We start from the raw sequence: 121,896 nt of genomic DNA on the forward strand, positions 1-121,896 counted from the left end.
TGAATCAGTGGCTGAACTTCAACTGCTTTGGTAGAAGTTCATGTGTAAGATCTGATCAAAACCCTGCTGGAACCAAGGATCATTCAGGTACAAAATAGCTTCAGGAGCCCAGGGATTTTGGTGTAGAATCCGTAATATCCAGCTGCCCATGATGTCCACCAAGTGGTTGTGGATCCTTTCTCTGGAGGCATTTGCAACTTAACATCTCATGTTCTTCAAGCCATAACAACTCTTGGGTGCTACCACACAGAAGTCAGACTGCTGAGGGCCACAGCGGTTTCACTCTCTGGCACTGAGGCTGTGAGCCACTGAAATGTACCTGCAAAATCTTGCAGGTCTTACATCCACATTCATGTTGGGGAAAGAAAAGAAAAAAGGAAAAATAAAATAATAAAAAAAAAAATATAATAAAAAAAGAAGAGTGGAGAAATATGGTAAATTTTAGGAAAAAGAGACTGAGTGTTTTTCCATCTTGGCCTGGCCCTGTTCAGAATGTGTGATTTTATTGGCCTATGCCAAGGGCTCATTTTTTGGGGGTTATATTTGTTTACATAAAGGAATATATTTCACTGTTAATATTATAGCAGAGGAGAAAATCCTTTGGAAGAGGCAAACCTGTTTGGTTGCTGGGCTTTATATCCCCTTCTTTTTTGTGCTTTCTATTTCTCAGCAACCTCTGTGCTCTCTCACTACAGGAAGTCACAACAGCTCTCATGCCAACAGCCACCTTTCTTTTTCTCCTTCCGAAAGCGCTTTCAACTTTTCTCAATGTCTTCAGCAGCTCTGTGCCATCAGAGGTGAAAAAGGCCTTTAACAGCTTCCTATGCTGCCGTGGCATGATTGAAGGTGCTCCATTTGAAGAGGCATCACCAATCACGCCTCTTGGGTAGCTGATTGACAGCAGTATTGTCAGCTCCCAGCTGGCTCCAGACGGACAAGCACCTGAATTCACCTGCGATCGAGGAACATGCATCACTGCTTGACAGCCTGAGCCCCATTAGCAAAGGAAGGGTCATTAAAGAAGCAAACTGCTGGCTTGTTCTTGCGATGACCGTGTTTCGTATGGTCCAACTAAAACAAATGTCCGAATTGACATTCCAAACATAATAAAGAGGTTTCCATATCCGTTGCACTTTCATTGCACAACACCCTTCAATAGAAGTGTTCAGCTAATGGAAAACCAAAATCGCTCAGCACAAAAAAAAAAAAAAAAGAAAAAGAAAAAAAAGAAAAAAATTGTCCACTTTTTCAACATCCTCTTTGCTTTCAGATGAGAAAGGAAAGGGGGATGTTGAGAAGAATGCAAAGAGCAAACATCTTAAAATGCCAGCAAGAGCCTTTTGGAAGCTGATTAGAACCATTTGTGTGTGGTCAACAAAAAAATTGGAGTTTGCAGAAAATGGAAGGGAGACAACCTCTGCTCTGTTCTGAGTCAAAGAACAGATGCCAGCGTTTCTTCTGACTTTACAACTTTTTCTTGGCCTATCCATGTGAAAGACTGATTAAAAATGGGGGCTGAGAATGCTTGTTGAAAAACCTCCCAGATTGTAATCCTAGCACAAGGGCAAAGGCAGACTCGCAGTAAATCATTTCTGGCTGTCTGGATCACTTATCGAATATAGCAAGCAAGGACACCCAGTCATGGCTGTAGGAAATCGCACGTCCAATGGTCTTCTCCTTGCAAGGGGCCTTTGCCCTATGTTCTAAGTGAAGCAGAGGGCAGAAAACAGACTATCCAAATTACAGCTGTAGGCCAGAAAGAAAAAAAAAATAATCATGAGAGAGAAAGAAAGAACAAGATTTTCTGTAAAAAAGCCATAGACATGGATGGAAAGAGATTTATCTCCTCCAAAACCATTTTTCCTTCAGTGGTGTCCTAGGTAAAACAAAATAAACCAAGAGGATTGAATTTCACTGGGAGAATGACTGTGAGGTCTGCTGCGCAAGCCAGATTTTCCAACCATACATTTAAAAGCGGTTACTCAAGTTTGGGTAAAAAAACACTTACCCAATTTCCGAGCAGTCTGTGAATTGTGAGGTTCAGTCAGAGGTGCAGAGAAACAGAGCGCTTATTTACAACTTGCACAGAGATCTTTCCAAAGGACAATCGTGTCAGGACTTTTTTGCTGCCCTCTTGACCTCTCCAGGGGGTTTGTGCCCCACTATGTTTTATTTTTCACCATCAGGGGCTTTAGCGAACATAAAATTCCTTTCCCCATGAACGCTCCCAAGAAAAATGGGCAGCCAACACAAGCTGCCAAAGGTCTGCTAGGTGCAACAGCCATGAGCATTTTGAATTACTGGAGTGCCAGTTAATCAAAGGCGGCTCAAACTGGAAATATCATGCTCATGGTAAATTTAGCATCCATTATATCCACTAGTAAAACCAGCGGCAGCTGAAAACACTGGAGAGGGAAGCTTAAACTCCAGAAACCGAGGAATCCCATTCAAGAAATGTGTTCTCTATAAACTCAATAGGGCTGAAATATGGAAAGGGTAAAACTGAGAGCTCAAGGAGCATTGATTTATCAGCTGAGACCCATCAAGAAGTGGTGAAGGAAGGGTCTTTTTCATATGGTTGTTTTTTACAGGAGACAATTCATTTGTTATCATTATAACTTTTTTTTTTTTTTTTATATATATATAAAAGATCTTTGTCTCCCAGAACTAGTGATAACAATGTGACCAAGAATTAATATCAATCCAAAATTCAGACCTTTCAGATAAAGTATGCCAAATTTTTATATTAGCAGTTAGCAATTCAGTCACACTGCCTCAATATGAAACCAAACTGCATCAGTTTTTGCTTTTTTTTTTTTTCCTTTTCAGTTTTTGCAAAATGCAACAGTATTGCAACAAAATTCATTAGATTGAAACCCTGATTGTGGTTTCAATCTCTAAGACCTTATTAACCTCCAAAACCTAGCTTCTATTTTCATGTGACATACCAGTTTTTCTTGTAGCACCTGTGTCTCTGTATGGACAAGTCAAACGATTGCATGTATTTTTCTTGTTGAAAGTTTTTTCCTAGCAAACCTTGTTTCTATTTTTAACCTGACTTTCAACAGCGTCATCACAGATTTTGTTTTTATACTGAATGTTTGCAACTTTTTGGCATATTATAATCTCTTGGCATGCCCTAATACTTCTAAATGGTGCTAAAATAAATCACTCCTTAGTCTTTTTCATCCAATGTGTTTTATGACTTGATCTGAAATAAAACAGTTGCTCATACTATGCAGAAGTGTTTTAATGGCACAAAGCAAAGAAAGAAACCCAAAACTCAAGAAGGGGACAGTGCTCTTCATCTTTTTTTCCCTAACTTTGCTGCTAATAGATATGAATTCAGTAACAGTGAGAAACATATTCAAAACCAGAACATACTGTAACAGAAAACAAGAGGGGTTATGGTTCAGCTTTTATTCAAAGAGAAAGATAAAGGCATTATGTTCTGAATCTCTGAGCCTGTAGGTAAGTCTGGTATAGAAAAGGTCTACTTGCTACCATTGCAAAACAGGAATGCACTGAGATTCTCTAAAACAGCAACTTTATTTTTAACCAGACGGAGTCTTTTATTTGTGAAAGCCCACTCTGTGTCACATTCACACCTGAAAATGCATTAGGTGGGAGGAGGGGAGGGGGAGGACTGTCCATCACCACTGCATGCCCCAGTGGTAGGTCCACAAAGCTGCTTCCACGGCTCACCACTGATACTAATTAATTTCATCAAACAGTGAGAGGTTGGCATCAAAATGCATTATTGACAGAGCAGGTGGGGTAGGTTTGCAAAACAATTGCTCCTTGCATGTAGCTATGTTAATAAGGAAAGAAGGAAGAAAAAAAAAAAAGCAAATGAGGCCATTAGCCTTTTGAGCTGTCTCCATAATTGCCAGGTGCTTAGATTTAAATGAGGTATTTATAAATTTGTGCAATGCTGCTCTTTGCAGCTTCTGTCTGAAAGATTTATGGGGAGGTTGTGCTGCTGCAGGCTCACCTCAGCTGAAACTGCTCCTATGTTAGTGGCAGTCATGTTCTCCAGGTTTTGCTGAAAACCAGCTCTCAAGACACAGGTAACACATCTCTTTTTTTTTTCTTTTGTTCTGATGCAAAAAATTGTATCTCTTTACTCTTGTTTCCAAGGAAGCAGCTTTATTTTTATAAGCCTAGTAGGTAAAACTTAAACATGTCATATTTTATTTTCTAGTCTTTCTTTTCATGAAGTTTATTTTGTCTGTCTTGTCAATGTTAACTAAGCTGTAGTCATACTGTAACAAACAAATAACATCTTCAAAAGGGTGGGATTTTTTTTGTTGTTTGTTTGCTTTAAGATATCTTTAAGATTATTTTTTTCTGGTAGGAGAGTGGGGGAAGATTTCAGCTTTTCAGCTGTGTTTCTTTATCTTCTCTGAAATATAAGAAATTAGGTGAGTATATTACAATTTTTATCTTATTCCCTGCATCTTACATGTTTATGTTGTTGGAGAGAAATTGGGTTCAGGGAACATGCTAAAAATATAGCAGATAACTGTTCTGGAATTGAGATAATATAGAGAGGCTCTTCTCATGAGAGGCTGGCTGCAGAGAGGTACAAACCCAGGGGTATAGCAGGGATCATTTCAAGTTCCTGTTCTCCTTATGTGAAAAGAAAGAGCTGCCCCTTCCACTCTTTCCTTTTTTCCAGCTAAAAAGAAATTTGCTATCTTGCTTCCTAATTCACCAAGAGTGTAAAGTGCTGCCTCTCAGAAAATAAAAGTAGTGAAAACATCTACTTCCTTGGAAATATTGCTGATGGGTTCACCTTTTGTAATGAACCCTAGAGCAACATCCTGTTCTCTTTTTTTTTTTTTTTTGTATGTCCGTGGCTGCAAAATTTGGCTTCTATTGAATGGATGTGCACAAAACTTACTGATATATGAAGAGATACTTTTTTTTTTCCTCTGTCTTAATTCTGCAACATAACAACACTCTGAACTTATGTCCTAAATAGTGTCACTATTGAAAATGGAAATATTGGCACACATTAGGGTTGTAGCATTTATTCTGCTGCCCAGTTCAGAAACACCCTAATCTATAGCACTATCTGACCAGACAGCAGAATGTATCCTATACATCATCAGTTTGCTCTTCTGAGGATGGATGTCTCTGGTGTCCTCTTCAAAGAGAAAAAGTATTTTGCTAAGAGAGATTAAGTCAAGCCTTTGATGTTTTTTGCTGGGGGGAGGGGATATTCACTGATATTAACCATAGAGCTGTGCAAGTGGCTGAATTACAGGTAGAGGTTTCCAAATACACCTCTGTTCTAATACTCTGCAGAGTACTTCCTATTCTTCACATTGAATACTTTGTAAATATTCTGGTAATGGGTGAATAGGGGGGTAAAGATCGGGAAGGGAGGGGTAGAATCCTGTTTAGAAATAAAATATCATCCTGTCCAAAAAATTATAATGTTTATGTCTATGGGGGTAAAAAGTATTTTATGTGAGCTCCCACTTCCTACTAAGTTCCATGCCATAATGTAGAAATCTGATGGAAAACTTTGAAATCCTGTTGACACAGAGGAATGCTTTTCAGTGAGGAGTTGTATGTTGGTGCTCAGATATAGTGCACTCAAAACAGCCCCTTTGGGCTGACACCAGTAGTCATGCTTTGTCATTAAACTCGACACTGTAAATGCCCTCAATGAGGCAAAATTTGCTACCTCTGCCCTGTGAATGCAGGCTGAGCTCTTAAAACTGTTAACTTCCCTCTCACTGCAATATCTTTTGCAGTAACAATACTTTCCTAGAAGGAGAAATCCTGCAAGCGAGGTCTGATTGCATGTGGAGCACTGTCAGCTTGTAATGGCAGTCAGGAGCGTGTGTCAGCATTTCTGTGTTTGAGCCACCTGATGTAATGGTATTAAGATGCTAACATGAGAGTCCACCTCTGCAACCTGCCAACTGCTGGCTCCTCCAGTCGGTTTTGGTTCAGAGTTTTAACAAGATGTTTCTGGTCTGTAATCAACGTAAACTTCCCAAGCAAAATCTGGTGGAACATCCCGATTTCTGGATGAAACACATAGTGCTTTACTTTGATTGTAATGTTGCCCTGCTTTAGGTAACGCATTGGAACAGAAAGCAGTTTCTAATCTTTGTAATTCCTGCTTTTTAAAGCAGGATAGAGCTGTCAGGTGAGATATCAAATAGAGACCAGCCAGTATGCTGGAACCAAAATGCATTATTAGAATGGTAACATCTCAGAGCATGTCCTACTGATACCTACCTTATGCTTTGGGTTAGGTTTTTCTCATGCCAGAAAGTTGTTGGCATCAGTGGGACTGAGGCACATGAAGTTATTCACATGCATAAATGTTATCCATCAGATTTCTACATTATGACTTGGAATCAGGGTTGTTCCCTGTGCTGATTACAAAACCCATGAAACCTCCAGCAATGAGCAAGCTGATGCCATGCTCCTAATGTCTCATAGCCTATTTGACAAAGTCCCATCCCTTCAGGCAGGCTTCCTGAGACAGACTTGCTTTTGCCCCTTCTCTGAGGGCTCAGAGGAGTAACTGCTCCCCCATTGAGGGGACAGAGGCTTGGACACCTTGGGAGGACCACAGGAGTCCCCAGTCACGATGCTCTCCCAGGATGTGTTATTGTAACACTGAACTGACTTCTTTCTCCTGGGTCTCAAGCAAGGCAACTCGCCTTTGCAGTGTTGTCCTCTCTCTTGACTTGAACCCAGGCCTCCCATCTGCAAATTCAATAGAAAGTGCCTGCTTTCTATTGCAAGCTGCTTAATTGGCTGCTGTTCTTGCTCCTTCAGCCGAATTTGCATTAAAGAAAGACCTGCGATCTTTGGCATTCCCTATGTAAAACTCCATATTTAGTGTATGGAGCTGGCAGTTCTCTTAACGCCCACATCTGTCTCTGCTCGCCACAGCTGATTTATGTTTAATATCTTGAAGGCATGTGGTGCCAGTCCCACGTTGAGCTCTGGATTGTGGTGGTCCGTCTGTATTTGTTGAAATTGGGCCCAAAGAAGCTGGCTTGGAGCAGAGACTGCGAGGAATGCGAGCCAGTGGCCGTCCAGACAGCTCTGTCAGCAAGCTCAGGAAACTGGCTGAAAAATACTGGGAAGAGGCCCAGATTTCAAACAACCTGTGGAGCTCTCATGAGAACACACTGTTTTAAAACAGAAAGTTGACTGATACTCTTAATTACAGATTTTAAAAAATGAAGGTTAATGATGTCCCTGCCATGGCAGAATGCAAGGCATGTTCCCCAAATTGCAGTCATTGAACAAGCAGGCTTCATCCTCTTGCGTGGAAAGCACGTTTTCATGTGCTCCATTCTGCCACTTTCTCAGGCAGAGATAAAGATCAGGATGCTCTTGGGATCCCACAGCTATGGGCTGACCTTTAACTGCAGCAAAACTGGCCATATAGAGAAATCTTTGGTGCAGGGTTTGGCTTTTGTGTGCCTGCTTGCGCAGGCAATGGTGGGGTTTGCGTGTTCAAGCTGTCATTCCACAAAATAAAAAGCTATCATCATGAGAGCAGCTTCATCTCCAGAATTAATGAGCTCTGTGGCCTTTATTAGGGATGGGGATACCTCGAACAACACAATGATTTAACCAAATACAAGCTATAGGGCTCAATAGTGGAGTATAGGGGTGAAATGCAAGAGTCTGAGAGCATGGTTTTTTTTGCAAATGATCAGATATTTCATTTTGGTCTTCAGTTTTATGCATTTAGAACATGATGGACTCCAGTATATCGTATTGATCAAACTCTACCCTGAGAATGAATTGCAACTTTTAATTGCAAAAAGACAGCTTTTTACCCTGCCTGCACTGTTAAAATAGCACTTGGATGTTTTCTCTTGAGAAATTCTCATTTTCTTAATTTATTGGTCTTGTGATTGGGTCAGCATATCTGGAGCTTGGGATATTGCACAGATTTAATATTGGGCTGCAATTCACTATAGTGAGTATTTAAGTCTATATACTTCAGGACAATGCTTCATTTTTCAAGTCAGGAAGTGGCTATTCAGTATCCTGACTTGGACAGAGCTTACAAAGAAAGATCATTTAAACCTGTGTTTCTGAGATTTTATTCATAGTTCACTTCATTCTGAAAAATTTTATCTCAATTGAAAATCACTCCATATGAATTTTAAAACATTGAAACAGACTGCTCATGACATGTAAATTTGGAAAAACCAAAAGTGAACTTCAGAGTAAACTTTTATTTAATTTGAAAACATTTCATATGAATGGAAAGAGATTTCTTTCTATGTTTAAAAACTGATCTTCTCATTATTCCACATGTCAATGCTCTACAAACTTTTAAATGTCAGTGATGACATTAGGAAGGAGAGTAAACAGGGAAAAAAAATAATTAAAAATATGCTCTCGATAGTGCCTTGAGGTTAAACAGGGTAAAGCTTTGCTTCTAATATTTGTTAGAGGGTAAAATTATGTAGCTCTTCAAAACTGTAAATATCACTGTTTCACAAAGATTATCTGTTAAATGTATGTTTCTTTTGCTCAGCAACTTGGCTGCAATGATTTATGCCAACTGGCTTAGAAACAGTGAAAATTAATTTATGGCTCATTCCTAGTTCTCTGTTAATGTCTGTTGAAAAAGTAGGAATGGGAAGGAGAGGACTTCAGAAGTTTCAGATGGAATGGAAACCCAGTGTTTCAGAGCACTAGACTACTTAATAGCTATATTTAGTAACTTCATGATCCCTGATGGCTGTTACATGGACAGGTATAAAATGCTGGCCTTGACAGAGAGCAATGGAAGAAATTCTGCACAATTTAATAAGCTCTGGACAAAGCTTCCAGTTACTGGTCCAGAAATAAGGAACTGCAAAGGACTTCTGGGGTCCCTTTCCTTTTTTTAATTACTTTGCTTCACTACTTCTATAGGAAGCTTGTTCCAGGGCCTCTTGCTGCCAATGGAAATGGTGTGGAGAGACCACTGCATTCAATGAGCTAGATGTTCAGAAGGAACAAACAATCAGAACATGTAAATGCTTTTTTGGCCAGCAAGTGACACTTATGCTGATGCTGTTCTTTACCAGAGTGTTCTCTGTCCTCACCAGCATGTCTCCCTGAATGCAATCTCAGGGAATAGTTGTCAAACTGAACAGGGCAAGATTGTTATTCCACTGAGCGTGATTGTCTCAATCATGATGATCTCATGATTGATCTTTGGGAACAGCCTGTAACCTCCTACTATTTATTTCAGACAATGTGAGTAATTTATATTTAGCTGGTTTCTTACTGGGTTCCAGTCTGGTGCCAGCTCCCATCTTTGCTACTCTGAAGCACTGCATGTTTTTTTTGGTTGGTTTTGTTTTTTTTTTTTTTTTTTTTTTTTAGCTCTGCTCAGAGAATGGAGAAAATCAGGGAAAGATGGCATGCTTAGAATTGCTCAGGTAAACTTGCTTCACGTTTTCTTCCTTTTGTGTTTACCTTGGTATTTGTAATCACTCATAGATTTTTTTTCTAAAGCTTTTCAGATTACTGCGGACAGCTGCAGGCATGTGTAATTGTTCAGGTCACCCCAGCTGAATACATTTATTTCTGTCCTGACTAATGGACTGTGCTAGCTTTCCCACTTTTCTGGGTGACTTTTCTTCCCCTCTGTACACTGATTTCAGCATACTGAGTCCTCTGAGTTTTCTTTCCTTCTCATGTGGTAACAACCATTTTTGGCCACTAATTCCTATGAGTGTCCAGCCTTTACCCTGTATTCCATACACCCTCATTGAAAGCATGTGTAATGTGTTCATTTAATTTGGGAGTTATACTCACTTTTTCTAATCTGAGCGTCATCCTTACTGCACAGACAAGCCATGTCTTTTCCTGTTCTCTTTTATTCTTCTGGTTAAAGAACTTTGTTTATTTTAATATCCTTTGCAAGGTCTAACTCAGCTTGACTTTTGGCAATTCTTACTTTACCCCTATGCCTGCTGACCTATGAAATGCAGCTTTCTTTGCAGATTCTTTTTTTTTTTTTCCTATTCTTGTCCCTAGCAGAAGCAACTAGTTTCCCAGTTAGCTCTGGATCCTCCAAGTTTTTCTTCTCATACTTGTAGTGTAAGTCCCACATCAGTTTTCTACTCCTGGTGCACAAAATTTCCAAAAATCCTACCAACATGTCACCAGAAGCTGTGCTGGAGCCAATTGCGCTACTCAGAGCCTTTGATTATGAAAGATCATGCTTTGGAATGAAAGCATGCAACCAGACCTGATAGCTACACACTTTTGGATCTTATTCCATCTCACAGTGGCTGAAGTTTTATTCGAAGTCTCTTCTGCCAGAAGATCCTCTCTAAGTGCCAAAACAAAGCTGAAAATTTATTTTATTTTGTGATTATTTGGTGAAGGTATATAGTGATAATGACACTTTAGAGCATCCAGGTCTTGCTATCATTAGTAATGTTTGTCCTCAAGTGTATATGGCAGTTAGAGGCTCACATGTTGAAACAATTTGTGTTATGTTTTCTGATATTTCAGATCTCTATTCAAACTCTGAAATGTGACAGATTTTCTGAGAATTAAGTTTGTCACTACTTTGGTCTTAACACTAATTTTATGACAGATAACATGGTAGAACCTAATAAATGGACCAGGGTATTACAAGGGAAGGAACTGGGGTGTTATAAAATGAATAAAATAAAGGTATATTTGGCTCAAGAGCTTACCAACTACTAACAATGCTAGTATTGAACCTGGGAATAATCTTCGCATATGGCTGTTTACATCCTCTGTAACTTCAATCCCTGTGTTTAATAAATAAGAATAAAACAATTAACAATAAATAAGAATAAAAAAAATTCTTTCTAAATATAAAAATGAAAATGCACATAGAGCAAGTCTGACCTGTATAATTATTAGTTTCAGAGCTGCTTTTGCATTCAAGCTATGGCTGTCCCAACACCTGAAAGCAGAACTACTTTCTTGGTTGAAAGAAAATTCTGTGATACTGTCGAAGGGTTTGATTCCTGTAAGGAAGGAAAGTTGTTTCTTACTTGGGTTGCTTGAAAATATTCTCCAAACAATTAGTTAACCAAAATTACAGGCTTTACTACAGTGAATTTCTCTAAAATGTGTCTGTGTTGGCTGCCTTCTTTTTTTAATTAAAAGCTTACAAACTTTTTACATGATTTCCAATGAAAACCAAGAGATGTGTTTTCTTAGTCACTTCTCAATTTTTGTATTTACAGTAGCATTTTGATTTTGTGGCAGAAGTTTGTAAATGCATGAGTAACTTTCAGGAAAACATTTTTTTAACAAACGCATCCTTGAGTTAACAATGTGCCAATGCCCAAGTTCTATACACAACTGAGCTCCATTTTTCCTTCCCAGTGATGCCAGCTCAGCGTTTCTCAAGGAACAAACAGCCCCTGTCCTACAGAAAAGTCAAACTGCAAATGAAGCTGAAGAACTGCAACTCCCATTGAGATACATGGGAGATGGGGTTGCACAATCATGACTTAATCCAATGTTACTGTTTGTTTTATGCTTGCAAAATCTCAGCAGATATCCAGAGATCATATTTATTCAGCATCTCTGCCACGATGTCTTGGGGGCCAAAAGAATGCATTCAGGAAGGGATTAGACAAATTAATGGTGGGTAAATTCACTGGTGGCTACTGAACATGGGAGTCTGGATGCAATCTCTGGTTTGCTTTGTTCCTAAGCTGCTGGGAGTTGGAAGGACAAACCAGGGGAAGGATCATTCTGTTCCTGTCCTTGGCTTTTAAAGTTTTTTTCCTACACAGTAAGTGTTGGCTGCTAACAGAGCCAGGATATAAAGATAAGGCCATGTGGTTTTTATTCTTCAGATTTAAGTAGTCACATAATAAATTGATGGTTTATGTGGCATCTCTTGCCCAGGCTGTATCCTAGTACAATTACATTTAGCACCTGTTGTTCAGCTCTCTGAACATTAATGTAATTGCAAGATCAAATATCTGTGGAATACTTTTCTTTGGTGTAAGTATCTCTATTTGGTTTATGTTAAAATTTGCTTCAATTCTCCCTTTAGCTCCACCTTTGCAAGGTGAGTCACTAATTACATCACTTGTTTCCTTGCAAAGACAGTTTCACTAGAAGCATATAGGTATCACATCTCTGGCATTTTAATCTTTTTCTGAATCTTGAAAATGTCTTATTCTAAACAATCTGTTCATTTTAAATCTAAAAGTAATAGTATCCCACTGCATTGCCAGAATAATTTGTATTTTCTCATGCCTTGTGAAATTCTATAGTCTTCTGATCAAGACCAAGTTCTTCAGTCAAACGTAATTTTATTGGGAAAAAATATATTCACGGCAGCATAGTAGACAGCATATTCAATTTAACTTCAAATATCTTATTTTTTTTCTTCAGAAATCATTTGTTTTCATTGTTACTCAAGCATGAAAATATTTAGATGGAGGTCCTTCCTGATTTTGGCATTGTCCAAACATTCTTGGAAGTCATTGATAAGGCTTGCTCCTACAGCTGTTATTTACCTCATTGTTGTTCTGTCCATGTTTTTGTCCTAATCTACATGAAATTATACCAATCCTTGGGTTACATTCTATTCTACTGCAACTGTAAACTGTAAAGTAGAGACAAGATCGAACCCCACTGGAGCTGAGCAACATCAATACAAAAACAATGGTAGATATTCACTTTTAGTGTTTTGACTGTTCAAACTGGATTAAAAAAGAAAACACAGAAAATGCCACCTTCCACTAGTCCAAAGGATCCTGTGCCTTACTGTATATAGCCCATTTTCATACTCCTAAAATATATATAAATGTTTGCAGTACTTGACTGGGATTAGTAAAACTGTTTTCAGAATGTATAATGAGTAAGTTGGTTTCTGGTTTACCAAATAAAAACAGAACAGAAAGAAACTTCTTTTTTTAACTGACTAACATCTAGCCAGACAAAGCTGGATTGGCAGCCACAAAATACCATTATAATCAAAACTGATATAAACAAAAGGGTTTTTTATTTGCTAAATACCACTGGTAATTTTATGTCCACCACCAGACAAAAATTAACAAAAATTGAAGATTTCTTGAAATGTGCTTTTCTATTGGCTCATGGAATATCTGAACAGTTCTCAATACCCTCCTATCTGTTCTGCTATTTTGATTGATAGAATAAGATATCCAGATAAATTGCTATCAGCCCTCATGTTTGTTCAGAAATATTGAAATTAGAACTTTGCTTGCTTCTGACAGACCATGTATACTTTTTAGTATAAAAAAAAACAAACAAACAAACAAAAAAAAAACAACAACAAAACAAAACTAGGAAGGATATTTGAACATGCAGATGTTTTAAGGTCTGTTTTCTATAATACCTTGCAAATTGCTTTCCACAAATATTTCCACTATATTTCAATTCTTATAGCCCCTTATTAAGCTAAGTGCCTAAAGATTTGTTTAGATACTGAGGTGTTTTTATTAAAAGATGGACTTAAGCACATGCTTAAAGTACATAAGGAAATACTTTGAATAAGCCAAGTAACTGCGAAGTGTGATTTTTATATTATTTTTGCCCACAGATTTGAATAAATACTCAGGGAAGTATTTTTGCATTAATTTCCCATATCTTATTTGGATAAGAAAGCAGGGAGGCAGCACAGTCTGCCACACCACCATTAAATACTGCAAAGAAGGCTTTGTGCTCTGGACCGATAGTTTGCATGGACATGCAGGGAGTGGGGAGCCCAGCATGTTCTGGCACCAGGGGAGCAGCAGCAGTCCTGAGGGACCTGTCTTATTAGTAATTACCTGGCAATCACCAGTGAAGGAATGTTAGCTTGATTCAAAGACTCATTTGAAGACTTACATATTTTAATATAAATGTAAGAAGATCCATAGAAAATACTGGTCGTATGTGTGGGCACTAATGATGTGTTATTTAAATAACTTGCTTAACCAGGAACTAATTTTGTAACTAATTGTCATGTTTCACCGTGGTTTGTTTTGCTGCACAGTTGCACAGGAGATGTAAAATTGTGCCCCTGCTGGAAGGAATCTGTTGGTCAACAAACTTGGTTCAGGATGAAACTTGATGGCTGTGTGCCCACTAATGTCATCCTTACACAGGTGAGCTTTCTGCTGGCTCTGAAGAGCGTTTTGCCTTAGCAAAAGAATAATTAAGAGCCTCAAGATCAGGCTCAGGCCTACTTCCAAATCATGCAGCAAGTCTTTTTGGGTGAGCCAGTAGTTTCTGCTGTACCTCCCCTGCCCCAGCAGTTTGTTTTGCAGCCCCTTGGTGGAAAGAGAGCAGAAGGAAAGATTTGTTTCCAGCAGATGGATTCCTTTAATCCTTTTTGCAGTCTGCCTGAAGCTCAGCGGCTCTAGCTCCTACCGCTGGGCAATGGGCATTTGCTGCTTTCGTTTATTAAATCGGAGGCCTTGGTGGGCTGCTGGAAAAAAAGATTGGGAAGGGGGTACTGGGGAGGGGTGAGTGTGTGAGAGAACCACATGTTAAAGCTGCCTGTGTATGAACAGCAAGCTTTCTGGCTTGACATTTATTGAAAAAATAGATCTTAGGCTGTATCCACCCAACACCTGTTGAGAAACACTGACCCCATTACAGAGGTTGGATTTACACTGGCTCTGTATAACACCCTATAAAGGAGGCCACTGGTGCAAAAGATTAAAGAATGCTGTTAAGTAAGTTGTTTTATTTCTTTTGAGACTGAAAGAAAGCTGCAAAGTGAGAGAAAGCTTTCCTCAGTTATTTACTCTTCATTACTGGGGATCTTGAAGGGCCTTGTATAAACTGCTCTAGTCGGGTCATGACAACACTTTATAAGGTGCAAATGTTGAGGTGGAGCCAGTGCTATACTGTAGGGGAAGCAAATGGAACGGTCCCTCCCGACTAAATGGAAAGTTAGTGCTAATAAAAGCTCATGGCTTTGGCACAGCTTCCCAGGCACAAGGGGCCCATGAACACAGGCCTGCACTGGGCCTGCTGAGCCCCAAGCAAGTGCCCCCAGCCGGCACACGGCTGAAGGCAGTGCACGCTGCAGTTGAAGTTGCTCCACATGAACTTCGTAAAGTCCTTGTTGGAGCTCAAAATCATATGTTTAAGGGCTAGGGAAAAAAATCCCTTCTCTTTTACTAGCTGTGGTATAATGAATAGCCCATTTCAAGGAATGTGTGAGTTCCTATTAGGGCTGAGTGAATGTTGCAAAATATTTGCAGTCAACGTGTGTCCCAGTTTTCAGACAAATGGCTTTCTGTGTACTCGATCCCTTCTGCTCCCTGCCTTCCTGTCATCTGTGGGAACTGGTTCTACCTGGGCAGAAGCTGTTGGGGACAACTTACAAGCAGCTGTAGGCCGAGGCTGGGCCTGCTCCTCATCCCCTTTTCATTCAGTGAAATTAGTGTTCATGAGGGGAACTTCTAGTTTTTCAGAGCTAAGCGGAGTGCCTGGAAGGTGAAATATGTCTTGTAAGGAGTTATGGACAAAACAATGCCCAAGCAGGGCCATGGGGATTGACCTTCACACAGCCATATGTAATTGGGCTTGAGTATATTGCACTGAGGCATCCTGAAGTATCTGAGACACCTACATGGGGCTGCCAGATTTGATACTGAACCTGTGTGAGACCCATATCCTTTATGAGTAACTGTGGGGTCAGGGGGACCCCTGAGGACATCTCAAACCATGTTAAACAGCTACTTCTGGCTTGCTGACTACAGCTGCTGTCTGAAGGCTGGCTGGAATCATGGACACTCAAAATCCCCAGCCAGGGAAGATAAACAGAAAAGAGATGGCCACTACTCAAACCAGGCAAACACAAAGGAGGCACAGAGGCAGGAGACATTGGCCTTCATCCACAAACATTCTTTGGAGAGATGAGGATGCCCGGTAAGGCACTGTTTCACTCAGTGTTTGCAGAAGCTTCAGCTCTTCAGTGCCTCAGGATAAGTCCCTTGCTTTGGAGAATCCCTGATGTAAAACCTAATTCTTCTCCTTCCCCTATGTTCCTGGAAGGAAAAAAAAAAATAAAAAAAATAGCTACAAGAAGCTCTGAGGTGGTCAAGGCCCTCAGGAGCTTCTCTGCTGCCCTCAGGACATTTCATATTTGAGCTGCCACATGTTGCATCAAAAGGGCCATTTTAGGCAACTGGGTCCTGTCCCTTTGCCCCCTGGCCCTGGGTGCTCCCATCACCATGTGCGCTCTCTGTTTATGGCCAGAGATGGATGGACTCTGGGCAGCAGATGTCCGGGTGTGAGAAAGTCTCCCTTTATTCAGCCGGCCTCTGAGGCAAGCTTCTTTCTCACCCCACCCTTTCCACAGCTCTGTTTGGACACAAACAGTTTCTGTGTAGGAATAATTCCTTCAGAGCCAGGAAACATGCACTCAATGAGACCTTCTTTAAAAAAAAAAAAAAAAAAAAGCTTTTTACCCATCTGAGCCCCTCAGGGCTGGGAATAGTCCCTTATTTCCCATGTAAAGATGTAAGACTGGCATGTGCTCCGCATTTGCAATAATCAGAGCAGCTGTGTGAAGCTTCCAGATTTGGGCTCCTTGTGTATTAGGAGAACCAAGCCCTGCAGGTTCAATTAATAGGCTTTGGAAATGAACCAAGGCCTGACAATCCCCAGGCCTCTTTTAAGTGAGGGAAGGTGGCTGTTGGAGAAGAGTTAGACCTGCCAGGGTCTTGATGCAGCTGGGACACACAGTGAGAGGCTGAAAAGCTGCGAGTCTGGAACCTGTACTGTGATGGCTGCTGAGCCAAAAAGTCCCATTGCTGGGACAATAAACAAATGGTCTGTGTGGATGAATGCCTCAGCTTTTGGTTTGCATGGGCTGTAAAATCCATATGCTTCCCAAGTCACAAGTCCCAGCATTTCAATCTGAGGTCTTTAATGAAAAGGATGAACAGAAAAGTTTCACAAAGTGGGAAAAGGGTGGGATTTGTAAATTAAAAAAATCCAAGAGTGCTTTTCAAACATAGGCCCATTAAGTTCAAAAATCTTTCCATTACTAAATTCAGTTAATTACCATCTTAAATAAATAAAGACCTTGGTTACCAAGATCAAAGGCTGGGGCTTCAAACTAAGGTGAATTCTCTTGAAGTCACAGATTCGGAAAAGGGCCTAAGCACACAGTGTGGAGATGGTGATGTAGGAGGCCAGAGAAGGTGAGCATCATGAGAGTTGACAGGGAAGACAGCCCTGGCCCCATAACCCCTCTACTTCCACCTGGAACATGGGCACTATCCCCCTTTGTTTCCACCATCCAGATCCAGAAGAAATCACAGGGCTACTTGCTGGCTGCTGTTCAGTTGAGCGTTTCTGTTCCCATCCTGCCAGTTAAGCCTTTAAATTTTGGCTTCAGCAAAGCCCAAGGTCAGAGTAAAATGTACACGGCTGTTGATGATTGATGACTAATTTGAGGTGAAAAGTCCTGCATCAGGAGTTTTCCACCCAAGAACTGAAATTCTCTGCTTTGGCACTTCTCTTAAAAGAAGGCCATTCAAAAAACAGATTTCAGGATGAATTGACTGAGCAAGAGGAAACTTGGGATGCTGGCTGCATATTTATTTGTTGTATCTGTAACAAGCAGTAAAAGATTAGGAGGAGGGAGAAACAGAAATGCTCTGGGATGACTGGGAAATGCACAAACTTTTATTTATCAACGCTGTTTACTTTAAAATACATCCAACTGGAGGGTTAGGTGCAGACATAAAAATAAAAATAGAAAACATCCTGGGCCAGACTCTTGGAGAATGCAAAGGCATGGGAGTTTCCATGGCTTCCAGCAAAGCCCGCCACATTCACACCACCTGCATTTAGTTGCTCTCAGTTAAATAAAGACAGCACCACCTCTGCAGTGGATTTTGCAAGGAGAGGGAGGGAGAAAGAGGTGAGGTCTCTGAGGTACCTGTGAGCTAAATTGCGGGGGCACAGCAAGTCTGAATGAGACTAGCAATGAACAGGAAGCCACAGCACGGGTCAAGGAGCACAGGTGGGCTCCAGATATGAGCAATGCTATGAAGCACATGGGCAGCTGTGCTCAGTTTGCTGCTGTTCTGGGTGGTCCAAAGGTGTAGTCCCACCGAGAGTTCATTGCAGCAAACCAAGCCCTTGCCTCCTGGACCTGTTATGGACTTGAGGGAAGCAAGTTCAAGTGGGGTCACCAGAAATAATACGATCATTGAGTGGTAACAATGCATACAAATTACCAACAGACCATGAAATTCAGCCTCGATCTGTTAAAAATGCTGAAAATGCAGCAAAAAGAATAATAAATAATTGTACAGTTAAACGTTATGTACCCAGAAGGTGACATTGAGGTCTGTCTTAAAGTCTTATTGATATTACTTGCACATTATTTATGTTATTTTAATAGAGTTAATCCCATGCTGAAGCATCAGAACGGCTGGACCAGGCAGTGATGGAGCTCTAAGGGGCACCAAAAATGCTTCCCAATCTGTGGCAGCCCTGGCAGATTTGAGTGACCACAAATAGCCATATCTGTAGTGGCAAATATGTATTTCCTCTTCTCAAACAGACAGAAGTCTCTGGGGAGACTGGGGTGGAGAAAAACTGTTTTCCACAGGAGTCTGGATTGTAAATCATGGTTTAGTTGTATCTGGGCATTCCTACCAATTTATAAATACTTTGTTCTTCTCCTAGCAGGGATTTTGTAGTTGCTGTGGATTTCTACAGAGCTTTTCATGGGAGACATGTGGACCTTTTTGTATTACACTGCCTTACATAGGTGCTAGTGGTTGTGAAGGACTGGGACTCAGACACACAAACAGCCTTTTCCTAAATGAAACCTCTCTAGTTTATAGGTAGAGGAAGCAAAGCAGAGCCATTTCAAATTGAACAAAAGATGCAAGAAATAGAATGTTTATATTACCAAAAAAGCTCAAACGAAATTACGGTCAGTGCACATTTGATCAATTTTCCCTGCTTAATGCACCTTAATTAGCTGAAGATAAGAGCCAGCCGACTGTGCTTGCAATAATACAGTCACAGAAAAATGCCCTAGTGAACTCTCTCTGAGATAACATCTTCAATAATCTTTCCGGTGTTAAATAAACAGCCAGAAAGGAAAACAGGAATGGATCCAAATATTCATTTCTCCTTGGCAGTTGTGTTTCTGGGAGTGGAATGGTTCTGGATGGAGGATCCTACATATGGCTTAGTTAATGGATCGTGATATGAGTGAAAACCTTCATAAAGAAGAATTTAAAAATGAGGGCTCAAAGAAGAATCTTGCTTGTGTAAGGAATGCAAATAATCCTTAGCAGACATGACTGCTATTGGCATCTATTAGAGTAGGCATTGCAAGAAGGAGAGCCGGGTCTGGCCTGCAAGGAGATGTTAGAGAAAGGTGGTGGCATGTGGTAGTGCCTGTAAGGAAACTATTAGCTGAGGAAGCAAATCACATTTCTATAATTTTATTAGTATTGGCCAAATCTGGGAGTTCTCACCTAGACTTTAATTGGCCAATTTTTCTTGAAGTCAGTTGAAATTTGCTGGAGGTAGGAGATCTGTAACAGCTGAAAAAGGTCTTCAGGACTAAAACCCACTGTCTTTTCTTGTACCAGATGCTCTGAGTAAGTGTCAAGAGGTCCCTGTAAGGCAATTTATAGGCACATAAAGAATATGGGCTTCTGAAGCTGTACAATCACTGTGGCTGACAGTGAACAATATTTTCCCTTGCATCTGAATACTATTAGTGGTAGAAAAGAAGACAGAACCATACTTGAAAATGTGAAGCAAAACTGAGATGGAGACGTTTCTGGGTATGCCAACACCATTAAGAGCATAAATTTTGCTATTTAATCTCCATTTCTACCATTTTCCATAAAACAACATGTTAGCTTATTCTGGTTCCCAGGGGTAAAATAACCTCTAGGTAGAGAAGTAACCTCCATGAAAATTAACCATTTGAGGAGTAATGCTTTTTTTTTTTTTTTTTTTTTTTTTTTTTTAATGGGTTTCAGATTTTTAATCTCTGTGGTGAACAAGTTACTACTCCAAACAACTGTAAAGAAGAAGGGTCAGAGTAGAGAGCAGTAGGGACTGCTCCTTCTCGTGTACATTTGTAGAAGGGGACAAAGCAAGATATCTGTGACATAGTCAACACCCTCAAGGATTCCCTCTAAGCTGGATCTGAGTTAAGTTTGAATTAAACTGTGATAAACCCAAACTACTGAGCCATTTCTCAAGCAAAAACTTTTTTTTTCCACACTCAAGTGTACTTTGGTGTCCCATTAGAAGCCACTTGCATCTGAGGTTTGAAGACTGTGGAAAGTGACTGACAATTAATCCAAATGAACAAAATTTGTAAGAAAAATGCTATGGACACATTTGGGGCTTGCAATGGAATTTTTGAAAGGCCTATAAAATACTGATGGGCGCAGTTTCAACTCCATTGAGCTATGCTACTTGTACCACTTCTACGTTTGACTGAAACAGCTGTTTGATAGCTTATACTTCAGCATGCTTTATACACTCTTGATTTTATTTCATTTCCCTATTGATTTTTGCTATAAAAACATCAGTGCATGTGTTTTGATTTAAACAGCTAAAATGCTGGTTTGCATTGGTTATTTTAAATGGTCGAGGCTTGTTCAAATACTCAAAACTTTTCTTTCCTTGACTATGGAAAATTGTAGGAAATTAAGAAAATATTCTTTCTTTGGGCTCTTTAAGCTCATATAAAGATTTGGATGTTAGCTCTATATGAGTGTATAGGAACATGCATATAAGTGAATGTATGTTTGCATGCATATGTGCGTGAATAGAGAAGAGCCTTGAACATATTGGGAATTTCCTAGTAGTAGAAGTGATAGGCCGTTTTTCTTAAGATTTTTATTGGGATCTTTTTTTGGGCTAAGGTGTGAAAATTGGCAGCTGGTTGCATTTTCTGACAGACTGCTGAAGATTGGCTAATTAGAAATCAAGTCTGATTCCAAGTCAAACAAGCTGAGGCCACTAAGTCTTCATAGGATGTTTGTCTGAAGCATTTCAGTGAGCGCTAATATTTTCAGAAAGAACAATATTGTTAACCCAAGTTCACAAGTCCAATACAGCACTTGTTATAAAGCAAAACTGGTGTAAAATTTGCTCTGAGTGATCAGTCTTCACGATCCTTCCAGCCAGGAAATAGGGCCCAAATCATATGATTTGTTTGTTATTTATGTAAGTGGTAACACTGATTTAAGTGCAGGAGCTGGCTTTTTAGCAAGGTCCTGATGGTTTATTCGGTTTCCCAGCTGGGGTGATTAAGGTCAAAGGATTTCCCAAAGGTCTTTGGGAAAAGCACATTCAGTGATGCATCAGCCCCTGTAGAAGTCCCCCACCCTCCATCCGTTGTCACTCAGGCGGCTCCTCTCTGCTCTAACAAGCACCACACCAGTGAGGCTGAGGACAGAATTTTGGCCCCGTTTCCTCAACCTTATTAATTTCAAAGTGCTCTTCTACTAAATATACACCGCAGGCTTCACGAGTCCACATTCTGGCCTGAGAGACATGGCAGACAGTGAAATAATTTTCCCCAAAGACATGATGGAAGCTTCATAACTCAAATCAGGCAGAATTAGGTCTGACAAAGCATGGACGAATACGCTGGTGTGAACAGAGCTCCTTTGGCAGAAGGACTCAGAGCAGAGGACTTAACATGCAATGAGCTCTCGTGCACCATTACTCACCCTGTGGTCTGCAAACCACTGGTGGTCCACGAGGCATCAAGACAGGAACCATGAGACGACTGCAATTTCTTTGTTGTGTGGCGGTTGTGTTTTTTTAGAAGCACAATGAGAAACAAAATAAATGTGAAGGGAGAAAATGCAAGCCCAAAGCACTTAAAATTGAGACTGATTTTTATTTCATTGTAAAGAAAAGTTCTCAAAGCAGCACCACACAACATGGTCCTTGGATTTTACATCCTGAAAAAGTGAGATTGATTGTGGATTTAAGTGCTGAAAAGCACCAGGGCAGTGGATGAAAATGGAGACTGAACTGGGAGCTTTCTGCTCTTATTCTGCACTGGGAGCAATATCAAAGTATCCAAACTATTGGGCTTTTGTCTTTTCTGCCTTCTCTATCATATTGAGGTGTTGGGTATAATACTATGTCAGCTTTAGGAGTCGAGAGTTCTGTTGTTTTTTTTTCCACCACAGCTGTTTTAATTCACTTGCCGCTTACATAGCTTCTTGTGCCTCTGTTTGCTTGTTGTAAAACCAAGAACGTTTTATTGAGGTTCTCCTCCTTTTACTGTTTTCATGACTGTCTAAACAGTGCTAACTGATTGCAAATACCTATCATTTCCATACTGATTGAAGGTCTCTTCCAGTTGCACTGCCTGAGTACCTGGTACATCACAGCCCTTTCATACTACATTGGATCCTGGTTGTAAAGTTTGTAATGAAAATTTGGGGTTGGTGCATGTGGGATGGGTTCTATGAAATGTGTAAAAGAGCATTGACAATTCTGTACTGCAAGTAAGCTTTTCCACAAAACAACAAAATAATTTCATGAAATGTGAGGTTTTCCTGGATTCATAGTGGCAAAGCAGAGGGGATTATTCTAAAGTATTTGAAGGATGAGACAAGACTTTGGGAGAAAGCAAGAAAGGTAATTCTTTGTCTCTGAAATCAGCTGTTTTTATTCACTCCATGTTAAGGCTGAACCCACAGAGAAAGAAATATCCATTTTTTCCAGTGTGAAGAGTTCACCAAAATAAAGCCGAAGGAATGGAATCCTCCTCCATTTCCTCAGCTCAGAAGTGATGGATTCCTTCAGCTTTGTACACTCTCTGATGATATTAAAGTGTCTGTGACTTCATGGTCACCACAGAGCCCAGCTGAGGTGATTGGCATTCCCAAGAAGTGTGGTCCACACCATCCAGGCTTAAGAATGCTCTTCATGGTACAAACATTAGTCCTCTTTTATTTATTCTGACCATTTAAACCACTATATGTTATTGAATGTGACCATTTTTTATAGATTGTGGAGATCATTATTTGCACAGTTCTCTCTTTTGTTTTCGACTGTTTTTCTTATATACATATGAAGTACTTTGGATCCAGCAGAGTTCATAGAGTACAAAGACTTGTGCTGGAAAAAAATATTTGCATTTCGCTAGTATTCACGAGAAAGGTCAATAAAATAAAGCAAGATGAGAAATCATGGGGTGAAATGCTGGCCCCACCATAGTCAATGGGAGTTTTGCCATTGACTTTAATAAGGGCCAGAATTTCACTTGTGTTGCCTCAGATATGGAGAATGACTCCTTTTTGTCCACATATTTTCAAGCCTTAGGAGGCAAATGGAGTAGAAATAAATCAATACCCCATCAGAAATGCAGATTTCACTTTGTCCTCTATGTTTCTGAATCCATAAAACATAAATTCTGGGTAAACTTTGAACTCTGTGTTTGACTTAGATTTTTGTTATTTGGATTTCAGGAAGACTGACTGTTACAGAGGTTGCCTGGATGGGCTCGATAGGTGGAACAACCTGAACAACAGAAACACAGAACATTCTTATAAGATGAAAGCATCCCTCTTATAGATCCAGGACTGGACAGGCTGTCTGCTCCGCACAGTAACAAAGACTTGAAACCAGATTGGCGCGATGCCTGATACAACACTAAATGCTTCCCTGTGGCTTTCTACTCCCAGGGAGAAAGAGCAAAGAAATCAGCAGGGAGACTAGTGGAAGTCATGGTTTGACAACATCAAAGAGCAGCTTGGACCCTATCCTTATAAAGAGAAAAAGGTTGCCAGGATCCCATGAGTTGGCTGACTAATAAGCGAAGTGCTGCCAATGCTCCGATTCAGGATGGCTTGGGCTGACCCAGTGAGTGATGGCCATTGCCGATGGAAGAAGTTAGCAGAAAAAGCAGGGAGATAAAGAAAAATAACCAAGCAAATACAGGAATTGTGAACTCATGGAGCACAGGGGGAGTCGCCTCTTGAATCAGAAACGTCTGTGTTAGTAGTAAGGTCAACAGTGACTTCTGAGAAGGGATTTGCAGCATTCGTTACCGCTTCCGTCCTCTGACAGAGACACATTGGTGTGTGGTGCTATTTGTCTTGTCCACACTGATCAGAATAATGGACAACGTGGCGGGGGGAAGGAGGAAAATGCATCATTTAAAAAACCAGGATGGCCAGATGTACATGTACACTGGGATTTCACATATTGCATGCGGGTCAGCCCCTTCCAGTTATTATAAATGACCCTGTGCTCCTTTATGAAGACCAGATCCCCAGTGAGGTCTGAGTGACTGGATTCGCTCGTTTGCGCAACAGAAAGCAGTTGCAGCATGAGGCAGTCCAAGTCACACTGCTGCAGACAAGGGACAGGCAGCTGCCTTTGGGCAAGAAGAAGCTGTGTGACCATTTACTGGCTGAAGGACTCTCCAGGGAGCATGGAAAATGTTTCCTACTTCTCCTGAGGTGGAAAAATCCATAAAGTGAACCTAAATGAATTGGATGAAAGGTGCTATAGTCCTGAAGATCTGCTTAAATGAGAGATTCAGGGGAACATGGTGAGCAGGGTGGCTCCCAGTTTGCTGTAAAATCATTTCTCCTTCCTCACTATGCCCACATGCTCTGTCCCTGAAGATCCTGAATTTCATCTCACACTGAACACTGCTGCAAGACCTGGTTTTCCCCAGAGAGGTTTCCAATGAAGCATTGAAGCCAACATCTGAGGAAGAGGAACGATTTTCCTGGAGGCATTATGGTCACAAACTCATATGCCTCTGCCACCTGGATCTTGTCTTAGCTTGACCGTGAGGTGACCAAGTTGATAGGGACAGAGATCTGCTCCCAGCCTCACTATATTTTTGAAAAGTCACTTCCCTGCATTTCCCTATCTCTGATTTTTGCCTTATCTGTTTAAACTGTCAGTTGCGCAGAGGGGTTTTGTAAAGCACCTATTGCAATAGGGCCCCGATCTCTCCTGAGGCCTCTGAACACCATGGTAATATAAATAATAAGAAAGCATTTATCAAAGCATACAAAGGAAACTCTCTGTGCTTTGATTTAAAGCGTGTAAAATGAGTCTTGGAAAACATTCCTCCAAAGGAGCAGAGGATTAATTAACACTTGTCCAGCCCGTTGCGACCACAGGCAGTGCTGGGAGTCCTCTGCACTGCTGACTTACCTCCAGGAAGAGCTTTCATCGGGACGGGACACGGACAGGCACCAGAAATTACAGGACCTCTCCTTGCTTTAACTGGGTTTGCTTTTCCGCACAAAGAAAAGAACACAAAAGACCCCAAGGAAACAGAAGGGGCACAAAATTATGTCGTATTTACAGAATTTGGGAAGGAGTAGTTTAGACCCTTGAGGCTTAGAGTGCTTATTGCTAAGCTTCGATGCCTTGCCGCACATTTGATTAACGACCCCCCTGGAAAAAAGCAATCCATGACCGCCCTCCCAGCCCGAGGTGCTGCCCGCAGAGCATCCGGCTGCTCGGCCGCGGGTCCTGGGGGAGCTGTGCTGTGACGCTGAGCGGCATCTGCGGGGACGTGGGGAGACCTCACAGCTGCGGAGAGCCCAGTTCCCAAATGCCGCCTGGTCAGAGTTCATCAGTCTTCCTTGCTGAAAAGACTCGAGAGTTGGAGTTTATCATCTCAGCTGGTTCAAATTGCAGAGCACGAGAAGGGAGAATGGTTTTCCAGCTTTTAAGCCAGGATAATTTGTTTGCTTTATTATTATTTTTTATTGTAAAAATGGTTTAAATCCATCAAGTTACTCTTCAGAGTTACAGAGTTGCAATAAATCCTAATCTGTTTGGACTCAGTTTCCGATTAATTTTTTTGCCAAACACCCTAATAAAAATGGATTAATTTAAAGCTATGTGGACCAAATATATATAGAATTTTACAGCAGCCATTTCTTTAGCTGGACTAAACTTTTGGGGTATTCATGTTTGAATCATTATAATAACAATAAAAAGAACAGGTAATTGCATTGCCTGTAAAAAGTCATTAGACAGGAATGGAAATTTATAAAACCCTTCAATTATCGTTATATGAGTACATACACGTGCACATATGTACTTGAAAAAATATGAATATTGAGGATAATTATGGGATATTGAGAGGAAAGGAGGCTGCTCTGAGGTTTATATGAGTTATCTTCTAGCTTTCTGGGATTCTAGCAGTCTTATGGAGCCTCATATGTTCCTAACAATGAAATTTTGTTGTGCATGAAACACTTCCCTGCAGCTGACTCCTGGGCAGGGAGCAATGTGGAGTGCATGGGGGTGAAGGAAGGGTACCCCACTGAAGTGCAAGGGGCATCCTACCCTGCTTAGCTTGCTGGACAACGGATGGGACTGCCCATGTCCCCAGCAAACCAGTGGGGTTAACGTGAGGAGGGAGCAGCCATAAGAGCAACCTGCCCTAATTTTTCAACTGATCTTTGTATAAAACTGCGAATGTCAGGGCTCGACATTTATTGTCCACAGTCCTGATCACTGTCTCGAATCAGGGACAGCAAATAAACACTCCTGGCCTGAAAGACTCTATTGTCTGCAGAGAGCTGAGTGTTTCTTCATGAGAGGATTTATGAACCGCGCTGGGACAAGGAGACAGTGATCAGCACAAAGTTAGAAGGCAAAAAACATCCTTTGGATAACCCAGGAGCAAACCCAGTGTGATGCAGGCTTTTTTTAGCATGTGTGCTGATGATGGGGAGCGGCATTGTGGTGTTTCAGTGGGGCTACGGGGCTGAAGCAGCCATCCCAGACACTGGAGGGGAAAGTGGGAACGGAGCCACAGGGTTCAGGAAAGCAGAACTGGTGTCATCTCTGCTCAGCCACCCCGCTTCCACTTCCCCAGGGAAATGTGCTCAGGAAAGGTGGGGATATATATTGCAGGGAGTGAAACCGTGGAAAGAGATGGGCTCCCGTCACCTGAGAGCAAAGCAGGGAGACCTCCGGCTTTCCTTGCACGTAGGTGGTCCCGGCCAGCTTAATGAATACATGGGAAATGCAAAGAAAAAGGCCAGGGGAGAAAATCATCCCTCTTTCACTCAGCCATCACAGCACAAGAGGATTATTCATAAACTTATGTTTTAAAAGCATTGTCAGATCTCGAGGCCAATTATTGTGTTCTAAAAGGAGCAGCAGATGCTCAGAAGTTGAACATGGGGGTTCATTTACATGCTCAATTCGAAGAATTTTTTTTTCTTTTAATGTCAAACTTCAAGAAAAATAATCTCAAACAAGTGAGATTTTCTTGCCAAATTCATTCAAAGGATTTTTTCCCTCCTATCAGCTGCTCTTGTATCCAAGGACAATGTTATTTTCCCATTTTTGGAAAAGCTTTGGACGGACGTTTGTTTATAATGTCTTATTAGAATTTACTAAAATATTTTCAGCATAAGACCCGTGGCGTCAACTCATCTTTCCTCACTAAACCAATAAGCACGTATTAAGGCACAACGCGTTGGGCTTCCTGTTTACATCCGCAGATGGCAAATTAATGCTTGCTCATTCCTCTTCTGCATTAATCTCGCCTTTTCCCACATAATCCATAAATGAAGCCCAGATGGAAAGAATTAGCTTGAAATCTCTCCCTCTTTCTACTCCCCCTCCCTCAAAAAAAAAAAAAATGTTTGGAGAGAGGTTTTGGTAGCACTGGTTACACAGCAAAATTGTTCTGTGATTCCCTAAGTCCTGAAGTATATTGTTATCTCCCAATCGCCATATAGGATTATCCTGCTGGTATAATGTACAGATTATATATTATGGTTTGTAGCTACTTCTCTTCTTGCAAAGTGAGGGATATTAAACAGAAACCATTGAAAATCTGAAAAGCAAATAGCTAGAAATGAATAGCTGCTAATCTGAACTCAGGGAATCCAGCAAAGAGACTCCCAGACTACAGACATGGGATTAAATTTCTCAAAGCCTCACAAAACTAGACTCAGAGTAGCTCGTGGGCTCTTCCATTGTTTATGTGCTTTTGACAGCACTCTCACTGGATGTAAAAACATGTCCTGTGTTTGGTTTTCAGGGGAAAAAATTGTCATGAGATGCCTATGATGCCTTTTATCAATAACTGCTGTTTCTTATCGCATCTTGCCCAGGTGACAGACTGCCAAATCACTGTTAGCAGCTGTGCTTTAACCACCTTCAGGTTGTTTCACTATGTTTTTCTCTCTGGTAGTTCACAGGACTTAATGAGGGATGCTTTTCCCAAGCAATTTGGATACAGAGGGTTTTTTAACACCCATTAAGCAAATGGACTGGGGTTGTCCAGCATCCCTTCAGCATCACTGAGAGCAAATCAAAGCCAACAGCAAATTTTTCTCTCTCTCTCCTCCGTACCAAATCCTTCATGCCTGTTAGGACATACCTGCTTTATTAGCAATATTCACCACTTTCCAGGTGTCAGGGGTCTGCCTGGATTTCTTGGTGCCCTGTCCCCACCTCCACTCAGACCTCTCCAGCTCCCGAGATGTTGGCTTGATCAGCCCTTCATGGGTGGGGATATCCCACAGCATTCATTTTTTGCAACCACATTTGTGTCACGGCCAATTCCTCATTCCTGATTCACACTCACCTCCTTGTAGGAAAAGCAAAACCACAGACACATTATTTTAATCTGCAATTGTTAAATCACTTTAAGGAGCTTACTAGATCACCTCCAACATGATGCCAGCATGCTGGTGGGAGCAGGGATGGGAAATGCTGGGAGGTGATGAGAAATATAAACCTAGAAGTCACCCCTTTTGGCTTTAGGTGACCATACACACCTCCAGGCAGGGCATCTTTCTGCACCATTTATACAGAAGTTGGTGAATCTATGGAGAAATGACTCTTTCTTTAACAGCTGGTGAACAGGAAAAGCTGAAAGATCAGAATTGTCATGAAAATTGCAACTTTTTTTTTTTTTTTTTAATGTATGGGTGATTTGGTTGTTCTTTTGATTTTTTATTTTACGTTATTGGCATTGTAATAGTCAGAAATGTTATTGTGCTGGTTGAATTGTGAGGGTTTTATTTCAAAACTTTTTTCTTTTTAACTTGAGTAACATCCCCCTTGGTGAGGAAACTGAGAAACCCATGCGGGCAATAAGGAAAACAGATCCAAACAAAACCAAATGAAAAATGAATATCAAACTGAGTGAATAAAATTATCAAACATATTGAAGTAAACTTAATTTTACAATAAACTGCAATCTTTGCTGTAATCACCAAAAAAGGGGGAAAAGTCTAGAAAATAAAACATTTGTAAGAAAATTTGCAAGGAAAATACTTATCTTTCATTCACTAAGCATCAAGATAGGATCCAGGGAAGGGATTTCATTATTTTTCATTATTTTTCATTATTTCTCATCCATAAATGTTCTGGGGAAAAAAAAAAAAAAAAAAAAAAAAAAAAAAAAAAAAAAAAAGAAGACTAGAAGAAAAGAGTTACGCAACTTTACGCTGTGTAGTTAGTTAGTTGTTGAAGGAAACAGATTTTCCTCCAAGGCTGATAAATACCATAAGCTATTTCAAACAACTGAGCAGTAAATCAAGGAGAAGTGCTGTTACATTATACAATGAAATCAAAGTGATCTGCAGAACCCTAAATGTTTCTTCATTATCCTTAATCCTATACCATTAAAGTAATGAGGAACTCTGATAAGGTTTTCAGACAGTGACAAGGGAACAGGAAAATTGTGGGCATTTTTATTTAAACCATTTCTCTCAGTACTTTTGGTTTAAAATATAATGAAATATTGTAAATACTCTATGAGGTCGTAATAAAAGAAACTGGAAATGAACCTAAAACTGAAAGCTTTGTAAAAATTTGAGAAAAGGACAGCATCGGGCTACTAACCTGAATTTAAAAATAAAATAAAAAATAAAATCTTAGCATGCTTTACACAAGGCAACAGATGCAGAATATTTTCAAAACCCAAACCATTACTGTGCAGTGGCACTTAAAACATATTCAAAATGGAGATAACTAAAAATTAAGGGTTGTTTAACCAGAATGGAGAGGACAAGTGAATAATATTATGAGAGTTAGTTTCCTTCGATCACGGATGTCGAGTACTTTCCATACAATGCACAATGCACCAGATCTCTGCCCTATAGAGACTTGTCTGTCATCACTTGTAAGATATGATATAGCTGACACGTGCAGTGCATGTGCCAGGATAGAAATCCTACCTGTTTTTATACAATCTGCTTGTGTATGCAGTTCCTGTGAAGAGTGTTTGTTATGCTTCCTTTATGCTACGGGCAGAACAACAATATCTGTACTGACTTTTTCATCTAGAGGACTATATACATACACGTACAGAGACACAGAAAGCAATTGAGAGCATCGGGCATGGCTTGACTTTCCTTTTTTTCATGAAGCTGACTTTATTTCCCTGGCAGGACAGGGCACTGCTTGCTTTATGGGTCAGTTTGGGCTCTGCCAATTGCTTGGAGGTGATCTCGATAGCAGCTGATTTCTCGTAAATCAGAGCGGGGCCGCGAGCTCGGCTGAGCCCATCCATCTCCTTGCATGCCGCTGAGCAGCACGGGAGCACCGACGGCTCTTTTTCTCTGCATTTCAACACAAGCAATCCCTTCTTCTCCTTCAGTATCATCCGTCCAGCTCTGTGCAAGTCCAGTGGGGAAAGAAAAGAGCAGGATCCAGCCCTGGTGGGGACCAGAGGGCATTTATTTCTGACCCGTGATGGGAACGTGCAGCAAGACGGGCCCACGGACAAATCCTGGTAACTATTACCTGGATCGTTTCGACAACCCCCTGCTCCCCGATGTGGAGAACACTGCTTTGATTCTTCTGAGCTGGCTTAGAAGGAACATGTGCCAATGGCGGGCTGGCTGTCAGCGCAGCTGCTGTGCACGGCCCCGCGCAGCAGTGACAGAAGAGCCATAACTCACCGCTACCAGCGAGCTCTCGGCTATTTATTTATTGAGTTCAGCCAACAGACTTCTAAGTGATTTAGATGTTCCCCAAGATAAAAACAGTATAGTAGTCAGGGGTTTTTGCAAATCTAGCGTTGCAGCAGCAGCAACCGAAAGGGAATGAGCGGGAGGGCAGAGAGGGGGAAACGGCTTGTGTATAAATGAGCACGTTTCGGTCTTGCTGCTGACCAGCGTTAGCAAAGACCAGCAAGTTTTACTGCTCTTTAGGCACGTCTCCTGTGTGTTTTCAGTACAGCAAAGGAGACAATGTAGGGATGAAGGAACAGAGCAGCACGCAAGATGTCAAATCAAAAGGAAAGTAATAAACGGCAAGAATTAAAACAAGGGAGGCCTTGGGGAAAGGGAAAAAAAAATCAGTTACTAAAGGGAATAAAAACGTCACCCTCAGAGGATGACAGGAATTCCTAATGTAAGGGATTTAGCAGTGAAGGACAGATTCCTTTTTTTTTTTTTTTTACTTAAAGGCAAAATATATGTTAACTCTGACGAGCATTTTTGAACTTTGAACTTTCTGACCTTTAAAGCCTCCAAAATAAACCCGGGGCAACTCCAAAGAAACGGCACCAAATGGCAGAGTCAGTCCCTTGGTTGGCTTTGTTTCTCCTTTGCAATCAGTACAAGAAAGGCCCTATTTTGCCCAATTTTGTATGTTTCTTCCCTCCTCTACTTTGCACAGTTTATGTCTGTATTAATCACAGAAGACTTTATGCCCAGGTATGGAATACACGGAGCCATTTTACATTAAAGATCTTTTAGCCCAGCACAGCTGAATAAAATAAATAAATAAATAAATTATAATAATACAAAGCTGATTTTAGCCACTCTGTTAATAACTTTGAGTCTCAGAGGAGTAAGCTTCACCCTTTTTATCCCAGTTTTAGCAATTTTGTGGTAGAAGACCCTCCTGCCAGTTTTGATGCTAATATTCGCTGCTGCCTGGGGCCAGCACATGAGACCATATGTAGTGGTTTAAGGATATTTTCTGAGTATAATTAGTTTAGAGATGTTTAATAAACACACAAATTCATCTCGCAGGAATGGGAGCTTATCATCCCATAATGAGATCTGTAAATGCCAGAGACCATCCTTCATCCGGAGCCCGTGCAAAAGGCTCGGTGCAAGAGGAACGAGGGGCAGCTGCATGGAGCAAACCCCTCACCTCTTTGGCGCTGGGTTTGCTGGAGCATTTTTGCATTGAGAAAGAGAAGAGACCGGTGTTTGCAACCTCTCCTGAGCTTTGCCACTCGCTCCCTACCTGTACTGTCCTCATAAAGTATAAAATAGTGCCATCTACTGACATTGCACATCCACGCTCTCCCCAGACAGCTGAAGCCACCGCTGGGTACTCAGCAGGAAACCTCAAGAGCTGATTTTTCTATCCCTCGCTCATTGGGTGAACTCTCAGAGGCACGCTGTTTGGCTGGTACTAAAACAGCCATAAGCTAACATTTGCAAAGAACACGAATTTCTGATAACACCAAAGTCATGGGGCAAGCATGAGATCGGCCCCAAAGGTAAAAACACCCGGCATGCTTTCACGTCGATCTTAAACCCCCAGTCACCCAAATGTCAACCACAAGAGCAAACCAATGTGATGTGTACATGCCTAATAACAGCAAAGAGGGTTTATTTTGAGATACATGCATAACACAAGTTTTTTAAGTACTCAAACTACATAGAAAATGTGCGCTCATCTCACAACAGCCTTGGGTTGGGAATAACTCCTGCTTGCAACACCTACAGCAGCACATCCCAGAGGGTGTTTCCCAGCTCCCTGCAGAAGCTGGCATTTTCCCTATCTCCCCACGTGGGCGAGGAGCACACAGCCCTCCCCAGGCTGGCTCCTGCAAGCTGCTCGGCTCTCCACGTCCCTGCTCCTCCGTCCTCCCACCCAGCTAATTGCAACAGGCTCTGGCTCCTCGGCCAGAAGTCACAGCGTGAAAAATGAAGCCGTGTAACTTTCCATTTACCAGCCTCCTCGAAGAGGATATGCAAGCGCTTGATTACAGCACGTTATCAGATACCAGCACTGGGATTTTTCCCTCTCCTGTTGTTTTTACGGCGACGATAAGTTGTTACGATCTTTATTTTACAAGACAGCGCTCGTTGGCCGGGCCAGCGGAGCGGGGTTGCTGATTGCCTGAACTTCCCTGCAGGTATAAAGGCCGGTGATTTATGACAGGGGAAATTCATATTAACCATAAATATCTTAATAACCAGCCGTCTGGGGGAGAGAGCGGGCTGTGCATCCAGCGCAGACTAATTGCTGTTTAATGGGCAGCATCTACGGCGCTCTCCAAAACAATGCTCCTGGCAGAGGGTGTTGCTGAGGTTATAGAAAGGGCTTTTAATCTGCAAGAGGAAACAAGCCACAGCAGTGCAGGCTGCTGCTCTGGGCTCAGCCCTGCTAGCCTGCAAGAGCTGGTTATCTTATAGCAAACACAGAGATGCTGTCTCCTACCCCCGGCCAACACCTGGACCCAAAACACCCACCTACCTCCAGCTACCACTTGCCAAAAAAGGGCCCTCAGACCTCCTGCATATCAGGATGAAGACTGGAAACACAGGGTCTGCCTAATTTTCTAATATTCTGGGTGCTTTTCAGCCAGGAAGGCTTACCGGGAGCCTGGGGCTAAGTTGGAAGAGGAGGTGGAAGGTGGACGCCAGGACGCTGTGGTTTTCTACACAAGCTTCCTGCACAGTAAGGTGGGAGGTCTGGAGACCTCTCTGCTGTTTGACCACCTGCTGGGCCTCGTGTCCAAAAATAGCTGTTGCTCACCGGCTCACCCCATTGCTTTTTTGTTCTTAATTCAGCAGAGACCGCTCTTTGGAGAGCTGCCTTCCCCCAGGTACCTGCCTCCTCACTCCTCTCTCAGCTCAGACTTCAAAGGAACCCAGTCCTTGTGGCACTTTCACTGAAGGGGGAGATAAATGAGCCTGAGGATAGCTCTCATTTTTTAACCTAAATCCCATGGCTTTTGGTTCACAGGATCTCTTTCAACCCATAGGGAGGTTTCATCTGCATAGTATCCTCTGCAGAGCTCTAAGCCAAAGGACCTCCTCACGGTTTACCCTCAAATTAAGGTATTAATGAAAATAAAAGGATATGACCCACGGTTCTGTCTAGATGTAGGATCATTTACCATTTCTTTGAGATCAGCTGGCAGGAAACACCGCTCATATTTTAAATGTCTCCTGCCTTTCTATCCAGGATCGTTATTGTGAGAGAGCTCTGCACAGAAGTGAGTGATGAGGAGCCACAAAGATTAGTTCAAAGGTCTGGCCATTTCCCTGTTTAGCCATGCTATTTGATGGTGTGTAGCTGAAAACATTGTTAAAGTACCTACTGTTTTAGCAAAACTCTTCCAAGTTCCCTGGTTCAAGAGAAGCACAGCTTTCCACTGATCTTCATGTTCCTCAAACCAATAAATTTAAAAACAAGAGCTATGAAATAAATGTTGTCAATATTATTGGACTTCAATTGATAGTTTGGGAAATGCTCCACAAAAACATTGTTTGGGTTACCTCTGGTACATGAATGTTAGGAGCAGCTGAAATATCTGTGTTCTAGGGTGATTAGAAAAGTCTCTGTTTAGGAAGAAAAAAGAGAGAGAATAAAACCAGTGTACACAGGGAGAGCAGAACATGACCTACAAGGTGCCCATGGCATCACATTTTTTAAGCTAATAGTTAAAACGAGATGTCACCAATGAGCACAGCAGTCAGTGAAATGCTCGTGGAAGGTGACAAAAGCTCCATCGTGCTGTATTTGTTTTCCAGACCTGCATGCAGTCTGCATAAGCTGCACACAGCTCCGGCACAGCCCGTCCTCAAATGCACCAGAGCCCTAAATGTGGGCTGCAGATGCTGCTTTATGGGACACTTGCATATGCCCAACAAATCCTTTCGGGGAAATATGGGAAGTGTGGAGATGTTACTCCTCCTTCCCTATGTCTCCTTTTTTTTGCTACTTGTCGCTCAGTTCTCACTCAACGCTTCCCATTTCAGCACCGACAGACCGGTGTGTTGGCTGCAGATAATTATAATTATTTAGGTGTTCAAATCGTCTTGGTCTCCTCAGTATCACCCATAAGAGTTTAACAAGTCAGAACCTGATAGGAAAATTGCTGCCTTCATCACCACAATGTACAAAACCAGCGTCTTCCACGACCACCTGGAAAAATAAAATCCAGACCAATCTGCCCAGCACAAGTCAACGTTTCCTCCAGAGATATCAGTGCCTCGTGCTGCTCTCTGCAGTCCAGCACAAGGTAATGGCAGATGCTGCTGCCCCTTAGGGCTGGTTTTCACGGGCTAAAAACCAGCTTTTTCAGCTCTGCTGAAATCAGGCTGCAATGTAAAACCTCCTCAAGCCCTAACTTCTCAAATGGAAGTCCCTTTTCTATGTTGAAGGCCAATTACATGCATGAAGAAGCTTCCCTGCAAAATCACTTACTGGAAATGAGCACTCCACTTCCCTGCCCCTATTTAGATGATCAAAATGGAGATGACTCCAGTGCAGCTGCACATTTGCCTTTTGGAAGCAAATCCTCTATGAGAGCCCTGAGAAGAGAATTAAAATCGCCTGGTGCACAGAGGTCAAACGTGCTCCCGCCCCACAGCACACAAAACCACGTGCCAGGAAACAAAAGGGTGGTGAAATCATATCGTTTCGTGTCAGGGCTTTTTGGCACGGCTCTTCTAGCCATCAGAGAGGGCATGTGGTCCCACCCAGGTGTAAAAGCCCAGCCATATCTGTTTCTGGTAGGTGCTGTGATGCATCCTGACGTGGAGCAGCAATAGAGGGCCCCCCACTGCCGCACCTTGGGCCACCATCCGGCTCTTACTTACTGAGGTGCATCAGCACAGGGCCTTCAGCCCCCTCTTGTTGTCTTGTTTTTAAACACTGAGATAACAAATGCATTATCATGCTGTAAAATGGGAAATGGAGGTGGAGAAGGTTTGTGGAGAGAAGTTTCTGCTTGGCTTTTATAAGACTGAGCAGGGAGAGGTGAGCTCCAGGCTTGCTGACAGAGCTGAGCTTGCCCACTTTATTCCACTGAATTTTCTCATCTCCAACAAAGTTTTGCAGGGGGAGAGCCAATGTTTAACCCAAGGGATCAGAAAAATGACCACATTTTCACTAGCCAACATGAAGACCAAGGGGCAGAGGTTTACCAAGCTGCTGCCATCAGATGACCTCCCAGATCCAAGTATCGGAAGATCTGGAGGCTGCCTTTCAGCACACTGCCTGAATTTCCAGCACATCCCAGATTTCTTCACCAGCTTTTCTACTACCCTGTGATAAATGCACAGCAACTACATGAGGCAGAGCCGTGTCCACATGGGGTGCGTTAACCTCTGGAAACCCATCTCACACTGCAAGTGAGCAGCTTTGTAGCCCACGCCTTGTTTTTTCTTTGAAATAAATCTGACTTGAAGAATTGGTATGATAAATGAGCAAGCAGATTCATGGCATGGAGGGTGATCCTTAAGAGGAATGGAAAGAATACAGTTTGGCAGTAAAACGCTGGGTAGTTGGTGCATAAATTTCTCACAAGCATGAAGACAACTGGCAGGCAATGTCAAAGGCATTAACACCTACCATTGAGTGTAATTATTTCAGTCTGTTACCAGTCTCAGGGTTCATATGCATTTCAAAAACTCTGCGAGAAATCAAAGCCTGGGAGGTCTGTGCAAGCCATTTCAGGAGGCTGTAAATTTTATTTTAAAAGGAAGAATTTAGAATTGCATAAACAGTGAACCTTTTTTCTACCAAAGAGCAGAGCATTTTACAGCATCAGCTTTAGCCCATAATCGAGTTGTCTTTTACATTAAAAAAAAAAATCTTCAAATTCAAAATTATATGCACGTTTCAAGGGAAAATACCTATAGTAAGACTAAAACTCTAATGGAGAAAGCCTCAACAAAAAGTCTCCTCCCACACACATGTTTTTCCCATTAAGCACAGTGTGTGGACTGTGATAAGACCCAATTGTAGATGCTTTACTCATGCTAATCTCTCCTATTCCCCTGAAAAATTTTATCCTCAGATACAGCCATCTCAGCTATGCATGACCTCCAGGGACCTGAAGAGCAGCCTGCTCATGAAAATGTCTTCATCCAAATAACAGCAAGGATAATGTTTTAACAACAGATACAACAGGAAAAACTCAGTTGATGGCTGCAGGGAGGATTATCTCCACTGGATATCCACCCTGCAGAAGAGAGCCACTCTGCTGTCATTTTGACACTAGTTTGGGCTAGTTTTACACCTGGAGGTCAGATATAGTTAGCTGTGGCAATATGAAGTCATAGGGCAGGCTTTAAAACTCTTCTGAGATGTGGGGTGTGTACTTTGATGTTTAGCTAACAACCAGTTTGAAGCTGACACAGTTATGGGTACTGTGCTATGGTTACAGCAGAGGGACTTCTGTACATCCACCTCTCAGAGCTTGGACTTGAGCATCCACCTCTACTTAGAAGTGACGTAAGCAGTAGCTTAAAGAGTCTTTAATAAAGTGTACTCATAAGGAAAGAACGGCCAGTTTTCAGAGGAGACTATTTTTTTAGATAAAGGATTTAAAAATAAAAAATTAAAAATCTGACACACAGCTTTCCCTCTCTTCTTCTAACAGCAACCTTTTTGTATGTACGAGGGAAAATCTATCATTTCTCTAGCAGTCTTCCTGTACTTTGTCCTCCTGCAATGAGGAATCACTGAAAGGAAATGGAGGAATCTTTGTCAAGACTTTTATCTCAGCTTCTCCGTTTCACTTCTGGCACGGACAGATGCAGTGCATCTTTGCCTTTCAGCATCCGCAGCCCTAGAGTTGCCATTTCAAGGCTGCAGCATCACCAGTTGCAAAAATCTGTATTTATCACTCTCCACATAGCTTAATTTCTCAAATCTAAGTGTTTTCCCATGGTTCAGAGGCCACTTTTCCCAAATACCAGTTTCAGCACTTTTTCTTTTTTCCCCCAGCCTGTGACAGGGATCTGGCTGCACTTAAAGCACTTCGTTTCCCATCGTCTGTCCCTTCCAAAGGCACTTTGGGGATTCACTGCATACTGTGATCTTATCACCAGCTACTCCAGCACAGTCCTTGGCAGCAAGTGTGAAGGGGGTCCCAGCCCATCACAGGCTTCTGCAAAGCACCTCTGCACCTATATATAAATTTAAATATAAATATATAAATATATATATATCAATCCTTCTTTTCAAGCAGTTGTGCCAGTTTATTTCAGCACCAAATGGTCACTGGAAGATTTTGATGGGATATTTATCAGGGCTTTAAGCTACTTTGTCAGAGTAATGGTGATGTGGCACTGCACGCTGAAAGCCCTTCCAGCTATGGCAGCCAGAGCAAGAAGAAATTCATCTCCTTGTACGTTCTGTGTCATTAATTGTCAGCAGAACCAGTGGGCTGGTTAGCCTTCAAGTATCATTCACCCCTGAAATAGGTTTAATCTCTGAAGAGCAAGGCTGAGAAAGGTAATAAAGCACTCTGAAAATCATCTTCTTTCAGTGGTTTCAGCTCCTACCAGCGTCTGTTGATGTGTGAGAAGATGTAATTTCTTGTTTTCCTGTGTACGAATTCACCAAGATTAAACACCGCAAGCTAAATCCTTGTCTGATGGAAGCCAAATTCAAGGGGATAATGTTGATTTACACCAGCACGGGAGCTAAGCCTCTGAATCTGGCTAGAAAGTGTTTTCAGATCTTTGAGAAAAATAAAACCAACAGCAGCAATTCACTACATTAAAAAAAAAAAAAAAAAAAAAAAAAAAAAAAAAAGTATAAATAGATAGATTAAATGATGCACGGGAGGGGAAACAACTCCCCCATCCAAAATCAAAGCTTGGGGTAATAGCCAAAAAGAAACGGTATCATTTAGGGGCAGATGAAAGAACATGTAAGTTCAGCATGATGTCATGGCTGTTTATGCAGTTAAATCGCTCTTTATCATACACCAGACACATAATGACTTTCTAAGGCTCCCACTGGACGGATGGTCCGTCTCTGTAATAAATGTTGACAAGTTTTATATAAAACTGTATATCATTTTCAATTCCCAGTGTAGCCATTTGAACCTGTGATTAATAGCCTCGCAAATCTTATCTGTTTGAAAATAAGAGGAGCTGGGTTTGTTTCCTTCAGATTAGGGTTCAGGGCTTAACAACAGGAAAATAGCCTGCTGAGATCACTCTGGTTTTCATGGCACATAAAAGTAAAAACCAAGAAAATAGAATTTAAAAATACATTAAACACTCATATCACAAAGCAAATAAGATACTTCATGAGTCGTGATAACATTGATTCATGAAGCCTGTAACCAAACAATTGTTTTATATCAGGCAGAATAACTGTGAACGGAGAGATAGGCACTTGTACATTTAAATTAAAACAGTTATTGGCCGATAAGATGTACCACAAAAAATAATATCCAGACCCAAACTTCTTGGTGGTTTGTCAAAGTGAAATGAAAAAGCTTGATGCATAGACAGAGAGCAAAATGGGGCAAGAATTTGGGATTACAGACCCAGATCTGGCCTGGCTAAGGTCAATACATAGGACTGCAAAAGGGAAAGCCTTTGCGAATCAGAGTCCTTTGGTGCTACCACGTCAAAGGCAACATTTTGGCAGAGGTAAAGCTGGCGGGCACTCCATGGTTCCTTTAGCTTAATCTGAGTGTCAGAACTTCCAATCCTTTCCCGCTGTTCCAGCTCAACCAACAGCAGTCATAAATTTGTTTTGGTTTAGGCTTAAAACTCAGTATTTAAAGAATTCCTAGTGTGCCTTCAGAAAAGGAGAGCTAGCTCTCAACCCCAACATCTTTATCCTGTTCTTCCAAATTCCTCCACTAGCATTTTGCCCCGACAACCACAGCCACCACTTGCCAATAGCCGATGAAAAAGTACTGCTGGGTCCTTTTCCCTGTAGCAAACCAGCAGAAAAGATATTTTAATAAATAAATAAATAAATAAAAATCCAATCTTTGCTTTTCCCCTGGCATGTATAAAAATGTATTCAGCTGAAATACGTCCTGCTAGTTTGGTTTTCAGCTCTCTGCTACATTGCACTTTTTTTCCTGAGAAATCAGGTGCTTTGTGCCAAGATTTTAATTTATTTTGAAATGCTGCTTTCTGCCCAAAATTGTCAGCAGATTTTCTCTTAAAAGTGCTTAGAGTTATTGCAATATTAAAAAGAAAAATTACCTTGCTTTTATTACTTGCTCCACACAGTGAGCTACTCACAGGGGCCAAAGATAAGCACTGAGAACTGAGTGCACTTTTTAATTATATCTGCTTAATATAAACCCTCTTGTCTCCCTTTGGTTTTATGGCACTTCCATGCAAAGCCAGGGTCAGGAAGAAAGCAACCACTTCTCCTTTTGCTTTTTGTTAAGCGAAAACTTTGAGTGTCACCAAGTATTCACATTGGTGAGGACACGATGGAACTGAAAAAAAAGAGGTGGATTGTGGAAAACTTGACTAACTTCTGGAAAAAAACACAAGTTATCCCTGTACTGACAGAAAGGTGTACACATGGATTTGGGGACAACACAATTGTCCCGCAGGAGGCACCTCTCAGGGCCCAGCCTAACACATTTATCTGGGACATTTTTTGAAAAAAAATCATCAGTAAATAAAAATTTAAATGCCAATTTATTTATTTTAAGGCTGCTGGTTTTCAGCCATTTAACACTCTTTCTGCCACCCTGAGAAATGCTCAGTAGCTTCCATGTTTCTCCCTGGTTGATGGTAATTTTCTGCTTTTTGACAGAGAAAAATAAATAAATCATTGAAGAATGGTGAGAAGCAGTCAATATATTCAGCCCGCTTGACTATGAGTGTGCAGGAATAATATTTAGTATTGCTGTTTTAATTTGTCCTCCTGTAGCATCTGTATTTTCTAACAAGGGCATATGTATATATATACAAATATAAATACAAATACACAGAAACTCTCAAACCCATTTTTATCAAGGGCAACATGGCAGATACATAAATCTGAATTATCTTACTGCCTATACCACTTTAGAATAAATAATAATAATAATTTAAAACAAAATGTATTCTAAAAATTGTAAAATAAGATAAAGTAAGAAAGTAGACAAAAATATTCAAGGCATCATTGGCCTGAGCATCACTACAGGACCAGGATCAGCTGTTGTGTCACAATGGGCCACCAGTGATGCCAAACTGGGTTAAAGCTTGGGAAATAAATATGCTCTATCTCTAATGCAAACAAGTAGTATGGAGGAAACAAATGTGTTTGTCCACGAGAGGTCCCCAGAGCCCTGTATAATCACAGGATATTCCACGAATTCCTCTTCTGTGTTGAAACGAGACGGGTGTTTGAGATGGGTTTAGCTTTGCTCACCCATGCACCTTTGGAGGGAGAACAGCAAGAGGCATTAGAGATCCTCACAACCACAGACCCGGTGATGGTTTAATTATCAGTCCTCCTCCATGTATGTACCTGTAGCATAGCATGGAGCCAGGCATGGTCTGAACACACCACGGTCAGCCCACCACAGCCTGAGACTGTCACTGGGATGCAGAGGGAGCAGCAAAATATGGGGCCTCTGTTCATTGCACCAGGATTTTTCCAGGGTGGGTTGGATGCTCACACTCCCTTATCAGCTCATGGTGACCCCCCTGTGGGCCCCCTATGGAGCAAGCTGGTTTTGGCCTTCCTCAGCTGGGAGGAAGAGGACGGACGAGACATATGAAGAAGGGACGGGGAAATAACTCCAAAGGGGAAAAACAAATGATTTGTGACAGCAAGCAGTTGCATCTATGCTATCCAAGGGCAGAAAAATACACATTAGCCCATGGTTCAGGAAAGCAGCTAAGGAAGAGAGCAAACATCACTCAGTATTCCCAGTTTCTGGGATGCATCACTTGATTACACATTTTTACAAGTTTTGGGGCAGTTTCTTTAGAGGCAATATTAGCTTTAAGATTTGTTTTGATGCTCTCTAGGACCAGAACAAAGCAGCACATCATAAAGCCAACCCTGAAGGAGCAGGTCACTGAAAGCTGCCCGAGGCATTCACAGCCAGCCAGGGGAAAAGTTATTTTTCCTTGTGAAATCATCTTAACTAGTATCAAGTAACTAGTCAATCAATGGTGGCACTGCAAGTTGGGGGAGGTGTCAAGTCCTTTTTTTAATCGTTTTTAACTGGAGACTTCTAATATGCTGCAGGACGTTTGCAAAAAAAAAAAAAAAAAAAATGCTGTCTTAGCAAATAAGCTATTACTTTAGCAATTTCTCTGCTGAAATAATGGGAATTCCCTAGAAGCTGTTGACCTTTCAAGACTGTCAACATTTTTAAGAGTTTGCAAAACTTTATTATTGAAACATTAATACTGAATTCCTTACAAACATTTGTTTTTTACACATGTTGCAGAATAGTCACATATGGTACATTTTGATTCGCAACATTCAGAAATCAAATGGCATTAAGTTTTGTTTCTATAATCGCCAAATATTTCTGCTTTAATTAGTTACTGAGCAGGAGGCAGAGTTCCTAAATGTTTACCACACAAAAGTTATTATATGTAAATCCCCATCCAAGAAGAGTTTGTAGAACAAACATGTTCTGAAAGTATTTATACATGATAATGGGCACATTTTGAGGATCTATTCTCAAAACATCACAAGAAATGATTGTGTTTCTTTCTGTCTACCTAAACTTCAAGTTCCATATTGTTTGCCAGTCCCATCATGTACCTTCTGAGGCATATTATTTCTTCAGCCTCAGTAATTGCTCTTCTGAGTAAAAGGAAGGACAAAATCCAGTCTATGTATATGATTCCCACAAAATATATCTCTGTCCTGAAAAGCCCCCATTCTCAGCACCTATAGGTTCCTTCTAGCATCCTGTGAACAAAGAGTAAAACAGAAGAAACAAATTAAATAACTTATTTTTAAAAACAGAGCAAAACTATTTTTGCAGCTCTTCACTTTCTCTGTTAGTCACAGTGACTGCAATTCGCAGAGAGTAAGAATCAAGGGCCTTAAGGGGTACAGGAGCTGTAATATGCTGAATTAGCACTGGTTTTACCAAGTGCAGGTGATCTCTAAAAAAGCCACGTAATCATAGATGGAATATGGATATTGGTGACTGTGTCAAACTGAGTTTAGGCTATGGTTTGAAACTTGAACTGCCTGCAAAAGACCCAGAGAAAAGGTGGGGAGGAGCTCAGCTTTTGCTCACCACAGACCTCAGACCAAGACAAAGGCCTTTTGAAAGGCCCAGCAACCATTTTTGCCTTTGGCCAGCCTTTTTAATCATTAAATTTCATCAGACAATGCCACGAGGACAGCAGAACTCCACCCCACGAATCAAAAAGAGGAATAAAATAAACCTTTACCTCCTGTAACGCTTATTTCACCAAATCCCCGTCGGCTGTCGTAAAGCAGGGCATAAATCTCCATAGCTAATACCTTTGAATATTCTTCCCTGGAAATCTTTTCCCTCGCTTCCTTTACCGAAAATGGAAACAGATTCCTGAAAGATAAACACGGTGTGTGAGAGCGTGGGCTTGGGGCACCCGCAGGCCCCGGGGAGCACTGTCGCGGGGCTCAGTGCTCAGCACCAACTTCCTCAGATCACGGCCCCGTGGAGCCTTCATGAGGGCAGAGGCCCCCCAAAGATCTGGACTTCGAACAATGAATGCCTTAAGTGTGGTTTTCAACCTTTTTTTTTTTTTTTTTTTCCTGATTTGTGGACCATTAAAAGAGTTCCAGCAGGGATACAGGATACCCTTTAAAATATGGAGATTTCTGTGTAGCATATGTGAACTCTTCTTTCTTTCTCCCCTTTCATGGAGCCCCAGGGAGCTGCTGAAAATGCTGGCCCTGGGAGATCAAACAAGCTTGGTCTCTGTGAATCAGACAGGGGAAACAAATTCAAGAGACAAGACCCTACCGGAAACACCCTCTGGAGTTGTTCGAAAAGACAAATTGGAAGTGCAGGTCCCAGCACGCCGAAGGGGGAGAGACAGCAAAACCATCCTGAACTCATAGAAGGAGAAGGTCGCAACCTGAAGAAATGATTTTCTGTGGGACTGCATTGCCAGAGGTGACAACTGCTGACATGGAAGGCAATGAACGCATCTGGGTGCTTTCCTGCTCCTGTACAAGTTTGTTCATCCACTTGTACAAAATTGTCCCAGGTCCTTGCTCCTCAGTCGGTGTGAGCTAATGAAGTGCCACAGACACCATGAGAAACTGCTGAACAATCACAGCAAACAGTGCTTAAACAAATGTAACATATACATGTGAGCAAGAAATTATTTAAATTAAAAAATATAAAATAAAAAATCAGAAAGAGTCTCCAAATAATGCTTTGGTATTCTTTTCATTGAGAAAAACCCACTTCCAGAACTTCCTACTTCCAGTCCCCTTAGCCAGCAGAGACTGGGCAAAGTACAGCTCTGGGTTTTGGTAAGCTCCTATTGGTAACTCCTGAGTATTTTTACAGCAAAATGAGTGTCCTAAGAGTTCAGCCCAGACTGGTCCTGGTGAAGGAAACTCGAACTGGAACAATGGAAGAACCAGATGTTTCAGTCTGATGAAGTCCATGAACCCAATTAGCATCCACTTGCCCTGTCACAGCAGAAACATTTGCTGTTTACTTGGCTTGTCCATGGAAAACCACCAAGTTTTGAAGGAAGAGATGATAAATGTATATGCAGAGCTGAAGTATTCCTGTGAACATCATCTCATGCCTGCTTGTGTGCTGAGCTGGGCTTCTTTTGCATTTTGCATCCTTTGCCACTATGTCCTGCTAGTGATGATCAAGAAACATTTATATCATTACTATTGAGCTGTAATCCTTCCAAAAATGCTTTATAATTGTCGGTGCTGCATTGCACATCACCCTTGCAGAGCAGCACATAGATAGCACTTCAATTATCCTACAGGGCATGTGATGAATATTTTCTCTCTGAGGCAAGTGTAACAACACGGAAATAATGTTTAAGGAACATTTTATCCACAGTTCATTAAGATGAGGGATAATTGAGCTAATCATCACTCAGTGCTTCTCCATTCTTTCCAGAATACCAAATCATCCAGGAGCAAGTTGCTGTACTAAATACCCAGAAAATGCCAACTGCAGCTTGAGCTGATCCAATCATCACTATGAAACCCAAAGACAGTAGAGATTTGAAGAAAAAAAACTTGCTATTACCATCAGGGGGTATTCAAAGTGGACATTTGAAATGGGGGATTATTCATAACCACTGGGATCTCCACAGTCCAAGGCGATAATTTCCCATCCAGGACATGCAATACAACCTCTGCAAAAATAGCTTGATTGTGACACATGTCCCACCCCAGAACATGTAAAGGCTGCTGTAGGTCTGGGCACAGCTCACCAGAGGCCATGAGGGCCCACAGGGAAGCTGCGACAAAAGGAAAGCAAACTCTCGGGTTAACTTCTAAAGAATGCTGCTATAGAATTGGCTAGACAGTTTCTTCTCTAGAGTTTTCCCGTGGGTAAAACACAGACCATAGCTCTTCCTTCCCATGAAAGGCACTTTGATCTCCTTTCATGAAATGCTTTATGTATTTTGGGAGTTAGTGTAATTGGCTCTGATGGCTCAAGGCTCTTCCTCATCCCCAAAACTCCTTTGTGTCGGTATTTGTTCTGAAAGCCTCACACAGCACATGGCTGCTCTAAGTGCACACCAGATCAAGAGCAGTGTATTTATGGCTTTGGGAAAATCTCATTATAGATCATTTAAAATATTATGAAAAGTGTTTTCTGTGGCTGTCTTGTCTTCATGCGAGTCAAACCCCATGTAGTCACAAGGCTGCCTGACATGTACAATTAGCCAACCTCCACATGAACACCAGAGTAACTTGTCATGGAAGTGACAAATGGACTCTGTGTGTAGTTGTCAGGCATTTTTCACCTGAGGATTTTCTTAGGTCTGGGCCTCTGTACCAGGAACTCCTGTACTTCATAAAAGGGACTGGGCTGTCCCCCATATCCAGAGACAGAGGCTCACCAGCGAGTTGTGAGACCCTTCACAGTCCCAGCTTCAGAAAAATGCCTTTTTCAGTTTCTGCCTAAATTTCTTCCCAGCCGAGCTTGCTGCAATTCCACCATGAACACGTGGCAGCAAATCACGCTGTTGGTCCTATTGACCAGATCGCCCACAAACAGCTGCAGAAGGACCCAGTCATGTCTGATGGGACTTATCCTTAGGTATTTGGACTAAGCAATGCGTCACCCCTTCTGTCAGCCCAGCAAAAAGCAGTGAGGCGATACTGGGGCTCCCACGAGGAGAACACCATCAGGAGAGCAGAACATTTCTCATCAGCACTGAGATGCACAGATAAGTCTTACAACTGTATCGATGCCAAGCGACTCCAATTTTCTCACCTCTCTGTGCGTTACGACATTTATTCACAACTGTTGTTTTGGTGTGGAGAGTGTGGTAAACAAGGCTGTATCTGAAAAGTCACTCATTTTGTTAATCTAATAGAGGAAGGAAAACATTCCTGGCATTATGGTTTTATCAGCTTATAAACATGTGGTAGAAGCCTACATGCCTTAGAATAACAGCAGAAACAAGACTGGGAAAGGAAACATTGAGCTCTGGATGCTTTGGTAAAGACAACCAGCAGCACAGCACATCGTGTAACCTCAGAGCGTTTCCCAATCCTCATCTCTGCAAAACACGATTAAATATTCCTAAAATTTAGGGGTCGCAAATTTATTTATTTATTTTTTTTTTTTGAATTGCTTATCAACTGATTATCCAGCCTTTACTTGGAGGAATTTCCCATGCTTCATCCCAAAGGAAGGGTTAGAAAGTTAATCAAAATGTATTAAGTTTGCATAATTTGGCCCATTTTGCAGACGGAAAAAAAGGATCTTTTCCAAGGAAAATGTTTCGCAGAACCAGTAGCAAATATCTAATGCCTAATTTTTTTGAATGCAACAGATGTTGACTGAAGAGAACTGTTCACACACTTAAACGCATCCATGTTTAAAACAAAGAAACAAAAAAACACCTAAATGTTTTAACTTTTATTGACTGCAGAAAATAAAAATACATCATCATATCCTTGCTTGGTACCATGCCTTCAGCTGTGACATTGTTCACAGGTGCTCCCGCCCCAGCTGCTCAGCCCTGTGCTTTTTGGGTAGCTGGATATTTCATCCTCCTTGAGCTGAGCTGTAGAGTCCTATCTAGATGTGTTGTTTCTGGACCTTCAAGGTGCAAGCAGGATAAGACCGAATGCTTTCATCCTTCTCCCATCCCCTTCATCCTTCCATGCCACCTGACACATTAAATTTTGCTGGGTTTGGTGAACCAGGGCTTGCTCAAGTGACAGTCGCGTGAGGGTTGAAACCAAAGCAGAGTCTGGGCTGAGGTTTATTTGCTTATAAAAGTGATGTTCCCTCCTATTTGAGACTGAGAGGTTTTGGAAATTATAGTTCTCTTCTTTATAGCACTCACTTCATCCCAGGTCTGGGAGAAACTCATTTGTATGGTGTTCATTGGTATTCAGGTCACTCATGCAGTAGCAGGGATTTTTTTATTTTTATTTTTTACTGTATAATTTAACATTTATAATTTTGTTAATTTCTTAAAAATCCTTAAATTATGGTTTGGGTTGCTGAGTTTAAATTGGTCTTTTCTTAAAAGACAGGATCAAGACTCCGAGAAACAAAAAAGAATTTGAAAATCTCAATTTTTGGTAGTGAATGGCACCACCTTAAAACTACTGTAATTATCTTCTGCTGTCTTCTCCTTGTGTGGGTGTTTTTTCACCAGTGCTGGAGTTCCTGCTTTGGCAAAGATTGGCCAAGATCCCCTTTCAGCCCTTTTTTGAAGAGTCAAACTTTACAGGGATATGGGCAGTTATTTATACTTGCAATTGAAAACTTCTAATTAACAATTTATAAAGCCAGTTTTATGGAGTGAGCTCTCTGTGTGCCACAGAAGGTTCCTCCATAGTCATGAGACCACAAAGGCTATAAATTTACAATGTATTTTAGAAAAAAATAAAAGACAAACAGATGACAATAAAGGAATAAAAAATAAGAGAGAAACTAAAAAAAGCTTTCAGGACTAAAAGCTGGATGGGAAAACTAAGGTCAGCTCTCAAGCAGAAGGAAAAAAGGAGGGCAAAAAGTCAGTCATTGTGAGGGAGCCCGGATATGCCGGAGATGCCTATGAATGTGGAAACCAAAGTCACTTGGTCACATGCAAAAGAAATCTCCACCTTTTTGAGCCTCTCCAGATGGTGAGTCGTTCTGCAGAAGCAAAATTTCACTCCAGCCCCCAGGGCTGGCACAGCATGGGCTGCAACCAGCCCTTCTCTTCTGTCAACATTCTCTTGTTCAAATCACATCCGATGAACGCCCATCTGCAAACCCAGTTCTAACACTTCTCCCAACTGGGTGGCCTTGCTCCAGAAGTCCCTCACCAGGCTCAGATGTCACAGGGGATGTGACAAGAACCTCAGCCATGAACCAGCCCCAGGTTTATCCTGCACGGGACCATTTCTGAGTTGCTCTGACCAAAGCGTTTGGGGTCAGGACTCAAGACGTGCTGTCCCACATGCAGCTACCGAGCAATATATAAGAGGACACTCCAGAAGAGCATAGCACTCCTACTTTCCACTCAATATCTTTCCTGGAAAACACGATAAATATGTGAGCGAAGCTGCTGGGACATGTCAGATAAGCATCTCCACCCCCTGCTGCGGATTAAGGAAAAAAAAAAAAAAAAGCCATTCACTGCTCAGCATATTTGGAAAGTCTCTTGTACACAGAGCAGACACCTCCAGACGTCTCCATCGGTGACGTTATTTATAAGTGGACCAAACAGCTTGTTAGGCTAATTGCTCCTGGAGGGATTTAACTCTATTGAGAAGGCCTGAACAGGGCTCAACTGTTCCAGAGCATTAGCTGCCACTCCTCCCTTTGATTTACATCACTCGTAAAATTTTATGGCCAGATTAGAATGAACTTCACTTGCACTGTGTTTTTAGGAAGGTTTTTGTGCTGTATAAAAGCAAAAATCAATGCTGTAACTAATTACAACCTCAACCAGGAAAGGAAAATCCCTCCAATGGAGGGGGGGACGACCCAACTCCCCCCCAGAACAGATGCCTTTGGAGGCCCTGCTTCGGACACCTGAGCTCTTAGTCTAAGCATGTTAGGAAAACAGCAATAATAAAAAAAGCCACAATTTAGGGAAGAGCAATTTTGGATGGAGAAAGACTAATGTGGCTTTTTATGGTAAACAAGAGGGAGCACAAGGGTTCCAGTAAATAGGAGAAGGGAGTGGGTGGTTATCAGTCACTTAGTCTGGAATGTCTTTGAGTCATTTGGCTGCTGAGCTCATTTTTATGGAGGGAAAAGTCTACTTTTGAAATAATTGGTTGCTTTGCGGAGATAATTTGGCCATAGTATGCATTTTTTTTGATAAATTATGGAACTCCCTGGGCTTCAGTTAATCAGTCACCTTGCTTCACCAACTGTAAAGCTAGGACATAAATCCAAACAAAAAAAAAAAGACTTTTTTTCTTCTTTCTTTTTACCAGTGAAATACAGCATCGCTGCAAATGGCTTTTATATCTATGCATACATGAAAGGCTGCAAAAAAAGGAAGGAGAATAAATAAGCCTAGTAAAATATTTACCATTCTAGACATCAGTAGCCAGGGCCAGATTGATGGGAAATGCTTAGTTTGGGGCTGACAGCCTCTAAATGACCTTGTTACAAGTGCCTCAGTCTTGAAATTTAACATGCACATAAGCTCCAGTGGGACGTGCAAGCGTTTTGTGCAAGGATTTTGCCGTGTCAGGCACTGGCCCATTGACAGCAGCAGGAATTACAGGTGCTTGGTTCTTCCCAGATGTGCAAAATGCAGATGCTGGAGAGCAGCTCATCCCGACGAGGCTCCAGCTGCCCCCCTTTGTGCCGGACGAGAGCAGATCGTATGCTACATTTCACTTCTGGCCAGGATTTTCCTCCATTTACTGCTTTTTGCTCAAAATTAATGCTTTTGGGCTGCAGAAGCATTTCCCAAGATGGATTTTTCCACCAAGAAAGGAGCCACAAGAGAAGGACCACTTCATACGGTCAAAGCGTGGGGCTTGGTAGATTTATTTTAAATTAAATAAGTTCTTCCATGTGTCCTGGACACAAGCTCACTATAAACTAATTTGAAATCCATGGAGAAAACCCCCAACAGTCAATTTTTCAGTCCTTCAAGCTGAAATACCTTACCAGTAGTTCATCACCTGGCAAATAAACCTGCCAGCTCAAAACTTTATTAATCATTTTCTGTACCCTGCTTGAACTTTTCTAAACTGAACTCAGGAGTACTCTAATTCTCCATCCACTGGTACCAAAAGAAACAAGTAAAAAGCATGGAAGGAGAAGAGTGAAGGCATCTTCATCCTCCTCTACCTCCTCTACTGCTGGAACAGAAACTTCAGGGATGATGTTTTGGGGGAGATAACTGCTGTGTCCCCCACAGTATTCCTAGGTGTAGTCCAATTACTGCCAGCTAGAAACGGCCAATATCTTGCATGATGAGATAGAGTTTAAGTTTTTGACTTGGACGGGGATTTTTTTTACATCAATTCCTCCAATTCTCACTCCAGCGTAACAATTCACAATTTTTCTCATTATCTACATTCTCTGAGAGAAGCACACCTCCAAAGATTTTTAGATTTATTCTAAAAAGAAAAAAAAAATGCAAAAAGGAGAGATGATAAAAATTCCACAGAAAAAGTAGCAAATGTTCCTGAGATCATAGCAAAACAAAGCCACATACTTAGTAGGAACAAATTATGATGTATAACATTGTTATTTTTCTAACCTTTCTAAAATTACCTATTTGACTGATTTCTTATGTGTAAAAAGAGGCATAAGGCCTTTGCTTCTGTCAAAGTACCATTGTCTCGAATAATTTAGAACCTCTCTGTTTCAGTGCAATGAAGCTTCCAGCTCACAGACAGATTTAAGACACCTTTAAATTTGTGCAAGACTCCCAAGAATGTGTTTCTTAATACCACTGTAACCAGAGATGTATTTATCGGAGAAGTCCGGCTAAGATCCAAAGCTCTGAATCAATGCCTGTCCCAAAAGAGACACAGGCTGCTTCATACACACAGCCAATGCCTCGGGGGGCAAGGAGGGGCTTCATGGCCAAACCTGTGTGGGGTGCAGCTCACGGACACCAGTTGCACCAGTATGGCACCACAACCTTGAGAAACTGCTAACTTGGAGGGCTGAATAAATGACAAAAGCCATATTTGCCTCCAACCCTTTGTTCAATAACACATCCCAAATTTTAAGTTATTGCTGTGGTATACATAGGCTCAATGATTTTACATTCCAGTACTGGATGCCTCTTCTGCTATAGCATTGCTGTAGTAATAAGTGCAAAAACTCTTTTGAAAAGGAGAAAGTCTTCTTAAAATCTATTTAATTCTCCTTCAGTGTTAACTGAAGCAGATAATAAAATATGTATGTAATGTATATGTATATTATATATATATATATAATCTTCCACGTAACTATTTGTTTTGATGTATTATAAGTAAAGTTAATTTTTAGTAAATAATGGCAAGATGTAACTGGGTAGAGAATGGACTGTAGGTTACTTTGGCCAGTGACTAACGTGGATGTTGTGATGAATACGGCATCTAAGCTCAAGTGAATGATGAGAAATTCAGCTTGTTATTGTAATTGAACTACCAGACCCTGGCTTCCCTTCAGACAAGGGAAAATGTGTTTGTATCACTTATTTCATTAGCCTATACATAAATGCTCTTCCTAGAGGACACCTCATTTAGATGCATTTTCTCCTAGTTCTTCAACTTCTCATGCAGTTACAGACAAGACTGTCAAATCAGTGTAGTTTCCTGTAACAACTTATGCCCATGTTTTAATGACTATAACAGCCAGAGAGTTCAGAAAGATAGAGCTTTATTTCAAAAACGAATCTGAAGGGACAGAGGAACTGCTATGTGGGGGAGAGTTCCATGTAGCCCCATGTCCTGGTCTTCACGGTGTGGAGCAGATGGCAGTTCAGGAAAAATACCAAAAGACAGAGCGTAGAGCAATCCTTCCTTGTGCAAACTTTCTGCAGTCAGCTGTTCAGAAATTTCCTCTAAATTGCCTCCAGACCACCACGGTTAGCAACCACTAAGAGTAAAAAGTAAAAAGAGATACAAGTAAAAATGTATCTCATTTTTCTCCAAATCCTCTCACAAATTCTTTTCCTCCAAATACTTTCACACCCTTGACCTCCTGTGATTTTGAGTTCCATACTCAACACTGTGCATTTTGCAGGAAATAGCATTTCTTGAAAGCTGCTGCCTGTTAATACCACTGGGACAAGCCTGCAAAAGCTCACAGCGGAGAGCTGTTGCTCACAGGGTGCTGGGAGGAAAGGTTGGGTCCGTTGGCTTTGGAACCAAGCTGCAAATTCGGAACCAGCTGGGCGGCCTCATCCCTGTAAGAAGAACAGAGATGCTGAGCTGGCATCCTCCTGTGGCAAGGTGGAAGAACCAGACCCCCCCTTTTTATTTTCTGACATGGTTTTGATTGGGAAGTAAATATGAGATGGGAACCTAGGCAGATTTTGTCAGAATTGTCAAATTTAGCCTGCCTGGGGTAGGTCTAGAAATCTCCAGGACAGTCTGGAATTACAGAGCATGCCTTGTTTGAGTTGTACCTGAGGCTTTCCATGCAGGGTCATCTCCTCCACAATGCAGAGTTTAACAGCCCATGAAGGGAGTAAAACAGGTATCTGGCAGCAGCTACAGGCCAAGTTTTTCAAGTTCAGTGTGCATTTTGGGGCTTAGTGACCTATTTCATATGCTTTAGAAGTGTCTGCTCTTCAGAAGGAGCTGAGCTCTCAATTTTCTGAAAGTCATCCGTGGCATCTGTTCTGACAGCCAATTATCAGTGTTTATTTTAAAAGGCAATCTAAATGTAAACAAGCAAACTTGTCTTTTTTATGAGAGAAAAGACTCAACAGGGAAAAGGCTCCAGTAAAAAATGGAGGTAATTGTGGCAGGAGAAACAGCAACTGACTGAAAAGCATGTATTTTGTCGATATAACCCTTTCGCCTAGAAGAGGCATTCCTGTATTGATTTTCTGAACATTTATCTGTGTTTTTCTCTAGTCTGACACATAGTTGTGTGAGCAAATTTCATTCCGTAAATGGTTAGCCTGCTGTTTTGGGTAGAGAACTCATTCTATTTAAAATGTGAAAGAGTGCCTAAAAAAGGTGCTCTCCAGAGTAAAACCTCCACTGACATATAAACCTATATGGAGACCTATATAAATACCTACATAAATCTGTGTAACTAACAACTGAACAAATGCCTAAGGTTTGTTTGTTCTTTTTCAAATGACATGTATTCAAAGTAATAAACTTATTAAGCATTAAATGAACAACATTTCTTTACACAAAATAAAAAATCTGTGCATTTACACTTCAGCTATGTGTGGAGCTGTAGCCACATGGGTCAACAAAAGAGAATGGGAATTCTCTACCTCTTCTTGCCCACCATTATTTTACCTGTAATAAAATTCAGCCAAGCCCCAGCCTTGTGTTAACCCGTTCAGCTGGAAATCTGCAATGCACTCATGGAAAACGCCACTTCCAGTCAGGCCATTATACACCACAGGGCAAGCTTGCTTATCCAGCCTCGCAGAAACATCAAAGTATTTGCCACCTTTGGTAAAAGTAAAAAAGGAAGAATGCCTCCAGTCTTCAATCATATTTAATCTATAAAAATTACAAGCTCTACTATTTTTACTTATGGTTCTCTTCTTATGCTTTTGTAAAGAGCAATAAAAAGCTCTCTGCTTTGTAAATTGCCTAACATCGTTGGCCAAGGCATATTTTCAGAACTGTGTTTAGCTTACCAGCAGTAAAACTGACTCTGTATTCATCCCTGATAATACCATCATCAGCCATCTCAGCCAGCGAGGCGTTGGACCACTCAATCCCAGCCTTCTTCCCATCAGGGAAAAAAACATAACCTACAGTGAGGCTGAAGGGGAAAGAAATGGAGCAGAGCTAAAGTGCAACCACAGCTCAGATGGACCAGCGTGCTGGCCTTCCAGAGGAGCTCAACATCAAGCATGGCCTCCACCCTGGCCAGCAGCAGGAATACATAGAAATGGTTATATTTGGGGATCTTGTGAATGCTGAGCAGGGGGTGCCATGCATGCAAGAAAGGAGATGAGGAGTGCAGGGCTGATTGTGAAGTGGGAAGGACAGACAGGCTGGTCACTTGGTCCCACTTGGTCACAGAGCTGAAGGGCCAGGAATGCAGGGATTTAAGCTCCCCACCCTCCACAGAAGCACAACATTAGGCTGAAAAATAGCTGGAAGTGCTCTATTTGTATTTCTAAATCATCTAGACAGTAAGACAGACAGCTGCATCAGCCAAACAATAATTGAGTGGAAAGGAAGCAATCAGAGGTAAAAGCTGTCCTTCTAACTAATTGCAAATGGAAAACTCGGCAGAGGGAGTGGAAAGCATGAAAAAAAGGGTGTGGATGGAAATCTGGCTATGCGGATTTAAAGCAAGAATGCATAAAGTTATCTTGCAGAGCAACTTCTGTCACCTTTGAGATGCGTGTTTTCATCCGTGTAAACTTCCTTGGTTACTTACTTAGTCGTGGTAGCTGGCATATTTATAACTGTTAAATGCGCTGCAGTCCCATCCTGAAAGACAGCAATAAAGAAAAAGCAGCCCGATTTGTGTGGATCATATGCTGGCTTGACCAAGAAGACACTGGATACAACTCAGATTACGCAGGGTGCTATTACTTGATACTTTTAAATCTTCTCAGTACATCTTCCATGAAAATCTGGCTGCAAATGAAAGTCCAGGAATATAAACCAGACACATTATGGACAAATTAAGGACAGTAATGCAATTAAAAGTCCACAGAAAGCAGACATAAAAGGAGGGAAACAATATGTGCAGAGATCTCAGCTAGCTGTGTTCAAAACCGCTGGGCAGCCTCTCAAAATTGGCCCTGCTTTGACCAGACATCTCTTCTAACCTTACTATTCTATGCCTGAGAGCAGTATGCAGGGAAAAAAGTTAAAGAAGAAGAAGCTGGAATCTCATGGTTTTATTCATTTCTATTCCGTCCTTGAGTCTGAATCCCTCCATGCTCTGTTTGAGCTGCTTAAAGGCAAGTCTAAGTCTATGCTGCCATGTTATAAATGTACACATACTCCAAACTTCAATCCGTGATTAATTCCTTTTTAACAAACAGTCAGCTAGCTTTTAATTAAGAGGGGAAGAGCAGCAGCCATCTTAAGTCCTGAATAACTATAAAGAAAAAGGAGAGATTAATGACTGATTAAGCACACCACAGCACAAATCCAGAGTCTTATTACAAGGTAGACAGGCATACGGTCAATCACATCAGTGACTGGATTATGGGATACTGTATGTGGGATTTTCCAAGGTGTGTTTTTCTCTTGGCCAACATATACCCAGGAAAGAATTTTTCTTCTGCCTTTGGTCTTAACTCCTGTAATGCTGCCTCTAACAGTGAGTTTAGACTTCTTTATGCCTGCACTGGTGAAGGAAATGCCTTTTCAGAAGCATCTGCTCGGGTTGCATGCCAGCTTATATTGACAGGGTTCAGAATTTCCCCAGGCTGTGCTCCCAGCAACAACGCTCCAGCACAGCCACAACGGCAAAGCAGGGAATTAGAGCTGAGCACAGGCAGAAATATTTGCTGACTGTTGTCATAAAGGCTTAAGATGCCTACAAATATGTCAGGCTCAGCAATGCATCACCTCCACTGAGCCCTGGGTATCTGCAGCAGGAGAGAATCTGTCCTGTAAAGCTGCCTATTTATTTTTATTTATTTATTTATTTTTAAAGCCAAAACAAAGAGTTTCAAATTGCCAAAATAATTGTTGGTTCAAACCATGTAGCAAAATCTCAGTTTTTACACACATGGCTCTGCTTTTGAGAGGTGCTTGAAGCATTGATACGTGCTAATGACAGCACCGGTTAGCACTACTAATCGCACACCGTGGTTGATCCCAAAGCATTATGTCCAGATACTCAAATATGACTGATACATTCAGAGACACCTCCAATGCCATGGTTAAATAGCATATTGGCATGTTAATACCTACCTCAAAACGTGCCAAAATCATAACGTAACGGTAAATCTCAGACCAGTTCCGGACACCTGCAATGAACAAAGTCACCCACCCTAAAGTTTGCCATTGCTGGAAAACATGAAGCAATATAACTGAATTAACATTAACTTTGGATAAAGAAGTCCTCCACTAGCTGTTAACATGTTTAAGCATACACACATCCGCAAAATGGCAATGGAATTGTTCCTCTTTTTCCCTTAATTCAAGGTCACTAGAATTGAAAGGGGAGCAGAGTAACATGCCAAGTCAGACTGACAACAGGTTTATATATTGGACAAAACTAGGAAAATGTCACCAAAAATATTTTAGTATCTCGAAGCATGTCAGTGCCTTTGCAGAAGCTCAGGAGGCTTGAATGGACCAAATTCCCTCCATCGCAAATCTCTACGTTCATCTGACCCAGCTGACAAATGACATTTAGCCAGAAAAATGGACTTTCCTGTGAAATGTCTTTACTTATGGCCCTTTGTGAAACCAGCTATTTCTAAAGACAATCTTTTAGCCTGACTGTCCTAGCAGTAACAGCAGTAAAGGCTGCTGAGCAAGGGAATTGTTTCTGCTGCTGTTACCATAAGAGTGGCTCCGAATGCCTTTGAGGGAAAGTTCAGTTTTCTCATGATTTTCTATTTCAATTTCTCCAACAGACTGGCCCCACTGCTCATGTCGGAAATGTTGTTCCCTTTGTCTAGAAGAAAGAAAAGAGTGAATTGACACAGGCAAAATTAATAAAGCTGCTGGTAAGGAGGCCACAGTGCTGATCTGATGGATTAACATCCCAAAACAAAGGAGAGATTTCAAGAGCATCTGGATCACAGCTACACCAGATTCTACACATTAGCAAACACTTTCACATTTCCCAGTTATAGTACAAAATGCTTGTTACGTGTAACAACACAGGCCAGACCTTCAAGAGGTCTGTAGAATAATTACTATTAACCCCAGAAGACCTTACTCTTGCCTCTCACTTTTTGACCCTTTGGAAGAACTCGATGGTCCATGGTTCCTGGGCAAAAGCACGGGCAAATGTGCTGGGGTGACTGTCGACACTGAAGTTGAAGACTTCTGTGAAGTTCTCCCAGCTAGGAAGAGAAGGGAAAACCAAAAGGCATCATTAGCTTGCAGGTCGCACAAGGCCAAGTTGGGCACTTGCTACTCTGACCACGGTGACCACTGAATGTTATTGTGTTAGGAAATTTCTGATTTTTGTCATTTTTGTCATGTTATTACTTTTCAAAGGAAACAGAGAATGGAAATGACGGCCTGTAGAAAAGCACAGCAAGGGTCCACAGATTAACAAGGAAGGGAAGCTGGAGGGGCAGAGCTTCAAGCAAAAGGATAAGGATGCTGCTTTGTCTCATGTGGTCTGTTCAGAGGTACAAATGCAGCACTCTGCCAGAAATGCTGTGCTACTTCGACAGCAAATCATTTTTAATCAGGCAACTAGAGTCCATAAACCAGGTAGAATTTGCATTGCTGGGAAGTGATGGCAGAACAAGAAAGCAGAGGCAAGGGTTTACTTTGTGCACATGCCCCTTTGAAAACAGTAACTATGTGGAAAAGAAAAACAAAACCACAAATAAATATTTCTGAAAAAAGAACGTGGTTTGGAGCTCTTAGTCTGTTTCCTAGTTGTGTGAGCAGAGCTCCTATGGAAATATATGCTAGAATCATTCCACGACTGTTAATTGTTCAGGCTTTATTTCTACTATTAAGAGGAAAAATGCAGGAAACAATGCCAGCAGCAATGTATTTTGAGATTATAGCACTCTGTAGAAGCTCCAAAATCCTTTTAAAGCAGTTTCTCCAAATAAAAATACACCAGACATTGAAGTCTTTGGTGTGATAACTTCCTAAATAACAAATAGTGAGGTTACCACTTTGCAGTCAGTTTGGTTTCATTTCCTGAAGAACCAAACCTCTAACCACAAACCTCCTATACATCCCAAATCAAAGTGAAATGCTCTTACTGAAGAGAGAATTTAACTGGTACAAGTTCTCCTTCTTCTTCACTCCACTGCTGTCGGAAGGGACCTTTTCTGTAAGACAAAGCACTTGTAACATCCCTAAACAAACAGCAAAATGTTCCTTACACATTTGATAATGGAACCAACAGGAGACACTGCAGAAGAATGGCGTTATTGTGTGCTAAGGTAGAAGAGTAATCCTCTATTACAACCCAGCACTGGTTGTAGATATTACCAGCTGTATTTTCATTACTTAGCAAGCATCGTGTGCTATTGTTACCAAGTAGCATTTGGTTCAAGTTGGTTAATTAAATTTTCAGGCAGTGATCCAAAAGCCTTGGTCTTCTGTGTATGAAACGATAAAGTGCTGTAGTACCTAAGTAATCCATCGAAGCTTATTTTCCAGCGTGCTTGGAGCTCTAAGTACTCAATAGTGAGCCCTCCTCCACTCCAAATCTCTTCAGATTCGTCACTCACCATCATGTTTGGATGTTGTGGGTGCTAAAAAGACATTTCAGGAAAACATTTGTGTAAGTCTTATCTGGGGATGCAACACTGGTCAGTTCCTCACTGATAGTCCTCTGCAGGAGGAACATATGATTGAATTGGCTTTTCAGTTCTGCCTGCTTTCTGGTAGCCACATATTGGAAAAGGAAAATTCCATCTAAAACACCAGAGTTATCAGATAGCGTGTTATTGCTTCAAATGATACAATTGAATTACTTGTGTGAAGGGAGGTGACTAGGTGACTGTAAAAGCCCAGCTCCTTATGCTAGTGACTCTGTCAAACTTACAGCCAAGCAGATTCAGAGCGCAGGGCCTGTTTTTCTGCCACTGAGTGCTGCTGTTATCACTGGAAGAGAACTCCAGAGACAGGCTTTAAGAAGGAAGACAAGACCAAGCATCACTTGTAACATCAGTGCCTTTAGTCACAGCACCAATGTTTTACTGCTAGGACATTAATGTAGCGAAGATGCAGAGCACATTAATTTTTGACTGGGCTCCTAACGCAGGTTCAAGATGCGAGTTAAGCACTGCTCTTGAATGTCAGCCCACTCCACCACTTACTTCAAACTCTCCTATCCCATCCACCCTCAGGAAGAGCCACATCTCACAGATCCCGTGAGGGCGTTTGGCAAGGCGAGCAATCACAAAGGTCTTGTTGGTCTCCACAAAGCCCGTGAAGTAAACTGAATCGAATGCCTAGGAAAAGGAAACAGATTTCAGCTCCAGCTGGAGGCAGGAAGGGAGGGGGAGAAGACGAGTAATTCTTTGTTTTCCATGTTTCTTTTGGGGAGCTCAGTTTTACTTTCACTTTCTGTATTTAATACCACACCGTTCGTTGACCCGAAAGCTTTATCCCGTTCTTCTTTACCCATTTCCTCATCAGGACCAACTCAGAAAGCAGAGAGAGAGCAGGTGAGAAGCAGTTTTAGAGAGGGACCATAATTATCGCATGATAGCCACAGACAAGGAGAACTATTTCCAAGAAGCAAGATGACTATTTTGCAATGGGATGTTCCTTTGACCAAAATCCTTACAAAATGTGTCTTAAAAAAGACTATCTGTGTAAAAGGAATTTAGCCCCAAATATGCTGCTCCCCCATCTAGCTCCAAATTGAATACAGGACAACTTATATTTACAAGAAACACAGAACTGACAATGAAAAGAAAGAAAAAGAGAGCAAGCCATAAAAAACCTAGCACTTCACTGCCATGATGAACACTTGGGCTAGGGACAGAAGTCCACAACTTCAAATTCAGATGTGTACTTTCACGTGTATGTGCGGAACACAAAGTTAACTTTCCAAAGATGGAACGTGGAAATTAAGATTTCTGTATGCATGTTTGGGCATGGATAAAGTTCTGCTTCCAAAAATCTATCCATCGTAAGATGGATACAGGCTCACAGAGTGAGCCTACTGGATGCCACATGGATCATTTCTGGGAAGTTTTTCCAGATCATTTTTGACCTGTTTTGTAACTGCTGCTCCAGGTCAAAAAGTGATATGGAAAAAACTTCCTTCTGGATGGTTTCCTTTATGGAAAAAAACAGCAAGGGACAGTCAAGGTGCCCGCCCAGGGATGTGTTGAGCAGAGAAGAAGGTTGTGGGTCAGGCGGTGAGGGATGCCCAGCATCAGGATGCAGGGGCTGGGGGCTCCTGGGGATGCAGGTCCTGGAGGTGCTGGGGTGCAGGGGATGCAGAGGGGTGTGGGTCCTGCACATGGAGGTCCTGGGGGTCTGTGTCCAGGGGGAATGGGAGTCCTGTGGGCATGTGCATCCCAGGGGATGGAGGGGATGGTGGTGCTGGGGATGGGGTCACAGCGGGACAGGGGTGCTGGGGAGATGGGGTGCGAAGAAAAGGGGGTGCCAAGGAAAGGAGTGCCAAGGAAAGGGGTGCCAAGGAAAGGGGTGCCAAGGAAAGGGGTGCCAGGGAAAAGGGTGCCAGGGAAAGGGGTGTCAGGGAAAGGGGTGCCAAGGAAAGGGGTGCCAGGGAAGGGGGTGCTGGTGAAAGGAGTGCCAGGGACGCTGCAGGACACTCACATGGGGGTCGGGCCAGATCAGGCGCGGCCTGCGGGGCTCCTCGGTCCCTCCGGCGACCACCCTGTGCCGCCAGGCTCCGTGGAAGAGCAGGAGCCCGGCCAGAGCCCAGCGCTTCAGCGGGACCCGAGCTCCGGGACCGGCCGCCCTCAGCGCCCCGAGCAGCGCCAGCAGCGCGGCCGCCAGCAGCGCCAGCAGCGCCGGCATCGCGGGGCCGGCCTGGGGGGGATCCCGAGCCGGGCCAGGGGGTCCCGGAGCCGGGATAGGGGCCTCAGAGCCGGGATAAAGGTCTTGGAGCCGGCCCGGGGTGCTCGGAGCCGGGCTGGGAGCCGCAGCAAGGCCTCGCCCGCAGGGGCAGCGCCGGCTCCGGCCGCCGCCAAACCCCGCCTCGGAGCCGGCGCTGAGGGCGCTTTGGGCGGCTCGGCTCTGCGGGTGGAGGTTGAGGCCGTTCCCTGATGTCCCTCGGGATATCAGTGGCTGGTTTAGGGTTTTTGGCCCGGTTTCGCTCGGCTTTCGGCTTCTGTGGGTGTTCATTGCCAGCTCCAGGCGATGGGCATGGAAAGGGCTTGGCAGCGCTCTTTGGACAAGCCAGCAGCAAGACTGGCAGTGGGCAGCCTGGCAGCCTCCTTCGCAGGTGCCGTTTCTGGAAGCCGTGTTTTTGAGGGCTTTTAGCAGGCTGCACAATAGGTCCCTTTATTCCTCATCTCATTTCCCTGCTCTAGATTAAATCCAGTCTCTAAGGAAAGGTTGAAGTGCCGATGCTCTTGCTTTGGGGCTCTCTGCTTCCACACTTTCATTTTCTGAGTGCCTGGCCGCTGACAGTCCTACAATTTCTCATTGGGATTATAGCGTCTTTTAGGGGACATTTGCTCTGCCCTTATCTTCATGTTTCTATCTATCCTTCAAAAGTCTTTAGTGGCTTAATGTTTCATTTTTCTTAAAAAGCTTCCTAGCTTTTACGCAGTTTCCTTTTTCTGAGACTGGGCACAATAGCAAATTATTGTTTTATTGCTGTCATCGGGCATCAAGAGTAGAAGGGCAGGATCTAAAAAGCAGAAGGTACCACAGACAACAAGGTTCAGAAATTTATTTCAGTATATCGCCATTGCTTCAGTTAATATTCAAGGAGCAAGTATTAAAGTTAACCACATACAATAGGCAGAGAGCCAGAGAGAAATATATATATATATATTCTTGCTTCAGATTGTGCCACAGAGGGATGGAAAACCGTCACAAAATAGATGTGTCACAATGTTATCACTCTGCACCTGCAACAGAGCGCATTATGGTTCAGAACAGAGAAAGGCTGCAAGGGAACGGATTATGAAAAACAGCTTTTATTTTTAGTTAAAATGTAAATAAAACATTGACACAAAGCACTGTTTAATGGGGAAGCATCCACACAAATGACAAATGTTTGGCACCTTGCAAACATGCATAATTAAACCTTCAACAGCGCTAGTCGGCTTGAGCTGTAAGGGCCTATGGCAAACGACATATTCCTGTAAATGCTTTATTTTTTTCTAATGCAATCTGTGAGCAGCTTTACTGCTCTTTGCCAAACCGTTGGAGTCCATATACAAATCATTTGAATTTCAGTATTTGCATTTCTAAGGGCAGGAACAACGGGGCATGCATATTTCATATGTTCCTCCGATATGTGAAGTATTCAAAAAGTCCCACAATTTAAACAACACGTTGGTTAAGGTATTGTGGCTGTCTCTGTGGAATCTGTAACAGAGATAAGCCCCGTTCCTTCCTACGAGGACAGGAAGCATGGAAACAATTTGCTTCGTACAGCGTTATGTTTCAACATTTCTTAGGTAATTTGTTTGAGGACTTGAAGTTATCTCTGGCAAACAATTTATCTTGGCAGCATTGTTTGCTGTGGAACTGGGTTCCAAAACAGCAGGACTTGCAGAAGAACCTTAGTCCTGACATGTCTGGTAATGCTTTTCGCATGGCAAAAACAACACAGTGCATATTAAAACAAGCCTGCCTAAGCTCTGCTCTGCACTTAGCAAAAATGCAGGGAGGAAAATATTTGACTGATTTGTTTGTTTTTGAGTTCAGGAGGAAATGAGAAACCTGCACAGTGCTAAAAATACAGAGAACAAAGCAAGATGAATTTAAGAATTTCTGGTTAGCATAAATTTGCTGACTTGCCCTTAAGCATCTGCCATATTGACCGTGAAAACTCCCATTGTGTAGTGAACATAGTGAACACTGCACCTTTTAAAACCATCTGACTGGCAAAAGAAATTGGTACAGCACAGTTATATTCTATCAAAATGCCTCAGCACCCTCAGAAATCGAGGTTAAAAATTTTGCAATATCAGACTGAGTCCCTCAAGGAAGCTCTGAGGTCCAAACTGGTTCTCAAGATCTTTGCCCTGTAGTGAGCACAGACTGTATTTGCTGTGTGAAGCTATCCAATCTCTCTAGCAGTGTTTGAGCAGAAATCAAAACTAACTTAAAAAAAAAAATCCTTCCTGGTCTCTAATCCTTAGAGAGCTTCAAATGAAAGCTGGTTTTCAGAACTACATCCACAAATAATGGCTAGTGTAACGTGTATAGTACAAGATCCAGATGTGACTGAACTTTGAGAAGGCTCAGATCTGGGAGAGAATGCCCTAGTTTCAGTCTAACTTTATGTGACATGACATTGTATAATTTTATTATTTTTTTTTAATTGTCAAACAACTACTTCGTCTTTACACCTTTTCTCCTTCAATTTGCATCTGGAGAAGTGTACACTGCCAATGCAGCACGGCCAGTATGACTAACACATTTTAAGATGCCCTACAGATGCAGAAGTGAGGCACCATCCAGTGGACAAAAGCAGTGAGTGACAAGATGGGACACTGCAGTGACAACTTATTAAACATCAGTTCCACTGAAATGGATTGCAACATTTGCACTGATGTAGAAGTTCTTCCTGGTAAAGCACATGCAGGAGCTGCTGGAGCAAGTATCCAACCTTTTGGGCACAACAACACGCAGAGTCCTGTCTCATCAAAACTGCTAAATCCAAAAAAAACAAAAACAAAAACAAAAACAAAACAAAACAAAACAAAAAAAAACCAACAACAACAGAGAACTCAATTTTTTTTTTTTGTATATTCTGGGTGACTGTTGTGTATCAGCCTGTGTATCAGCCACCCTAACATAGAAGCACAAGCAAGGCAGTATGCTTCAGTTTTCTTGAGGGGTAAGCTCATTAAGCACTGTATCATCATAAGTATATACCCAAGACAATGTGGTTTGCTTCATTTTTGTATGGGTAAATGACATGTTAGTTATATTAAGGGAGAATATGGAGAGAGAAGGAAGTTTTAGGAAAAGGTCAACTCCTATGATTTTATGTGCATACATGTTTGCATACTGTCATTTCAATAGCAGAGTTTGGCAATAGGGTAATTTTATCCAGCTAAAGCCCAGCTGTTGGGAAATAGAAGACTACACACAAAAGCAAGTTCTCCTGAAATCCAATGGTCCAGGACAGAAACAGAAGAAAAAGAAAAGAAAAAAGAAAAAAGAAAGGAAAAAAAAAAAAAAAAAAAAAAAAAAAACACAGACATGTAGGCAGCTGTATTTTATTGCACTTATCAGCATGCAGAACTCGTTATGCACTTGCTGCCGATGTCCCACTAGATGGTGTTCATGCTACGAGAAGAAAAAAATGAGTATGGAAAAGTGTACCCAAGCTGTGATAATGTCATCCTTCAGCATTTTTTTTACTGTGTTTTAAAATGCATCTTCAGCTCACACACTGCCAAGATTGCTATTTTGCATCTCATTTTCAAGGCTACTGGGTATCTACTTTTCCTAATACGCTGTGGAAAATACTGAATGATAGTCATGTGCTAGTATTTCCACATGAAACATTTCACCTAATTTAACTACAGATGTTGAGCCTAAACCAAATCAGTTCACAAAATTTAGTAAACGGGAACTGAAAAAGCTGCTAACTTAGGTGCCTGAAATCCTTCTCCTGAGACTCCCTGAACTAAAAAGCCATGAAGAAACAAGACTCCCTGAACTAAAGAGGAGCCACGAAGTAACACTGAGTGTGGGACATCACAAAAGAAAGCCCTTGGTGGCCATCCTGAGGTAAAACCCCTGGGATCTGCAGCCAGTTATCACAGGGGCAGGTAGATGTGGTGCTGTGGGACAGGTAGATGGGATGCTGTGGGACTGTAATGCCACACAGAGATATCACTTTAGAAGCTGTAAACACACTTTTAACCCAATATGATGATTTTATTGAACATTTGCGGCGTAACACGCCAAGAGTCTGGACCCACGCAGAGCAAAGCACCTAATAATGCCCCACTCTCAGAGCCCCTCCTCCCCACACACTGAGGCGAAGCCCCGCCCACACGGGCATCAAATCCGCCCCGCCGGCGGCGCGCGCATGCGCACGCACCCAATCGCTAACCAACGCATGCGCAGCTCAGGCCGGGAGGGGGGGCTCCGGGCTTCCGCCTCCCGCCGGCGCCGCCCCGGCCGCTTCCGGGAGTCGTCGGCTCCGCCGAGCGCCCGGCCCCGGCCCCGGGCACGGCGGCGGCCCCGGCCCTGCCCGGCCCGGCCCTGCAGCAGCGGCGGGGCTCCGCCCCAGGAGGCCGCTGAAGGAGGAGCCGGGAAGGTCAGTGAGGAGCCGGGAAGGTCAGTGCTGGAAAGGAGAAGGGTCGAGCCCTGTGGGGAGGAGGGGGTCGAGCCCCGCAGCGCTGCGAGGGGGGAACCGGGCCCTGAGGGGGGGCCTGAGAGGCACCGGGGGGGCCGTGCGGGGCTCGCACCGCTGGGTCGTGGGCACGGGGATGTGGCTGAGAGCCTCGCTGGGGGTGTGATGGGGTTGGGGGCACGGTGGCTGCTCACCATAACGGGGTTAGAGGAGGTCTTTGGGAGCTGACGCTCTCCTGCTTCGAAAATGTGCTGATAAAGCAGAGCTCTGATGATTATTTAGTAAATGAAATAAGAACTTGAGGGTTTTAGGGAAGATTTTAATGACTGAAAGCTCGTGGTGTCCAAAAAAAAAAAAGATAACGCTTCTTATCTGTCTTTAAACTTCTCTTGCTTTTGCCCTAACTTAATACATTTTGTACCGTACTTTTCTGATAAATTCCTTGAATATGCCTTTTCTGAAAGCATGGGGAAGCAAATTGGTAGCATACTGCAGCAGTAGGAAGGCTGAAGACGAAGAATGGAAAGGAAATGTGAGAGTTTATTTTTAATTGCTGTGAGGAACCGTTGAAAACAAAGGTTTTAGCACTCTCTTAATCGATGTTGAAAATCACCAGCGCAAATATTTTAGCTTTGATCTGTGACGTTACTTTCTGTAACCTTGAAGGAGAAATTGTATGTGGATATGGATACGATAAGTGGCAGTGCCTGGTACTGCCACCCGGATACTGCAGTGCACTCACTGAATGAGATACTCAGGCTCATCCTCAAGTGAATGTGAGGTTGTGGAATAAATTTATCAGTGTAAAAACCACAGTAAGAAAAAAACAAAACAAAACAAACAACTCTACAGAACATGAGGCAGTTGCCATTGGCAAAGGAGTAAAACTTCCAGTTGCCACATAGCGATGTGATATTTGTTTAAGCTTTCTGGAGTCTAATCTGAACTTGAGCCTGTGGTCCTGTTCCAGAAGAGGTAAGATGTAAAGCCCAGCCGTAGCTCACACATATCGTGCTTGTGTCCTTTCTCAAGTAAAGGTTGTTCACTAATCCAGAAGTGAGCTCATCGTGTATCGGATCATGTGCATCTTCCGTGGGCTCTGAAGTCATGAAATAGGTTCCCCCTGATTTCCATATTTATGGAGGGAAAAAAAAGATACCTAGCATCTTAGAAGCTTTTTGGTATTTTGCTGAATATGGGAAAGTGAATCGGTACTGCAGATTTATCAGGTTTGTTGCTGACAAGCAAAACGCTTTAATACATTTTATAGATGTGTGTTCTGAAGGCCTGCAGAGTTTTTTCTTTCATTTTGTATTTTTCATTTTTGTTTTACCCAGGGTGCCAGTTCCTGTTTTTTTTGTGGATGCTTATAAAGATGCTAGCAGCATAAAGACATGAGCAATTAGATGAGCAGCTTGCCTGTAAGACATCCATACTTAATGCTGAGTTACTGTATTCCTTTTCTCTGAGGTCATGTAGCACATCCCCTTTTCAGAGCTGAAAAGAAACTGTTCCAGTGTTTTCTGTGGCTTTCGACTTGCTGTCGAGACTGGCATAAGGAGAACCATTACAATAGTTTTAAACTTGCCTGTTAAATATGTAATTTACTGAAGATCATCTCTTGAATTCATCCATGGATGTGTGCACGTAGACAGCATCATGTTGGTGATGTGTTTCCACTGCAAATTGTCAGTGTGCCTGCAGCAGAGCAGGTGGAGTTCAGTAAAAGGAAGGGCTAAAAAGTATAAACGAGGAATTCCCTAGATAAATACAGTACAAAATATGTTAGAGCAAAAGCAAGAAGGTTTTTAGAGAAGTGATGAGCCATGTCACCGAGGCCACGGGACAGTATCGGGGTTGTAGTTGATGGATTTATTTGGATTGTAGTTGCTGGACTGGTCCTGCTGAGTGCCAGCTGCTCAAAGCAGTTCTTGCACATTTCATGGTTGCTGAGAAAGCTTAACCTTGAAGTCGTAGTACCGAGCAGACAGAGTTCCCTGCTGCAGAGCTTCCTGCTGCAGAGCTAGGCTGTTGCTGGGGCTGACCTAAAGGCTTTTCAGTACAGTTAATGGTCAATGTAGTTATTGGAGTAGTTTTATTTGTTTGCCAGGAAGTTGTTTGCCAGATAAGTCACTGAGCAGGACTTGAAATGAGCCACAGTTTACTTATTAAGTGGCTTTGCAGTTGGGGTTGTATGTATCTGTAATGAAAAGTAAGTTACCCAAATCAGGCGTGATTATGTCTAGATGCTGGCTGATGGATATTTATTTATCTGTCAGCAGTGAGCGGTCCAAATTGCTGATGGTTTCAGATACAGTAATAGGTTTGCCCACATGGTTTACTTTTAAATTTTGCAGTTTTTATCAAAGTTAATGTTTAAGCTATTTTATTTTAATGAGACTACATTTCTGTAATCGTGATTTGCTACCAGTGCTGTGTTTGCTGTGTAGGATTTAAATCAGTCATATGTGAACGCTGCACGGTTATTGCCCTAGTGTGTGGTATCAGACAGCATCCCTACGACTTCTCACTTATCTGTACTTAGTCAGCAAAGTTGAAATAAAAGCATTCTCGTTGCTTTATTGAAACTGAAGTATGAGGAATTGTAAGAACTGCCTTGTGTAACTAGAAAGAAAAAGTGACCCAACAAGATTTGGGTTTTAATGACTAGATTTTAAACCTGTATGTCAATTATTATCTATATATCTGTTTAAAAAAAAGTGTGTTTTTTCTGGAACTGCAAGCACGTTAGGCCCAGTCACTTTACAAGACCATCTTTCCAGTGATCTCGAGTTTGTAATGTAACATCAAATTTATTTATTTTTATATATTGCCACGTGCTTTCTAAGCAGTCCACTTGTCACTTCTTACTGTTATTGCAATGATCTCTCTGCTGTTGGTCCTGTGTTTCATTAACAATGAGAGCAGGTCAGATAAGACATACTTAACCTGAGAATTTCAAATAACACTTAAGAGGGGAGCTGTATCAGATTAGATTTAATATAATCACCTGTGCAAATAGATGACATTTTGCATGAAACGTTGAATAATTCAGTGTTATCTTCCAGTGCCAGCTAACGACTTGTAAAAGGTCAAATTAAAAACTGCTGCTTGGAGTATTAGGGTTTAAAGTATCACGCTATGCCTGGAGATTTGGACTTCAAATGTGTAACAAAGATGCAATGTAAATTTTGGTTAGGACAGGCAGCAAATAAATTAGCAGTCTACGGGAAAGCTGTGAGCATCTCAGTGGGGGTACAAAGCTCTTTGTGAAGTGTATGTGCTTTTCAGACATTGATCCCCTTCCCCTTGAAGGGGGATGGAGGTGGGGGGTAATGGTGGAGGCAGCTAGAGAGGAGAACAACGTGCAGGAGCAGGGAAAGTGGATGTGGAGGGAGGGATCAAATGAGAATAAACCTGTTCTTGCACAAGCTGGACCTTGATGGCATTTCCATGTAAACCAGTCGTGGGGATGCTACAAGGATCCCTGACACTTTGCACAGATCTGGACAGATGATTAGGGAACTGACCAAACAAATCACGTCCCTGTCTTGTCAATGAGTTCGCTGCTCGTAATTTCAAATGATTACTCTGACTTCAATATTTCACCTGCAGAGGCTTAGCGTGTCATCTTCTATTGCTTGTCATCCTCAGCTCGGAGAGCGGGTGGGTGATGCTGCAAATGAATGTGATATACACTCAGCGTGTCTTCTTTTTGTGAGTTTCTGCTCTGCTTCCACAAAATGCCACGTCAATGACAGCTTAAATGACTGTGGGTTTCACAACATTGTGAAAACTTGTTTAACAAAAATATAAAAGGTTATTTATAAAGCAAAACAGAAAGCAGTCAGGAGCTTTGCTTAGTTATACGTGCATAAAAAGCACTTCCTTACCTTTTAGGCTTCTATAGATTATACAAGTTTGTTTAAATAAGACATGAGTCTTCTAATTTCCAGGGGATTTCTGTCTTGGTGTAACTTCCATTGAAGTGGAAAAAAATGAACACGTACACTGAAAAATTCCATCAGTAGTGTTGCATTTGAAATAGCCAACTATTTTCAGAAGCTTTCCGTTTAAAGTGGCTTCATATTTGCTTTAGCTGTTAAATGCCAGAATCCTTACGTTACTCTCAAAATGCCTTAATTTAAATGAACTTTCCATGTAAGAGTGAAGCTTCACAGAGCTTATTTTAATTACTTTAAAGTAAAACAACTGAGGAAACAAACCTAGGTACGTCCTCATCCATGGTTAGGCACAAATTTGAAATTCCTTCTACATCTGGTCATCTCACCCTTGTATTATATAAAACAAAGGAAGAAAATCTTCCTTGATTGCATATGGGAGATTTAATTGCAAGACAGATGTTTGTTTGCAGGGATCCCAACTTAGTTTTTGGGAACAGCAACACTTTGTGAGCATTCATGTGCTTGCTAACTCTGCCAGTCAGAAACTCAGATCCCCGCTCTTCTCTTCCCCAACTATACAGCTAGCTTGGGGTTTTATTCTGCAGTCCTGCTTCAAATGCCACTGGTGATTTCCAAACTTTAACCGCTGAATTTTTCAAGCTTTGAAGTACCTGGCTCTCTAAATAAAATGCTTCTCTTCTTCTTTCATGATGAAGAAAGTAAACCTTTAGACTGCTTAAAAAATGCTGCCACTTCACACGGGCTGTGTGTTGGGCTTGAGTATTGCATCCTTGTAAAAAGGAAGGAATGTGATTCAAGTTTGTGAAATGTTCGTATTGTGAAATCAGCATGGTTAGAACAGCTCCTGCCAGCATTTCAGTCCGTATACTGCCCTGTGTAGCATAGGTCTCATGGTAATTATTTGCCTCTTTGGTGGAATTCCAGCAAGGAGAACTTTCTAAGTGCATATTTCCATTGGCATAATTGTGGGCCATTTTCTTTTATATACAGGTTCTGGAAGGAGTAGCTTCTTTATTTTAAAATGGTCATAGCTAGGTCTAATAATTGTTTAAAACAAACATTCATAGTTTATGTTGAAATTACAAAAATAGTGCTATTCATGCTTGTTACAAGAAAAAAAAAGCTTGCTGTAAGCAATGAAGTCACTCAAAGTTTGGGATTTTTCGGTATCCTTTAACTCTTAACCATAGGGGAACAGCAAACAGGAAAAACTTCTTGGGTACATTAATTTGTAATGTTAAAATCTGGATACCCAACTCATCTTAAACAAAGTATGAATGGGATAGATCTTGTTCAGTGTTACTTGAAACACTCTTTAGACTTTTTCAGAACGTTGTTTATGATACCTTAAGCAGTGTAAAAGTTTCTTCCTGTGGTCAGAAGCTTGTTTGCTGTAATTATATGCAGCATATTTCAAAGTGCTCCTATCACCATGCGTTATTTGTGCTTGACATTTTCCTGATGAAGCAAGAGTCCTTTACTAATGAGTTTTTTGATGATGTCTTTTCAGATTACATCAAATACGACTATGTGAATAGCCTAGTATAGCCCGAAGGAAGGACATGATGTCAGAATAACATACAAAACATTTGTGAGGTATGCAGGTTTTTTTTTTCCTGTTGTGTTAAAAACTTCGTTTGCCTTTTATGCAGTTAAAATGAACACAGTAATTTAGTGTCATTCCATTTGCATGCTGCAGTAGTTGTTTGCAGAATTAATCAAAAATTCACGTCATGACATACAGAACTATTGATTTATGTCTTTTCAGAGTCTCGATGTCCCTATTTATGGTAACTTGTTGGTTTGAGCAACTGAAAACTTGCCTTGATTGAAAAATAATTGTATATTTCTTCTGCTGAGATACCTCACCCTAGGTGGATGGAATTCCAAATTTGTGTTGTGTATGAGGCTTCAGATTAGGAGCTTTTTTTTTTTTTTTTTTGGTTCATTGATTCCTCTAAAACGCTTCAAAGCATCTATACAGCAAGAGGTCTTGGAGGAATAACAATTTTAAATGTTGTGTTTGAATCTCTACACTGCAATCTGCATATATTTGCTGTCATTTCTAGTCTTTAAGATTTTTCCAGCCTTTTTCCAGCCTAATTCTAGCCATTAAACCTGAAGGATCAGAAAGATTTGCTAGGCAGAATATGTTTATCTGACTTGATTCCCATAGATGAGACAGAGTTTTTTTTTAAAGGGTCTAAAACCACATAGCTTCATCTGCAATCTGTGTCAAATGGGAGTCCTGGGGATGGTCACTTTGACCAGTTTAGACTAACAAAGTGATCCTGTATTCAAGGTCTTGGGATATAACTTGAAGTCTCAATATAAGCTACTGTTATTATGGGGAAAGACCTGAGACTTTTGTGTGGCTGTCATCAATCAATATAACGCTTTCAAGTTTCCCTCTGATATGGCCTTTAATAGCATGAATCAATATAATTTTTAGAGCACAGCATACTTCTAAGATAGCAGTCTAATCTTGATGCATAACGTTTAAGCTTTGTCTCCAGTTTGTTGGTAGCACTTCAGTTCTACTATTCTGTGTCTTTGCTTGTTAGAGACGTCTGGAAAATAATTCTGTTTTCCTGAAGGCTCTTAAGGTTTCAAGTCGTATTTTTGTTCCACACTGGAACAACAACAAAGCCCTAAAAGCGTTTTCATGAAATTAAATTAATTAATATGTTATTTGAAAATCTGATTCATATAATCTGCTGCCACGCTAATTTAGCCACTGCCATTTGTTTCCCTTAAGTCTGGTTTGATGTAAAATCCTTTTGTCAGTTATCCGATGTATTTTTGTAACTGTCTTGTTGTCTTTTTTTTTTTTTTTCTTCTTTAAACACAATAGCACTTCTGTCAACAAACTTACTTGCTTTCTAACTTGCTCTGTTTTCCATTAACAGTGTACTGGAACAGCTTTGTTTCCATTCTGTTTTTTCCTTCTGCTTTTCCCTGGGTTACAGAAGCAGTACAAAATCTCAACAGGTGCCATAGTTTGCTGTTTTCTGAGAGACATAAACTGTAATTTTGGGAAGAGTTTGCCATTTGGAGTAGTCCGAGATGAAAGAAAGAGGTTGTATTTTTACTATAAGGAGAATGGTTTACAGGCATAGTAAAGTGGAAATAAAATGATTCAGGCATTGAAGTAGCATAAGAAAAAATATAGTTATGGGATTATAACACTCAGCGAATAGCTTACAGAAACTTTGTTGAAACTTTGTAAATGAGTCTCTTCTGATAACATTTTTTTTTCTTCTGATGACAGAAATATTTTATTCTTATGTTGTCACAGAATTGTTCAGTTTTTGATCAAAAAAAAAAATCCCATTAATTATTTTGAAGCTGTCTTACAAAAATAGGAGAGCGCCCCTAGTCCTGGTTTCCTCACACGTAATAATGGTATATTTGCTTCCCACAGGGCAAGTCCGGAAAACCATGCAGTCATCAGGGCACAGATTCCGTGATGTTGAGCACCACCCGCTTCTTGCCGAAAATGACAGCTACGATTCCTCTTCCTCAGAGGCCGACATGGCAGAGAGGGTTTGGTTCATCCGAGATGGCTGTGGTATGGTCTGTGCTATAATGACATGGCTTCTGGTTGTCTATGCAGACTTCGTAGTGACTTTTGTCATGCTGCTGCCTTCCAAAGACTTTTGGTACTCTGTGATCAACGGTGTTCTCTTTAACTGCTTGGCAGTGCTAGCTTTGTCATCGCATCTGAGAACTATGCTAACAGATCCAGTAAGTATGCGATCACTCCTTGGTGTTGGAGTACTCTTTCATATAGCTCATCGGCTGCAGACAGATTTGGAAATGTGGTATCTGTGCATTCCTGCCAGGGAAAGTAGCGTTAGATGCAAACTCCTCGAGTTGGAGGGACCATATCTGTGCTTTGCATATTGTTCTGTCAATGAAACTACAAATAAGCTTTGACTTGAGGAGCAGTCAGCGTAAAATGAATTATAAGGGAGAGGTAGGCTCACAAGAAATATATTTCATTTGTTAAATATTAACCCAGTTTTCTGAAGACACTGATAAAGGCGCTGATAAAGCTTTAGGCTTTTTTTTTTTTTATCCTCACTTCTCCTTTTTTCCCCCAGATTTATTTTCAAAACTTCATAAAAAGCTGTAGTTACATCCTGTTGATCATTTGAAATGTCTTCCTTTCATGACAAGTGGAGGAACTTTTAGACATAAACATGCTGAAAATTCTCTGTCACATACCCACATAAAGTCACAAGTACTGTACTACGTCACTTGTGTTATCTCATTTAGATATGTGGAGTCATTGGGAAGCAAGATTTAAGTTTAACAAGCATGCGGTTGTAAGAATAGATCTGAGCGGTCTTAGAAGCATTCATTTCTTAGGACTTCTAAATTCAGGAATTCAAGAAGTTAAATTGTTTATGTTGTACAAAAATCTATCACTCTTTTCGGAAAGAAATCTGTGGAGAGAGGATTGAGGGAAAGAAAAAATTTTCTCCGTGATTTTGAGACAGTAAGAGTATATAAAAATTAGGGAGTGGTCCAAATAAACAGCAGGGTGTTACAGCTAATGATTTACTAGAGAGTTGATTTATTTCTGAGTCCACACCCAGTGATGAAAATGTTATGACTTCTGCGGACTGTGACAGCTAAGAAACTTAATAGTTTAAGGTTAGGTTACTTAAAAATATGTACTGTTATACTGTATGTCTTTCTAGACTCACGTTGTTCTTTATGGATAAAACATGATTGAAACTGAGATGATTCACCACCTTTTTTTTTCTTCACTCCTCTCCTTCTGTCTCCCAGAATGGAAGACATGACTACATGATAGATACTAAGATTGAAGGAAAGAGGAATAAACCACCTGTAAAAACATGTGAATTATAACATACTCTCATAAATATATATTTGTAATTGAAAAGAATTAACAACAGTCAGAGCAGAAAAGATATTATGGAAATAGAGTGTATTTTATCATCAAAATGCTAAAGGTGTGACCTGAGGATGCAGTCCTTATTGACAAGTGAATAGGTGAATTTGAGAGATGTTTTATAAGGCTGAATTTATCCAGAAGAAGATAAGTTTATGCATTTAGAAATTTTCTCTGTCTTTGAGATAGGAAACTACTGTAGACATGGTGAACTAACTTAAATGTGAACATTCATACTGAAAAACAAAACACAAAAGCAACACACCATGGTGTTTGGAAGCTCTCTCTTTTGTACCCCTTCAAAGACAGCTGGCTCAAGTTTGAAGCACCATTTAGCCAGAGTGCTGTTGTGGTGCAGAGTCCATCTGGGGCAGGTTTTGCACTGCCTCTCAAGCAGGATAAATGCGAGGTTGTTACTCCAGGCCATGGGCTACAAAAACAAGTGAAGAATCTGCCCAAGTCTAAAGTTATTTTACAGTTGAACGTGAAGTGCCTGCTGTTTTGTTAATCCTGTCCCAAAAACTTAAGGTTTGTACATAAGTGATGATGTTGCCAGTGGGCTTTTTTTTTCTACCAAGAGACAATTATTTGCAGTTGATTTAAGCCAACCTGGAAGAAGTTATCCCTGTGTGAAGTAAGCGATGGCCTGGAGGAGTTGGTGCAGAGAAGCCGTAGCACTTTCATTTCACATTGTGCTTTATTTCAAAATCACTTCCTGTCACAGATAAGCGTTTAACTCCATAAATAAGCAAAGTGACAACGGTACTTTGCATTAGTAGGGAGAAAATAATGCAAAATTATATTCTGATATCTTGGGGCTATAGACTAATTTTGTTACTGGAAGAAGCAATTCCTGCCTCTCCCTGGCTGCTCATCATCATTCTCTGTGTCAGAGCAGCTGCTAATGCAGCTCTGTCATTAAAATTTGTAGAATTAGTAACCTAAAAAACAAATTCTTTTCCTGTTGGGTTATTTTTCTTCTGGATCAGTTCCTTCAGCGTGTTTGCCACGCATATACACAAACTTTCACAGTAGCAAAAGGCAGAAGGAAATGCTAGGGGCAGGCTGAAGAAGCTGATGGTGGTACAAGACAGTGTGCAGGTCAAAAGTTTGAGTGTAAAGGGGGAAAATAACGGTGATTTGTGATTCTAGAAAACTTGTGTACATGGGACAGGAGGAAAAATCATGGAATTGGAGAGTTTAAGTGAAATCTTTTAAGTAGTTCTGGCTGAGCTAACCTGTGGATGGCTTGGCCTAATAACGGAAAGTCACAATTAACATGAGAAATCATAGTGCTGAGTAGTGCTCGCTTGGAGTAACTTATAAGCAAATAGTGTACCTGTCATGCCTCTGTCTGCACGTAAAGATGTCTTCATCTTCATTCCATTTAAGTGACTACAGATTCCATCAGAATTATGCTAATACTTGGCCACAGGTGAGACTCACTGAAATGAAACTGAACTTGGGGTCAAGCAAGAGGTAGCTTAATCGTTTGGAAGTGATTCTGGCTTATGGCAGACTAACTTAAAGTAAATTAACTTATTTCAGCAGTTATCTGGAGATTACTGGTCTGAAGTCTGTAAAATGTATTTTTAAACGCTCTCATACCATTTAAGCAGCTCTTTCTCTTTTAATTGAAATGATTTCAGGGGGCTGTACCCAAAGGAAATGCCACTAAAGAATACATGGATAATTTGCAACTAAAACCAGGGGAAGTGATCTACAAATGTCCAAAGTGCTGTAGTATCAAACCTGAACGTGCGCACCATTGCAGGTATGCCATAATTGTTTTTTAAGCAATTACTCATATTGAATCTAGGAATAATGTTCCTGTTTTGCATGATATTTTTTTCCCACAAATTTATTTCAATATCCAGTATTGATCTGTGCATATTTCTTGTACATCATTCTAATTATCATGGCACACTTGTGATAATATAGGGCAAAGGAAAGAATGTCAAGGAATTTTCAGATAGAAGCTGATTAAAGAAGACTCCTGCAATCCTAAATTAAAAAAGATACAGATGTGTTTTTAACTATCACTTTAGTTTGTATTCTTCTTGTCTTTTTACTGCTTCATTTGAAACTATCTGCAAATTGCTTGGTTATTTTCCAAAAGTTGCATGAAAAATCAGTTAAATGTGCATCTGCTTGTTGAAGATTTCATTTTCATTAGGACAGAAGTGATGATAATTTGAACTTAGTGTGCTATGCAAGAGATAGTAAATACATCCATTGTTAATTAATTCTCAATCTTTTGAGTTTTCAGGCGCTGTGGATATGCATTTGTAATATTTATTGTGTGAGAGTTGAAAATAGATATGCCTGCATAATTAAGGCTTACATAAATATGTAAATATTCTAGTGGCCCTTCCTAGTTGTGAAGGGTGATGTGTATTGAATTGTGTCGTGTATTCAATTTAAGTTTCTGAGTTAGTAGCCGTCAAAAGAACAGAAGTCTTGTCAGGGCTCTCAAATATTCTGGAAATGTGTGGTTTCTAAATTAAAAGTCTCAGTGTATGTCACTTATCTGTGTGAAAGTTACGGCTGAGCATCCATTTCCACTATAAATATTCTGCCTTGGCACTGAAATCTTGTCCTTATCTCAGATGTGAGTGGGTTTGTGTGTCTGGAGTGTGAAGGGAGAAGTTTCATATATAGCCAAGTAGAAAATGCTCTTCAGTTAATTTATCTGTGTTTCAGGTTAGCTGCGGCATGGATGCAGATACCAGGCCTGGCTTCGTGTGTAGTGAGCTGCTTTGATTAGCTCCAGCAGAGCATTGTGTGAGCACAGCTGTACTGCTCGCTGGGCAGGCTCGGGGGCAGGAGCAGGGCAGCTGCTTTCTTGTGGCAGAAAATAAGCCATCACCCTCTGGGGATGAAGAATAGCTTTGTGCAATCTGCTCAGATGTCTGAGCGTTGTGTTCACGGGATGCAGTAAAGAGATAGAGGCTCTGCTGCGTGTAGGTTGGATCTTGTTGATTTGCTCAGTGTAGATGTAGGCCGGCTTCCACAGGGACTTTGCAGGTATCTTTGTGAAGTGTTTCCCACATCTTTGTTCCCTATAGAATTGGCTAATTTGCAAATAACCCTAAATGAAGACATTTTGTGTTGAATGCTGCATAGGAATAAAGAAGCTGGAGGACTGGAGAGCCTAGAGCCTGTACAGCTGCAAGGCTCTGCTTGTGTGGTGGATGTGCAGCTAACAGCTACAGAGGCTTCAGAGTGCTGCAGAATCCCTGGGCTACATCTGGTCTGTCATTCTCAGGTGCTATTTTGTTGGGTGTTGCAGTAGCCTGTGATCCCAGAGAAGGCAACGTTGATTTAAAAATTAGTATTTCTTCATGGAAAAAGAATAAAACGCTAAGGAAGGACTTCTTATACATTATTGATAGCAAGAATTCAAGCAACATTTCCTTGGGAAGGCTTGTGCCTGGAAGTGCACATGTGATCCTTTGTAAGCCTGTTGCGTTTTCCTCAGGAGCTGGATATCTGGGATAACTCTACTTATTTGTTACCCGTACCATGCTGCTAGTAATGTCAGTTAACTCCTCTAAAGTAAAACAAGGGATTTTTCGTGTAGTTTCTTGAAGGTTGGATACGTGATGCAAAGACAGACAAACTAGCTGGAAATCACTTACCAGAATCTGCTTCTTTGCTGTATATTTAGCACTGCAGAAGTGTCCCAGATAGCAAAAAAGGTTTGCTTGATTATACTGCCAGCTTTTTATTGGCTTACAAACCCATTCCAAGGATATTAAAAAGATGGTCTAGTCCCAAATAGTCAAAGTGGCAATTTGCTGTTAGAAGAGAGTTGAAAATGGAAATTGAAGTTGGTTCCTGTTGGGAAATAGTTACACTCAAAGCCACAGCACAGGTTTTGAGTAGTAAATTATTAACAGAAGAGGCTCTTATGCTGTTGTTATCAAAACTGTTGTGCAATGCTGCAGAAGTTCTTTTGAGGAAGAAAAATAGTTTCATGATGCACATTAGTGATGGGAAAACAGGAAAGAAACCTTTCTTTACAGCTAAGTAGCCTCCATAAAATACTTGAAACTAAGATTGCACTGAGTAGTTAATATTTTCAGCATAAGGAGGAGGCTTAGCCAATGTGAATGTTTTATCAGTTTCTCCGAAGGAGCGCAGCTGTCATTATCTCCAGCCTGTGTGTGTGTATGGGGAGCTGTTCAGAATCAGGTCACTGAGATGTTTGCATGAGTTTTTCTGTGAATTTCTGTCACCCAGACCAGGTCCTCTGCAGCCACTTGCTGTGTCTTTCTGAAAGGTATCTTCTGCATTCAAGTATAGTTGCACTCGCAGTTGCCTGAATGCGTTCAGCAGCAGCACCGAGCTGGTGGAGACCTTCCTTTATCCACAGCTGCGTTTTCTCACTGCCATACTGCTCCTTCCTCCTGAATAGGCGTGAGTGTTCATGCAGCTGCTCAGTGAAATGACCCAGCTTGCAGCTAAGGGAGCGAATTCCCCAAACTCTCTGCTGCACGAACATCTGTGCTGGGAGAAGGGAAGGAGCAGGATACTGGGGTAGGAAACAAGCTGCCCAACGTCTGCAGCATCACTGCCAGTTTGTTTGTTGGCTGGAAGCGTTGGCTGAATCGTGGTGTTAAATGAGAAATGAAGGCAGGGTTCCAGACATCTGATGTCTTGGAAGAGCTGAGTAGGCTTGTGAGAAATACTGAATGAGCAAAAGTGAGTCCGGCCCACTTCGCATCCTTCATATTTGGCTTGATTTAAATCCGGGTATGATTTTATTCAGTACTTTACCTTAATAGTCTCTGTAGGGTGACAGTTTATCTTCTGTGTTACATCAGAAGGCTTGCATGGCTCTGCTGGCGTTAGCTCACCTTCCCCAGCCTCGCGGGTGGTAACGAGAGGCTGACTTACAGGCTCATACTGTGAAAGGAGAATCTTCTGGAGAGCCTTCTGAATGCCTCCTCTTGAATGATACCTGCTTCTTCCACACTAGAGAATGGTTGCGGTGTTTGCTTGTGGCATTGGTTTTCCATGTGTGACTGGCATCATTTGAAAAGCAAATTGCATCAGCGGAGTTATCGTCTTCAGTGCCGATAAACCAAGAGGCAGCAGGAACACAGGGACTGGGTCATGATAGCCCAGAGTGAAGGGAGCTTTGGAAGAGCAGTGTGAGATTTGGGTTTCCCTGCTATTACCTGCACAGGAGCACGTTCTCTTTCTTGCTGAATTACTTTGTAGTCATGCACATGCAATGACTTAAAAATGATTTTATGTGTGAGAACACTGATTTATTTTTTTCCACCTTTCCTCACTCTAGTGACGATCATCTAGCCTTGCTTTGTGGCTTGTTGCTGCAGCACTCATAGATATTATACATAAATAAACAATAAAAACAAAGGGTTTTGAATAACGATGTCTGGATTTGTGAGGCTTATTTGGCTCTGTTTCCTGAAATGAAAATGCGTAACAGTTTTGGATGCCTTGCGGGGAAATATGAGATGCTTTGAGTCTGTGCCTATCTGAAGTACAAAGCTAGGCAAAAGAAATATTAGCGTTATTTAAGCTATTGATGATACAAAGAAGAAGTTCAACACATTGCAGCTGTTCTGTTTTTCTTGCATAACTGTTCACATTTGGTCATAGACAGGCCTGAATGTAAGAGAAATAAGCCCTCCAGTGCCTTATGGCCTAGCAGATGTAAAATGGAGTTATTGAAATATTTGACTTTTTCTGGAATTAGCCATGACTCAGAACTGAGCAGAAACTAAGCAATTAGTTACAGATCTAACAAAGAACATTAGTGTTTAAGTATCCATTAATAAGTAGGCAAAGAATGTGTGCTGTGTATAGTTTCAATTCTTGTTTTATGTTGAAGAAGTGAAGGGAGACATGGTAAGCCGTTGTTTGTTTGCGATTTTGGTTGTATGTGTTTGGAGTTGTATGGCCAGTTGATACCTTGAGCAACAATTTTTGTGTAAAATCATTTTCCAGATTCAGAAACTACTGTTACAGCTTGTAACCCTATAGACTGGAAATAATGATTTTGTCTTAAAAATATATATATAATCTTGAATCTAGAATATACTGAGGGTTTGTTCATTCAGTGCCACAAATGTCTAAAACAAAGTACTGGATTCACTCGGTTGTGTGTTTGTCTGCAATGATTCTCTAAAGTAAGAGCACATACACTATTTATCTCAAGTGAAGAGACAACCTATATGGTCAGTCTTAACCTATATGGTCAGTTTTAAAACAGGTAAAAGTGACCAAATATTTTATTTGCATTACTTTAAAGAAACTGGTAATGGAATCACTGTTTTCAGTTTGTCAGGAAAATATAATTCAGCTTGTTGTCTTTTGGCAACTGGATTTCTATTTCAAAATCTAAATCGTTTCTCAACAAATGTCTCTTTTCTTTTCCCTTAGTATTTGCAAACGATGTATTCGAAAGATGGATCACCACTGCCCATGGGTGAATAATTGTGTGGGGGAGAAAAATCAGAGATTTTTTGTTCTGTTTACGGTAAGTGAAAGTCAACAGCAGCATGATCTCGGTTTGAACCTGCCTTGTTTATAACTATTTTGGCTATGCTTATTAGAGAGCAATGGCTTAAGGGCACAACTGCGTTATGTTGTTTGCTTTTCTCCTTCTACCCAAGATATCCTCCAGGTGGGAAGATATTTCTACCCATATTCATTTTAGTATGTTTTGTAAAGTACTGTTTTAAGTCGTCATGATTTTGCAGTTGTATAGTAAAAATCAGTGAATTTATAGTGTCATTTAGGGAGCTGATTTTTATACACTTTGATCATTGCCTGTGTTTTTAGATTCAGACAATTAAAAATTACTTTTACATCATTGTAAAATGATTGGGTTAAAAAATTGAAGTGGGGAAGTATGTTCGTTGTGCAGTGGTGAAGGCTGGCTGAAAAGAATGTCCAGTTTGTTTCCTGGCAGCAGTAAAAAATTAATCTCTCTCTCTCTCATTTCCAGATGTATATAGCCCTAATTTCAGCTCATGCACTCATACTGTGTGGGTTTCAGTTTTTCTCCTGTGTCCGAGGGCAGTGGACTGGTAAGCAATTACTTAATTTTCACTATCTTAATCTAGCAGATACTAAGTAAAAGTCGTCATTTTCCACTTATTTCAGTCCCACATATGATGTATTATGGTACTTCAAGTGAGGTTCTAAAAACATTTTGATACCTTTTAAGTTTCTTAAATTGTGACATGTTGCTTCAAGTGTCAAATAGCTAGCTTTTATTCCTGTTTGTTGAAGAGATGTCTTAGCATGAACGTAATCTATAGATCTATTTTTTTTTATAAGTACATATGTTGTTTTCACAGAATGCAGTGACTTCTCCCCACCTGTAACTGTGATCCTGATGATCTTCTTGTGCCTTGAGGGTTTTCTGTTTCTCACTTTCACTGCAGTCATGTTTGGCACCCAAATCCACTCAATATGCAATGATGAAACGGTAAAGACCTCTACTTCTATAAACTATAAAAATTCTACTGGGAAAATGCGATTATATAGAGATTTATTTACATGAGGGAAAATTCTTATTCTGTAGGGAAAAAATAATTTGAAATATAGATTTTATTTTCTACAGTTGTAAAATGGTGAGACGTCTTCGGTATTTGCTTTGTAACAGACATTCTCATATTGTTTGCTCTTCTGACAAATTCTGTACTTAGGTTTTCAGTTACACGTGTTGCACAACTTCAGTTTGGACTTCCACTTCTCAATAATCACAAACTCCTAAAATGTCACGAGAAATGACTGTTTTCTTCAGCTGTTTGCCTAAACTAGCTATCTTGTTTCAACTCTTCACCCTTTCCTACTTTGATATATTTTATTAGAATATAACCATAGTTAGGACATTTGGCTCCCTTGCCCTGAGATCTGCAGTGTTAAGCCTTGAGAGGATGTTTTGCGTGAGATAATTGACTGGAAACGTAAGAAATTTGAATATTGTGGCTGTTCAGAATTTTCTCATCTGGGGCTGTTTAAAAGTGTACTCTGTACAGAAGATCTTTGTGTGTTACAGAAGTGAAAAACAATTGGTAAATATCCAGCCTTCATTAGGGGAAAGATTAAAAAAATAATAATAATTAAAATAATGCATTTGGGAAAGTAAGCCTAGCTTCAGTAATTAGAGTACAAAGTTGTCTTGGAAGCCTTATTACATGGTTTCATTAAATGAGTAAACAACTTTTAGTGTACATGTCTTGTGTGTAGATGTTCTGGTTTCCATATCAGCTTTTCTGCTCATTTTGTCTTTCAGTTTGGGAGGCTGGGGGAACAGGTAGGGGTAGACCAAGCTGTCCTGTATACACTGTATGTTCTAAGTCGTCTGCCTCGTACCCTCAAGGTTAAATCAGCCCCATTCTTATTTCTTCCTTACTGAATAAATAACAGTAAGAAACTAGTCGGCTCATAGTCATAAATTAAAATGTGAAATTGTCATCAATTTTGATAATTCCTATTAGATGTCATTAAACTTTGGACTTCAGTGTTTCACTGTGTGTCTGTTTACATACAGGAGATTGAAAGACTGAAGAGTGAAAAGCCAACATGGGAGCGGAGACTACGCTGGGAAGGAATGAAATCTGTTTTTGGGGGTCAGCCTTCACTCCTGTGGATCAATCCTTTTGCAGGATTTCGAATCAGGCGAATTCTACTGAGAACAAAGAAAGGAGGACCTGAGTTTTCTGTTTGAGTCTAGTTATGCTGGAACTTGCAAGAATACTATATAATATTTATTTGGGGCCAGAAAAGGCTGTCTACATATAATCTGTGACCAGGTGAAACTGATATCAGACATTTGCTTGTAGCAAGCAGAGTTTTATACGTTTATCGTCACAGACATCTCATTAACTTTCAGAGACACAAACTGGATCTGTAATGGTCTTAACAGCAAGATAACAAAGGAAAAGCACGTGGTCACACTAAAGAAGCCAAATGTTGTCATGCTACTGTAATTTATTTTATGAGATTAATTATGCATTTTTGTTAAACCCTTCTTATTTGACAAATGTTTGGGTAATTACCGGTGTGTTTTTATAAAAAATTATGTACTTAGGTGCAGTTGTCAATCAAGGAGGAGCATTATGGTGAAAGTTGATCTCAAATGAGACCTAGCCTTCTAAATCCAGTTTTCAGGGAATAGTGGTTTGTTCAGTTTTGATTTCTATTTCAGCTTGTCCTAATAAACAGAGCTGTACTTGTGTCCCACTTCAGACACACATTCCTCATATGCAAGTGATTCAAGGGACTTGTGCACACGACAGCATAACACGTCAGAGGCACTATTACACCCCTGCCAAATGTCTTCCCAGGCTCACAAAAGCATGTCCTGTGTTTGGCAGTTTTAATCTCATGTGGCATTTAGGTAAGTTGTAAATCCTCAGTAAACAACACTTTTAACTAACAACTGCAGGCCAAGTTCTGCCTTCAGATATGCATCTCCAATTCTTAATGCATTGATTCTAGAGGAACTTAAGTGTACGTGTTTGAGGATTGTATCTTGTCCTCTGAGCAGGGCTAAGTGGGACCAGTGGCTATATCCCCCTATGTGGGATTAAAATGAAATTACTGGAGATTAGAGTTAATCGACTGAAAACACTTGTCTATAAGATCTTGTTCTGCCTTTTTTTTTTTTTTTTTTTCACTGCAGGGGCTTTTCATAGATGGAAAGCTATTGACTCAGTGATCCCATGAACAAAGAGATTGGAAGAACAAGGAAAGTTCCTCTAGTACTGACAGAACTTGCCTCTTTCTCAAGGATTTTAAACATAGAAGAATCTGCAATAAAATGAATTATTTTTAATTTCATCATTTTCCAACCAAAACTACTTTCAAGAAAAGATCTAGAACTGCTTTATGTGGGCCTGACAAACAACAGTAGTGCTAAGAAATGTTTAAATGTTTGTAAATCTGCAAGTAATTAAATGCAAACTGCAAGTAATGAAATTCAACTAACAGTGGATTCTTGAAAAATTACATTTAGACTATTTTTTTGTATTGTTAATTTGTTCTATAAATTACTGACAATATAAAGGATAAAACAGGAGCCTTGATGCATAGCTTGAAATCGTGCCTAGAAAGTAAATAGCTCCCTGTTCTGGGACTTGCCTTAAAATTGTCCTGTTCTTGCTTTTGCTTTGCGAGTTGCACTGATGATCTGTCCCACCTCAAGCAGTTCAATGTGCTGAAGAACCTTGCATTTAGTAAGTTTACTTACTACAGAAGTTATACCTTCTTTTTTTCACTTACCTGCTTCTCCATTTCTTTGTAACTGTTTGTGGCATCTTGGTCCCTGCTTCATCAGGTTTTACACCATTAGGTGGGTGAACTTACTAAGGGGTCCATTTATTATCTATGACCCTGCAAACAGAACCGTGCAATACTACATAGTAGGTTCACTTTGCCTGGGAGGGATGGTGTGTGTAAGGCTGGAGAATTTGGAGGTGGACACGTCCAATGGAATTGCAGCCGAATGAACAAAAGTATCTCTCATCTAAGTCAGGGGAATGTTGGAACTTCCACGAGAATCTTTGCATATTCAGTTGCACATCTTAAAGACTGGGAAAAAAAAATGTGTCTGGCTTTGTCATGAGGCTCTTAATGTGTATATTGTTTAATAAAATATCCTGATGAAAATCAGAAAATATCACTTCAAGTGAATGAACTCTGTGACTTAGCAAGTGTGTGCGTGTGTGAAATCAGGTTTACTTGGCTTTTCAAACACTTGTTACGTTGTAATTTTTTAATGTAAAAAAAAATAAAGTAATGAAGACTTAGTCGATTAACTTATGTTCTGTATATGTTGCGTTTTTGCACATATACATCCATATTCACGTATATTTACATGTCAGCACCTGCAGGTTATGGTCTCATGTTCTTTGGCTTGTAATCTACCAACTAACAGTAGATACTATTTACAAATTAAGGATGCTACTCTGCTTAGTAAGGATTTTAAGCTATGTTAACTACTTAGCTGCATCCTCTGGAGTAACTCCTTATCTTACTAGTACCTGCTTGTCTAAGGGAAGTGTGATAAACATGCAGTGAATGCTTTCTGTTTGAAGACACTTTACAGGACAAACGGCTTTCATACTTCAAGGTATTTATGTAAAACAGGTTTGGGCTCTAGTTTCTCTACCCAAATGCTGACTTTTTCCCCTAGTTCTATGGTTTGAGATACAAACAGAGCCCAATGTTACAGCTGGCAAGGAAGTGCATCACTTACAGAGCAATAGGTTAGACTTCATTACCTGAGATGCATGGTGCATGTTTTCTGACAAACAGTTGGCATCTTACCCCACTACTAAAATATTTTTAAATTATGGTTTTGAACTTTTCATTACGAAAAATTATTAGTCCAATAAAGCAGAAACTAATGAAGTACTGACTTCCAAGAACATTGATTTAATTTAGAGTGGGATTTGACAGGAAAGCCAGGAAGAGATTTTTGCTATGAATCAATTCTGGCCCTAAATGTAGGCCTGTTATGAGTTAGTTATAAAATATCAAGTAAAATCAGGGCTTTGCAACCACATATTATTCTCTTTTTTTATTAAACAGGTGAAAATCCCTAGGATATTTGCGATGGAGAAATCAACACAGGGACTTGAAAACTTTGTTTTGAATTAAAAAAAAAAAAAATCAAGCTTTCTTTCTGAGAACTGTGGACCATATGGAATTTATTTCCACTAGATTTATTTTCTTACCATTGATGAGTATAAATGTACATTTAATTTCTAGAAAAGTAATCTACATGATGGAGGAACTGGAAGCAATGTTACACAAGTACAGATGCAGCAGGAATGCTTGCAGTAGGACTTGTTTTCCTGGTATAGCTGTTTCAAATCAAAGTTATCAGCATTTATATCAGATCAAATTCATCATAGACAGTAGAAAAATAAAACATTGTGATGTTAGGTGAAATTCAACCCAGTCCTCAATGGTTTTCAACTCTTACACTGTAGAATGGCAACTTTAAAATATCTTCCCCAGCCACTGAAATGACCTGAGTACAAAGTGTTCCCCTTTTGATGTGGGTTTGGATGCTCTTCCCAGCTCCTCTTTCACTCAGTCAGATTGCATTGTCATAGTGTCCTCTGTCTGAGGATCTCAAAGTGCTTCACAAGCGTCAGTGAAATAAGCTATGGCTGGGCACCGTCATTTCATCTTTGTGGTGAGCAGGGATGGTGCTTGTGGGGTGGCAGATACGTGCAACGTGACAGAACAAAGAATTCTCCGTTGTGTCCTAGATTCAGTGTGAGACCATCCTTAATGCCTTGAGAGCTGCCCAATGGAGGTCATTGGACTTTTGCACAAATGTAGAAATCCAGCAGTTGGCTTTCTAATGACGGTTAATTCATGTGAATAAATGCTGTACCATAGTGAGAGCGCCTGAGGAACTTTAGAGATTTTATAGAGATTATTTTCAGTAGCTGTAGCATCGTTAATAACTGGTCACTGCTGACTGAGATGTACACTAAATTCAGAAAGACCGTATGTTTTAAATACAAACATTTTTAAATACATGGATCACAAAAGACCTGCCTCCTCCTTATCTGACAAATTCAGAGCTATAACTTTTAGGTTACAGACATTACAAAGATTTAGAAAAACTGCAGCAAAATCACACCTATGTAGCGGGAAAAGCTTTTTCTTTTTTGCATTTTCGCCAGGACTGTTGCTTCTTCCAAATATGGTTGCAGTAAAAGTTTGCAGGAAAGGCAAAGAAATGATTTGGTAAGTCAACAGCTTCTTGAGCTTGCTGCCAGTTGTGGGTTTTTCCAGACCAGGCAGCCATAGACCAATGCAGAGGTCTTGCTGCCATCTTGCAGCAGTGTTAGATGCAACAAATGGACTCCATACACATTGGAAATCATGGAATACAACAACATAACAACCAGCATTAAAGTTGGCTGGTCTACATGGAAGAAGTATTACAGCTGTGTGACATAAGAAAGCCTGTAAGGATTATGAAGGTAGTCATCCTAAAGCTTAACTTGCAGCAAGAGAAATGGGAATGTAATTAATTTTTTAATGGGGATAGACCTTTCTATACTGCCAATTCAAGACAGAATGTATTCATTAACAATTAACAGGAGCTGTGTAAGGCGTTTGTTTCCATAAAATAGCAAAAGGCTTCAAAAAGGCGCAAAAGGCTTCAAAAGGGTGGTGATCACACTGAGTTAGATGACAATATGTGCAGTCAAAAGCCCTGCTCCGAAGAGCTTACAGTCTTGGTCCTACTGAAAAGAGCATTAACCGCAATCCCTTGTGAACTGGGGGTGACAAATGAGGGTGACGGTGGCGGGATGACCCATGGCGAGGCTCCTGCTGCAGTCTGGTGTCTGGTGCTTTACTCACGGACAGGAAAGTGTGTGACCGACAGGTCCGGTGACAGGCAGGGGATTGCCGTGCTTTGCCTCTGCAAAAAGAAAGGGCCCGATTCACTTTCAGCACGGTTTCCACATTGCTCCCAGCTTCTCCTTCCACTCTCCCTATAAAATCTCCTGCTTGGGTATAACTGTCTGAGGCAAGAGCTGCGCTACAGCGCTGGGGCCTGCGCTAGGGCCTAGTTTATAGTCTTCACTGCCTGTGCTTGTAGAAGGAGATGGAAGGGATGGTTCAGGAGATGCTGTGGGAGAGAAAAGAAACAGAATTAGAATGGCCTTTGCTGCTGGTCAATAGAGCAGTGTCCAAATAAAATCAGCAAACCATCCTACAAACCAAGGAGCAGGAGCTTTGGAGTGGTGGTGGGGGGAATCCAGCCCCAGTTCAGTCATGTTCTTCCTTCCTGGGTTGTAATGAGGCCTAGGAGGGGCTGATAGGCACACACCAGCTCTTCCCAGTATTTTGCCCTTGGGAAACACTTGTGCCCAGTTGCTTTTTATTCCTTACTCTCTTAATCAGAAGAAAGCTCAACCTGCTGGCAACTAGACTTCATTTACAGAACTCAGTGTCTACATCAGCATCTCTCTTAATTTCCCTTGCTGCAAGGTGGCTTTAAAAGAAAAAAGAGACAGAAACCTAAAACAAGATACCTACATTAATATGGTCAAGAAACAGGAAAACACACTATTAGAGGTGTATGAGCAAAACTTGCAAGAGGAAGCTGTGTAAGGCATTGTGATTACGAGGCGGCAGTAATTGTGAAATTGCAAATCATGCTCTGCTTTTTTTTTTTTTTTTTCTTTTCTTTTTTTTTTTTTTTTTTTTTTTTCTAAATAGCATAATCTGTTTGCTACTACAGTGGATAAATGCCTTAACAAATAGCAATTGCCTGGCAGCAGTGTCTGGAGTGGTTGAAGATGGTCAGTTGTTCAGATTGTATGGTGTTCTGGCTGACAGCAACCAGGATGCTTTACTTAAGGAAACTCTTGCCACTAACTGTCTGTGCACCATTGTGGTATTCCCCAGTGCTGTCTACATTAATAGACACTCACCGTCACCACTCTTGATTTTATTTATTTATTTATTTATTTATTTATTTATTTATTTATTCTTGGGATGTTTAGTAGCATCTCAAAATCCCTTTGGCTCATGCTATTAACTGAAAATCTCAGCTTCTCTGTGGAGCGTGTTTCCAGACTTCATGCTAAAGGAAGTCAGCAAGGGGGGAGATGTGAACTCAGATCTAAGTGTAATGCTTAAATATATAAATAAAAAAAAATAATAAAAAATTAAAAAATAAACTTAAACTTGATTTTCTTAACCAATTCTCCTATCCAGTCCCTTCAATAACCTGACACTAGTAGCACAAAAATGGACACATACGGTCTGGGACGGTGTGAATCACAGAGCTCATGTTGCTTGGGAGGACGTGTCCTGGCAGCTGTTCCAGGTTGAGGTTGGGAGGTCCGGACTGGTATTGGAGGTCGATGGTGGATCCTGCAGAGGAATTGGATAAGGACGTTGTTCTTTGCATAGTCACCGAGAAGCCAGATGCTCTGGCACAAGCATCTTTTTTCAGGGAATGTGGGAGACCTCTGTGGGTGGGGGTTAATATCTTGGCTCCTCTTTGCTTCCTTCCTGCTCTCAGCCCTTTCAATGTCCAGAGACAGCCCTCCCAGATGGCTGTGGTTTCAGCTAATAACCAACCGTGCTGTTCATCTCTGTGTGTATTTTGCAATTACCGCTCATATCAGGGTTTCCCATAAAGTTATGACTTTTGCATAGTGCTAGCAAAGATGTGTTATCTCCCTGCAAACTGCATCAGTTTCGTAGGTTGACAAAAAGTCAAGCTCCCAGTGGCGTGAAGCACACAGGATGTACCCACTTCTAAATTGTCCAAAGATCAGATTTTCAGAGATAGACTGGAAAAGAACAGCTCAGGGATTGGACTCGAGTGAGAAGACCCCATGTTTGAGCTAAAATTCAAACTGAGCCTTCACTTCCCCTCCTCCCAGGACCAGGTTCTCCCTACCATACATCTGCCAGAGGACAAAAACCCTGGCAAGAAGCCCCATAATGGCTTTGAAATAGAACAGCTCTGCCATCCTTCCTCAGCAGGGTTCGTACCTCCCAGCAGCATCTCCTGCAGCAAGCTGTCAATCCTCGCCACACCAAAAAGCTTCACGAACTGGACCTGCTCTATCATCTGCCAGGTGATGCTCTGCAGCGGGGGCAGCAGGAGGAGGATGTCACTGAACCGGCCCCGGGAGTCATACTGGCGGTCGTTGATGTAGTCTTCCAGGTTGACTTGGACCTGGAATCGCATGTTCTTCACCTTCCCGGGCTCACTCAGGCCTTTGCAGTCTGGGGAGGGGAGGAAGAAATAAATTAATTGATGGCCTTTGCAGCCAAAAAGTGTTACTCTGGCAGTCAGGCTCTGTGGAGGAAAAAGGCTGAGACCCAAGTGACTCCACTGGCTCTCTCTGAGTGTACAAGTTTATCTGATAGATTTACATCAGGTTGTCACTACTTCATATCTTAGATGGAGTAAGACATTTGAGGGGAAATAGTAAGAGCTTGATTCAGATGGATATATCTGGCTACAGCCGTAAGCAAAGAGGAAGGATTTAAAAGCTGAACTGTATTTGTCCTTCTAAGTACACAGCCTGGGATTTTCGCCTGAAAGTTTTGAGTCCCAACTACTGCCGCTAAATACATGCAGGTTTAGAGTTTATCTGTTGTAAACACATGAGCTCTAGCATCAGATTCTTGTCTGGATTTCCTGTCTTTGACCTGCGGTCGATCCATTTTCCATGCACTACTGGTCCAGTTTTGCTTAATCAAGTAAATTTTCAAGGGTAGGCTGAAGTGTCAGGATTTACAGCTCTCCACTCCTGCTTTTCCTGCTATCTAAAATTGAGATTTCTGGCTCGCTGGACTGTTTCCTTCAGTCTACAAAGAACTGCCAAGCAATACATTTTAGGGATCATCATGCCAAGAGATTAAATAGAGTAGTTAGCACATTATTGTATGTCAATGTGTAACTCCATGGACAAGCCTACTTGTTAGCATGAATGAATTTCACTTCTGTGGAACTTTGCACTTTTTCCTTTCAGATGAAATCACAGCTCATTGTTGCAACAATCTAAAGCTTCATTGAGATACCAATCAGCTGAGAAGGTAATTTGTCAGACTGCTTTTGATTACACCATCCTTACACAGGTTTGTGGCAGGCTCTTTGGCAAGCCAAAGTTCATGATGTTTGTAAAACTCCTGTATCTCTATTTTAAATCAGAGAACGCAGCAAAAAAAAATGATTAATGGGAGATGATATGCTAATTTTCCATGCTAATAGATGCCAACAACAAAAGGGCGTTGTTCTCAACTTGGTATTGTTTCCCATCTCTTCTCCAAGCTACAAGGCAATACACAATAAAGTGGTTCAAATGCAGTACCAAGGGCATCGTACCTGAGCTGGAATGAAAACCCCCATGTTTGAGGAACAAGAATGTAGCAAAGGTTCAAAGCAAACTTTTGTTTTCCTCTGTGTGTTTCCCTGCTCTCCTCTCCACCCTGAGCTGCCCTCAGCCAGGACTGGCTGCCAGCAAGCTCCATTAACAAACATCCTTGATATTTCTGGGTACTCAATACCCCGAACAGTCCAGCTGCCTGTGGTTTTTAAAACTCCTTTCTGAACTCATGGATGCTTCAAGCTGCTGCTCAATTGATTCGCTTAGCTTATGCATAATTCAGTATAAGCACATATATCCTCAGTAGGCATCTCTTTCATTTCAGACTGATGGGCTTTCCTGAAGCCACCCTGCAGTAGCAGAAAAACTCCTCTAAGGTCTGCTGAGACTTGCACATCGGTCTGGCTGGTGTTACTACGTCCTAAATAGCAAAGTGTTCGGGAAGAGGCCATTTCCAACATGTCCTCGCTGCACTGCTAAATATTGCTCATCACAGCAGAGACAGAGTGAAATACAGAGAGCTGCTGCCAAGGGGTTTTCCTGGTTAGAGTGTCCTCAGCCTCGCTGGGCTTCACAGCCTGCATCTCTGGCTGCTTTCCCCACTACTTCTGTTGCCTCCTAATATCACTTTCTTTGCAAGTGTGCTTTTCAGGACACTCTGAGGGAGAAAGGAAAGTAGCTCAGAATCAACATCAGTGTTTTCTAGAGATGTCCTGAAAGATGTTTCCCTGCCCATATATGCTCCACACTGACAGGTGCAACAGTAACTCCCTGCACTGTGTCTGTGGCACCCATCACACTCATACCCATGGGGTGAAGCTCTGTAGAGCTCCTGCTTCACCCATGAGGCAAGAAAGCAGTCCAGAGATTTTTCTTTACTTTGCTGAACAGCTCACTAACCTTGATGTGACTCTGAAGTTAGACATTACATTTAGAATTGCAAAAGCAGGAGGAAGAGCTGCATTTCCTCACCTGTTGCCCCATTTCCCATAGCTTTCTGTAACACACCAACCCTTTCTCGAGCCCCAAGCTTGCCCCAGCAAGCAGGATGAAGCTCACCTGGGTCAAAGAAGATTATGGCTTTAAGGCAAGCGTACTCATTGTCATCGATCTGGATGTCCCGCAAGGGCTTCACCAGCTCGTCCAAGATCCTGGTGGCCACACGAGCAATTTCCAGCTCCGGGCAGTGCATGGGGATGATGAAGTCATTCCCTGGGGAGATGAGAAATCTAGATTTGGACACTTGCTCCAGCTTTGCAGACACAGCCTCACCCAGAAGCCACCCAGACCCCTATTGCCAGGTAGTCCCACTGCCAACGCACAGCAGATTTCCAGTATGCAGCTTCATGCTCAGATTGATGGAGAAGCAAGCCATGGATGTGATTCTTTGGTCCTTAATTATCTATTTTGCACATGTTGGTGCAGTCACACCATACATAAAGCCTGCTCCATCTTCTGCTCTGATTTACCCTCTGTTATACCTAGCATCTGTTTGGAAGTGGTGTTGTATCTTTATTTTTGGTGCATTTTTTTAAACAATATTCTCCCTCCCACTCTTGCGTTAACACGTTGCTGTCAAGGGCAGTATTCTCCTTTTCCCAAGAATAATCCCATCTGTATTTTTGGTGGCAGAGAGTTACATGAAAAGGCTACTTATTCACACTATCATTTTTAATAGGCCTGTGTGCTAAATTTTTCAGCACCAATACCCAAATAGCTCACTGCCTGGATCTGGCAATTAGTTAAAAAAAAAAAAAAAAAAGGCAAAACAGTTTGAGATCCCACTTAATATTGGGGTTCTCTCTGCCACAATTTCATGTGTACAAATTATAAAAGCAGGAATGCTTTCACTACTTTACCTAGTAATAGAAAATCAGTGTACGGTATGGATCGCTTGGCTACCCCCAGGAGCAGGTGTTCCCCTGCGTGGGCTCTGAGCAAGGCGACCTGGAGGTGGCACAGAAGACAGAAATGGCATTAAGTTTTCAAAGCAGAGCAGAATGGTGAGCTGTTGCTGGTTAGATTCAGCCAAATTCAGTGTTTGTTTAGATCTGTCAGATCTACAGATTAAGTACTATTAAGAGCTAGAAATTATTAGGAAATCTTCACTGTCCAGAAGTGCTATAATTTACTAGGATATTTTCACTTTTCAGAAGTGCTATGTTCACAACAAATAAAAGTTTTCATCTGAAAGGGCAAATAAGGCTTTGGTTTATTGGAGTTATTCTGAAATAAATGTTTTTTTATATCCATCCACCAGGTTTCAATAAAAGGAACACCTTTTTGCTTGGGTCCTTGTGCATCCTGGAGTGATCAGCTCCATATTCTGGGGCATTTTGGCTACTGGATTCATTTTTAATCACTCCCTTGTCCGTTATTATTATTATTCTCCTGCAATTTTATTGCTCTCTGCAGGGTGATCTCTATATTAATGTCCCCATTGGAAGGTAGGGCTGGGAATGTGTGTGGGAGGCAGTAGATGTGCGGGGGCAAGGCATTTGCACGTCACCTGGTCGTCCAGCGGCAGCTCACAAAACGCCGGGATGTATTTTGCCCACTCCACTAGCACCAGGAGCTGCTGTTTCATGGACTCGCACACGTCGTTGATTGTCGCAACCTTCTTCATGGCAATGTCTGCGCTGTGCACCGGGCTCAGCGACGCGTACTGAAAGAGAAGCGACCCCGCTTAGCACTGGGACCACGATCAGTGTGATTTTCCCAACCGAGCATCCATTCCCATGCTCTTAACCACATCCTTCCTCAACAGCAGCCATCCACGGGTAACGTGCTGAGCATTCCTGGACAAAAATCTCATCAGGCCGTTGACCAGAGGCTTGCAGCTGGGGCTAATCACTTATTCCCCAGCCCAGGGCGAAGCCTCCACGAGGTGGTGCTCGGTCCCAGCAGACACCCGCCCTCCTCCACCTCCTTCCCCCTGGCAGCCTCAGGACAAAATTTGCTTCATGTTCCCACAGCAGGCAGCAAAAATGGGGCTGAGCTTCACTGCAAGCCAGCAAAATGCATGAAATGCATCCAGCTTTCCCCCCCAGGTGGCTGTCTGGGACACAAAATGCCCATTTTGCTCTCTAAAGAGCTGCAAGGAGGGGACAGGGTTAAAATATAATAATTTTTGCAAAGGAAGCGGACGTATTGTTGCATGTAATATGCAACATCTGGACCATATGTCTCTGTGGAGAAAGGCTATTTGCATAGGAATTTAAAGGACACGCAGGGTGAGATTCATTGTGGAACGTGAAATAAGAAAGCTATCAGTGTTAGTTTAAGCCCAGCAGTTTTATTAGCTTTGTTTTTCTCCCCTAAAATTGTTGTCCTGGAAAAAAAAAATAAAAAATAAAAAAATGAAAGATATAACAGACCATGATGGGAATGTTGTGTTCAGACCAGGGCACGTGAGGCGGGTTAAACTTCTGCACAGGATATGGGGAGTTTTAAGGGGGGTGGTAATAATTTAGGTGGGGGGCAGAGGGGACCTGGGCTCTGTAGCACCCCTCAGCCCTTGGAATTTCAGTTCTGCATCTCACACCCCAAAGGCTCCACCTGCTTCTTGCAGGATATGCTGTCTGGAGAAAGCACTGAGGATTTTTACTGCTTGCTTTTGGGTATCTTTAAAGCATTTTCTTCCGTCTGGCTCTGAGAGAGCCAAAGGAGGAAAACCTGGTGGGTTCAGCGAGTCCCTAACCCGGGAGGAGTAGCCGAAGGCCATATACTTATCTAACCCACGTTTCATACCTGCTGTGCCATGGCCTCGGCCTGGGTGAGCACGTTGATGGACAGTGAGCCGTTGTCCTCGTAGCTGCTCCGGCGGATGCTGATCCTGTCCCGCTCGTTCTGCACAGCTGAAACGAGAGCGCACAGCACCGCTGTTAGCTGGGAGACCGCACATGACTGACCGCAGGGTTCATGGGGCTCAGGGCAAGCTGGGGCTTTGGGATATCTGCTCCCAAGCTTCATCTCGTCTCACAGCATTGGAAAAGCTGTTCTCTGATCCCACCTCACAGCCTGCATGTCCCCCATCCCTGAGGCTTCACAGGTGGGGGTCCTTAGGGGACGTTGCCGCTGCTCACATGGAGTCACGTCGTTAAAGCAGCTTAAAAGAAAGGAAGTTTCAGTCCACTGATCCCCCCTTGCACCATCCCTTGTTCCTGAGCTCCCCAAGCAGCCTGTGCCTTACTGACAGTGATGCAGCGAGGTTTTGGACACTTTACAGTGACCCTGCAGAGCAAAGATCAGCCCCAGGGTTTTGCAAACAGAAAGGTAGGGCTGTGCCATGCTGAATTAGAAAATAGGCTGATTTGGGGTTTAGGATTGTTCTACCCTTTAAACCACCCTTTCCCATAAACACAAGCTACATCCAGAGTCTTGCTCTCAGCCCTACATGGGGGATATCAGGGATGCACTGCACGTCAGCAGCTTCTTTTTGCACCATGCAACTGCTTCACCTTGGCTGCAGCCACCGAGTAAAGCAGCAGCAAGGGAAAATGCAGGGTTTAGACTTAAAGCAGCCATGGCTTCAGTGTTAGTTTCTCTCCTGAGCCCTATTGCCTCCGTCCAGCAGCAAACAAGCCCCCAGGGGCTGGAGAATGGAGCCAGGACCTGGGCTTGGTGTTTTCCTGACAGCTCCTCCATCTCAGCCACGTACAGCTCCAAAAGGCAACTGCCATCAGGGCAGAGGGAGCAGGAAGATTGAGCATGTGGTGCTAATAGAGCACAGCCCTCCTTCTTCCTCCAGCAGTTCCAGGCTGCTTTTTTTTTTTTTTTTTTTTTTTTTTTTTTCTGGGGGAATGACTCAGGCTGAGCTGTCACAGCACTCCTTACAGGGCTTTAACTCCTCGGAAACTAACCAGTGCAGCATTTGTCTCAACATTGCTGCAGATTTTTCCAGCAAAGATTTTGTTTTGTTTATTTGTTTTCAGATTCAGCAAAATCTGTCCCGTTTGCCCACTCTTTTTTCAAGAATTTGTCTCGATGCTGGGCCTTGCTGCAGAGCGAGAACCCTTCATTTCTCAGAGTTCTCAAAGGAGATGTGGGCACCATTTCTCACACAGGGTGGGAAAGTGGCTGGTTTTATGGGCTTCTTTTGCCAGCTCAGGTCAAACCTCTTATCTCTTTTCCCAACTGGCCTCTGATGAGAGGCCAACAAAGTGAAAGGGCAGAAAACAGGCAACAGCGACGAGATCAATATTTCCCATTATTGGCAGAAGTGTGGTGTTTGTTTTCCAGGATTTGGGACACAGCCTTGCTGGCAGCCAGGGCCTTCTGGCAGCTGAACAGAGCGTGCTGGGCACGGGGCTGCCGGGATCAAAAACCAAAGCCACTTTTGGGTTTTTCACCCCCTCCATGAAAGCCTGAATGATCGGTACATCGATTTGGAAGAGGTGCGATGCACAATTGTGTAGCAATGGAGCCTTTTCAGTCTAAAGATACTTTCTGGAGGCAATGATATATTGATTTAAACAAACAAAAAAAAATGTAGGTTAAGGTAGGAGACTCCACTAACTGACCTGAGATATCGGCATGTGTTACCCTGTGCATGGGGGTGGTGGAAGAAGGCACTCGGGCAGGGCTCCCCCCAAGTCTGAGGGTGGTTATAGGAAATACACATGTTACCTATGATTAATATTCAGCACAGATTAATCCTTCACTGCTTTTCTCTGTCCACCAGAAAGCATCCAGCCTTGACCAGAAGCCAGCCCGCCCGCACATATGGCATCGCTGCCATCCTTGGAAAGTCCCTGCCCAGCCTTTCATGGCTGGCTTAGTAGCAGATGCTCTCTGGGGCAAATGGGCTCTTTTATGTAATTCCAAGAAAAGTTACCAATTCTGCCTTTCTAATCAAGCAACGCACATTACATGGGTCCCCCAGACCAGCCCTGGGCCCTGATGGCAGACTCCTTTAAGAGCCTGCAGCCTGTTTTTCTCCTGGGTGCTTTTATGGCACGTATTTGAATGCTTCCCTCATGCCCTGATAAGCCCAATCTTCAAGTGTAAGTGGATGGCACCGGCCGACTTTCTCAAGGTGATTTGGGTGTTATCACTGAAAGTACCCAAGGTGCTGTGGAATTAGATACAAGAGGGAGTTAATATTTTACCTGCCACAAAAATTAATCTGTTGCTGTGGGGTAATTATATTGCTATATTTATTGTGCTTGTAAAAAGGAAGGAGTAGGTCATCCGTGGTGAGGCATCACTGGTGCTGAGGGCGCTCAGGCTCAGACGTGATCGTGGCTGTTCAGTGAATAACTTTAAGCAAACATGCAGGAAGGACTAAAATCCCAGTGCTGTCTCCCACTGTTTCCAGAAGAAGCTTTGCTCCCTCATCTTTTTTCTCTCTTCCCATCCTTTGCCCAGTGCCATGGTTTCCAAAGCCAGCACATCCGAGGGTCATGGTCAGGCTCCCAGCGGAGGGGCAGTGATGTCTGTGGTGTGTGTGGCTCTGGGCCCCAACCCAAAATAGCTCGGAGGCCCTGCAAGGAGCCCAGAGCCATGCAGATGGGTGCCAGGGATGGGAAGGGCCACTGCAGCCCCATGCAAGGGGACGTCAGCAGAAAAATGTCTTTGTGATACTGCTGGCCAGAGACAGCATGTCCCCAGCCCAGACTTCTCCCCCAGGGAATTTGTAGGGAAGGCAGGACGATGCCCACATCTCCCTCCAGGGAATTTGACACGTCTCGGCTGTGGGAAGCAAACGGGAAAACAAACATCTCCTCCATCTGACATTTTAATATTCAGATCAAGTCCAGGCCCTTTTGCCATGAGCGCATCAAGGGTGACAGCGGGTGGGCCGTGGAGCTCGCTGCAGCTCTTGAGCAAACAGCGGTGTGTTTGTGGGATTGCAACAAGCCCGCGTTTCCCAAACATTTTGTCCTTGTTATCTTGGCACATCGGTGCAGAGCATGTGACAAGGAACCTCCGGGGAATCCAATAAATACGAACAGAGGCATTGATTTGATGGGAACAGCACCAAACCAGTAACTTTCCATGGTAACTGCTGAGGTTAAAACCCTCCTTTGCCACCTGCCTACATGGGAGGTACCATTTCTATTATTAATCCACTAAAAAAAAATCCTCATTCAATGTTGATGGGATTGGAAGTGTATTAAATGAGATGTGGATGTGTGTGTGCACAAATGGAGAGCAGGAGGAGGAAGGTGCAGTGCCCCAGTGTGGTGCTGGCACTCACAGTGCTTCCATCTCCACTGACAGATTTACTCTTTCTTGCTGCTGAGTTAATTTATATGCACAAGTATATTTTCTTTCCCTAGGCTATCTTTGATTTTGTAGGTGTGGTACGTTTTATTTGCACGTAAAACCCAATGGTACATGCACATTTAATCCTTTCACGTGCAGGGGGCTGATTTATGACTATCGCAAAGTGGGGAAGATCCTTCAACTCTTCCATCTCCCTTTGCAATAAACTGTGGTCCCACACTGCTGCAAGCTGGCAGAAGAGATTCGCAAACAAAAGGGATGAAACAAGATAGAGGCCCAGTGAAACACTAATAAAACCATCCTATAAACCTATCCAATTTAACAAGAATAAATGAATAATAGCCTCGAGTCCTCCTACTGTGATGTGGCAGTGATACAATAATTCTTTTGACTTCTGCATAAATCTAAAGGATTTCATGTACATTCATAAATTACTTTAAAGGGCTGAGAGCTTAAATATTAACCTGTCTTTCTTCACCAGTAAACTGAGTCCTGACAGTACAGTGTTGGACATTTCAAAAGGCTTCAAGGTTATTAGGTGTCCAGCTCCATGTGAGCTGGTAGCCTGGATCATTGGAAAACTCACACCCTGCTAATTTACTCAAGGTTAAACATGATCTCAATAAGATGTTAAAAATAGTCTCCTACTGTATTTATTTTTTTTTGAGGAGTGGTTAGATATCGGATGCACTCCTCATTCACTGACACTGTAGTGACCAGAAACCTGTCCAGTATCATTGTGCAAAACAACAGAAATCAAACTCTCTCCTGTGCAAAGAGAGAAAAGTAGAGAGAACAGACAAAAAAGGAAAAAAGAAAAAAAAAAAAGAAGAAGAAACAAACAAACAAACAAACAAACAAACAAAAACAGCGATGCCATTGTTACACATGGACCATCCTGTGGAACTGTCCCAGCCCTAATCACAAAATGAGACGAAGGGAATGAATCTCCTGCAGAAACTCTTAACCGTAGTCATAGTCATAAGTCTTTTCCTCCTCATTTGTTTCAATTTTAATGATTGGTTATTTATTAAACTGAATTATTGATATCAGAAATGTAATTGCGATAGGAGTGTTTCTGAATAACATAATTTCTAGGAAATCTGGAGACGGGATTTTCCACAAGTCTCAAATTTTGGCCCTTTTTGTTCCTGCTGGCTCCAATGGGACCTGGATCCCTTCTGGCCCAAGCAGTAGCTGGATGCTTTGGACATTCCTTCTCCAAGATTTCTCTCTGGAGGCATAGGGTTCATGTGGGACATTCCTGGTCCTTTCCAAAAGCAGAATCAAATCCAGAGCATACAACCAAGACAATCTAAAGAACTCTACTGATGCTTTTCTCAGTGAACTCTGCCCAGCTGCCCCAAACTTATGCTGAACATACAGCCTGGAAATACCATGCTGCCAGTACCAGCCCACAGTGATACCCTTAGCCGTGCACCTACACAATTGCCCCTACAGACAGCCAGTCTAAAGCTAGTTCATGTTTTTGCATCACACAGCTTTTTCTTTAGGCAGAAATTTCCATTCTGCCAGGCTGGTTAATATAGTCCCTCTCCTTCTCATATCCAGAAAAGAAGTTTCCAGCAGGGGAACAAAGAGAAAGAAAGATCCAAATGTGTCACATCATGTCTTACAACACAGGAAAATTGGGAAAAAATAAAAAATAAAAATCTCTGAATCCAGATCTCCATCTTATCAGTTATTTTTTCCAGGATGAGAACATCTGGGGAGCAGCAAGTTTTCCAACATTGCACATAAAACCATTGAACAGTGGGTCAGCAGGGTGCTGGTGGTGGGAAGGGGTGACGGTGACACAACCCCACTGGCCCCACCCCAGGTGTATTGTCATGCATAGGCCAGGAAAATGATCATTTCCAGCTTCTTCCCCTCTACGGTGAATAAACACTGTTGTTACCACACCCTGGAAAGTCTGATTGCTATTATATGGGCTGGTTGAAAAACGATGCGACAGAGAAAAAGTTTCAAGGTGCTGTGTGCCAGTGCTGGGACAACCTGACATAACAACCTGAGTGTGGATGTCACAACTCTGACATAAATCGGTGAACAGCACTGAAAAAAGATTATGTACAAACATTTGTATCATCCTTATTCTGCTCTATCCTAAGACGTGGCTTCTCTTTTTTCCCCCAGTGCTTTGCAATACTGTTTAATATTAATCTAGAACCACCCTAAAGCAAATAACTGTGTTCTTTTTGTGCACACAATTGTGCAAGAAATATTTTTTTTTCACAGTTCTGCACATATGTTTTGGATACAGCTTCGGTCAGCTAAGCTAATTTCTGCAAAGCAGTTGCTCAAGGTGCCTTAAAATCTTCTGTACCAAACACATGAGCAGTTTGGGAGCACACAACCTGACCATGCACTCATAAAAACGTTGCAAAGAATGTGGCTATGTGGAACTTGAAATGAGTCATCTTCCATCAAGCTGCAATCAATAATGAAGGAACGAGCCAAGGTTTTATAACTTTTACCATAAAACCAATAAAAATCATGCTTCAGCTGAAAGAAAGGAGCTGATAACCAGATTTCAGCTTTTCCAAGCTTACCGCATTGGCAATTGGTTTTGTCTCCACCTGGAACTGAACAGATCGGCTTTGGTTTGTTAATTTTACTGTGACGGTTACGTTTTTTCCCCGATATTGAATTTACTCCATTTCTCCTAAATTAAACCAACAGACATTTTTGCTACATTCGTGACCTATGCCAAACTGCAAGACACCCTGTTCTCCAGAAAAACATATGTTCAGAGGTTTGGAAAGAGATTCTTTTCATCATTCATGAAATCTTATGAATTACCAGAAATAAGTGACAAATTTCTCCCTGATTTCAGTGGAATTGTGATTTCACCCCTTAGGCGAGGGTTATTTAACTAGGTGGTATGGATTTTTACTGTCTAGTTTCTTCCTAGCTCCCTAATTCTTACACTGTTGATGGGCTGGAAAACTGCTCAAGTGAAGAGTGAATTGTAATCATAACTCAACTACCTGCATGTTGGTGGGGGGATATCCCATCTGCAATAGTACATGAGTCTCTGCCTAGGAAGCTTGGAGTAAATAAAACAGTATCACCCATTCTCTCCCTCTGTGCAAACACCATATGACCAGAAATCAGAAGTGCTATGACATGTCCCAAACTTTTCCAGGAAAGTTGGCTGCAGAGAGCTAAGGAATAGGTTAACTGAAAGGTTTTTCCCCTCACTTAAGCATTAGGCACTATAACATCTAGTATTTCCTTTAGTGCATTGGAAAGACATTTCCTGATGGTCACTGGTATATCCAGATGTTCAACAACACTCCACCTAACTCTTACTACAGCCAGTGTGAATTTCACCAAAAGGCACCAGACAATACTGGGCTGGACCATCTGTACTGGCACTACTTGGCCCTGTAGTCATGCCATAGACACCATGAAGACAGAGCTACCGAAGGGGTTGACTCTGGCTCAGGTCCCATCTCGGGTGGACACAGAAGTCAGCTGCCTCCAGGAGTGCTGCCTGCGTGCCCTGTGCCATGGAGGAGCAGCTCTGGAGCTGCAAAGCATCATGTTTGGGCTAAACCTCATTCTAGTGGTTGCACCGAGCTAGATCTCTAGATTCATCTAGTTGAGAAATGCCTCCTACAGGGAGTTCAGAGCCAGAATCTGTTTCTAGGTGCCCTGAAGTATTCCCTGAAGAAGACAATCCCTTTCCCAGAATTAAAATATCCTGAAGCCTCCCAGGATGTGTGAATATTGGCACAGAGCCGTAGCTGAAATTCCAATCTGAAGAGATGGGAAATGGGGTTTTCAGCTGCAACACGAAGATATCTCTCACTAAGACACACAAGCACCACTGTGGGCCAGGGCTGCTGCTGCTATCCTCCGCAGTGGGCGTAGGGCCAGAAACAGCAGCAGGCAGTTTTGAATGGCCTCTTTGCACCTACCTTCCTTCTTCATCCCAGCTCTGAAGCACTTCTTCAGCCTGCAGTACCTGCACTGGTTCCTCTTGTCTTTGTCTATCACACACTGTCGGCTGAACCTGGGAAGAGATGAGAAAAGATGGAGCAATCAGGCTGGCTTGTACCGTGCTCCCCCCAAGCAGCCCCAAATACCGTCCCAGTCCTCACTAGGCTATACAATGCTCAATCCCAGGGCAGAGCCAAAGGGTTTGCAAAGAATGAATTGAATCAGCATTGGCTTGGCCCACTTCCTCATCCTCCCCACCTCCATCTGGGAGAGCAGCAATCTCAGACCACCCACCCCGTGAGGACTGTGAGGATCTTGGCTGTGAAAGCGTGACTGTGACTCAAGTTGTGCTGGAGCCTGGTGGTGCAAGGATGACATCTCCTACTTTCAGATTATTTTGGGGTGTTTTCTGTTGAGGCTGGTCAGTCCCTCTTGTTAACAGTCTTACTTTGTGTAGAATAACTGCACTATGGCCCACAAGCCCTTTTGTGTCTATAGCCTAATTTTGAAGCAAGTGGCTTCCCAATTCCTATTAATTTCAACAGGAAATTTAGGAACCTACTTGCTGTTCAAGGGCTGGCCCATGTAGATTGGGCAGCTCTCATGACAGCGGGTGAAAGGATAAAAGAGGAATCTCCTAGGCAGAGAGGAGACAATGCAGGTTGCTCTGGGACCATTGGTAGGCTGTAGAAGCTGAGGCACTTCCCCAGGCTGGTAAAAAGCCAAAGGTAGAAAGGCCCGAAGACTTTCCAAGGAATTCATGTCTGCGATAAACAACAGAGCTCTGAGCTGCGCTAAATAGAGTGCAGCTCACCAAATAAGGATTTACAGACAGGCAAGCATTTACCGTTCGCTTGGCTTCGACCCTGCATATCCTCCCGAAACTGCCAAATATCGCAGTGATTCATCAATTCCTGGGGAGGGACAACAACTCTGCTCCCAGGAGAATAAGAGCCAAAATTTCAAAGAAATCGGTAGTAGCTGTTGCCTCCTCCTGCTGGGATCCCACAGAGCCTGGGATGGGCACTGTGCAGGTGGACACTGATATCAGACTGGGTGTCTTTTGTGGCTGGTGTGTCCAAGAGTGATAAGTACCCCAGGAGCATTTAGAACAAGGAGGGTGACTCGCATTGCAAAAATTTGGAATGCCTGGGAGGAAGAACTCTGGAACAGAAAGAAAACTTCCAGGTTTAAATTAGAGATGAAAAGGTTGAGGGTGGATTTTTTTTTTCCCTTATCCTCTGTTAAAATAAACATCATTTTTCTAAGGTCAACCAAGATAAAATTTTAGATTTAAAAAATTATAACTTATCATGTCCTCCATATAAAAAAAAGAAGTCACTCAAATGTATACCTGTGTGCCAAAGTGGCTGTGTATCATCTCTGGTCCCTGCTACATTCTCAGAATGATTGTAAATTAATCAGTGATATGTCGGTGTACATAGTTTAATGTGTTTGAAATAAAAAATGGAGAAGCTGTGGGGGAGGTAGCGGCTCTGGGAGTGACACGTTCTAAGATATTTCTTGCTTTCATTTTGAGCATCACTAGGAAAATCAAGACCATTTTGAGAAGAAATCTCCCAAGTTTTGGTCCTTTGCCAGGATGTCTTTCCCTTGCTGGGCTGTGACGAGGTTGCGGTGTCACTCCACACCTGGAAGCTGTACCTGAGTTTTACACACACCAGTTAAACCTCAGGACTATGTTTCCGCTGATTCATAGCACGAGAAAAGCAGTGAATGTGAGCTCACAAAATATATTGTACAGAGTCACAAAAGGTGTCAGCATTCACAATGTGACCGGGCTTAGCTCCCTGTCTTCTGGCCAAAGGCTAAGCTGCAGTATTACTGTTTGCATTCATGCCATGGTGATTCAGCTTCTGAGACAGGAGCCCCATTGTACAACCTGATCTTCACCCCAATTTCTTTACGGTGTCAATAAATTGCAGTTATTTATCACAGAAGGGGCAGGTACCTGCAGGAATAGACGTGGTTCTTGCGGACGCTCCTCCTGAAGAAGCCTTTGCAGCCATCGCAGCTGGACGCCCCGTAGTGTTTGCCGGTCGCCCGGTCCCCGCAGATGGAGCAGAGGGAGCCAATGCCATTGGCGAGCACGTTGGTGTTTGCTGATTCGGCTGGGATGGTCTCTGCGGGCAGAGAACAGGGCCCGTTAGACATCTCTGTGGTGGAGACCAGAAGGAGGTGATAGCAGGTTGTTTTTTTCAAGCAGATCATGCACTGAGCCTGCCCTCCCCACATATGTGCACATGTTGTGCTGCTGGTAAAGCCTCCAGATCACAGCCCTGCTGTTCTCTGCCTCAACTGAGCACAGCTCCCTTGGCTTTGCTTCTTACACTAGTGTTTTCCTTCACCTCTGTGAACAGAGAGATTTTAATGCACCTAACCCAGCTCACTCACAAGAACTGAACGATTACTACTACTTTTTTCTTGACAAGTGCAGAGTATCATAAAATATAGTGAAAAAAAAATAATCATTAACTTGAATAAATAGAAAGCAGAGAAGAGACAGAAAGGATGAACGACTTCATACACACAAGTGACAGAGATGAAAAACACCTTGAGACCTCCTCTTGAGACCACCTCAAGAGAGACAGCAGCTCCTACAAGGGGCACTTGGGTTCTCCTGAGTTTGGTTCCTTCTCTGATTTGCCCTCTGAAGGGTGCCATTGCTTTTCTCTGGTTACAGAGGGGTGCAGGAAGATCTGCCTTCTAAATTAGGCACCTAAAATTAGGTCGCATGAATGCCCACTGTCATGTCCCCTGTTTGCAGCAACTCATTTGGGGCAGGAATAGCTCTGCCTGGGCCACGTGTATACACCGCTGAAAACTCCCCTTTAAACTTCTCCCTTGGCCTTAACCACCAGCCTTGCTGCTCTCTTAATCCTCCTAATTTGAGGCACAGCTTGGGGAAAAAAAAAAAAAAAAGGACACATGAGAAGGCGCAGATGACAGTGTTTACATCTTGCTGAGAGAAGGAATGTTTGTGGAGTCTGTCCTGACCTGGGCATTCGCTGCAGGATGATTTATGAATTTATCGCTCCTCTGGGAGCATGTTCTTCACTCCGGAGGGGCCAATCTCGTGCTACAGTGACCTAGGCAAAGGATGAGACATGTCCCGTCTCACAGGAGAGCTGGGTAGAAATGGGAACAGCTCAGCTGGTGTTGTATTGAGCAATGAGAAAATGAGAAAATTGCTCAAACGGGAGGAACTGGCACCTAATCTGGGTAGTCTCAAGAAGGTTTTCTACTGCATAATGCATAAAAATAGCTTTGGGTCATCCTCACACAACACTTCTATATACACACAGAGAGAATGTTATTTTTGTATGTGAACACACATCAAACAATTTATAGGGAAAATATTTGCTATGCAATGAAAATTGTAATCAAAAGCCAAAAAAAAAAAAAAAAGCCAATAAAGCTTTAGCTTTTTAAAAACTGCAAAGTTTGTTAGCTATGGCTAAGATGGAGATATTTTTAGCTAAGACTTGACAAATGTGAAGGTCAAGTCTCCTTTTGCTCCCTCAAAAAGACACTTCTCATCTATATTTCACCTTCTAACATAGGGATGAGTAAGTAAGTAGGTTGTAGTGCGATGGGAGCATCATGAGAATAAAAAATGACAGTACCGAAATAATTCTTAGGTTGTAATGACAGAAGTTGTGATTCACCTGCTCCCAAAATCCTTGTAAGATGCTCCAGCTCTGACTTTTGTCAGTAGGTAAGTGGCACTTGGGTCCTTTGCAAAAATAGTCTGTCAGAGATGCTTATTGGCAATTCAAATTGATTTTTTTTATTGATTTTAATTTTTATGTCGATTTGATAACTTTTTATTAAATAGACTGTACTAGGATACTCCTTCAAGGGTAACTGTGCTGCTAAACATTTTTGCATCTGTTGCTCCATCTATTTTTTTGAAGGAACATACGAACACAAACAAATGCACTGAATGTGCTGGATTCCGTTAAAAAATTGCACAACAAAAATGATGATAAGAAAGCCAATTGTATCCTTGCTCCACCCATGCTTTCTCTTCTGACTTCAGAATCAAGCCAAGGTCACACAATTTGGGTCTCCAATGGACTCTTCATTCTTCAGCTGGGTCCAGATTGCAAAATGTTCCCTGATGCTGGAAAGCATTTACTCAGCAGAGAAGAGTTTTTTTGTTTTGTTTTGTTTTTTTTTCCCCCTTACGTAAGACATGAGAGGAACTATTTGTTAATGCAAGTAAGACATTCATACTCTAGCTTTAAACCAAGTATTACAGGAGGCAAGACCATCGGCTCTGAGCACGTGAGGGCCCATGGAAGTTATCAAACCAGATTTTGCCCTCACTTTTACCCATGAAATAACAAACAGGCCCATAATAATAGTTCAGTCTGTGTTAGGTAGCCACATGTGCTGTTCAGCTGAATTGGGCAAGAATAAAAATTTTTAAAGATAAAGGAAAGCCTTAAGCCAGCATGCACATGTTATTTATGATGATTAATGTTAATTACAAAATCCTGTCACCAGCTAATGATGAGTTCCAAATGAGAATTAGCTCTGAAGAAAAGGCACAAACAAGATTGTATGCATCAGTTGATTTTTGGTGGGGCTTTCAAACCTACCCAGTATTTGGGGAATGTCTGGCTTTTTCCTGGACTGATCACTACTAAGAAAGGCAGAGGAAAGCCAAGACCCCTGCTGGCACTGTTGTGTGCCTGTGAAATCAGCTGAAAACTGCAGACCATTTATTTCAGCCCTGCCTGACACAAGCCAATAACCTGCTCAATGTTATTTAATACATTGTGCCTCTCTAGAGGGGTTGCTGCCCGGAGCTCAGCATCACACTGAGATATTCAGATGAATCTGGTCAGAGTACAGCTGGCTCACAACTGAAACAAGCTCATGACTGTCCTTGCCACCCAGGAGAGAGATGCTCAGAGACATATCAGTTACAGCTGTTCATCACCGTGGCATTACAGAACAACAACTAATCCATGCCAACACAGTATCTCTGAAATTTCTGCTGGAGAGGCACAACTGATGATGTTCCCCCAGCAGATGCTCATCTCAACATGGTTTGAATCCTGAGCTGAGATAAAGACCTGTGGTTGTGGCCAGACTCCTCACTTGGAATTTCCCTGATGTTTGCTGGCATTAAAACTTGGGGTTTCAAGTACATGTCTTTTGTGAGCTACATATAAACAATGTGCAGTGCAGGAACCACAGCCTGCCTGGATGGTTAGACTTGATGATCTTAAGGGTCCTTTCCAACCTAAACCATTCTGTGATTCTACCTATCATTCTAGACATGATGAGAGTATCCCAGTGGCTTCATCACCTTCGGGGGCAACCAAGCTTGCAAACAGAATATATAAAATTTTTTGTTACATACTGCCTCAGTATGTAGGTCATTACCAAACCAGGGTTGAAATGATGATGCCAAGGTTCAGAATGATAAGAAATAACAGTGAGGACGGTCTCATGCTGCTGGGGAATGATATCTGGCTTTAATTCAGAGTTGGAGCTCTGCATGATACCTGACTCCTCAGAGCTCTTTGCTGCTTTTCCTTTCAGTTACGTTACTGGCTATTAAGCTCTTCAAGGAAATGCCTATCTCTTCTGAATGCACACTGTGAAGGAGAATTACCTTGCTGTACTTTCCAGATTTTGCTTATATGCACACAGAAATCCAAGCGAGTCTTGGCTCATGTCTTGGATGCACATAATTTGCACACTCCAATGGGCAAAATACCTTTGACTTTTTTTTTTTTCACAGTTTGAGCTGAGCCAGGTTGCAGTGGAGTTGGGAATGTTTTTTTTTGCCAACTTTGTGCCAAATTCTCAGGGATTAGCATGGTGCTTGAGTGCTGAGAAAGGAAAACGTGCACAACCACGGGAGAAAGTGTTCGCTGACACTTGACTAAAGAATTAGTGCAATATTTTAATATTGCTTCATATTTTAAGCAAGATGACAACTCTGACAAGAGCGCAAGGAAATGGGTATTAACAGCACATAAAAACAAAGTGAGAATACAGCTTGTAATGCCAGCCAAGGTAAAGGAAACAACTTTGTACAAAATGGGAAAATTTCTGCAGTTACAACACATATTTTATAAAAAAAAAAAAAAAAAAAAAAAAAAAAAAAAAAAGGATTAGCATTGATTTTCATTCATTTCCTTTTGCCTTCTTTCTATATAAAACAGCTTTTTAAACTCCCCCTCTGCTCTCACAAAAGACTCTATTCTTCATTTTGAATTAGTTAGGCTCAAAATGTTTGGCAAATTATGAGTACATTAGAGGTGGAAAATACAAAATATATACCTAGGCAAATCTCAAAACTATAGCAGCTTCCTGAAGCAGAAAATTTAGCACCAGAATTGTTCCACATCATTAATCAACCTCAAAATTTTGATGAAATAATGTTCCAAAGAAGGAAAGAGTTGTTTTTAATGAAGTATTTCCTTATTTGAAAATATGTTCACTTTAACATTGCTTAGCATGTAAGAAACAGTTTCAATACTATTAAAATACATCCTGTTCGTTTTTACGTACACAGCAAAACTACCACTAGATTTAAACAGGGAAATATAGAATAATCTCTCACAAATAAAGATATCTTTCAGAGGAAAGATATGGTTTAAAACAAACCAATATATTTTTTAAAAATATAACTAAAATTGTTTTCAAACAATTTAAAAATATTTCTGAAACTACAGAGTTTCTGTGAACTGCTATTTAAGGTTACCTACAGGAGATGACTTGGCTGGTTAGAAATGTATTTCAATGCATGGACATTTGAGGTCTTTTTTAAAGTTATTTTTACAAACTGTAGGACACTTACCCAAGACAAACAAGCTAATTTCAAAACAGCTAGTTCCTGAGAGAACCAGTTACTCATTAACAGTTAGACAAATAACCCAAGACTGATCTAGATAAACTTCAGAAAAACTCAACCTGTCAGTTCCACTGAATGAAAAAAAAAAATACGTAAAGAGCTCCAAACAGGTTTTGGTACTGAATTTGAAAAATTGTATTGAATTTGGAGAAAATCTGTACCACTCCAAAAAGTAAAAAGTATCTAGTTTTTCAGCAGTGAGTGAAATATTTGTGTTAAATAACATTTCTGGAGTAGAGTGGTGGATGGAAAACTTTCTTCAAAAATAAGAAATAAGATCAAGTCTATCTGGATCTGGAGAAAAAAAAAAAAAAAATCCTTTATTTAAGGGCAGAGAGAGCTTTTCCTGAAGTCAACTTTAAATTTTAATTTCCTCAGGCCTTTTATAACTTTACTTGTCTCCTGACATAGTCCATATCCAACAATAATAAGTCTAAACATTTTATGTTACAGGCTATAGCCCTTCTGAAACTCCGATTTGTTTTGATGAGATATCTAATCAGAAAATGTGAAACTGAAAATCCCATCTCAATTTCACTAAGCTTCTTAACAAATTAAATGAAATGTTGCCAAAACTCTTCAGAGGCATTGCTAACATTGGGATTTCGTTCAGTTATATGATTGGTTCTATGTTATATGGCTAAAGTGTCCTTTATATTTCAGGCAGTGAACAGTTAATGTCCCATAAAAGTATTTGCTTTAAGTTAGAATACCTTTGACTATTCAAATTCTGAATATCACACAACACGCTTTATTTCTGTGAACAAGCGGAAGTCTTTCTATAAAACTTCATGACATAAAACTTCATGACTCCTAGCCAAGTTCTTTATATGGCCTAAGGGCTGATGAACAATCTTGGTAGCAAGGAATAATAATAATAATAATAATAATAAAAAGGCAAGTGATCACTTGTATATCACTTCTCTATCTATGTACCTAGGAAGAACTTACATTAGACACATGGTGCATTGTGTGAGTAACAATGCAGGAGGCGTTTTTTTCCAAGGATTAAATATGAACCTAAGTTATATAGGGGAAAAAAATATAAATTTTAAGACAGAAATATTAATAATAGCTCCTCACATAACTCATACAGGGAGACAAATGCGTGGTGTGCCATCGAGAGCTCCGCCAACATTTGCAATACCTTGTTGGCTCTTCAGGACATGATGCTCCGCACACCAAGGAAAGGAATAACCTAAAAAGGACCAGGAAGTGAAGGGGACCCATTTCAGCCCAAATCTAACTGCAGATGCAACAGAGGTTGGCAGATCAGCTGCTTAAATATTACCCCTTCCACCCTTTGCCCCACACTTCCTACCTGTCTTTCCTCGGTGTACAGCTTTTTAACAAAGGTAATAGAGGTTATTCAAGAGGAAGCAAACAGAAATCTCACCAGTGTTGTTCGGAAGCACCCGAAGGTTTTCAAATTCTAGCATGGTATAAGAGGAGTCCAAGGAGTCGACGTAATCTGGCATATCCATGTCCATGATGGACTGACAAAGCTTCATTATTACTTGTCAACTGCAAGGGAAGCGGCAAAAACAGCCCTGCTGTCAATCACGGCCAAGTTTTTCCTCCGCAAAGAGACACCCCAGCCTTTGCACTGACAAATCATTACCCAGCTCTGCCCGCAGTCCCCTCCCCGTGCCAGGAGAGAAGGGACGAAGCCTTTCCTTCTCTCGCGCTCAGTCCCCTCCCTTCCCGGCGTGCATCTGTGCTCTCAGTCCTGATAATATGATGTAGATAAGGCCTAGACTCAAACAACTTGGATTGCATCTTTGGGTCAATACAGCCTGGTTTATGGCTGTTCCTGCACAAACATTTTGAAAAGGGCTGCAGAAAGGCGTTCACACATGCACTGCTTCACTCTTCCAGGGTGAAGCAGTGGTCATGTCAAATCATGCCCGTGCCACAAAGGTGTCACCTTGCTTGGCTACCAGCCCTTGGGAAGAAGATCAAGTGATGTCACTTGAAGCTGGTGAAGACAATGAGTCAGTGTCACCGCTGGCTAAAGACCATGAAGACAGGTCAGTGTTTAGAGCCTGAGGCACTGCCAAGAGGCACTAGTTTTGCCTCTTGGAACAAATGGAAGGGAAAAATGAGGTTTCATTACAGCCAGTTTCATGCTTTCACCCTTCCCCACGAGCAGAGGTGAGGTAACTTCTCCCACTGGGCCTTCAGGACATGATGCATTACTTGGGCCTTCCTCCTCCTCCCTCTAGGCAGCCCCAGTTTCCCAGAGCTCCCACCCAGCAAGAGCTTGGCTGTGGTTTCAAGTTGCTAGGGCAGAAGGTTTCAAGTAATGGCAAATGATGGAAATGGGAAAGGCTGGAAGGAACCAGGCAGACTCCTTCACAGATGTGTGGTGTTGCATTTCATGATGACCCATGCCTGGCTTTTCTGGGAAAGGCCTGTATTATGGAAGTACAATTCCAGGTTTTCCCCAAGGACCGTGTGTGTTTTTTTTTTAATTTACTGAATTTTGCACAGTTCTTTCACTGTTAGGACTCATGAGTTGTACTGCAAAAGACTGGAAGTAAGACACAGCCATGAATTTCCCCAAAGCATTACACCTGGAAGTGGTTGGTTTACTCCTGGTTTTGTCCTCCAGATGCCTTCCCTGACATTAAAGTTCACCCTCCAGTGACGTTGTTGTGTGTCAGAGAGCCTTTCCTTTCCATAAGCTGTTCTGTGAGATCCAGTTCAACATCCTGTTGAATCTGGAGAAAAGAAGTCTTGAGAAACAGGGAAATGTGTTGCCAGAAAAAAAGAGCCTTGGCCAAAAGAAGGGGGTTGCCAGACGGCCTGAACTTTCACTGAACCAAAGAGCAGGGCAGCCCATGTATCCTAGCAAACTCCAAACAGCAAGAAATGTGCCAAAACTGAGTTTTGAAATATCTTAGATATACTCGTTTTTATTTCATCTATGCAGTCCCCATTTTACATGCAAGCTGTCAGGATCTGTCCATATCCTGGGGACTTACAGTAGGCTTTGCAATGGGTTAACTTTAGATGGGCTTTTCCCCTATAAAGATTGGGTAAAGGAACACTTACCTTTAATTTCTTATCATTTCTGGGGCATAAAATAATTTCATGTGCCATAGATATTTTTTTCCTTCTTTCCTTTTTTAAGTACATGTTGTAACTAGTGGTGCACAAATGACTCCTTGGTTAGATAAGACATTATGTTTTTATCCTTGGACTATGCCCCCAGGCTTTCAGTAATGCCAGCATCAGCTAAGTTAGCATCTGATTAGTCGTTCTTGCCTCTTACTCAATGTCAGACTTGATTATGCCTATTAATCTGGCACATTTTTTTGAACTGAGCTATGGACACGATCCTGCCTGATTCTCAGCACTCTGATACTATCACAGCCAGGTAAAGAGACTTAGATTTCTCCAGTTTGAGTGGGTTTTGTATGTGTTAATCACCACTGAAACAGCCATCTATGTAGTCACCATGCTTTCAGCCAGTTGTGGCCCAGATAAAAGATGCTGGGGCTCCTGCTGTTCTCAATTTCTCAGTACAAAGTGAGGGTTAAGGCTCTTTTTCAAAAAAAAAAATCTGGGCAGTGAGGACATGCTTGAACACTTCTTCTGGGAACGAGGAAAGAGTATTGGGAACAAGAAAAGGTTGTTGAGTAAATTTTACAGTTCAGGACTCAACTTTCAACATCACATACATATTGATATCAGGATTGACTTTCAGGATTGATTGCAGGTGGTGTTGGAGTGATACAACGCAGCAATTCTATCCATTTCAAAAAGAAGTCAGCACCCTGTTCCAAACTTTGCTAGCACAAAATCAGCCCTGAAGATTACTGAAACTTTGCTGAGGGCTGAACAGTTTATTCTTTTTCCTCTCTTTGTTTTCTTGCATCCATTTCTCAGTCACAGATACACCTTCACTATGATGTATTCAAGGATGGGATGGAGTTTTATTAACCTTGGGGGAAATCTAGCTCACTTTGAGGTGTCCTCACATCTACTCAGCACCATTCATTATCACAACAAAGCAGACACCTGTCCCAGCAAACCTCTGATTTCTTCCTTTACTTAAAATGTTTTAACCTTTAATTAAGAGCAGACCAGTTGGGGAGCTAGGGAGGGATCTCTCTCCAGCTGATCTCGAGCTAGTGTTAGACATATAAATATGCCCAGGAAAGGGGCTGGTGGGAAATAGGAGGGAAGTGTTGGGGAGGGAGGGTGTTTGAGCAGCAAATGTTAGGGCCCCTATGTCCCACACATGGGTCCTAGCAAGTTGCTTTATGAGGTGGGGAAGGGTTTCTACATAAGGGTTGTCCCTCAGGGCTTTAGAACTGATACCTGCTTAGGTAAATTTACTACAATGAATTGTGTGTTGTAATATCTGCATTTTTTTTCCAAAACATATTGTTGGTGTTTTATCTCTATATGGAGATAATGATGATTTGTCTTTTTTTCCCTTTTTTTAACTCTGAGACTGGAGATAGCTGGAGAGTGTAGAGAAAATGGAGGAAAAGAAATGCGGAGTTCTGTTTAATAAAAGTCATATGTATGTTCAAAGGTAGTGCTCTGGGAATTAATCTATGTGGTTTCTTATGTGTTGTGGCAAGGACAAAGGGCAAGCTCTGACAAGCACATGGTCCCTATAAAACAACAAGCTTATTCCTAGAAGTAAAATCAGATGCCTTTGGGAGTTCTTATTAGACAAGATGAAGTGCAGAATAGATAAGAACTCTCTTCTTAATTAAGTAAGAATACAAAACACCAAGCACATGCTGTCAGAAGCAACACTTCTTTGGCAAGGTAAGTGGTGGGAGAAGTCTGTAAGCTATGGCAGTTTCATGATGATTTGTAGATGCTTTTTTTTTCAGGGAAAGTGAAACTGCTGCATATGGGGGGAGGTGTCAAAGACACTAAAACTGAGGACAGACACTTGCTATGCAAAATGGTGAGGCAGACTTCAGACCCTAACTGATTCTTTTGGCATGGAAGTATAAGAGTATTCTTCCTTCATTCCTAGAAGTACAGTGAAAAGCCCTATCACTAATTTATAGACTTTCTTCACATTAAAAGTGGCAATAATTATATTATTTCCTGAATTTGCAAGTCTTTGTGAGTATATGCTCAACAGTGCTCAGGTGGTTCTCAGATATCGGAAGCATCAGTAGCCCATAGAATTGGATAAAAACAATCGAATGGCAGAAGTCAGTAAGGCCTTTCTTTTTATGGGTAATGTATAATTAGAAACAGCATGCTGCTGGGATTGTAAGCAGTGTGAAATCATATAATTAGTGTATAATTACAACTGCAGACATGACAAATTTACCCAGACCAGATGTCTGCTAGATCAGTTTCCTCTTTTCTTTAAAGCAAATTCTTTTGGTGTATAAGACTGCATTGCACTAGCAGCAGAATCTCTTCATGTTATCAGGTATTTCTTATGATCAAACATTTGGTACTGTGACCTTACTGCATGGTGAAGGGCTGACTGTTCTTTCAGTTGTATTGCCTAAATTGTTTGCAAAGTTAAAAACAACTTAATACACTTCTTGGCTAGCATCTTTGTTTTTCCAAACAGCATCAGGCCAATTCATTTACTGTGCTGTAAACTCATTGCATGTTTAAAAACCAGGACAGCAGATGCCCATTAGGAATGTCTGTGTCACCACAGCCTAAACTGAAGGTTGCAAAGTTGAATTATCTATGGGGGAGGCTCACAGGGTTTACAGTTGACAATTACTGAGGTGGGTTTTGTCTTGTTCTTGATGACATTTGGAGAGGGGAGTGCTGCAGAGTTTCCCCATGGTTTACTTTCACCCTTCATTTGGGGATGTTGGGTTTTGCACAGCATGATGGGCAGGTCAATCACTTTTCAAGATAGTCTCTGAATACTACAGCCCCCAAAAAAGCTATTCCACACCCAGCTAATATAATTCTCATTGAAACTAATGGCAACCAGCCAACTAACAACCCATTCCCCCTCAAAAAAAAAAAAAAGTTAGCCAAAGTCATCAAATCTTTGGTTTGGCTTGGTGATGGTTTTGCATTAGAGCTCCATTGATTCCCCTGCTGGAAATCCATGCTTCATTTGCTGTGTTTCAAAGACCTCGGGATCCTTCAGAGTTTAAGCCCACCAAATCTGGGGTTGTTTAGAGACAGACCAAGTTTCTGGAGCTGGACAATGGTCAGCCAATGAGTCACATCCTGCAGCAGTGAAAAAAACCTGAGTAAGGACATACGCTTTTTCTCCACAATGCCTTGACAGCATCTGAAGCTGGAATGGCTTTGACCATCCAGCCTTCCTGAAGTCCACATGATGGATCTGGATGTGATAGATGATGTGATGACATCGGATAACTGGTTGCTCTGCTCCTGTGGCTGGAGGTGACCCAGGATGGGTACTTCTCTGCTCTAGCAAGCAGTGAAGATAAAAATGCACAGTTTGGGATATTTTGAGAATATAATCTGTATCACCAGCAACTTGTATGTGCTGAAGTGAGCCTTGTGCAGCTGCTACCACAAACCAGTATCCCAGCCCTCCAGCACCTTCCCATGTTCATACTTCCAGGTGTTTGGAAAGGACAGACGCTTCTCTGGTGTGTGTGTGTGTGTTGGGGGGGAGAGCCTACAGGTCTCAGATGCCATCACTAGTTTACACAGGAGCAGCATAGCCAACACAGAAGCTCAAGGACTTGAGCCAGGCTCTCTGGAATGCTGGTTACATGAGCCAATCTCTGGCAGTAATTTTTCCATAGGTACCACATCTCCTTAGCACACGACCAGGAGCAGAAAATCTAGATGTAAGGATCTGAACTTTCACCTCCCTTTCTCTTCAAATGAACTTATTTTGGCTTGCTGCTGCCAAACACATTCATTTAGCAATTACTTATTTTGCTTTTAGATTAATTAAATTCAATCTTCTATAGTAACCCTTTAGGGAAAAGAGAAAGTTAAGCAAGCTTCAATACGTATGCTGAAACAATTCCCTTAGGATAATTTAAAGATCAAACAACAAAAAATGCAAAGACCTTTCTGGGGTCTGGGTGCTTTTTCCACCAGGCATGAATGATGGATTCTTGTCTTTACAAATCATCAAACATAAATCACAGAACCCATACTGACCAATGGCTTCAGGTCAGTGAACTTGTGAAACTCTCAATTATTTTTTTTATTTCAGTGATGTATTGACTGTTCAACACAGCTGAAACCTGTACTGGATTTGGGGAATAAATCTGAAGTGTTTTACATTCTTGCAGTGACCAAGGGTTAACCTGAAGGTTTGTTCTGTCTGAGTTCATGTGACTTTTGTTCTTGGAAATGGTGCGTTTGGCCAAGGCCAGGTCTTCAGAAGCGCTAAGTGCTCATTTAGGTTTCTAAATATGAAACAGCCTGAATTTCACATCTGTCGAGAAATAGGAGCTCCCACTGGGAATAATAACTGGATTTGTAGATATCTTCATGTAGCCACAGGCCATTCATACAACTGTGTCCCCTGTTTTGGACACCTGAATAAAATCTCATTTCCTGGTCTACATGGGGTCTTCTGGAGTTTGATGCCCTTTGCAGACTTGTCCCTTTTTGGCAAATGCTTCATAGCAAACACCTGATGCCTGCATACACCAGTTTGCATTTATTTTTTCTCCAGAAGCAGCAATAATTTCTCAGAAAAAGGAAACACTTCCAATATTTTTCAAACTGCAACTTTTTCCTCTCATTGAAAAATGCTTCTATTGAGGGAATTCTTTGGAGATATTACAGAGAACTTCTTGTTTCTTCTCTTTACTTGAAAAAGGTCAATTGGTCAACACTTGAAATCAATTATAAAGGAAAGGGAACAAGCTTCTTTGTTAAATACCTTTTGGGGCAAAGAATGTTGATTTCAAAATGACTGTTCATTTCAAATTGAAATGAAAGTTTATTGAAGTTTAAAAGTCACAGAAGAAGGGAGTGAAGTTTAAATATTTGGTAGTGAACCAAATGAAATGCACTAAAAGGATGGAAAAAAAAAAACAGTTATTACTGTTTGGAACTGTCAACCATGGTACAGCTTCTGATTAACATTTGAGGCTGATGGTAAGTTGCTTTCTATAAGTGGAAAGTTATGTCCCATGTAGCAAACCCCATAAGTATTGGGGTACAGCATGTTATGTCTGAAATTATAAGGGTTTCAGAATAGATTGTATCTGATACCATCAGTTTTTGAATGATATTAAAATGTTTGTGAAACTCTAGCTCACTCACCATGTAACATTTTAATGAATTTACAGTATGTCCTGTTTGGATATGACTCGTCACAAAGTCCCCTGTTTGACAGGGAGATGATCTGTTTCCACCTGCTTTCTATGAAGACAATAAAGTCTGACTAAAGCAAATACCTGAGCCTGAACAAGAGCTGGCAGCAGAAGAGGAGCCAAGGAGATGGGAGCAACATTACCTCACCTGATGCTGCTCAGAGTAGGCATGGGACTCATCTGGAGAGCACCGCTGCCTGTGGGCAAGATTTTGGCTTTTCTTACTGAAAACGACATGCCATTAGTCAGGAGTAACCAACCTTGAAAAGTGTATTTGCTATGACTCCCATCTCCCCTGTGAACGACATTCCTGCTGCTTCAAGCTTTTTTGGTTGCAGTGTTGACACTTCTTCAGATCTGTCATTAGCTTAGCTGAAGAGAAAACAGAAACACTATTCAAGACCCAGATCCAATGTGGGAGGTTAGGAGTGCAAATTCTCACTTCACACTGAAAGCACGACGAATGTTTTATGTCACTGTTGTTCTTTCTATTTTAGGGGATGCCTTTATTATTTTATAAGCCCCTTGCTGTCATATAAAGCACGTTTTTAAAGGTAATCTACTGAAATCATGCTCATATAACTTAAAATTAGATCTTTCACATTGCTAAGAATTAGTCTGGCAGTTCTTAGATTTTTGCTTGTACTGTATAAATTTCTACTTCTGGTTTTAAAGGTATCTAACCTTCTTGCTGTTTTTTTTTTGTTTGTTTGTTTTGTTTTTTAATGTATTTTAAGACTTCTGTGGTGAAATCTGATTCAGCTTTACACCATGAGTACTCCAATTTCTCTCAAATCCACGTTTTCTGGTTGTAAGCTGTTGATTCCACCCTCACTCTGCATCTTCACATTGTATTTTCATTACATGTGATAAAGATCAAAAGATTTTTGGCTTGGTTCCAGAGAATTGTTAAGAATATGAACTGACCTTTGATTGAGATCAAGTGAATCATTGTCTGTGTTCCAGTAAATAGGGGAGTTGAAAGCAAGTTTCTTACCTGGAAAATCATGCAGCATTTTTGGAGAGTGGTTTTGGTTTCTCTTCTTGACCCCTATACTTCCTAGCTTTGCCATTGTGCAGACAAATTAATAGCTCAGAACAAATACGGAATTCCTCCAAATCACTTGTTTCAATGTTGTTTCCTAAGAAAACACTTAACAATATCATTTTTTGTGATTGTTTCTCTAGTTTCCCTTCTCTCTATATTTTTTTCTCTCATCCTTCTAACAGTGAGCCTTTCCCACTGGGATTGTCCCTTTCTCTGGGACATTACAAGACCTAATTTGATTGGGCTCTGCCAGTAATTATGGATTATTTTAACTGGTTATTGTACCAAAATTAATGCATCTTGGGGGTCAATATCTGAGAGTCTTAATGGATAACATTAAAGAGAAGCCAATAAGAAAAATGGAAAGAAAAAAAAAAGCTTAACCTAGGGAACTGGACAATGGGAGCATCCTCCATTTTATCTGCTTTTAAAACAGGAAACGAGGAAACACAGTCCTTAGGAATCAGTACCTCTCTCCCTCTACAGAAGTACGTCCAGAAGTAGTCGTTATAAACCATTCGTCTCAGCTAGACATTGAAAGATAGGAAAAAGTATCATCAGCAAATATTTAATCCAGCAGTGTCATTCAGTAGTTTATCCTGTGGTTCCTTCACGATCCAAAGCTCTGAGTAACAGTGTTCCAAACTCTGTGAATGCTGGAAAGAAATACTGGCATCGGTTGGGGTGCATATTTCTAACCTTATAGTCTTTAGCATAGTCCAGTGCACCTATGAGCTCTACTAAACCATCAGTCCTACATCCCACGAGGATGTTTTCTTATTTCTAATAGGCATAGCTTAAAAAAAAAAATGCTTTATTGACTATGAAGAAATATGATATAACGTAGTGATTCAACAATACCCGTAAACCAAGAAGTGGTTGTTCATAAAAATTACTGTGTACAAGATACATCTTGCTCAACTTGAAGTTTCAGGATTATTGCATTCACCTATAGGCAGATATGTTCTGCCTTCCTCATCCAAACTGAGAAGCTATTTTAAAACTATTTGGGACAAATTCAGACATATTTTCTTTCTTAAAGATTCTCACACCAAAAAAAAATGTGGTAAGTAAACACAGTGACGTGTTGGAAAGATGCTTTTTGAGTTTAAATTGGAGAAATTATTGTAAACATCAAGCTATATTTTCCCCATAATATTCATTTTTGAATATTTCAGTCTCTTCCAGACTACTTTATTCATAATTGCTGTTCTCTTAGACTAGTGGGAATAGTAAAAGAAAGTGACTCTTTACTGAGTGACAAATACATCCATATACAAAACTCCTAGTTTTTCATGTATTTTCAGGAAGTTATAACCCCTGATAACTCTTTGCAGACCGCAGAGATGAATAATATTTGTGGATGCATTTTTGAGGCTACCAAACTGGAGAGGTGTTTGTGGCTGTGGGCTTTACCACTCACACAGAGAAGTATGTTTTCCTTATATCTGTCATACAGGCTATATTTTGCACATGTCTTTAATTAGACCAATTTCATATCTTAAAGAGTATGTGACATCAAATAAATTATTTAGAAACTGGAATTAACCATCAAAAGAGAGGGTCAAAATAAGCTCATAGCAGAGTTTTTAACAAATCCTCTGAACCCAAATGCATAGCAAACGTCACATCAGGGACAGACCTTACAAGCATTTTATGCCATAAATCAGTTTATGTAACTGCGGGTCATGCTGAACCACGTATTTCATAAGGGAAAAATATGGAAATTGGTAGGTTTTTGCATGTCATAATCTGATCCACTTAGCCCTGTAAGACTGCATGGATTCAAAAAGCACTCAGATCTAACCTAAATCTAGTCTAAACAGATGTGCTTGTTAGGAGGCAAGTTGCACAAAAGTCTTCATTTTATTAAAATTATCTCATGGACCTGGGGCAAGTTTTTCCATCATTTACTTCCATCTCTAACAAGAAAAGTCCTTCCTAACTTGGAGCAGTACCCACTTGTCAAAAGAAGCTGGTGACCGTTATCTCACAGTGCAGACAACAATGGGAACATAGCTATCAATTTTAATAGAAGTTTTCACCCAATGTGTCCAATAGCTATAGTTTGGGGAGAGTGCAAAAGAGGAAGCCCATCTCCATTCTTCATGGCTGTACTAGGAAAGGGATTTCTTTTTATTATGATGACTATGACCATGATGGTTTAGGTTGAGCCAAATATGGAACACCCCACAGCATCCTTCTGCCAGTTCTCTGACTCAAAAATGACCATTTTCAACCTCCGGATGCTGAAGTCATTTTCAGCCTGAACTGTATCATGATCATCTGCCTTTTCCTAAGAGTAAGGTGGGGGGGAGGGGAGGGGAAGGGGGGGAACTGTATTTCACACCAAACTTCAAATTCTGAACACCACCAGCATTTCAGAAAATGATTCTGTCAATCCTGCAGTCTGTGCTGCTAATCTGTGAAGACCAGGAAATAAAAAAAGCAATTTGTCTGTTTTTTTTTTTTTTCCTTCTCCCCTACTAGGTGTGCTCATGCATTTGTTCACTTTAATGAACAGTTCCTAGAAAGCTCTGCATTTGCTTACCTTGACAGTCAGGGCAGTTATCCCTTAGATGTTGGCAGTTGTGTTTATGCAACAGTGAAAGGGGTAAAAGTCCCATCACACTCTCAGGCTCAGTGTCACTGGATTACCTGCTGTAAATTAGAAATGCATTCAAAGAAAAAAAGTGACATTTACAACATATTTAGAGAGAGAAAGGAGAAAGTGTCTAGAATATGTATAAGTACACACATGGGATGTAAAAGTTGTCTTTCCCACCCTTGCTTTGCCTCTTACCTTGTGTCATGGCCTGGAGCAGAAGGGACAGGGAAGTCTGTGGCTTCCCCTGCAGGTGCTGGTCTGCCAAACCCAGAGACAACCTGGCCACGTCTGACGTTTTCTGTCTAACCTGTTTTGATCCTGCCTCCTCACATCACAAAGTTTTGAAAGAGGAAAGGAAAAGTTAACAGAGGAAAAAGTAATGAAAGATACATGGAAAGTCTTCAGCACCTCTAATAATAATTTCCTTCAGGAGCCTGCACGCAGGGGGAAGGAGAGGCAGGATTCGTGTTAACACAATGATCAGTGGGGGCACAGCTAAAGTGCAATGCCAAATAATGCACTCAGGCTCCTAGTATGACAGCTATTTTTCCACTGTCTTGTGGAAGAACCTGACTTCTGACCTTCTCCTGTGTTTTTTTTTTTTTTCCAGATATTTGGGGTGGTGGTCACAGGGAACCATCTTAAATCCTGGAGGAGAGCTTAGACCCAAGCTTTATTTCTCAATTCAATTATGTTTAGAGCATAACATGGGTTTGTTATTCTCTGGTCCCTTGCTGAAATAGGTCAATGTGGCCTTCCTAGTTAAAAGCTG

At 41.6% G+C, this 121,896-nt stretch overlaps 4 protein-coding genes and 2 long non-coding RNA genes across 19 annotated transcripts in view; 3 read left to right on the plus strand and 3 right to left on the minus strand.

Annotated features, from left to right (window-relative positions):
- Positions 1-809, minus strand: part of LOC311443643 — a 922-nt gene extending 113 nt beyond the window's left edge. Inside the window, exons 1-2 of the long non-coding RNA XR_014697372.1 lie at positions 616-809; positions 1-337 (exon numbers count right to left, since the gene is read on the minus strand). The exon at positions 1-337 is cut by the window's left edge and continues 113 nt beyond it. This is a non-coding gene — a long non-coding RNA (uncharacterized lncRNA). The remainder of the gene's footprint in view (positions 338-615) is intronic.
- A 2,827-nt stretch (positions 810-3,636) lies between these two features.
- Positions 3,637-25,807, plus strand: LOC311443621 (uncharacterized protein). 9 transcript variants are annotated; one of them, XM_084533941.1, is made up of 7 exons: positions 3,639-3,674; positions 3,948-4,070; positions 4,358-4,424; positions 9,379-9,434; positions 14,006-14,117; positions 22,717-22,923; positions 23,463-25,807. In XM_084533941.1, the coding sequence occupies exons 4-7, from the start codon at positions 9,412-9,414 to the stop codon at positions 23,469-23,471; spliced, it is 351 nt and encodes a 116-aa protein (XP_084390067.1). In that variant the 5' UTR covers positions 3,639-3,674; positions 3,948-4,070; positions 4,358-4,424; positions 9,379-9,411; the 3' UTR covers positions 23,472-25,807. The 9 variants fall into 9 exon arrangements, 3 of the variants coding, with proteins under 3 accessions (XP_084390067.1, XP_084390066.1, XP_084390068.1); XR_014697357.1 differs by lacking the exons at positions 22,717-22,923; positions 23,463-25,807 and adding an exon at positions 15,241-16,091 and having other exon boundaries at positions 3,637-3,674; XM_084533940.1 differs by lacking the exon at positions 3,639-3,674 and having other exon boundaries at positions 3,762-4,070.
- Positions 25,808-51,923: 26,116 nt separating this feature from the next.
- Positions 51,924-63,731, minus strand: LOC311443648 (uncharacterized protein). Its single transcript, XM_084533977.1, has 12 exons — positions 60,682-63,731; positions 59,205-59,339; positions 58,513-58,637; positions 58,140-58,208; positions 57,138-57,251; positions 56,742-56,857; positions 56,146-56,201; positions 54,650-54,702; positions 53,895-54,022; positions 53,545-53,701; positions 52,391-52,469; positions 51,924-52,159 (listed from the first exon to the last, which is right to left on the minus strand). Exons 1-12 carry the CDS (start codon positions 61,210-61,212, stop codon positions 52,112-52,114), a joined length of 1,611 nt encoding a protein of 536 aa, XP_084390103.1. The 5' UTR covers positions 61,213-63,731; the 3' UTR covers positions 51,924-52,111.
- Positions 63,732-65,207: 1,476 nt separating this feature from the next.
- On the plus strand, positions 65,208-84,884 carry ZDHHC7 (zDHHC palmitoyltransferase 7). 3 transcript variants are annotated; one of them, XR_014697363.1, is made up of 9 exons: positions 65,208-65,346; positions 70,799-70,884; positions 72,713-73,035; positions 75,862-75,986; positions 80,630-80,726; positions 81,198-81,279; positions 81,553-81,683; positions 82,752-83,600; positions 83,886-84,884. XR_014697363.1 is itself a non-coding variant. In XM_084533948.1 (8 exons), exons 3-8 carry the CDS (start codon positions 72,730-72,732, stop codon positions 82,926-82,928), a joined length of 918 nt encoding a protein of 305 aa, XP_084390074.1. In that variant the 5' UTR covers positions 65,208-65,346; positions 70,799-70,884; positions 72,713-72,729; the 3' UTR covers positions 82,929-84,884. The 3 variants fall into 3 exon arrangements, 2 of the variants coding, with proteins under 2 accessions (XP_084390074.1, XP_084390075.1); XM_084533948.1 differs by having other exon boundaries at positions 82,752-84,884; XM_084533949.1 differs by having other exon boundaries at positions 65,237-65,326; positions 82,752-84,884.
- A 998-nt stretch (positions 84,885-85,882) lies between these two features.
- Positions 85,883-110,792, minus strand: LOC311443622 (hepatocyte nuclear factor 4-beta-like). Of its 4 annotated transcripts, none has more exons than XM_084533943.1 (10): positions 110,586-110,792; positions 104,261-104,465; positions 102,267-102,361; positions 94,843-94,949; positions 93,602-93,757; positions 92,952-93,039; positions 92,152-92,304; positions 89,750-89,986; positions 89,006-89,119; positions 85,883-87,866 (listed from the first exon to the last, which is right to left on the minus strand). In XM_084533943.1, exons 1-10 carry the CDS (start codon positions 110,698-110,700, stop codon positions 87,730-87,732), a joined length of 1,407 nt encoding a protein of 468 aa, XP_084390069.1. In that variant the 5' UTR covers positions 110,701-110,792; the 3' UTR covers positions 85,883-87,729. The 4 variants fall into 4 exon arrangements, with proteins under 4 accessions (XP_084390069.1, XP_084390070.1, XP_084390071.1 ...); XM_084533944.1 differs by having other exon boundaries at positions 104,261-104,432; positions 110,586-110,791; XM_084533945.1 differs by having other exon boundaries at positions 85,883-87,656; positions 110,586-110,791.
- Positions 110,793-113,366: 2,574 nt separating this feature from the next.
- On the plus strand, positions 113,367-118,634 carry LOC311443625. The gene is made up of 2 exons (XR_014697364.1): positions 113,367-113,980; positions 117,445-118,634. It is a non-coding gene; the product is annotated as an uncharacterized lncRNA (long non-coding RNA).
- Positions 118,635-121,896: the final 3,262 nt, after the last annotated feature.

The sequence above is a fragment of the Aythya ferina genome (assembly GCF_964211825.1).
Source record: "Aythya ferina genome assembly, chromosome: 12".
In the NCBI taxonomy this organism is placed as follows: Eukaryota; Metazoa; Chordata; class Aves; order Anseriformes; family Anatidae; genus Aythya; species Aythya ferina.

Bases quoted from the DNA above. Each gene is read 5' to 3' on its own strand.
- LOC311443621 (XM_084533941.1), top strand. From the start codon at position 9,412: ATGGCATGCTTAGAATTGCTCAG. The intron at 9,435-14,005 runs GTAAACTTGCTT...TTTGCTGCACAG, and splicing joins GCATGCTTAGAATTGCTCAG to TTGCACAGGAGATGTAAAAT. The intron at 14,118-22,716 runs GTGAGCTTTCTG...CATTTTTTCCAG, and splicing joins CTAATGTCATCCTTACACAG to TGTGAAGAGTTCACCAAAAT.
- LOC311443648 (XM_084533977.1), bottom strand. From the start codon at position 61,212: ATGAACACCCACAGAAGCCGAAAGCCGAGCGAAACCGGGCCAAAAACC. The intron at 54,703-56,145 runs GTAGGTATTAAC...GCTGTCTTTCAG, and splicing joins TGATTTTGGCACGTTTTGAG to GATGGGACTGCAGCGCATTT. The intron at 54,023-54,649 runs GTAAGTAACCAA...TTTCCCCTTCAG, and splicing joins ATGCCAGCTACCACGACTAA to CCTCACTGTAGGTTATGTTT.
- ZDHHC7 (XM_084533948.1), top strand. From the start codon at position 72,730: ATGCAGTCATCAGGGCACAGATTCCGTGATGTTGAGCACCACCCGCTT. The intron at 73,036-75,861 runs GTAAGTATGCGA...AAATGATTTCAG, and splicing joins GAACTATGCTAACAGATCCA to GGGGCTGTACCCAAAGGAAA. The intron at 75,987-80,629 runs GTATGCCATAAT...CTTTTCCCTTAG, and splicing joins GAACGTGCGCACCATTGCAG to TATTTGCAAACGATGTATTC.
- LOC311443622 (XM_084533943.1), bottom strand. From the start codon at position 110,700: ATGAAGCTTTGTCAGTCCATCATGGACATGGATATGCCAGATTACGTC. The intron at 102,362-104,260 runs GTACCTGCCCCT...ATCTCTTCCCAG, and splicing joins AACCACGTCTATTCCTGCAG to GTTCAGCCGACAGTGTGTGA. The intron at 87,867-89,005 runs GTATGTGTCCAT...TCTCTCCCACAG, and splicing joins GATTCACACCGTCCCAGACC to CATCTCCTGAACCATCCCTT.